Raw genomic sequence first — 128,822 nt, forward strand, 5'->3', positions numbered from 1 at the left:
AGATTGTGTAGGACCCTTGGAGTAACAAATGCCTAGGCCATCTTAAAGATCCAGGGCTACAAGAGCAGTCTCCTTTTCCCATCAGCCAAGGGCTGAGGAAACAAGATGAGCACAGCGTGGTCCTGCCCCAGTGGAGCTCAGAGCCCAGTAGGAGGACAGGCAACTTTGCCATTGATTATTCAGGGAAGGATGCCGTGAGAACATGGCATTGGTTTGGAAACCTAAATCAGAAAAAAAGAGTCAAGGAAGGAGATTTCAAGAAGAATAAAGGTTTGGGGATGTGTTTTGAAGAACAAAAGGAGTTAGCTAAATAACAAAACGTGAGATGGAAAGGGATTTGTGTGAAAGCAATACATGAGGAAAGGCTTGATTAGTTTTAGCAGCTATGGGTAATTCCACAGTCTTCTAGGAAAGACAGCTATTATTTATCAGACCAAAGATTTCTGTTACTAGGATGGGGGTACAGTAAGGAGGAAGGATGTACTAGCTCCTTTAACATTTCCCTCAAGGGGACCACATTTAAACTTAAGCTATTGGAGAATTACTAGTGTTAATCAAAGGTAAGCATTTATAAAATGAAGGATGACATTTTATAGCTGCTCTTCAATTCTTTAAAAAAAAAAATCTAAAGATGAAAAATGCCTTGTTGTAAGCCACAGTGTGCTTGCCCAAGAAGATTGGAATTTTCCTTGAACCTGAGGGCTTTACGTTCTCAGGAAAGCCCTCTCTGGTCCCACACTAGGTCAGACCTTGCACTTGTACACACTAGAGTCCTGTCCTGTTCTTTATCACAGTTCATGAAAAATGTGTCTGTGTGGGTGTGTGCATGTGTGTGAGATTCAGCTGTTCTACATTCTAGGAGTACAGTCTTCATCTGTTTTCTCTCTGCTCTATCATCAGTTTCCAGCACAAGTTCTGGCACAAAATACATGCTAGATAAAGATGTGTTGATTCTGCAGCTCCTGCCATTGTGCACTGTTCTGTTGTGATTTTCACTATTAGAATTTTGTCTCTATTGAGCAAACAAGAATTGTGTTATGAGGAGGAGAAAGCTAAAGTCATTCAGGTTAGCTGATATGACCTGGTCATATAAAAGATTAAGGGTCATGGGGGTATTTAGAGCTCTCAGAGCAAAGTGCCAGCTAAGAGGCTGTCACTTAGAACAGAAGCTTTCAAGTGATGTCCAGGATGAAAAGAATAATAAGTTTGTTTTTTCCAAGGGACATAAGCTATGGCAGACACACAGGACCAAATACATTATTCACAGGATCCAGTGCAAAATGCAAATGCAAGTCCTCTTGCTCAAAAAGTATCAAGAATTTCAAGATAGTGACAGAAGAGCATTAACACAAGTACAGGGCCCTTGTGTGACTGCACAGACCGTATACCCACTGTAATAGTGAAGAAAACATCTGACTCCATATTAGATCTGTTCCTTTTCACTTTAATCTTTGTGTTCTGTTGCCCAGGAGCTTAGTCCTGGTGGCCCTGCGCCTTTTGTAAAAGAATGTTGCCTATAGGCTGAAATATACAGGAGAGACTATTCTCAAGGCTCTGATCTTTAAGAGTCCATCCATATAGAGATAAGAAGTTGCAGAATAGAGAATAACATTTGCCTTGTTGAAGGTTTACATGAACATTGTGAACTATGTGGACTGCTACAAGAATAGAGAATTCTTACAACAAAAATTTCACAACAACTAACCATGCCCCTCCCTCAGGCTGCCAGTAAAAGTGCTTTGCTGAGGGCCTCCCTGGTGGCTCAGTGGTAAAGAATCTGCCTGCCACTGCAGGATACACAGGTTTGATCCCCGATCCGGGAAGATCCCACATGCCATGGAACAACTAAACCCATGTGCCACAACTCCTGAGCCTGTGCTCTAGAGCCCAGGAAGCAAAACTGTTGAGCCCTCATGCAGCAACTATTGACACCTGCGTGCCCGAGAGCCTGTGTTCCATGCACCGCAACTAGAGTAGCCCCTGCTCACAACTAGAGAAAAGCCCTCAGCAATGCACAGCCGTAAATAAATAAATCAAATGATTTTTTAAAGTGCTTTGCTGAAACCCTGCAAGGAGTTTGGGGGTTTTGAGACATGAGCCACCTGTATCCTTGCAAAGCCCTCGAGTAAATCTTTCTCTGCCCCAAACTCCGACTTTTCAGTTTGTTTGGCTTCACTGTGCATTGGGCACACGAGCTTGCATTCAGTAACACCATGAAGCTGGCCTTACTTTATAGTTAATAAATAAAATCTGAACATGAGTTTATAGTTTCCTGTTAGAAAATTAAGCAGTTTTGTATGGGGGCGGGGGGTGGTTTAAACATCCATATGTATTTCCTCCCCTGCACATTGAGGTTTGTTCTTCAAAGGGTACCGGGTCCTTCTGCCCCTTTATTCCATGGGGCCATCTCTCTGTTTCCAAAAGATCTACTGAGACATACTGGTTTGCCCCTCTGCAAACAGCCCTGACATTCTTGCTATCTTGCAATACCCACTTACTCCACAGCTGAGAAGATTTGGCCTGGATTTGAGGCTCCACAGCCCAAAAAGCATGGATTTTGAAGCCAAAATGAGTTCAAATCCCAGCTCCACCACTTACAGTTCATCCACTTCGAGCAAATTAGTCTCTTAGTTTTCTCATCTATGAATGAGAATGATATTAATAACACCTAGCCTAATAGGGTGGCTCTGAGGATTAAACATGTAAAAAGTGTGACCGGCTTAACACATCGCACAAACCAAACGAGGGCACATCCACGTTTTGCAGTATCTCTCTGCTTCAGTCCAAAGCTGAAGCGAGGAAAGAGGAGCGCCCTCAGGCCAGGAAACCCCAGCTCTGCTTCCTCCGTCACTGAACCCTATAAATAACTTGGCTAAGTCACCGGATCCCGGCTCCCTGAGAGTCGCAGTTTCTCCGGGTGCGGGAGGAGGGAGTTGCTGCAGGTGGTCCCTCCCGCTGGATCATTCGGGCTTTGGTCTGAATTTTCCTTCTGCCTCCTAAAGCATCCCGGGACCGTGCAGAGCACCCGAGCTCGCCCAGCCTGGTCGCAGGGCCTCCCTAGGGCGCGGCCCCCTCCTGTTCCCCGCGGGGGCCCGCGCAGCCCCGCCCCGGAGCCACCCGCCCCCACCCACCCTTCTCCGGCGGGCGGGTCAGCCGGAGCCCACTCGCCCGCGGCCGAGCGGCAGTCACGACTGTGCGGTCGTCGCCGAGGTGGCCGCGGGCGCGGCGGGGCGGGCGCGCTCTCCCCCAGCCCAGGCGGGTGCCGGGGAGGTGGGCAGGGCCGGGGCGGGGGCGAGGCCGGAGGAGGGCGCGGCGGCGCCTCGGCGAGGATGGGAGTCCCCGGCCTCAGAAGCTGAGCGGGCCTGCGCGCGGCGGGGAGGGCGCTCCGGAGGGAGGCGAACCTCGCTGTTCCTCCGGGAGCCCAACACCGTTCCCGCGCCGCCACGATGATCCCCCCGAGCGGCGCCCGCGAGGACGGCGTGGACGGGCTGCCCAAGGAGACGGCGAGCGCCGAGCAGCCGCCCTCTCCTGCATCCACCGGCAGTCAGGAATCCAAGGTACCGCGCGCGCTTGCCCCGAGAGGACACAAACTCACTCCTCTTCCTCTCTGTCCACCTTTGTTTCCTCCCTGCTGGCGCTGGCGCCGGAGGCTAAGACGCGTCCCTAGTTCTCAAGGACTGTACTCCCTTGAGACTCGCATGTCCGGCAGGACTCGCTGCTAGCGATGCTGGACCACGTCGCTGGGGACCCAGTCTTCTTGTCCGCATGGCCCCGGGGCTTTGCGCTGGGCTCCTGCCCTGCGAGCACCCGCAGTTCACAGTGACTCCGGGTTCGGATCGCTTTCCTGGGTGGTGGTGGCGTGCTTGTTCTGTGCTTTGAACCTGCATGTGCCTAAAGCGCGTGTGGGTATTAGGCGGCTTCTGAAGGCTGAGGGACAGACAGCCCAGGACACTCCTCCAGAAAAGCTGGGGCATTTGCGAACCAGCAAAGGGTCGCCTGTATCCCAAGGGCCTGAGACCCTTAGCCTAACCGGACTCATCCCTAACCTCGGATACCGCTGATTTCAGAAATTAGGAAAACGCTACCTTCTCGGGAAAGTTGATGTTCCTCTCGTGGAAGTTAATCCTCGAACTTAAACTTGCTTTTGTGAGAGTTACACTGATATACACAAAACCAACCCCGCGGCACTTCTGTCACTGTTACACTTACTCTGAAACATTCACGGGTGCCAGGCGCATGTTTGGAAATCTTGGAAGAGGATCAAGTAAAATGCGGCTGCTAGCTGTGCGATGCCAAATGGCATCTCAGTCGGGAGTAAAAACCATAAGATGGAGTTTGTAGTTATATGGATTCCTTAAGCGCAGGGCTCCTGGCTCTTTTTCCAGATCTCCTTGTGGGTTCCCTGGGTGTCTTTGGAATGTGGGACAGTTCTTGTGGAGGAATGAAGGAGAGGAGGATGCCAGTGTGGAGAGCAGGTCAGATGGGGCCAAGAAGAGTCTCGTCCTTTTCTGCCTTCACACCCATCCCTGGAAGCCACTGACAAATCAGCAGGATCACAAGCATAGCTAAGTGACTCCTATCCTAAGTGATCCTGCCCGCTGGACAGTATCCCAGCCTCTGAAAGTTAACTATCAAAGATGCTAATACAAGACAGAGAGCTTGGCATTATCTTTATTTTGGGGGGCAAATGTCTGACCTAGAACATGTGTGTCAACTTTTCTAAAACTTAACTGTAAACAGGAGCAAAAACCCCGCCTTCCAGAATCGAGAGGCAGAGAGAGATGACCTAACACCCACCCAGTACAGAGTAAGGACTCAATCCTGTTCACTGTTTTCCTTCCTGAGATAAGGAGATGGGACCCATCTCACCACAGACAATTCACTCCAAATGGGTCTCACAACCCACACACACGGACCACTGCCCCTCCAATCGGAGGTTACTGGCTCTCTAGCATTGTGTGTCATTGACGGTCCTTCACCTAAGTGATACGGGGTAGTGGGCACTTCACAGGTGATCTAGAATCCTGGAAATGAATGTAACTAAACTCAAGACTGAAACTAATAATCAGCTTTTTTAATTGGGCCTGTTGCTCTGCAGTAGGTATGTTCTGGAAGGGGCTTAGCATTTGATTTTACAGCAGCGTGGTTCAAACACACTGTATGGGCTTGCTATTTATAGATACCCTAATGTAAATTCTTTGGCAAAGCAAAGACTACATATGTAATACCCATCATTATCCACCAGTTTATCTGGCTTATGGTTTCAGACTTGTACACGTCAGTTTTTCTCTATGTGTATTTATATATTCCTAAATTTGCTGTCATAGCTTAGATGTTCTTGATCAGTCGAGACAGGCTATGGGGGGTTGTCCATGAACCCCAAGAAACTGAATGCAAGGAAGTGTGACTGAATGCGGTATTTTTTTTGGCATAGTGTTTTTGATACTCTCCAAGGGGCCCATGCTTCTCAAAAGGGCTAAACTGTTTGATGTGGAGGCTGTGTGCAGTAGGGATCAGCAGGACGGCAAGAAACAGGAACAGAGGCAGGCTCTATTCATTCTGCACCAGGAGCACCGCATTTGAAGGTTTATTGGCGTTTACAAGGATCTTCCATCTGATGACGAGTGTCTGGTAGGAGAACATGGACAGCTAGTCATCCTGTATTACTCCCCTCCAAAGTAATCTGTTTGTCAAAATACCCTGTGGGACAGGCATGGTTCAGCCCCCCTGGACAGTAACCTTTCTCAAGAAGGACTTTTGAAATTCATTTTTTTCTTTTATTTTATTAAAGTCTGATTGACTTACAGTATTGCATTAGTTTTAAGTGTACAACATAGCGATTCAGTGTTTTTCTAGATTAATCGGCATACAAAGTTAACTCAGTGTTATTGACTGTATTCCCTGTGCTATAAACTGCACCCTGTGACTTACTTATCTCATAACTAATAGTTTGTACCTCTTAATCCTCTTCACCTGGCTCACTCATTGACCCCACCTCCCTCCCCTCTGGCAACTACTGGTTTGTTCTCTGTATCTATGAGTCTGTTTCTGTTTGGTTATATTTGGTCATTTGTTTTGATTATTAGATTTCACTATACATTTTTAAAATAACTTTTTTTTCTCTCCTGATAAAAGTAACAACTACTTTGTGGAAATTTGAAACGTCCTGAAAAAAAATAAATAAAGAGAAGGAAAAAAATCACCCATTAGTCACAATCCAGAGGCAATTACTCATAATGTCTTGGTTGTATATTTGCCTTTTTTCATTGTTTTTTTATATTTACCCAGTTGAGAGAACAATGGTAAGCATCTACTGAGTGCTTGGTGGGTGTCAGACACAACTTGACCCTTCATCATAGCCCTGTGAGGGACATTGTGCTGTTATTTCTGTTTCATCGATAGGAAAGGGAAAGCTCAGAAAGGGTAGGTGACTTCCCCATGATTGTATAGTGACTGACACAGCAATGACAGGCACCCGGGCCTCATGACTCTGGAGAACAAGTTTTTGAGCACCATGCTGCTGTCTGTCTTCTATGCCCGTGTCCATCTTCCATTCTATACTGTTTCACCTAACATTCTAACCAAGTATTTCGTATGCCACCAAAAGCCATTTGCAACTGTGTTTTGTTCTTCTCAAGAAATCCTTGAAAATAAATTGAGCCACATTATCACATGAAATGATTAAAGACCAACTCTTATGCGGCTTCTTTGATTTTGCTACTCTTTCCCCAAAAGTATATTTACGGAAGTGATTAAATGGAACTTCACAGAACCATCTGGAAAACTTGACCACGACAAACCCTTTAGTCTAGAGGGGCCATTAGAGAAGAATGATAATGATTCAGTGCCTTGAGCACATAAAATGTTTCTGGAATGCCATTTTCTCTGCAGATTCCTCGGAATTCTAAATCAAATATAAGAATTGAAAACACTGGAGATAATCTACTCTGGGTATTTTTTAAATAATGGATAACTGTATCATGTAAATTTATTTTACTATGGAAAACTTCAACACACACAAAAGCAGAGAAAACACTATGAAGAACCATCATGTACCTAATCACTTGGATCTACCAGTTATCAATTCATGGACAATCTTGTTTCATCTGTAACCCCCACCAGTACCTCCACCCTTCCTTACACACACTGGTTCATTTAAAACAAATTCCAGGCATGAAGGGTCTTTCCAGGTGAGAAAAGAATCTGCCTGCCAGTGCAGGAGATGCAAGAGACATGGGTTTGATCCCTGGGTTCAGAAGATCCCCTGGAGGGGGGCATGGCAACCCATCTAGTGTTCTTGCCTGAAAAATCCCATGGACAGAGGAACCTGGCGGGCTACAGTCCATAGGGTTACAAAGAGTCGGACGCGACTGAGCATATGTGCACACACCAGACACCAAAGCATTTCATTCCTACGTATTTACAGTTGCATCTTTAAAGAATAAGGGCTCTTTTTGTAAACATGAGTACAATCCCATTATCACATACTGGAGGTGTTTTAAATCACGGGTCAGTATAGTCTTTGGAGGTCTACGTATTGTCTTTGGAATACCTGTGAACAGCCAGAACTTCAAAATTGCTCATGTATGTGTATATGTGCATCATCTAGGGGAGAGATCCATAGCTTATACCAAATCAATAAAGTGCTCATAGCTTTCCCAGTTTATTTAAATCTTCTCTCTTTTTTCCCTCTGTTGAGTAAATAGAGGCCCAGAGAGAGGCAGTGCTCAGTCATGTCAGACTCTTTGCGACCCATGGACTGTAGCCCACCAGGCTCCTCTGTCCATGAGGATTCTCTAGGCAAGAATACTGGAGTGAGCTGCCATGCCCTCCTCCAGGGAATCTTCCCAACCCAGGGATCCATCCCAGGTCTCCTGCATTGCAGGCGGATTCTTTACTGTCTGAGCTACCAGGAAAGCCCAGGAATAGTGGAGTGGTAGCCTATCCTTTCTCAAGGGGATCTTCCTGACCCAGGAATAGGACTGGGGTCTCCTGCATTGCAGGCAGACTCTTTACCATCTAAAGAGTAAAGAGGAAGAAGCCAGGGAAGCCCAGGACCTTAGATACCCCAGCACAGTTTCCTTGGAGTAAATTCCAGTAAGCACAAGTTACAGTGTAGTTTATGAGGTTTTGTTTTTTCATAAAATTAGTTGAGTTGAAAGAGTTTCAAAGCCACTAATGAACCTCATCCCTCTATCTTTCCACTATCTCAGAAAGACCACAATCTAATTCATTGTCTAAGTGTTTGACAGAGATCATTGAATACTAAGAAAAATTTCATGTTTCAGCATCCTTTATTGCAATGAATGTCTCTTTTTATACTGATTTATTGACAATGGCAATGGCACCCCACTCCAGTACTCTTGCCTGGAAAATCCCATGGGCGGAGGAGCCTGGTAGGCCGCAGTCCATGGGGTTGCAAAGAGTCGGACACGACTGAGAGACTTCCCTTTCGCTTTTCACTTTCATGCATTGGAGAAGGAAATGGCAACCCACTCCAGTGTTCTTGCCTGGAGAATCCCAGGGACAGGGGAGCCTGGTGGGCTGCCGTCTATGGGGTCACACAGAGTTGGACACAACTGAAGAGACTTAGCAGCAGCAGCAGCATTGACAATGTAGAAATCTTACTGGAGTGTCACATGCAGTTTGGTATGGATTCCCTTTGTCATCACTTATATGACACAAACTCACATTTTGATGATGTGAAGGGATTACAGGTTTTGAGGACAAATAAACAAGCTTTCAGATCTGTTCTTATCCATATGCCATCTTTGTGTCCACTGGGAAGCTGCCTAACCTCTCTGAGTCTCAGCTTCCTAAAACCTAGAGTAAGGATGCTGATTCCCTATTGGCATGGGTTTTTTGGTAAGGTCTGAGAATATGTAAAACACCCAATATGTTGAAACCCTTTGTAAGCATAAAGCATTGTTTACTTTCTCTTCCCACTTCAAATTAGATGACTCTGTCACTGGCCAACAGCAAATTTCATCATTGGAAAAATTTCAGTAATCAAAACTGACATTCTAATAGTATAACTGAGTTTTCCTCCCTTTGCACTTCAGTTATACTGCTGACTCAGTGAGATTTCATCTTAGCTGTGTTGCATCCCCAAGAAGCTAAGCCATAGACTCCCTGGCAAGTGACTTTGATTTTGAAAGGTTATTATAAGCCACCTAGGGCCCCACTGGAGCCATGGACCAAAGTGTCCGCTCGTTCCAACCTGGATGACCCTCTAAGCTAGCAAGAAGCAATCCCTAACAATGAAGATGTGCCCTGCATCTCCCAGAAAAGTTTCTGTGTCCATTAATCAGAAACTATTTATGGATTGCCTACTTTGTGGCCAGCTAGCCCATTACATACATATGAAGCTATTATTGATAGGAATTTAACTTCTAACTTCTACTCGGGGGGAAGATGAAAGAAAATGGAACCCTGGCCTTGCATTCAAATCCCCTGGCGAGTCCAGAACATAGGCTAGACCTGCTAAATGGAAATCTGTGAGTGAAGGTCCCAGGAATCAGTATTTTTGTAAAGCTTCCTTGTACAGCTGAATTTAAGAAACACTTGTCTAGACTAAAAAAACTATAAAGTGTCAAAGAAAGCAGGATTTTTCCCCTTCCAACCAAGATACTTGAAGGAACCATTTGTATTTTCTATCCCTTTTTCTTCGCTTCCCATTTGTACTTTAATCCAAATGATGGCTCTAGCAAAGGCAATCTACTGTTTACTCCCTTCTGTCAAAGAATCCACGTGTCGCTCAGATGTAGCTAGATTTATGGGATTGACTATGTCCGTATTATTTTCATGATTCTAAAAGTAATAAGTACTAAATGTAGAAAACTGAAAAGCAGAGAAGATATAAAAATGCATTTATCACATAATGACCTAGGCATGGACTTCCCTGGTAGTTCACCTGGTAAAGAATCCACCTTCAATGCACAATACTTGATTCAATTCCTGAAAAGATCCCCTGGAGAAGGGATAGGCTACCCACTCCAGTATTCTTGGGCTTCTCTGGTGGCTCAGACGGTAAAGAATCTGCCTGCAATGCAGGAGACCTGGGTTGGATCCCTGGGTTGGGAAGATTCCCTGGAGGAGGGCATGGCAACCCACTCCAGTATTCTTGCCTAGAGAATCCCCATGGACATGGGAGCCTGGCAGGGTACAGGCCATGGGATCACAAAGAGTCTGACATAACTGAGCAACTAAGCACAGACCTAGACATAAGAACTGTTAGGTTTTTGGTGTATTTCTTTACACACCCACACACATTTTTGAAACAAAATTGAAATGATGGCTTCCCTGGTGGCTCAGCAGTAGATAATCCACCTGCAATGCAGGGGTTGCAGGAGATGCAGGTTTGATTCCTGGGTCAGGAAGATCTCCTGGAGGAGGTCATGGCAAACCACTTCAGTACTGTTGCCTGGAGAATCCCATGGACAGAGGAGCCTGGTGAACTACAGTCCACAGGGTCGCAGAGTCTGACATGACTGAAGCGACTTAGCATGCATGCACACATACATAAATGCATGTTATATTTTTTCTTCTACATAATGTTGTACATAGTTTTCTTGTACTCTCTGTTTAAGTATTGAAGATGGTATATTTCATTGCTGTACCATATCTATTTCATCAGTCTCTTCTACCTATAGTTTAGATTCTTAGCTTTCATGCTTTAAACAATATTGAAATGGGCATCCTGATACCTCAGCATTTTAATACATTTCTAATTAGTGTCATGGGAAGTAGATTTACTAAGTCTGGTTATAAACACTTCAAAGATCTTTTATTCTCACTGACACAGTGCTCTCTAGAAAGATATAGCATACCTTTTTTTCTTGTAAACTTTTTAGTGAAGTATGACATCATACCAAAAGGTATACACATGATAAGATTACAGATTAATGAATTTTCAGAAAATGAATTGCTGATTTGTATGTAACCAACACAAAAATCAAGAAATAGAATGTTATCAGTACCCAAGAATCTCTCTCATACCCTTTTCCGTCACTAGCCCCCCAAAGGTAAATAAATTTTTGACTTCTCACAATGTAAATTAATCTTCCTTATTTTTGAACTTTATAAGTGGAATCATACAAAGTATACTCTTTTATGTCTGGTTTCTTTCACTTAGCATTATGTTGTGAGATTCATCCATGCTATCACATGTAACATAGTTTTCCATTTTCATTGCTGTATAGCATTCCGCTATGTAAATAGACCACTGTTTAACTGTTCTGTTGATGGTGGAATTTGGATTGCTACTTGGTTTTGCCTGCTAGAAGGTGTACTGCTTTGACCATTCTTATACATATTCCTTGTGGCACTTTTAAGTGTATACCTGGGGGAACATTGCTTGGGTTGTGGGGTATGCCTAAGTTGATAGTAGGTACTATCAACTTTCCAAAGTATCTGTGCCAATTCATAATCCCAGCAACAATGAAGAGGAGTTCCATCTGATCCTTTCCCACCAACATTTGCTATTGTCTGTATTTCTCAGTTCAGCCATTCTCATAGGTGATTAGTGGTATTGTGCCGTGATTTTAACTTGTATGTCTCCAATTAAGCATTTTTAATACATTGGGGCACTTGAATGTCCTCTTATGAATGTCCTTTTATTCAAATCTTTTGTCTATTTTCCTATTAGGCTATATGTCATTTTTTAATTGGTAGGAATTCTTTACATATTCTAGATCCAAGTACTTTTAGAGATAAGTATGTTGTAGGTATCTTTTCCCATCCTGTGGCTTATCTCTTCTTTTCTTAACAGAAATTCTTTTTTTTTTTTAATCTTATTTATTTGTTTATTTATTTGGCTGTGTCGGGTCTCGGTTGAGTCACAACACTCGGGGTGCTCGCTGCACCATGCAGGGTCGTCACAGCGCACTGAGTCTGTACTTACGGTGCTCGGGCTTAGTTGCTCCACAGCACGTGGGACTTTAGTTCCTTGACCAGGGATTGAATTCGCATCCCCTGCATTGTGAGGCAGAGTCTTAACCACTGGACCGCCAGGAAAGTCCCCAAAATTCTTCTTCAGTGAGGTCACTTCGTTCATTTTCTTGCTTACGTGCTTTTTGTGTTCCCTTTGGAGGGAGGAGCCTGGTAGGCTACAGTCCACAGGGTCGCAAAGAGTCGGACACGACTGAGCTACTTCACTTTCACTTTGGAACCTTGGCCTACCTTGAAGGCATGAAGGTAGGCCTTATTCTCTTACATTATTTCTTGGGAATGCTATTGCTTAGCCTTTCACACATCAGTCTATAATCCTTTTGCAGTTGCCAAGGTGTGAGGTGGGGGTCAAGATACTTTATGGCACTGCACTGCCACCTTTGCCGTAAATCAGATGGCTGTGTGTTTGATTTATGTAGAGATGGCTGTTCTGCCTCATTGGTCTATTTGTCTGTCCTTGTACAAGGACTGCATTGACTTAAATATAATGACCTTATTAAAAAAGCATGGTATCAAGCAGAATAAGCCTTCTGGCTTTGCTCTGCTTTTTCAAAACGGTTTTGGTTATTTGGGGCCCCTGACATTTCCGTATATTAATACATTAATACTGGTTAGATTCAGCTAACCAGTTTCCACCAAAGCACCTGCCAGGATATTGGTTGGGGTTGCATTAAATCTGCACATCCATTTGGAGAGAGTGGACATCCTCCTCCTATTAGTTCTTCCAATAATAGTGCCCACTGCGCAGCGCTTCCATCAAGTGCCCCAGGGCATCATTCCCTGAGAACCTAATTCTGTGCTACTTTTTTTCATTTGAGGGATTCTCAAACCAAGTTGTGTTGTATAAATTTAAACTTCAAACCTATGTGAAGGCAGATCCATGATCATGACTCCCAGGGAATAATTGTTTGTTTGTTGTCCGCCGTATGTCTTTACTAAGATTCCTTTCTCATTGACCTGACCTGATCTGGTGAGAGATTTGTTTCTTTTTCATTCTTTCTTTTCAAATCTCCTCTCTATGTAGGCAGTAAAATTCAATCTTCCAAATATATTTTTTTTATTTGAGTTAAAATATGCATAACATAAAATTTGCCTTCTTACCGATCTGAAATGTAATTTCATGTGGCATTAAATACATTCATATGTTGTGTAACCACCACCATCTTTAGAACGTTTTACCTTCCCAAACTGAAGCTCTGTACCCATTAAGCACTTATTCCCTATCTCCTCCTTCCTTTATCTCCTGGCAACCACTGTTCTGCTTTCTGATATTCTATGAATGTGACTATTCTAGGTACCTCATCTATGATGAGTCACATAATATTTGTCCCTTTGTAACTGGCTCATCTCACTTAACATAAATCTTCTAGGTCCATCTGTATTGTGGTATAAGTCAGAATGTCCTTCATTTTTAAGACTGAGTAATGTTCTGTTGTGTATATATACCACATTTTATCTACTCATCCATCAGTGAACTACTGTGAATAATGCTGCTGTCCATTTGGGTCTACAATTATCTGTTCAAGTCCCTGCTTTCATTTCTTTTAGGTGTATAGCCAGAAGTGAGACTGCTGGATTACGTGGTACTTCTATCTTTAATTTTTTGAGGAATCACTATTCTGTTTTCAAAAATGGCTGTGCCATTTTAGATTTCCACCTGGAATAAACAGGATTCCAGTTTCTCTACATCTCACCAACACTAGTTATTTTCTGGGTTTTTTTTTACCCTAAATAGGTATGAGATGCTATCTCATTGTGGTTTTCATTTGCATTTCCCTAATGGTTAGGGTTGTTAAACTTCATTTCATGTTGGTGATCTGTGTACTATTGGTCATCTGTGTAAATTCTTTGGAGAAACATCCATTCAAGGCCTTTGCCCATTTTTAATTGAGTTGTTTTCTTTTTTGTTAGTAATTTTTGTTATTCTTAGCCTTTTATTAGTAAATTTGAAGGGCATTGATATATTGGTATTTTTTATTATTTTATTAAAGTTATTCACTAGAATATTTCTGTTTATATTTTTTCTGTTACAAATTATATATTCATGTCCCTGTCTGTTTTAATAGCGCACTTATTTCCTATTAATTTTCAAAAGAATTTTATAAATACTGAAATCATGATCTTTCATATATGTTAACATTTTCCCAGATTGAAATTTGGTTTTCAATTTTATTACATTTTCAACATAGCAGATTTTTTTTTATGTTGTTAAATGTCTTAAATTTATTTAGCTATGGCTTCTTTCCTCCATCTATATTTAGAAAGGTCTTCTGCACCTGGCAACAAATAAATATCAAGCTATATGTTTCTCTAGCTCCTTATTACATACTTTCTACTTTCATCACTTTAATCCATCTGAAATTTGTTACTATGTGGTAAGGAAGAACTTTTAATTTTTTCCTGAGTGATTATTTCTAAAACTATTTGTTGAACAATTCATTTTTTCACTGATTTGAAGTGTTACATCTATTATGTTGTAAATGGTAGTATGTACTAGGTTCTCTTTTATAATCATCTGTTAAATTCTAATGATTGTGCATTTATTACTATGCAGTACTTTGACATTACAATTATAATATTTTAATTATTGTAGTTTTATATAATACTGATAATTGATAATTTATCAATTTTATTTATTTCTTTAGCTCTACTCACCTTTTTGATTTTCCATGCAGTTATATAATATTTTGAGAGTAATTGCATGAAACTTTTAAGATCATTTCAGTGAAATCTTTACATATGATGAAGATTTATCACCCAGGAACATAATATATATAGTTATTGAAATGTCTTTTATGTCACTCACAAATACTTAGGAATTTTCTTCAAGTACTTTTTGCCCGATCCTCTGTTAGCTATTTCCTAGGTATTTTATACTAGTTTTATATTAATTTTGTCATCTAATATCTTTTAGATTCCATTTCTTATTCATTAACAAGGAGATAGAGTGTTGCTTACTGATTCAGTGTGTGTCCTCTGGAGTCAGAAGCAGCTGTGTTCAGCTCTCACTGTGAGGCCTCACAAGCTTCCCTGACCTTCACTTCCCTGAGCCTCTCTGTTCTTTCTGTACGATGAGCATAATAATGTCCTTCTGTAGCACTGTCATTCAGTTCAGTTCAGTTGCTCAGTCGTGTCCGACTCTTTGCGACCCCATGAATCGCAGCACGCCAGGCCTCCCTGTCCATCACCAACTCCCGGAGTTCACTCAGACCCACGCCCATTGAGTCAGTGATGCCATCCAGCCATCTCGTCCTCTGTCATCCCCTTCTCCTCCTGCCCCCAATCCCTCCCAGCATCAGAGTCTTTTCCAATGAGTCAACTCTTCGCATGAGGTGGCCAAAGTACTGGAGTTTCAGCTTTAGCATCATTCCTTCCAAAGAAATCCCAGGGCTGATCTCCTTCAGAATGGACTGGTTGGATCTCCTTGCAGTCCAAGGGACTCTCAAGAGTCTTTTCCAACACCACAGTTCAAAGGCATCAATTCTTTGGCGCTCAGCCTTCTTCACAGTCCATACATGACCACAGGAAAAACCATAGCCTTGACTAGATGAACCTTTGTTGGCAAAGTAATGTCTCTGCTTTTGAATATGCTATCTAGGTTGGTCATAACTTTCCTTCCAAGGAGTAAGCGTTTTAATTTCATGGCTGCAGTCACCATCCGCAGTGATTTTGGAGCCCCCAAAAATAAAGTCTGACACTGTTTCCACTGTTTCCCCATCTATTTCCCATGAAGTGATGGGACCAGTGCCATGATCTTCGTTTTCTGAATGTTGAGCTTTAAGCCAACTTTTTCACTCTCCACTTTCACTTTCATCAAGAGGCTTTTTAGTTCCTCTTCACTTTCTGCCATAAGGGTGGTGTCATCTGCATATCTGAGGTTATTGATATTTCTCCCAGCAATCTTGATTCCAGCTTGTGTTTCTTCCAGTCCAGTCAGCAAAAACAAGACCAGGAGCCGACTGTGGCTCAGATCATGAACTCCTTATTGCCAAATTCAGACTTAAATTGAAGAAAGTAGGGGAAACCACTAGACCATACAGGTATGACCTAAATCAAATCCCTTATGATTATACAGTGGAAGTGAGAAATAGATTTAAGGGCCTAGATCTGATAGATAGAGTGCCTGATGAACTATGGAATGAGGTTCGTGACATTGTACAGGAGACAGGGATCAAGACCATCCCCATGGAAAAGAAATGCAAAAAAGCAAAATGGCTGTCTGGGGAGGCCTTACAAATAGCTGTGAAAAGAAGAGAAGCGAAAAGCAAAGGAGCAAAGGAAAGATATAAGCATCTGAATGCAGAGTTCTAAAGAATAGCAAGAAGAGAGAAGAAAGCCTTCTTCAGCGATCAATGCAAAGAAATAGAGGAAAACAATAGAACGGGAAAGACTAGAGATCTCTTCAAGAAAATTAGAGATACCAAGGGAACATTTCATGCAAAGATGGGCACAATAAAGGACACAAATGGTATTGACCTAACAGAAGAAGAAAACATTAAGAAGAGATGGCAAGAATACACAGAAGAACTGTACAAAAAAGATCTTCATGACCCAGATAATCACGATGGTGTGATCACTGACCTAGAGCTAGACATCCTGGAATGTGAAGTCAAGTGGGCCTTAGAAAGCATCACTACGAACAAACCTAGTGGAGGTGATGGAATTCCAGTTGAACTCTTTCAAATCCTGAAAGATGATGCTGTGAAAGTGCTGCACTCAATATGCCAGCAAATTAGGAAAACTCAGCACTGGCCATAGGACTGGAAAAGGTCAGTTTTCATTCCAATCACAAAGAAAGGCAAGGCCAAAGAATGCTCAAACTACTACACAATTGCACTCATCTCACATGCTAGTAAAGTAGTGCTCAAAATTCTCCAAGCCAGGCTTCAGCAATATGTGAACCATGAACTTCCTGATGTTCAAGCTGGTTTTAGAAAAGGCAGAGGAACCAGAGATCAAATTGCCAACATCCGCTGGATCATTGAAAAAGCAAGAGAGTTCCAGAAAAGCATCTATTTCTGCTTTATTGACTATGCCAAAGCCTTTGACTGTGTGGATCACAAGAAACTGTGGAAAATTCTGAAAGAGATGGGAAAGCAGACCACCTGATCTGCCTCTTGAGAAATTTGTATGCAGGTCAGGAAGCAACAGTTAGAACTGGACATGGAACAACAGACTGGTTCCAAATAGGAAAAGGAGTTCGTCAAGGCTGTATATTGTACCCTGCTTATTTAACTTCTATGCAGAGCACTGTCATTAGGGTTAGGTTAATGGAGTTGGTGATGGACAGGGAGGCCTGGCGTGCTGCGATTCATGGGGTCGCAAAGAGTCGGACACAACTGAGCAACTGAAATGAACTGAACTGAACTGAACTGAATGGTGTATCCTAAGTGCCTAACACAGTGTGTGGCACATAGTAAGGCAATGTTAGCTGTTATTATTAGATTATCATAAAATCTATAATAATTTTGGCTCTCTAACTATAATTCTCTCTTTTGGGAGGTGGGGGAGTAGGCTAGGTAGGGACACGATATTATTTCATTAGATATCCCAAAATATGGTAAATATTAGTGGAGGTATTGAGCGAGGACCTAACTAACTTTCAGTTCAGTTTAGTCACTCAGTCGTGTCCGACTCTTTGCGACCCCATGAATTGCAGCACGCCAGGCTTCCCTGTCCATCACCAATTCCCAGAGTCTACCCAAATTCATGTCCATTGAGTCAGTGATGCCATCCAGCCATCTCATCCTCTGTCGTCCCCTTCTCCTCCTGCCCCCAATCCCTCCCAGCATCAGGGTCTTTTCCAATGAGTCAACTCTTCGCATGAGGTGGCCAAAGTACTGGAGTTCCAGCTTCAGCATCAGTCCTTCCAATGAACACCCAGGACTGATCTCCTTAGGATGGACTGGTTGTGCTGCCAAAGTTTTGCTGTGAGTGTCCATTGTGTATAGGTGTATATTGTACAGTGTTGGTGCTAAGGGGTGCTCTTAGATCAGTTGGATCTCAAGTTACTCTGCAAGCCACTGCAAATTTACACATTCAGCCTGAGAAACATTAGGTGGTAATTTGCAACTTCAAAGACAAATCCATTTCCAACTAAATCATTCTTTAAGTCTTTCCTCTACATGAATTCCAGACTTCCCACTCTATTTGCGATTAAACTGAGTCAGTGTTTCTTATGTTAAATTTGGGTAATCTTCTTAGCTTACTAAGAATTTCCACTAGGAATGGACGTGGAATTGTTTCAAATGACTTTTGGGCAAGAATCAAGGTAATCATGTGTTTGGTTTTTGTTTTGGTTTTTTTTTTTTTTCCTTTGGCCTCTTTATGTGATGGATTATATTAATAGATACCCTAAATTAAACTCTTCTTACATTCCTGGAAACGGTCCCACTTGACCATGGGGATTTTCTTTTAATAAACTGCTAAGTTTTGATTGCCAATACTTTATTATTTTTATATCTATATACATAAGAAAGATTGTTCTTTAACTGTCATTTTGTGTCCTCTGGTCAGATTTTATTTTTAAGGATATGCCAAGTTTTAAAATTTCATTGGGAAGATATACATGTTTTGTTCTTTTTGTCTTTTTCCCCTGTGAAACAGTTTGTAGAGCCTAGATCTCCACTTTGAATGTTTGAGAAAAGAAAAAATGAGACATATCTAAACCTAAGAAAGAAAGAAAGATAGCACTAAGTCATGTTCAACTCTTGTGATCCCATGAACTGTAGCCTGCCAGGCTCCTTTGTCCATGAGATTCTCCAGTCAAGAATACTGGAGTGGGTTGCCATTTCCTTCTCCAGGGAAACTTCCAACCTAGGAATTGAACCCAGACGTCCTGCATCGCAGGCAGATGCTTTACCGACTGAGCTACATGGGGAAGCCATGTCTAAACCTCATACCTATTTTAAAATAAAATTTGAAGACATTTTTCTATTTTTTATTCTGTTGTCTTTTTTTCTAAATTGACATGAATCGATAGTGTTGATTTGTATTTTGCCAGCAAATTATTTCATTTAAATCGTCAGAATGTGTCTGGATTAATTATTATAGGACCACCCTGGCACCTTCCTTCAATTTCCCCTCATTCTCACTCAGTTTCTAGCAGGCTTCCTGTGTGTTCCTATCTCCTGAAAACCCTGTGATGGTGGTTCTGTGTTTGTATAACAGTGGTCCCTTAGATCTGGATCTGAAATCAGAAAGTTAAATACCAGTACTCACATTTCCTCCTTATCTAGAGAAAAGGTGTTTCATCTTTGCTCCTTCCTGGAGAAGGAAATGGCAACCCACTCCAGTACTCTTGCCTGGAAAATCCCATGGACAAGAAGCCTGGTAGGCTACAGCCCATGGGGTCCCAAAGAGTCAGACATGACTGAGCAACTTCACTTTTCACTAAGTATCCCTTTCTCCTTTGATTCCCTTCCAACTGCTGTAACAGTTCCTCTCTATTCCTATTGGTCCTCACATCTTCCTCCACCCATCATTCAAGGGTTGGTCCTCCCCAGCATTCTATTCTCTGCCCTCAGCCCTTCTCACTCTTGACAATCTCTCTGGGTCTTTCTGGAACATCTTACCTATTCTTTCTATTTCATCTCCCAGCTAATAACTCCCAAATCTGAAGCCCACCACAATTCAGAAGTCATTCTTGTGAGCTTCAGACCAACATATTCAACTGCCTTTTCAACAACCTGTCTTGATCTCCTCCATATATTTTAAATTCAGCATACTCTCAACTAAACTCATCATTCTCAGCTCAGATGCCAGCTCAGTTCTTGTATGTTCTTCCTGTGTTCTCATCCAGAGACGAGCATCATCCATGGAGTGAGTCAGCCAGGTTGAAACCAAAACTCATCCTTGATGACCCCCAGGGGACCTGAGTAGAGAGGTTTTTGAAAGCAAGTGGACAGGAGACAAAATGTCTGTCAGCCCCTAGAGGGTGCTTCATTTATCTGAAAATGAAACTTGGACCTGATGTCTGTTCCTAAGGGCCCCCATAGCTGAAGTGTGAATCAGTTTGTTCCTCAGATCTGGGAGCAGTTGTGACCACAGCATGAAGGACTGAGGTCAAGCACAAGAGAAGGAATAAAGAGGAGGGATCCAGAACACGCCGGGCTCCCTAGAATGCTCCTATTCCCTTGCCCTCCGAACTGACATGAGAGAGAGCAGTGAAAAGAGGTCCCAGAGTTCCGTGTGCCCTGGCAAGATCCTCACATTCCCTCCCTTCATCTCCAACACTCTCAGTTTTATCAGAACCAGGTCACTTGGAGACCATGGAAAAAAGATTCCCATAATACCCATTCCCCCGGGACGTCAATCACCAGAGGAGCACAGGGCAGCAGGGCCCCCTTCCTTTCTCACAGTTCAATCTCCATGCAGATCTGCACATCATCAGCTCTGCCTGCCACCCTCCTCAGCGGGCAGTACCTCCACTCTACCCTCTGGAATCGACTCTTCAGCAAATCCCCTCTCCTCCGCTTCTCTGAAGTATCCTTCACTTCTGACTCTGATGCCCAGTCCTTTGCCCTACAGCCTCTCAAACTGTGGCTCTTTTCTCCTTCATCAATCAGGCTTGGTAGTTGGGGAGGCAACCTCCCTACTGCTTCCAGAATCTTGTCTCTCCTCCTCTAAAATGTATAGCTTTAAAATCCACACCCTTAGGCTCTTCTACCCACTGCTAACATCAGCAGTCACTACCAACCTGAGAAGATCTCTCCGTGCTCCAGGCTCACTCTCCCTCATTCCAACCCTACTTCTGTCATACACTTGTATGGTTTCCATACACTGCAGATGACTCTTCCAAATATCCTGACTTCTTAAGTCATGGTTTCCATACATTGCAGATGACTCTTCCAAATATCCTGACTTCTTAAGTCCTTAAACTTTTCTCCTCCTAAGATCTCATCTTCCAGTCTCTTCCACGTTGCCACCCACTTCTGTGGTCACTCCCAAGACTTTGCACAATGATTGCACTAAACTTTTCAGGCAAAGATGCTCAGGAAAGGAGTCATTCTGGGGGAGTCAACCCTTCCTATTAACAGAGAACATGTCCTTTCATGTTCCAGGCATTTTCCTGTTGAGAATTTTGCTTGCAGCTCTTTCTATTATCTGGCTCACATCTCTGTGCATTCAAAAGCAGAATATGCCACATGGATTTTCATTCAGTCTAATAGAGTTGCAAATGCTTTGTAAATTTCAAAGCAATTATATTACTTTTGTAATATCCTTTTCCTGATTATTCAGGTTCACCATTTTAAACACTAGTTATGGTACTTTTTGCATACAGGAGAGGTTTTTTAATTTTTTCTTATACTAATGACTCCCATTTTGCTGTGCTCTCCTAGTTTTATATCTAACAACTTTCTAACTCTTTCTACACAAAGACCACCTTCTCTGTGCAGACTACTTGAATCTTCTAATATACTTCCTCTCGTTTGCTTTTATACTGGAAAATAAATCATCAAACTAGTTGGGAATTTCACATTCCTTAAAAGAAAATAGAAACTGCACTCAGTGGACTATCAGGGAAGTAAATAGAGGACTTGGGGGTTTCAGTATTTTGTTTTTTATTTTACTTAGTGACTTTACCTAGTGATTGGTTCATCAGACTTTTTGCATACATCTTCTGGTTCTTACCTGCATTTTCTATAAGTCACTTGCTGAATTCCCAATAAGTTTCATATTTCTTAATTCTTGTTAAAAAGAAAACTTGATTAAGCTCAAGTTGCTGGTATCCATTTTTTTCACTAATCCATTTGTACTGGATCTTTCATGTATTCATTAATTTGCTGCTGATCATCCTCAGTGGATCTGACCTTCCAGTAACATTTGAAAAGATTAATTCCAAAATAGAAGGTCTCATTACTGTCAGTTTCTATGGAGTGATGTTTTTCTAGTTGCTATACTGAGCTCTATCTCTTCTCCCCAAGTATATAGCTTGGAAGTAAACTGATCAAAATAAGTGTTCCATGAATATGTTGTATGAGAAAAAAAAAAAGAGCAAAAGAAAAAAAAATGCAACTTGCAAAATGAAAGCTTGCAGTTTATGGTTCTTCCAGTGAACACAAGCAAGAACATGGTGTACAATTAGGAGGCTTCATGTCAGACTACAGCTCAACCCACTGAGGGCCTCTCAAATGGGCAAATTCTCAACCACTGAATGGTCTCTCTTCCAGAAGGAATAACTTCAATCTGGTTCTGATAACCCAAGTGTTCTAGAATTTCATGAATTTTATGAACTTGTCTGAGAAAGCAGTGTACATAGTTTTACATGTGATTTGTTTGTTTGTTCTTGTGGTTAGAATTATTTTGGCAAAATTCCACTTATAGACTGCCTATAGGGTGGCTTGGGCAGACAACAGGAAGTTGAAAACCTGATACTCTAATTTATAATAAATCATGGGGTTGAAGATGGGAGATATTTTAAACTTGTCTGTCAAGAGCCATGAGCAATATGCCAAGCCATCTGTCTCCATGGCTGGACACTTTCTGGTTCTTAATTGGACCTTTCTCTTGTACATTTGTCCACAACCTAGTTGGATAGCTGCACTGAGAGCCTGAATCTCGTTTCTGGCGCCCATGCCCTTGGTTTCCCAGGCTCTGATAGCAGCTGTGGAGCAGACAGAGGCCAATGGGGAGAGCACCTTTGACCTCATTCCCAGTGGTCAGAATCATCACATCATATAAGTTCAACTTTGAAGCAGCTGACTTCCAACATATAAAATGGCTGTAGCTTCAGACGGTATTGAGTTTATTTTTTTCCCTTTCTCCTTCACCTTAAATTGAGGTCTCTAAAAGAAAGCATGAGGATCAGAAGCATGCAATTTATGGAGGGCATGCACTCAAGAGAAACCTAGAAAGTGCAAGGAAAGCAGCATAGGACAGGATGAGGCTGATCAGGAATGTAATCTCCGGTGTTTTTGGCCTGATCCACAGAGGGGCTCTGGAGCATACACAGCACCATGGGGTTTTGTTGTTGCTATTTAGTCACCAAGATGTGTCTGATTGTTCTGCAACCCCATGGACTGTAGGCCACCAAGGTCCACTGTCCATGGGATTTTCCAGGCAAGGATACTGGAGCAAGTTGCCATTTCCTTCTCCAGGGGATCTTCCCAACCCAGGGACTGAACTTGTGTCTCCTGCGTCGGCAGACAAATTCTTTACTGCTGAGCCACCTGGGATGCCCACACGGGGGTATCCTGGCTTTAAAGCAATAGGTCAGTCCAGCTTTTGTTGTTGTTCAGTCGCTCAGTCATGTCTGACTCTTTGTGACCCCATGAACTGCAGCACACCAGGCTTCCCTTCACCATCTCCCTGAGTTGCTCAAACTCATGTCCATCGCATCAGTGATGCCATCCAACCATCTTGTTCTCTGTCGTCCCCTTCTCCTCCTGCCTTCTATCTCTCCCAGCATTAGGGTCTTTTCTAATGAGTTGGCTCTTTTCATCAGTTCAGTTCAGTTAGTCGCTCAGTTGCATCAGACTCTTTGTGACCCCATGAACTGCAGCACACCAGGCCTCCCTGTCCATCACCAACTCCCGGAGTTCACCCAGACTCAAGTCCATCAAGTCATTGATGCCATCCAGCCATCTCATCCTCTGTCATCCCCTTCTCCTCCTGCCCCCAATCTATCCCAGCATCAGAGTCTTTTCCAATGAGTCAACTCTTCGCATGAGGTGGCCAAAGTATTGGAATTTCAGCTTCAGCATCAGTCCTTCCAATGAACACCCAGGACTGATTTCCTTTAGAATGGACTGGTTGGATCTCCTTGCAGTCCAAGGGACTCTCAAGAGTGTTCTCCAACACCACAGTTCAAAAGCATCCATTCTTCGGCGCTCAGCTTTCTTCACAGTCCAACTCTCACATCCATACATGACCACAGGAAAAACCATAGCCTTGACTAGATGGACCTTTGTTGGCAAAGCAATGTCTCTGCTTTTCAATATGCTATCTAGGTTGGTCATAACTTTCCTTCCAAGGAGTAAGCGTCTTTTAATTTCATGGCTGCAATCACCATCTGCAGTGATTTTGGAGCCCCAAAAAATAAAGTCTGACACTGTTTCCACTGTTTCCCCATCTGTTTCCATTAGCTAAGGGCAGTTCTGGGAAGAGTGATCTGCTAACCCAGGCACTGGGAGGTGAGTGCAAGGGCCCCAGTAGAGAGGACCTGGGTGGAGCACCTTACAGTATTGCCTTAAGGCTGGAACATCCCTGTGGAGCTGGACTTGGATAAAGAAGGCAATGGACATCAGTTTCACATGTTTGAGACTAACTTGCTCAAACCTACAAGCAAACTTTCCAGGATTCATTTTGAAACAAGCGGGAAATCAAACCTCCAAAGAAGTTGCTGTCCCTCCCTTGTGAAGTCATTCTGGCTTGTGAAAAGCAGTCTATGTCACCTCTGGAAATAAAGGAGCTGGTAGCCAACTGAAGGTTCAGGAAGGAAGCAGGGGCACTTGCCAGCCGCGCGTCTCCTTGGCTGGGCTTTCGCACTTGAGGATGTACTCTAGTCCCTGCACAGCATGAGCCTGCCTTTTCCAGCCTGTTCCTAGAAGTTTTCTTGTCCCACAAACATGCTCATTGCTTTAAAGTCATTAACAAAAAAGAAGCTGCATCACTTCCAAAACCTTGCAGAGAACTACCTTGAGGACCTGGAGAGAAAATAGCAAGTGTGTCAGATCGGAGCTATAGTTAGAAGGGCTGCAGGAAACCCAAGGAAGCCAAGAAATGATGCTGGGAGAGGGGAAGCCACAGACGGCCAGCAGTAGGGTTCCGTAGCTGCTGCCTTCAGGCACCTGGGAACCTGCTTCTTCCCTATCTACGGAGAAGACAGAAATACAGATTCTCCCATGCATTATGCCACAACCTGCAAAACCAGCTGCGTAGTTTAGGGATCTAGTGCAAAATGACAGTAAGAGCTCCTTGTTCAAACATTATTAAGGATTTCAACAGCAGCAGAGAATTAAACCAAATCCAGGGCTCTTCTTGGTGCAGGGTTTTTGGTGACCGTACACAGGAAGTAGGGGGCTTCCCCAGTGGCTCAGCGGTAAGGAATCTACCTGCAATGCAGGAGACGCAGGTTCAGTCCCTGGGTTGGGAAGATCTCTGGGAGGAGGAAATGGCAACCCACCCCAGTATTCTTGCCTGGAAAATCCACAGACAGAGGAGCCTAGCAGGCTACAGTCCATGGGGTCGCAAAGAGCCAGACACAACAGCACAGCACAGCAACACACAGCGGCTGACCCCGTAAAGCCATCCTCCCCTGGTAATCAGCTCGGTGACTTGGGTTTGGCAGAGTGAGGGACGTGGGAAGGAAGAGGGGATGGACACTTCCCTGGGCCTTGCTGTGCAGGGTGATCTGTGTACATGGTTCCAATTCATCCTCATTTGACAGATGAGGAAGCCACAAAGGTCAAGGCTCAGGAGAGCAAAGTGACTTCCCTGGGGGCAGATGACTGATGTGTGTGTAAGCTGAAATTTGTACCCAGTTCTGGCTTTGAGTCCCTGTTGGTTGATTGGTTGCTGGTTGGTTTGTTGCTTCTTTGGTTTGCCTTTTCCACAGCCACGTTCTGAAAGCACTAACAGCTTGTAGGGAAAAAGCACTTACATCTGTTTCCAGATTTTTTTCCCCTACAAGGCTAAAGAACATCAATACTCAATAATGATTTTTAATGAGATAAAGGATTAATTAATTCTCTGGATCCTGGTTCAGTAACAACACCACCACCTCAGAGCCTTATCTGCAGAGGAAGCTCATCCCAACCACGTGTGTGCTCATAAATACATACAGACAACAAAAGCAGAGGGGAGAAGGATGTGTGCACAATAAGACTGGAAACCCAGGAAAAGAGGAGGAAGGAAAGGAGGAGGATGGATGGAGGGGATGAGCGTGAAAAGGAGAGAAAGAGGGTGAAGGAAGGACCGGTCATTGCATCCCACCTTCTGGACCTTATTTCATTTCGTCCGCACAATAGCCTTCCTAAACAGCCTTGTTGTTATGCCTGCTTTACAGATGAGGAGCCAGAAGCTTACAGACGTTAGTTACCTCTACCCAGCCTCCCCGCCCTGTGTGTGGCTGAGGCTCGGTGCTAAAGGCTGCTCGCTCTTCCTCTTCTGTAAGGAAAGTGCTGCAGGCTGTGTCCTGTGTCAGGCTGAGTCTTGCCGTCCATCCAGCGAGGCACAACGACGTCACTGTAGTGCAGATAGTAAAAGCAGGTGCTGTGTACCGAGTCTCATCACCCAGGTATGTTGAATCTAGTTTCTAATCCTTACAACAGTCCCTTTGCGACAGGTTAATATTCGATCCAAACCACAGGTGAGCAAACTAAGGCTGAGGAGGTAACTTGTCCAGGCGATTGGTCAGCCCCTCTTTAAAGATCAAGAACTCATCATTCAGAATCTAGATTGGGATAGATATTTAATTGCCTTTCCTCACAAAAATCCCTTGATATAACAGATAATGTACATTAAACAATGATATCAGGAGAAATGATACTACCCGCAGTCCAGAATTTGTGAGGAAATTGTGGAAATTTTGAAGCAGAAGAAAAGCAAATTCATAGAAAACTTGCTCAAAACAGATTCTGGAGTTAATAGTTAACAGCCGTGAGGACAGACATTCCCAACGGAGCTCAGGAGATCCACCCTGCCCAAGCTGAGAGTTAGCCGATGCAGAGAGCAGGGTGGCATCAGCAGCAAACTGTGGAACAGAGGTCCTGCCATTCTGCCTCGTTCCCCCAGGGACGCAAAGAGCTGGCATTGTAGGCTTCTGCTGGAGGCAAACACCTCCAGACTACTGTCTAAATAACCTAATGCATAGCGTAGGAGGTCACTCAGAGTAGGCCAGAGAAGCAGAGCCCAAGATAATTCCTAACTTCAAAAACCCTTAACTGCAAGAAAAGAGTTAATAGAAGACAGCTCTACCCAGGAGTGAAATACAGGAAAGCATTCACATCTCAAAGTCCCCCTATATGTTGGCGTTTTGGGGGCCCTCCATCCTGCCTTTGTCATCCCCACCCAGATACCCTAAAGGAGAGGCTGCCTGTTTCCAGGTCACATAGATCCATGGTGTGGTCTGCTCAGAGCCTTATCTGCAGAGGAAGCTCATCCCAACCACCTCTGTGCCCAAGCTAGTTCTTCACCCATAAATACAAACAGACAACAAAAGCATAGGGGAGAAGGATGTGTGCACAACTACATAACCCAGAGATGGGAGATGACACAAGGATTATGACTTACAATAAGTTTCATTTGTATTGAAGTGTAGTTGATTTACAATGTTGTACTAATTTCTGCTGCACAGCAAAGTGATTTAGTTATACATGTATTCTTTTTAAAATTCTTTTCCATTGTGGTTTATCACAAAATATTGAATACGGTTCCCAGTACTATACAGTGGGACCTTGTCTTTTACCCATTTTCTATAATAGCTTGCATCATCCCTTCCCCACATCCCCCACTTGGCAACCACAAGTCTGTTCGTTCTGTCTATGAGTCTGTTACTGTTTCATAGATAGGTTTATTTGTGTTGTATTTTAGATTCTACATGTAAGTGATATTATATAGTATTTGTCTTTCCCTTTCTGACTTACTTCACTTAGTATGATCATATGATCATCTCTAGGTCCATGTTGCTGCAAATGGCATGGTTTCTTTCTTTTTGTGGCTGAGTAGTATTCCATTGTATATACGTACCACATCTTCTTTATCTTTTTTATCTGTCAGTGGATAACTTAAATATCCACCCTTACTCTTTTCATCAGCTAACTCTCAGCTCTGCTGGGAACATCTTCTCTCATGGCTGAAACTATTAATTTGTTTCCATGTCTTGGCTATTGTGAATAGAGCTGCTGTGAACATAGAGATGCATGTGTCTTTTCAAATTAGAGTTTTATCTGGATATATGCCAAGGAGTGGGATTTCTGGATCATATGGCAACTCTATAAAATTACTTTATAATTGGTATCTTCAGAGAGATTCATAAAGAATTGTGACCATATCAAAAAAACGGGTTTCTATTTTTAAAAAGGCAGAGGGGACAACAAAGGCCATGAATGAATTTGGGGCAAAAAGTAAGATTTCTGAAATTTTTTAAAAAATGCAAAGTCTGAAAAATAGGATGAACAGATCTGAAGACTGCATCAGTACAATGGAAGGTAAAGTAGGGAATCTCCCAACAGAGAGAGAAAAGGAAAGGTCTGGAGATCTTGAAAGTAGAAACAGGAGACCAGCAAGTCACCTCCACTAGAACAGCTGAAGTGGAGATGACAAGATAATTTTTAAAAAACTTTAAGGATTTTTTAAATATAAAAAATAAATAAAAGTAATAAAAAGTTGAAGAGAAAGAAATTGGATTTATGTGTTAAAATTGAAAGGTTTCAGTAAGTGCTGAGCAATAAAAGTCAAATGTAAATTATGTTAGGCAGTAAAAGCAAAAATATAAAAATTATATGAAAATAAAATTGAAAGAACTATATATGCGCAATTAGAAGAGTCATGATGACTTTTCTAAACTTCAAAAATAGAGGAAAACCTCTAAATGTCTCCAGAAACTAAAAAAAAAAGGTGACCTTCTCATAATGAGAATCTAGAGTCACAGCAGACTGAGAGTAAAAATCCAGGGTTTTCAGACTGTGACAGAAAGGTACATTCAACTTGGAATTCAATAGCAAGTCATTGGGAAGACTCCATAAAAAAAAGTCATCATGTCTTCCAAAAGAGCATAGATACAAATTAAATTCTGCATAAAGCATTCACAAAGCCATCTGTGTATTTAAAAATGAATTTCTCATAATCAAGGAGAATGGACCCACAAAAAGCAAGGGCAACAAAACTTTTTTAAAAATATGTAATTCCCTACTTTGATTAAGTGGAGGGGGGAGAAAATTGCTTTGATACCACCAGTGCAGAATCAATTAGACTTCCTGATTATCAAAAAGATTCTTAGTAAGTTAGGCTGTATTTACTTGCTGGACTATTCACCATAAAACTGTAGCAAACACTCCATGTAGCAGCGAATCATGTATCCCCTTAAAGTGAGGAACAAGACAAACTCACTCTTGCCTGTGTTACCCAATATTGCTCTAGAAGTCCCAGGATGGAAAAATAAACAAGAATAAATAGTAAAATGAAGAGCAGAATTGCCATGATGAGCAGTTTATATAAAAGTCTATTTAATCAGTTGAAACTCTATGACTCATAAGACAATTCTGTATGTGACAAGTTCAAAATAAAAAAATGTGAAACCCATTAATTTTCTTTACACCAGCAAAAACTGTGACATACGGAAGAGTATCTTTAGCAAAAAATATGTATGTGCAATGTGAAGAAACATGCCAACATTATGGAAAGCAAATGAGGAGATCTAAATTAGTGGAAAGGCATGACATTTTTAGATGAGAAGACTCAGTACTGTCAGGGTGTCAATCACATAAACTCAAGTGACTTCCAATCATAAAACCACAACATGCTTTTTCAAAATGAAAACCAGTAGGTCCATTCTGCCATCCTTCTTGAGGAATTAGTGTCAGCTATCCAAGCCACAGTCTCTTCATTTGTAGCATTGGGATCCTAATGAAACTTACTTCAAAGGGTAATTGTGACAATTAAATGAGTAACACATGCAGAGCACTTACCAAAACACCAGTCTGTAAGTAGCACCCACCAATATTCGTTTTTATTACTCTTACCAAATGTACTTTTGCTGGGGGATATACAGATGATGATGTTCATTGGAACAGTGCTTGCAATAGCAAAATTTAGGGCAGCCTCAAGTCTCCATCAATAGTATGATTAAGTGCAATACACCATAGCATGGAAAAATATATTCATAAAATTAGTCTGTCTATAATCTGATGTGGAAAAAGCAAAACACAGGACAAAATGTGTAGGATAATTCATGTATGTAAGAAGTATTGAAATGGTAGCTAAATAGATCAAAAGACAGATGATGGAAATTTTTTTATTTCTTTTAATTGAAGTGTTTATTAAAATAATTACAGATTCATATGTAATTATAAGAAATAATACAGAGAGATCCCTTGTACTTTATACCTCATTTACTCCAGTGATAACATTTGCTAAGTTATAGTATCATAACCAAGATATTGACATTCATACAATCCACCTCTTGTATTCAGATTTGCCCAGTGTTCCTTGTACTCATTTGATGATGAAAATTTTCAAGTAAAAGTATATGTGAATAAACCCGCAGAATTTCACTGGTGCCTAAAATGGAATCTTGGATGAATGGCAAATGAATTCATGTATAGATGAATGAATCACATGAACTTGTGTTTGATGCTTGGCTCTGCCATTCAGATACTATGGTCTTAGGTACATTGTTCAACCTCTCTAAGCCTCACATTCCTCATCAACATGATGGGATTTATATTTTTTCTTTTGGGGTTGAGATAAACATTAAAGGAGGAAGCACATATAGGTTTCTGTCACAGTACTTTGTAAACGCTAAAATGGGAGCCATTAGGTCTATTCAAAAAGTTATATCACATTTTAGGGCTGAAAAAGGCTGGAATCCTTTGTCCCTATTTGGGTAGACTATTGCTTGTTTTATTAAAAAAAAACAAGCAGGACCTCAGTACCTGCCAGAAAGGCAAGGCCTTTCCTGCTGCATAAATATGACAGGAAGTCCTCCTGATGGTTTTCAGAGGTATCATAATTTCTGGCACAGATTCTAATTAATTGAAGCAAGCCAGATCTCATAAGTGAAAAGTGCTGTAATTTGGGAGTGACAACGAATAGGTCATAGCTGTTCAGGATTCCATTTCAAGAGTGGGTGAGCCCCAGGGGACTGCCTCTGTGACAAGATTGCCAGAGGAGATGGTCACAGCGCATTTCATGGGGCTTTGACTGCCTTTATATGAGCAACCTTGTTAATGCTGTTGTATTTATTTAGTTAAAGTAACATGCTGCTATGAACTGCTGAAGTTCAATGGCTTAACACAAAGAACATGTTTATTTCTCACTCACCTGATGGACTAAAGTGGGTGTATGAGTGTCTATTGCTGCCTAACAAAATACTACAAATTTAGCACCTTAACACATATTCATTTAATCTCATAGTTTCTGTGGGTCAGGAATCTAGGTAGAGGTTAGTGGGCTCCTTTGCTTAGCATCTTACTGGGATGAAATTAAGGCGTCAGCCAAAGCTGCAGTGTCGTCTGAGGCCTGGGTCTTCTTCCAAGCTCACTCATTATGGGAAAAATTCAGCTCCTTGCAGCTGGATGACAGAGGTTCCCGTTTTCTTGCTAACTGCAGGCCAGGGATGGTCTCAGTAACTGGAAGCCACTTTGGTCCTTACCACAGGCCACCACCCCCTCACCCGCAACATGGGAGCTTCTTCAAGCTTACTTCAGCAGGGCGATCTCATTCCAGCCTGCTAGGATAGTCTTATACGACCCAGCACAGTAACCCTGGAGTAATTATCCCACCATTTTTCTCATACAAAGTAATGTAACAAGGGAGCTGTGTCTGACTCTTTGTGGCCCCATGGACTGTACCCGCCAGGCTCCTCTGTGCATGGGATTTCCCAGCAAGGATACTGGAGTAGGTTGCCATTTCCTTCTGCTGGAGATCTTCCTTGTCTCGGCGCCTCCTGCGTTGGCACACAAATTGTTTAGCACTTGTGCCATCTGGGAAGCCCAGAATACGAGAAAGAACTCCCATATTCTAGGGGAGGGAATAGTGTGTTTTTGCTCCCCTAAGTCCTTGTTATCTTCTCCTAAAATCCCCCTCCCCTCTTCCTCCTTCACTAACCCAGTTGCTCTCCACCCGTGGCTCCATACAGTTAGGACCCCTGTTGGTTGCCTACCCCAGGGCCATTTACTCCTTTATCCTTCCTGATAAAATGCTCGTATTGCTCTGGTGCCCACCCTTCTCTCTGTCACTGTGTTCTTCAGTAAACACTGTTCTCAGCCCATGCACCAAGGAAGTGAATCCGGATTGGTCTAAGCCAGTCACTCTCCTTGTTAGAGAAAAGTTTAGGAAGGACATGTGGTTACAGTTCTGGCCAATAAGAGAAGGGAAATCTGATGATGAGCTTGAAGGAAAGGTTTTCCAGGCAGGCCAATAAGAACAGATGTAAGGGGAGAGGCTGTCACTCTTCTGCTGCTGAATATTTGCAAACAGGCAGCCATTTTTTGACCATCCCAGCTTTAAGTCTGGGATGAAGAAGGCAGTGTAATCTGATAGAACCTGAGTTCTCTGTGATGTCATTCTGCCACTGAATTAGCTCTCTCTAGTGTCGTCTCCCGCATTATGACGCTCTCTTAATGTGAAGCAGTCTCATTTTGCTTAAGCCAGGTTGAATCTGGGTTTCCTAACACTTGCAGCTGTAGGTACCTGAATGATTGTATGTGAGTGGGTGCACGGGTATCAGTCTTAATTGTGGCATCCACCCCAGAGCAGAGTGAATCAGGGTGAAATATTGTGGTTCCCTTACTTTACATACTGCAGTTGGAAGGATGATGATGACGATGAAGACAATGATAGTAACAGCAGTAATGTGGAGAGGAGCTTCCTGTGTCCAGGAAATGATGTCGAAGTTACCAGCATGCAATATATGCAAATCCATTGCCTCTGATTTTACTGAATGGCATCTAGAAGGATATAAGTATAGATTTGACATGTTTCCTGTAGTCTTCCAGATTCTGTGCTCCCCGGTTTGAACATCCAGAGTAAGTGTGCCAAGACAGACTGTAGTAGAGATGCTAATGATCTGGTGTTAAGATCTTGATTATTTGCCTCTATCTGATCCACATCAAGGCAGCAGGGTGGTCCAAGTCAGAATTCAGTTGGTTTATGCATAGTAAGGTTGTAAGTAGATTAATAGAATTCATGCTCATACTCTATTAGCATTTGGCCACCAGCATTGATTTTCCCAATATAAAATGCACTCTAAATGTTCTTTTTAAATTTGTTTTTTGTTTGCTTTTTTTTTTTGCCACAAACATGCGTCTCAGTGGTATAGATGATATAAACTGCATAGTCCTTGACCCAGAAAAGTCAAATGAACTCTTGGGGATTTGAGTCCATCAGAAGTTTAGTTGGCTAGTAATCCTGAGAGCAATTCATCTGTTTCTACATAGTGACTATCACTTGAAAGGTATCTTGTAGCCACTCAACCCATTCACATGCACCTGGAGGAAGAAATAGAGAAGGCAAGTCACACATTAAGTTATCAAGGTATCATACTCTAAGTAAGTGGCTCCATAAAGCCAAACAGAATGCACATTCAATGGGCAGAATATGGAGAAATTGGTCAACCTTCCATTTATATTTTATATAAATCTGATAAATAAATGAGGCAAAACTAGGGCTTTTGCAGAACTTCAGAGGTTTTTTTTTTCATTTTTATCAAATCATATTACTTCAGATAGATTAGTGCTAAGTCTCTAAAAAGAATGGAATTTTTCTTTTCTTTTCAAGGTGCATGGAAATGAGAATTGAAGCCAAACATCATTTGGGGCAGTCTATTTTTAGAGAAAGTGATTTGCTGAGGGTATTTGTCATTCATTCAGGAGGACAGCCAGCCCTGAGCCCTGGCAGGCATCAGTAATAAGAGCCAGCTCTTGCGAGGAAAAGAAAATAATCCTTCCATTCTTGAAAATCACTAAAAAGGAATGTTTCAAGTCAAAGGCAAGCAAGATATCAGCGAGAGAATGAGAAAATTTAAGGCGTTTTTTGTATGCAAGCATACATGTACTGCAGATGTAGATGTACTAGCGTGTCTATCTAGTGCACACGCACGAAGGTGTGTGTTCAGTGGGTTATGTGTGTCTGCACTACATGTTTCCATGAATGTAAGTAATAATAGCTAATATTTATCAGGTTGATTCTGTGTCCCAGACTCTGCAGAGTCTTATGGGGAATATCTCCTTAAATTATCTCTGCAGCCTATGTTTTCCACTCATGAAGAGGTTAACAGAGCTATTAGGAATCAAAACCAGGATTTGGAGCCAGGCAGCCTGACCATTTCAGGCAGTCAGCTCCCCAGAGCCTTCGACCACTGATTACATTACCATGCTGCAGAACCATGTTTATGTGTGTCTTCGTGTATCTTGTGTTTGTTTTGGAGACAGTCTTAAAGGGGTGCATGCATGCTCAGTCGTATCCGACTCTTTGCAACCCCTTGGACTGAAGCCCACCGGGCTCCTCTGTCCACGAAATTCTCCAGGCAAGAATACTGGAGTGGGTTGCCATTTCCTGCTCCAGGGGATCTTCCCTACCCAGGAATGGAACCTGTGTCTCCTGCATTGATAGCAGATTCCTTACCAAATGCGCCACCTGGGAAGCCCTGTCTTAAAGGGAGGCAGTTCTGTTATCTGCATTGCCATAGAATCAGTAATTATATTTCTCACAAACACACCCATCTTCTTGGTAACATACTGAGTTCAGCAGCAAAATGAGACTGAAAAAGCTAAACTCTCAGTGTGTTTGCATGTAATTCCTGTTTGTTCTTTGACTTCATCTTCAGATGTAGCCCATACAGTTTTCATTCTGGTGCCTTGCATCTGGCCTCTCTAGCTGGTAAAACTTGTGATGTTTGAGACTGGAAATTTCAGGGATTTGAACTCTCTTTAACCACATCTTTACATGGATTTCTAGTAGTCATCTCAAAATTAGCCCATCAAAAACAATTGCCCGACAGTCATCCCCTCTCCTTATCAGACTGGCTTTTTCCCACTGTCCATCGTTCTCAGTAAGTGGCCATTTCTCCAGTGGCAACTGCTCAGGAAAAAAAGCCTTGAACTCATTTTGGCTTCTCTCTTTTTCTCACACTGCACCTCCAACTCACTAAGAAACTCTGTGGACTCTATTTCAGACCATGCCAAGAACACACCACTTCTTACCATTTCCACTGCAGTGGCCCTCACTTAAGTTGTTGTCTGTCTATGAAAATGCTAGTCCTTTCTCCATGCATGTGCGTGGTAAGTCACTCAGTCATGTCCAACTCTTTGCAACCCTGTGGACTATAGCCCACCAGGCTCCTCTGTCCATGGGGATTCTCCAGGTAAGAATACTGGAGTGGGTTGCCACAGGCTCCTCCAGGGGATCTTCTCTACCCAGGAATCAAACTCACATCTCATGTCTCCTGCGTTGGCAAATGGGTTCTTTACCGCTAGTGCCACTTGGGAAGCCCTTCTCCATGTGTAAACCAGCGTGACCCTTTACAGATACAGGTCACTCAGAGTCGGGCAGTGACTTTCCATCACACTGGGCATGAATCCAACGTCCTCCCCGAGGCCTCTGAGGTCCTTTAGGATCAGCCTCTGCCTGTATAGCCTTACCTTTATCCTCTGCCTCCCCCTCTCCTTCTCGGTCTGTCCCACTCACTGGTGCTTAAGCTCCTTGTGTTCGTCACACACACAGAACATATTCCCAGCTCAGGTTGGGAGGATGACCAGGATCACAGGGTGATGGGGGGGAGGGGGGGCGGGGGGCGGGGATGTCCTTAAGTGGCCCTTAAAATTGTGTCCAGAACGGGGAGACAGTATTTGGCCTACAAAGTCGCACCCCCATCATTGGAAGTGAGGTCGTGGCAGCTAACCCCCAGAGAGAACGTTCCTCCAGGGTGAAGTCTTTGAAGAGTGGTGGTCAGAGGCCCCGTGTCTCCATTAGGCCAGGGGACACAGCTTGCAGGCGGCACACACGCAGTCTGTGAAGAGGTGGCGAGGGCACAAGCATGGATTTGGCAGTCTTGAGAGACCTGGACCTGATTCCTGACTCCACTGCTTCCTGTCAGAGTAACAGTGGGCAGACACTTAACCTCTTGGAGTCTCATTCTCCTCATAGTTCAGATTTTTGCAGTGATTTATGCTCCTGCAGTAATAGTTTGGGTTTGTCAAAAATCTGCATATACCCATGGGAGTGTAGCATGTAAGTGCTGTACCAACTCAAAATATCAGCAGGATCAAGTTAAAGATAATTTTGGTTAAAGTGACCCCAAAAATCCAACTTACAGTAATTTAAATAAGTGTGGGTTGGTTTTTCTCACATAGTAAGAAGCCTGGAGATAAGAAGTTGCTGGCCTTGGCTTAGTCATTCAGCAAAGCCATCACCATCTTCCTCGTCTCTGCTCTGTCACTTTGGCCTGTTGGCTTATGTCCTCTTGTTCATTGTCATGGGGTAGCAAGAGGGCTGCTGTAGCTCTAGACTTTGTGTCAAGACAGGCAGGAAGAGAGAAAGACCAGACAAACCCAGTCCTTCCTCTTTTATCAGGAAAGCAAAACTCTGGAGAAATCTGCATTGGATGTACATTGCCTTGGTCAGGACTGTGTCATAAGCTATTTCCAGCTGTAAGGAAAGCTGGATGTACTGGTGTTTCAAGAAAAATGAAGGTTTTGTAAGAGAAAGAAAAGTAGAGACTGGAAGTTGGAAACACAGCCAACAGAGTCTGCCGTGGGTGGGGGGTCGGGGAGTGGGGAGGCAGAGTCCTGCAGGGAAACAAAAGGTTGAGAACTGCTTTGGGAGAGATCTAAAGTTGATTGAGATGTAATCCAGTCTATAAGGAATTTACAAATTTAGGGTGGGGAGACACGCAAAAGGTGGTGCTAGTGGTAAAGAATCCACCTGCCAGTGCAGGAAACTCAGAAGACATGAGTTCTATCCCTGGGAAGATCCCCTGGAGAAGAAAATGGCAACCCACTCTGGTGTTCTTGCCTGCAAAATCCCATGGACAGAGAAGCCTGGTGGGTTACAGTCCATGGGGTTGCAAGGAGTCAGACACGACTGAGTGACTAAGCACGCATGCACACATGCAGGACACACAAAAAGACAGTAAAGTGTTACAAATTGAAGAACCGTATTGTGATGCAAACATTGTTATTGTATACCCAAGGAGCAACTAGTTCTGATTGGAATGACGGAGGCAGCTTCATTCATCTCTTTGAGCACTTCCTTTGTACCAGGCATTTCAACACTAATTGCTAAAGTCTCCCCAGTGAACAAGACGGAAAACCTGCCTGCCCTCACATGGAGCTCTTTAAAAAGAAGGACAGAGACAAGAAACAAATGAACAAATAAAATGAACTCCATTTGTGACAGTCCGATACAGCAGGTGGCGTTCCCTGACGGGGAGAGGGTATTCCCAAGGTACCTAGGCAGAGGAACAGCATGAACCCAGGCTCAGAGGAAGGAATATATCATCCTCTTTGGTCACTTGTGGCTGAAACTCCGAGTGAGGAATATGGTCAGATTGGGCTTGTTGCAAATGCTGGCTTGGTCACAATAAGCAGGACTGCGGCTTACCACTTGGCTTTACCGCTTACATTATGATCTTCCAGGATCATCATCTACAAATTGGAATAATACCTAGGCAGAGGAACAGCATGAACCCAGGCTCAGAGGAAGGAATATATCATCCTCTTTGGTCACTTGTGGCTGAAACTCCGAGTGAGGAATATGGTCAGATTGGGCTTGTTGCAAATGCTGGCTTGGTCACAATAAGCAGGACTGCGGCTTACCGCTTGGCTTTACCGCTTACATTATGACCTTCCAGGATCATCATCTACAAATTGGAATAATAGTCCCTCCAAGAGCCATAGAGTGGGTTTAATAGGAGAGAGCAAGCAAAGTGTCTGCCGTACAGTAACTGCCTCATAGGGTGGATTGGAGGATTAAAGGAGATGATATATGTGAAGTTTTAGGAATAGTGCATGACACATCCTAAAGACTCAAATGTCAGCTGTAGCTAATACCCTGGTTTTCTCCTCCACATAAAATGAGGAAGTTAACACAAGCTGGCTTCCTCCCCCATCCTCCACCCCTCACTACTTGCGTTTTGTTACTACAACTTGTGGTATTTTTATTACTGTGAAAACGAAATTATGTGTCATCTGTTCTAAATTATATGTCATCTGTTTCATTAAGTATTTATACCAGGTTAACTGTCTTTGTGAACTGTTTATACCATTTTAACTTAACCACGTTTGAATTATTTCAAGCACAAGTTCTCTGATGCCTCGTGTTTTCCATATTTTCCACTGCTTTTGTTTTCTCTGCTCCTGAAGAGTCATTTGTCTGGGCTAAGAAGGCTTGGGTCATAAGTTTGCCTTACGTTGTTTCATGATGGAGAAGAGAAACTTGAAGTGAGTCTTAGGTTTCTTTCTTCATGGATGACCCACTTCCCTTCCTATGTGTTTGGATGTCCTCCTTTTCTTCTGACACCTGGATGCTCTGACAGGACACTTGAAGCTGCTGGCAGGAAAAGAGATTGTGTCTTTTTAGCCGGATGACCCGACACTTGGTGCTTCCCTCACTGATGGGGTTAAGTCTCCTTCCCTCATTTAGCCCAGGAATTCTCTCTTATCTTTGAATGCTTCTGCTAGTCATTCTGAAGTCTTCTTCAGGACCCAGATGTTTCTTCATATCCTCTCTCATATTATCTTCTCTGTTGATTTTCAACTTCTTGTATTGTTACAGTAAGTCTGGTGTTTTGTGAGAGCTTCTCAAACATGCCCCCACCTCTCAAGATCACCCTTCTGCAGAACAAGTCTTTTTTGCTTTTACCTTTCTTGTTTTAAATTTTATTCTGGTATTACTGGTTGCTATAAATTCTTTTCTTAACTTTAGCAGATCTCTTCTTCCTTTCTAATTGAGTTTGATCATCTCAGCTTTCATATCTTTTTTTTAGAGATTATACCTTTCCAAATGTATTGAAAGCACAAAATAGAGTGTAAATAAAATTTACTTTTTATTCCAGTAGTAAGCATTTTCATAACTATGTTCTCCCTTTACCACCCGAGTGTTATAGTATTTACTTATTTTATGTTTTAGAGGTTTTACAGGCTCCATATTCCATTTTATGTTCTTAAATTTCTAAATGAAATGAGCTTTTCAAGATCCGGAATTTCTGCCTAAATGTAGCGAGAAAAGTCACCTGGGATCACTTGAATATCCACGTAGATGTTGTTCGAGGCCTTGTGTTATGTCTTGAGCCAGAAGAGGGGTCAGTGTAAGCACATGTCATTAGCTGACTGACACAGCAGCCTCGGGAATCGCATGGAGGAGCAGACGGTGCGTCTTCAGTGCCTGCTGGCCGCTGCAGCAGCAGCTGTGTGTGCGCTCCGTTGCTCAGTTGTTCCTACTCTTTGCGACCCCATGGACTGTAGCCCGCCAGGCTCCTCTGTCCATGAGACTTTCCAAGCAAGAATACTGGAGTGCACTGCCGTTTCCTTCCCCAGGAGATCTTTCTGACCCAGGGACAGAACCTGTCTCTCTCATGTCTCCTGCGTTGGCAGGCAGATTCTTTACCACCGTGGCGCCTGGGGAGCTCATAGCAGCAGCAGTGTTGATCAGTCTGACTTTGTAAAATTTTAGATTCATCCTCCATATGCATGTTGAATGAATCAAGTTCAAGATGAATGACAAACTGAGATAAATGTTTGCCACACAAATGGCAAAGTTTCTATAAATCTCTACAATATGTACATAACAATAAAAAGATCTACTCACCTCCTAGAAATTCATCAAATTTTGAGCAGTTAATTTCCGCCCATACAAGCCACATAGTTTAGCTCATAAACATATAAAAAGGAAATTTATCCCTGCTGACAATTAGGAAGTTGGAAGTTTATAACCATTTTTTGCCTATGAAATTGGCATATGTTTTGAAAGTTGATTATAAGAAGTATTTACCAAGGTATGGAGAAAAAGATATTCTCCTATACCAGCCAGTGGACTGTGGCTGTAAAATATAGACAAGCAAGTGTTCTTCCAGCACCAAAGCTCTTTATCTTTGCACATGTGTGCAAAGATGTATGTACAAAATATTCATCCCAGTGTTGTTTATAATAGAAAATATGCTAGTGAGAGTAAGGATAGACTCTTGTAACAAGCACACCAGTCAGTAGTCAGTGCCTCAAAAAAGGCAGACATTTATTTTTCCCTCACATAGACTTCAGGGGCAACTGTTTAGGTTAGCAGGGCAGCTCTGCTCCATGGAATCACCCAAGCACCCATTCCCTTCCAACACGTGCTCCACCATCCTCTAGGGCAACGTTGTAAGCTCCACAGTTGAAGCAGGATCAGCATCACACCCACGTTGCAGCTGGAGTGAAGCAGGAAGAGAGGATGTGCAGGTATGCACCCAGCCTAAAGGTCTAGCTTCAGAAGTGACACGTATCATTTCAGTATAGTCCATGAGCAAGAACGCCGTCTCATTTCTTCATTTATCTGCCAAAAGCTTTGGGGTATGTAATGTAACTGTACAGCCAGGAAGAAATGAAAATGAATTTTGGTAAACAAAAACAGGTCTCTGCCTCAAAAGTACTAGAAGCAGTCAAATGTCCATCAACAGAGAAACAGTTAATCCAATACCTCCATTTTATGGAATATTAGACCACAATAAAAGAGTGAGTTATATCCCCCGTGCTTTTTTTCCACTCACAAGACTGAGTTTAGTGCTATAATATGAGTATCATGGATCTTTCCATGTATCTCTCTGAGTGAAATGAAAACTTGAGAACCAGGGGCATGCCATTGCCTCTCCTTGTCCCTAGTGGAATATGTGACAAAGCAGATAATCAATAAGTATTTACTGAAGTGAAAAGATCCTTTTACTCACTTAGTTTAAAAAGCATTTATTAAGTGGCTGTGTGAGTCTTCTCAGGCATCTTATCCACTCCTCAAATTTTTTCCAGTTTCTCTACTTTGTTCTGTGTTTATTTCCTCCCAACTAATTTCTGTCCCCATCTCCTCTGGCTGTACTTTAAGAGCACTAACTTCATTTTTTATTTATTTTTTTTAAGTTTTTGGCTGTGCCCCACAGCATGTGGGATCCTTGTTCCCTGACCAGAGATGGAACCTGTGCCCCCTACATTTGGAAGAGTCTTAATCACTGAATCACCAGCAAAGTCCCAAGAACACTATCTTAAAGTCCAACCATGCATATATCAACCAGGGAACAATCAAACATGTTTTAATAAATAAAGGAGTGCTTCAGTATGAACTCATGGTTTTTTAATAGTTGTATAGATTCATATAAAAATAAATATAGATATGTGGATATGGGCTTATGAGTAGTCATTAATGTATTTCCTAGTTCTGTCCACTGAGACAGCTAAAGCCACTGACATCCCAATAGTAAGAAGCACATCCGGTACCCAGATAGCAGTTTAAAGTACCACTCCCCAGTAAAACTGACCAGGGCTCCTCAGAGAAATGCTGGCTGCAAGACTGGAATGAGGAGAATATGAGATAAGCCTGGAGAACCTGTAGTATCAGAAAGTAAAGTCTTCAGAGATAATCAGGGCACATGGAAAAGGACACAGATTCAAACCTAAAGGAGCTTCCAGTGGTCAAACCTGGGACAAGTTGAGCAACAAAACAAATAACAATAGTAGTAAACTGTAACTCGTAGAATAAAGAAAAGATCCATGAGTCCATACTAACGGAAATAGCCAATTGAATAAATAGATGAAAAGAAGAATTCTACAGTAGAGTAGTGATTAACACAGAAGGATAATGGAAGTAGAATACCACCATTAGGCAAGCACCGAGTAGCGAAGTTTTACAGGCAGAGGTCATTGATGGACGCTGAGATTAGAAAACAAATGTGTGATGAGAAACAGGATGTTTACATGGTCTCAAAGTAGTCCCCCTGTGTGAAACTCATTCACTACAAATAAAAAACACTTTAGAGTAGAACAGGCCTGGCAAATATCACTTCAACCAAGTGACCAAAGTTAGTATCACCAGTAACAGGACAAACTGACATCAGATACCTCCTGATGTGCTGCACTGAGAAGAACACATCACTTTTTCCCTAATCTTACCAAATATACACACACACACACACACACACACACACACACACACATGTATATATATATATATAAAAAACCTCAATCTAATAACGAGAAAGCATCAGACAAACCGAAATTGAAGAACATTCTACAAAATACTGCTTCAGTTCAGTTCAGTTCAGTTGCTCAGTCGTGTCCGACTCTTTGTGACCCCATGAATCGCGGCACGCCAGGCCTCCCTGTCCATCACCACTCCCAGAGTTCACCCAAACCCACGTCCATCAAGTTGGTGATGCCATCCAGCCATCTCATCCTCTGTCGTCCCCTTTTCCTCCTGCCCCCAGTCCCTCCCAGCATCAGAGTCTTTGCCAATGAGTAAACTCTTCGCATGAGGTGGCCAAAGTACTGGAGTTTCAGCTTCAGCATCATTCCTTCCAAAGAACACCCAGGACTGACCTCCTTTAGAATGGACTAGTTGGATCTCCTTGCAGTCCATGGGACTCTCAAGAGTCTTCTCCAATACCACAGTTCAAAAACATCAATTCTTCGGCGCTCAGCTTTCTTCACAGTCCGACTCTCACATCCATACATGACCACAGGAAAAACCATAGCCTTGACTAGATGGACCTTTGTTGGCAAAGTAATGTCTCTGCTTTTGAATATGCTATCTAGGTTGGTCATAACCTTCCTTCCAAGGAGTAAGCGTCTTTTAATTTCATGGCTGCAATCACCATCTGCTTAGCAGTCTTCAAAAAATCGAAGTAAGAAAGACAAAGAAAGTGAGGACCTGATATAGATTGAAGAGACTGACTGTGGAGGGACTTCCTGGTGGCTCGGTGGTACGACTCCACCTTCAAATGCAGGGGATACATGTTCAATCCCTGGTGGAGAAACAGGATCCCACACGTAGCAGGGTGCAGTCAAAAATTAAAAGTAAATAAGTAAACAAACACAGCATTATAAATAAATTATACTTCAATTTTAAAAAGAGACTATGGGGATGTAACTAAATGCAATATGTAATCCTGAATTGGATCCTGAACCAGGAAAAAGACATTATGGGCAACTGGAAAAAATCAAATAGGATCTGTAAATAATAGTTATATCAGTGTTAGTTTCTTGGTTACAATTAATTTACTATATTTATATAAGATGTTAACATTAGGGAAAAGTGAATGAAACATAGGGATTCTACTATTTTGCAATTTTTGTATTACTAAAGTTACTTTAAATAAAAGTTTTTTAAAAAAGAATAGGTCATGCAGTTTTCACTGGATTGGTCTTTCATAGAGAAACACTCCAGAGCCCTGATGAAGTGAAGAATTCCGAATAATTTTCTAACCATCTAATAGCTAATGTTTAAAATCAGTAATTTTTTCCCCTCATTTGGTTTAACCTAACTCTGGGTTTCTTTCTTAATTATCTGAAAGTAGCAATTCTGTTCATTTGACTAAGGAAACTGCCCCTAACCCGTATCTTATCTTTAGCTAAGTAGTTGTTAAAACCAAAGAATGCATCAGTGAGGCTTTAAACAGAGTTGGGATTCTCCATGCTCTTCTGATTCTCCAGCCTGCCTTTACAAAGTGCAAGCTATTAAACCAAAATCGTTTACTGGGTTCCTATAAATCTAATGTGCAGCTTTAGAGGGGTTCTGCAGTGCTTTGAAAATGAAAAGTCAAGGATCAGACATAGCATATAAAATACACAAAGGATTCGGCTTATAAATTGACTTAATCCATTAACCACTTTTTTCAAGACCCAAGCAAGTTTTTCTTGAGTTAACACAATACAAAATAGCAGAATGAGGGTATGAAAAAGGTCTCCAGATGTGGACCTAGATACTTGGGGTCAAGTTTTTATTTTTAATTGAAGTATATTTAACTTACAGTAGACTTCCCTGCTGGCTCAGACGGTAAAGAATCCACCTGCAATGCAGGAGACCTGTGTTTGATCCCTGGGTTGGGACGATCCCCTGGAGAAGGAAATGGCAACCCACTCCAGTCTTCTTGCTTGAAGAATCCCATAGACAGAGGAGCTTGGTGGGCTACAGTCCATGGGGTCTCAAAGAGTCAGACACGACTAAGTAACTTAACTTTTGATTTTCAATATTGTATTAGTTTTCAGTGTACAACATACTGATTCAATATTTCTATACATTATACTCCATATAAAGTTATTATAAAATACTGGCTGTCCATCTTTACAACCTATTTTTTAAAAACTTTATTTTCTATTGGAATATAGTCCGTTAACAAAGTTGTGATAGTTCCAGGTAAACAGCAAAGTAATTCAGCCATACATACACATGTGTTCATTGTCCCCCAAACTCCTCTCCCATCCTGGCTGTCACATAACATTGAGCAGAGTTTCATGTGCTATAGAGTCCTTGCTGGTTGTCCATTTTAAATATAGCAATGTGTACATGACTGTCCCAAACTCCCTAACTATCCTTTTCCCCCATTCTTATCCCCTGGCAATGTAAGTTTGTTCTCTAAGTCTGTGAACCTGTTTCTGTTCTGTAAGTTCATTTGTATCATTTGTTTTTAGAGTCCACATATAACAGATGTCATATTGTATTTCCCATTCTGTCTGACTGACTTCATTCAGTATGACAATCTGGAGGTCCACCCATGCAACTTATTTTACAAATAAGTAGTAGTAGTTTGAACCTCTTATTAGCCATATATCTAGTATTTACTATTATATATTATATATGTATAATTGCATACTATATTATATCAATATACTATATATATGTGTGTGTGTGTAATACATATATTTCAATCACTTGCCTCCAGTTTAAGTCTGCCTTCCTTCAGCACCAGTCCAGTTTATAGCCAGAAGGACTTGACATGAAGGGCGCGTGTTCTGCTTCTTTGCTAGTTCCAGGGCCTCACCTCTGTGTGGCTCAGGCTCACAGAGTGAGTGATTCATAGCCCCCTCGCAGTTAGCTTAGATGGAGATGGAAGTTTCTCTTCAAAATAAGTGCAGTGCTCCCAAGGGCTCGTGACTTCCTTCTTCTGTATCAGTGAGGATGCGCTAGATTATGGGTCAGTAACAAACACCCCAAGATAACCCAGGAGCACCTTCTTCTTCTCCTCTGTCAGGTCTAGCCCCTTTGCTGCATCTGGGCTGTAGGACGGAGGGAGAGGGACAAGAGTCTTGACGGCCCACAGTTTCTGACCTTTTCTGTAGGTTGTTGCTGCTTCTCTGGCTAACCCTTTCTGACTGATGACACTCCATTACTGGTCTCAGTGGAGCCTGAGAGCCCTGCAGGGTGTCCCCCCAGACCTCCCTCCCCAGACAGCTCCCTGAAGTGGAGCACTGGCTTCACATAGCCACTGCCAACTTCAGATGGACAGCAAAGCACATTCCTAGCATGTATCTAAAAGGTGGGGAGAACAGCACTGTATTGCTGTTTACACACAGAAGATACCCAACTTAATGGTTCAGAACACCAGCCACCTCTTCAGTGGATGACTCTGTGGGTCGACAGTTGGATCAGGATTGAGCTGGGCAGTTCCTCTGTTCTCATCTGGATCCTTGATTCCCTGCAGGGAGCAGGGTGGCTCTGCTTCTGGGATGTCACTCGAGTGATGGGGGTGATTTCTGGAACGTATGTCTCCTATCGTCCTTCAGTACATATGGCAGCTGGGCAGGTTTCTGAGAGAGAAGACAGGTGCAGGAAATCTCGAAGTCTGGGCTTGGAAATGGCTTTGAAGTTGCTTCTGCTACCTGCTGTTGGTCAAATACCCACAAACCAACAGGATTCAAGGAGCTCCACCTTGGATGGGAGGATCTTGAGGTCACCTTGCCAAGGAGCATGGGAAGAGTAAAGTAGAGAATTGTGGCGTCCACCCCAAGCACTAAACCCGCCACATCTTCCTGATCTCCTGCAGGGAAGGCTGGGGGCTTGATACGTAGGTGGCTAAACTCGGCAAGTCCGGGTGAAGTCATCCGGATGTCCAATAGGGCTGTCTAATAAATGGAGGCCTTTATTAGAACAGTGTGATCAGCACTTTCTGTCTACAGCTTTGGGGCTTAGACATTAATTCCAGGCAACAGGAATGGATATTCAGTTACAAGGGAAATGCTTCCTTTTAGGTGAAGTGACCTATGACAGGTCATGCAGCTGCCTGCCAAGTGGTTCATTTCTTTTGTCTGGACAGAGGGGACACTCTGCACTAAGAGCTGATGATTTAAAAGCATAATTAGAAGGGAGGAGAGGGTGAGATGTATGGAGAGAGGAACATGAAAGCTTGCATTACCATATGTAAAATAGATAACCAACGGGAATTTGCTGTATGTCTCAGGAAACTCAAACAGGGGCTCTGTATCAATGTAGAGGGGTGGGATGGGGAGGGAGGTTCAAGAGGGAGGGGATATATGTATACCTATGGCTGATTCATGTTGAGGTTTGACACAAAACAACCAAATTCTGTAAAGTGATTATCCTTCAATTAAAAAATAAATTAATTTTAAAAAACCAAGCAATCAAAATAAAATGAGGTAGAAGGGTTAAAAAAAAAAAAGCATAATAAGTAACCTAGACTTTTAAAAGGTCACTGTGGCTGGGATGGCAAGAGCAAGGTGGATGGCAGTCTAAGCTGTCGCTGGGACCCAGAATCTCCTTGGAGCCCGTAGCAAGGAGCTTTTCTTTAAATTTATAGAGAACGGGGCTTCCCTGGCAGTGCGGTGGTTAAGACTGCACTTTCAATGCAGGGGACATGAGTTCCATCCTGGTCAGGAAGCTAAGATCCCACATGCCTCATGGCCAAAAGAATAAAATAAATTTAATTTATAAAGGGCAAAAGGAACTTTGTGAAGGATTTTGAACGGCAGGCTCACGTGGTCACATCTGTGTTCCCCAAATATCCTCTCAGCTCCCATGGGAAGACTTAGATTGGAGAAGCAGGCTGGACCAAACCACGCAGGATTCCTCCAGCCCGTGTGGTGCTTCTTCACTGGTCCCAAACGCAGAGGAGAAATGGGCTAGTTTTGCCAGGATCAAAACCAAGAGGCGGGGCAGGGGGCGGAGCAGAGAAAGTCAGGTGGATAATTCCACATGGTGTTCTCCTCAAACACACACACACACACACACAGCCATATGCTTTGGAGCCCAGCAGGCTTGGGAAGCTCTGGTTTGCGTTCTGTGATGCTTTAGCCACTTTAACTCCCGGTCGATGGTCTCCTCTTCTTTGCTGTGTGAACAGACAAATGGCAGCCAAGGGACCACAGCAGAGAAAGGCCAGCACAGACCCCAGCATGATGGACCCAGTTGTGATCCCAGGAGTTCATACACTTAATGTTTCCAGTGATTCCAATTCGAAAGGCAAACAGTGTCAAAAACCATGAGCCATTTTGAAGCACATGGGTGGGTGCCCAGGGAGGCAGGGAGGAGGAGGAGGGGTGGGGTGGGGGCCATTGACATCAGCCACCCCTGCAGGGATCCCTGTGCGCCTGCGCAGGGGCTGAGGGTGTCAGGAACGGAGCAACCCATGGAGCAGGCCTCACCCCCGCCCCCCAGCACTCACCGCAGGAGTCTGCATGGTTGATCGTAAGTCTGTTCTGTCGTTGCATTGCAGCTCCAGAAACTAAAACGATCACTTTCTTTCAAGACCAAGAGTTTACGGAGCAAAAGTGCTGACAACTTCTTCCAGCGAACCAACAGCGACGTGAAGCTGCAGGCGGACGTGCTGGCCGAGGTCAGCCCCAGCTCCAGCCCGCTCCCTGCCCCCGGAAGCCTGACCTCCACACCCACCAGGGCCGGCCTGTACCCCAGCGGCGGAGGCAAGGCCCACGCCTTTCAGGAGCACATCTTCAAGAAGCCCACTTTCTGTGACGTCTGCAACCACATGATCGTGGGTAAGCCCTGCCCCTGCCCGCCTCCTGCAGGTCCCCGCATCTCTGGAAAGCCAGGTGAGAGGGGTGCACCTGAGTCCAGGTCCCTGTGGACAGACTCTTAGACTGTCTGGCAGCGGGGAGGATTGTTTGTGATCCCCTGGAGGAACACCGGGCTTCCCAGACAGTTCTTTAGTGGTAAAGAACCCACATGCCAATGCAGGAGACATACGAGATGCAGGTTCACTCCCTGGGTTGGGAAGCTCCCCTGGAGAAGGAAATGGCAACCCACTCCAGTATTCTTGCCTAGAGAATCCCCTGGACAGAGGAGCCTGGCAGGCTACAGTCCATAGAGTCACAAAGAATCGGACACGACTGAATGACTTAGCATGCACGCACTCACGAGAGAACACTATGTGTCAAAGGTAAGGGAAGCAGGGCTGGGCAGAGGAGAAGCTGGATAATGGTGTGGATGTGACAGAGCCTTCAACTGCTCCCCGGGGTGCTCTCCAGCCCCGTTCAGTCATCTCGCTTTGAGGCCAGAAGTCCGGGACTTTGTACCCTGCATCACCTCTCACTGGATATCGGCAGCGCCCAGGTAGAGGGCCACATCTTGGACAAAGCCACTCTTAAAAACTGCCAAGGGCAGTTAGCCGAGAGGGATTCTGTGGGAGGCAACCAAGATACTGGGCAGTTGGAGTTCGAATGCCTCCGTTCTGTAAGGGGATCTGAGCGCTGCATTTCGGGGTCCATTCATGCTTGCGTGGCCGTGTCTGCCTGCAGTCACCTGGGCAGGGGGTCTGTGGCGTGGTGAGTTACAGGCGAATGAGCGAGGCAGGCAGGTGTGGAAGGGAGGAGACCTCAGGGAGGCACTGACCCAGAACAGAGGATTCAGTGGTAATGGTGATTACCAACTCTGGACCTCGGGAAGGACTCACTCCTGGTACCACAAAGAAATGGTGGTGCCCTGAGTGTCCTAGGGCTTGTGCCCAGAAGAAGGGAGTGAGCTATAAAATGTCCCAACAGAAGGAAAATGCAGCCATTCGGAATTGCATGCACAGAGGCTCCACACTTGACACCCCCTGCCTCGCGGCAGAAACCCAGTGACCAAACAGATAGAGGAAACCATAAAAGGAAAGGGACTTCTGGTGGGACCCAGAGCAAATTGAAACCAGTTATATCAAGACAGCAGCATGTCCTAAGTGATCGACTGGTCCACTACAGAACAAGGGAGGAGGGGGAAGGAGATGCCCACATTTCTCTCAAGGGGGCCGTTAGGATGCACCCACCCTAGGAGAAGTTGAAGGGCAGAAGCCTGGATTAAGAGAGGAAATGAGGCTGAAAATCAAAAAGATGCAAAGCTGACCAAGTCGGGAACTTGTCCTGCAGAGACGGAGCCAAGCAAAACCCGGAGCGCCTGGACCATGGCTGAGAGGGATGCAGGTGTGGGAGACAGCCCTTCCCCAGCTGGGGTCCCAGGGCTGGGCCCACCCATGTCTTCTGCTCACTTATGGCCTGGATGCTGTGGCCCTGGGCTGGGCCGCCAAGGCTTGAGACAAGAACACTTTAAGATCAAGAGCCTGATTCCCGAGCTGGGAGCCAGGGCCCCAGTGACCCTGACATGTTGTTCCTCTCGCCTTCCAGCTCCTCAGCCCCAACACCCACCTCTCCCAGCCCCCAGTTTCCCCTTAAGTGCCCACTTCCCATGGCCCAGAGTCTCTTCTGAGCATGACAGTTGTCTTAGGCCGGATTCCCCAGAAGCAGAGCAGAGACAGGGACTCACATGCCCATAATCTATTGAGAGGACAAGAAGGGGAAATGGAAACCAGTGGGCAAGGGAGGGACTGTGCTAGGACGTGGTCTTAGGTGGATCTTGCGGGAGCTCCGGAGCATGGGTTTGAGCAGCTGGTCCTTCCTCGAGGCCAGCCTGTGGCATCAGTGGGCTTCCCTTCTCCTCCCACAACGGAGGTCATTTCAAACCCCTGAGCAAAGTGGTTCATGCTCTGCTGAAGGCAGTTCTCTCGAGAAAAGGGGCAGCTGTGAACTCTGACCAGCCAGCAGGGATACCACTGGTGTATTAGTGGGCTTTTGCTACTAAAACAAGTTACTACAAACTTGGTAATTTAAAACAATAATTTTATCATCTTCTAGTTCTGGAGATCAGAAGTCCACAGTGAGTCTCACGGGGCTGAAATCAAGGTGTGCGCAGAGCTGCGGTCCTTTCTGGAGGCTGGAGGGAAGAATCCATGTTCTTGCCTTTTCCAGCTTCTCACGGCTAAATGCACCTTGGCTTATGGCCCCTTTTCATCTTCAGTGCAGTGAAGCAAGGCCATGACAGGTCTCACCACCATCTCTTTGTCCCTGACTCTCCCCCTTTTCCAGAGGATCCTTGTGATTACACTGGACCTACCTGAATAAGCCAGTATGACCTTCCCATCTCAGAGTCACCTGATTAGCAGCCTTACTTCCACTTCTACCCTTGAGTTCCCCTTGCCACACAACATAACCATTCAAGCTCCGGGGACTAGGACATGGACATCTTTGGGAGGCCGCTGTTCTGCCTATTCATGCCCAGGAAAGGGTATCTGGGCAGGGCATCAGCAGTGCCAACCACAGCAATGGAAGGAAACCTGAGCTGAAGATCGCAGGACTGGCCTCTGTTGATTCCTTTCCATCCTGGCCCTGATGCCAATCATGTGAGTGTTATATTCCCACTGAAGGCTTTGTGATGTCACAGGATGAGAGACCATCTTTGTTTGAAGTGGGCAGAGAGGTACCTTTCCATGTGGTACACAGAATGGAGAGAGCCCTGACCCCTGTTTTGCTCCTGACTATTCCTATGACACAGTTAGCCCTTTCCTTTCCCGGGTAAAGGGCTCCCCTGGTGCCTCAGATGATAAAGAATCTGCCTGCAGTGCAGGAGATCTGAGTTCAATCCCTGGGTCAGGAAGATCCCCTGGAGAAGGGAATAGCAACCCACGACAATATTCTTACCTGGAGAATCCCATGGACAGAGGAGCCTGGCGGGCTATGGCCCATGGGGTCCCAAAGAGTTGGACACGACTGAATGACTAAACACACTTCCTAGATAAAATGAGATGAGGGTGCGAGGATGGCAGAACGACCAGGAGCTTGGATTTGAGTCCCATGTAGCTGTGCGACCTGGTGCCAGTGACGCACCTTCTCTGAACCTGTGTCCTCATTCTATGTGGAGATGATAATACAACCCTCAGGACTTTGTGTGGATTAATGAGCTGGCAGAAGGAAGGTATCAGGCATCTAATACACCTCACTCGTTAAAGGAGGGCCATTGGAGTTAATATCATTATCATTATTATGGAACAAGAAAATAGTCATTTTTCTAAGGAAGAGAAAGCTATTTGGAGGGTAAACCAAATTAGTGTATCAGAAAAATTTTTTTACACTTTATAGGCATAAAAAATTTTAAAAATGTCTAGGTAACACAAAATAATTAGTCCCTCATCTACACAGCCATAGATTCCCTGGTGGCTCAGTGGTAAAGAATCTGCCTGCAATGCCGGAGCCCCAGGAGACACTGGTTCAATCCCTCAGTCAGGAAGATCCCCTGGAGAAGGGCCTGGCAACACACTCCAGTATTCCTGTCTGGAGAATCCCATGGACAGAGGAGCCTGGCGGGCTACAGTCCATGGGGTTACAAACAGTCAGTTACCACTGAAGCAACTTAGCACAGCCATGTTTTTTGTGCACCCTAAAGATTGTCTATGGTTCTGCATTTCCTATTTTGTGAGGGATGTGAACAAGTGAGCAGGCATCTAGAAGAGAGGGATCAGAATGTTGAGTGCATGCGAGGATAAGATTGTGAGGAAACTCTGGGAGTTTGATGTGGAAAAGACTTTGGGTGTGCAACGGTGTTTTAAAATCCTGTACTGGAAAAGTCAAGAGACTCACTCTCTGTGGCTTTAGAGGGAAGAGTTGGGGACAAGGGGTAAAGGTAAAAGGCAAGTAAATTTCCGGGAGAAGATAGTCATGTAACTGATGTAACTGGTAACTGAAGGGTCTACCTTCTGAGTAGCCAGTGGTTTTAACTTCTCCCGAGTGTAGTCGTCTGGAAGTAGGCCCCGACTTAACTGTCTGATAGTCTTCAAATGAGATTTGGAACGTGTGCTGCTTCCCAGAGAGTTCACTGTGTCATCACTGGCTGTGGACATATCAGTGGTTTCCCATATGGCCGGGACCAGGGTTGAGTGGTGCCCTTCGCCAAGACCCAGTTAAGGGGGAGGGGTGATTCAAAATGGGGAGCAACGTTTTGGGTTGCAAGCCCCTCTTGCAACCATGCACACAGGCCTGTCCTCATCCTCAGAAAACCCTTACATAACCACACTCTCATTTTCGAGTCACTTTTATTATGCACGTTCTTCCTTCCAACAAGCCGCATTTAGCAACAGTGCTTTGCGTCAGTCAAGGATTTCCGGAAAAACTGTCACAAACACTTTAAGACTCCAGCTTCCTTTTACTACTACTTAGCATCTTCAGATCTGCTGGGGTTCAGCTGATCCAGACTCAGCTCAGTTAGTGCGTCTTCTGTCTCTTCCTTATCTCTCACCTTTTCCTTGGATGCATGGTCTGGTCAAGCCACGTCCTTCTAATGGCAAGGACAAGTGGAACTATACAAAGCTCCCCAGGACCTTGGGTTGGAGATGGTGCCCTGTCACTTCCACGGGCACTCCACCAAGGATGTGGGTCAAACCCTTGTCTATGAATGGAGAATACACTCTGCCCTTAGCAGCAGGAACAGCAGAGACACCTGGCAGAGGACAGGGTGAAAAATGTTAATAATGCAGCCCATCACCAGGCTTAGGATGGCTGTGCCTCATGGAGCCTTGTTTGTCTGGAAGACACTGCTAACTTTTGGAGCTGAACCACCTTCCATGTCCCTTCTGTATCTGGAAGTGATGCCTGGCTCCTGACTGTTCCCGTGGCAGGGGTTTGGATGGAGGGCGGGGAAGGTGGGGCAGATTGTTCATCATCTCTCATGCTCAGAACTCTGAGGCAGTTTGGTCTCCAACTTGGTTTTCGTGTCTGCCTTCCTTGCTTTGGAATCTGATGCTTCACTTTCAGTTTCCACACAGATTTCCACCAGGCTTTTTCAAGGCACTGCTATTCATAACCTTTAAATAGGTGATCATGAGTCTCTATTTTCCATTTCGTTGTGACGAGTGTGAGAAGACAAACAGCCCATGTGTTCTTAAAACAAGTAACGGAAATGAATTCGTCTCTGAGGAATGTAACATTCCTTAACCCTAAGGAGGATTCCAGGTACACCTCAAGTAAGCGACAGTTTGGAAAGGTTCTGTTTTGAAAATCACACCCCCCAAAATGCTCTGTGTTAAAGAGAATCTCTACTTTTCTCTTCTGGAATTAAATGTGTAGTGTAACTGCCTTTTTATCTTAAGAAAGAGATAAAAACAATCAACAAGGCACACTGCTCTTTTCAAAGATGAAAACCAAGTAAAGCAAATAGAGACTCCTTCTATGAATGGAGAAAAGGGATTAGAGAGGTGATGGGAGGCCAAAGGAGACAGGTAAGGAGAGACTGCATGGGAAGGAGGCAAGGAGAGGTGAGGAGTTAGGTGAAGCAGAGGCTGATGGGCATCATCCTTCCCGAAACACTGCACAGGACTTGTGATCAGTGAGAGAGCACAGCTGACTGATCTTCCCCTTTTCATTTCTTTTAGTTTTTATCCGTTTATTTATTTTTATTTTTGGCTGCACTGGATCTTTGTTGCAGTACATGGGTTTCTCACTGCAGTGGCTTCTCTTGTTGCAGAGCACCATCTCTGGGCCTCGTAGGCTCAGTAGTCATGGCTCATGAGCTCTGGAGCATGGGCTCAGTAGTTGCAGCCCTCGGGCTTAGTTGCTCCACAGCATGCGGAATTCTCCCAGTCCAGGGATTGAACCAGTGTCCCCTGCATTGGCAGGTGGATTCTTACCCAAAGGACCACCAGGGAAGTCCCGCCCTGTTTCTTTACTCTGCAAACCTAATGTCCTGTCTCTACATAATCAACTGAAGCTTTGTTTTCTTCAAGCCACAGGTCATCTTCAGATTGTATATTCTAAGGAAAAACCACCTGCTGTTAACCCCCTAGAATGGCATTCCAAAGAACATATTAAAGCAAGTTGTTTTTTTTCCTTTCAACTGAGAACCAAGGGTGACATTAATGATGACCAAGAAAAATCAGATCTCACTTGTGTAGTTTCTAGCTGATGGACATTTATTTAACAGGATCCAGCATCCTCACTGTCAAGAATTTCTAACTTGGAGCAGACACGCAGAGCTGGGTTTACAAGGCCTCACATGTGTGCCTCCCCTGACTGCCTGGCCTGAGAGCTGGAGAGGCTAAACATTTGCCTCAGGAAGGCGGCAAAACAAGTAGACAGGTGCAGCAGTCTCATTCCCTGCCCATCTCTTTCTCTGCCCATGGCCTTGATGCAGTTACTCCTTCCTGGTGCCAGTGTTGCCCTTGACCTTGGACTTGACACCTGAGACTGCTCCTCCCCTGCTGACCTGCCCCCTACTAATCTAATCTTGCCTCCAGGACATGACTAGCCTTTTTGATCACCTCCGTCCCAGAAATGGTGTTACCTATGCAAACCAAAGATGATCAAGCCAACTTTTCATGGAGACATGGGAGAAGTAGGCAGTCGGGTGTGTTCACCAGCCCCAGTGCTGGATGCCACATCCTTTGAGCCAGCAGAACTCAGGACCCAGTCTTAGACTAGGAGAATCCTCTCATACTTGGTTAGAAGGAAAATGCTTTCTCTGTGAAAACGATCCACTCTTGCCATCCTTAGATCTTAGCAGTGGGAGTTAGTGTCGGGGACTCATCTTCACTGGACACCCACTACATCTATTCCATCTGGAACACTCTGTCTTTACACTGACCTGTCTGCAATGACTCATTTCAGGAGAGCATTGAAGTTCCTTGTGGTACTCTGCATCTCATTGGAATTAAAGACTTGAGCAAGTCAATATGTACTATGAGAATAACTAACTCATTGCATGAGTCCATTCTATCAATTAAGGAGGTTTTTCCAAGAGAGTTCATTCTATTTACTGCCAGATACCTTCTTTCCAGAACTATTTTTTGCTTTTTTTTAAGGCATGATCTGGTCTAATGTAGGTGCCTATTCCCACAGCAGCCAGCACAGCACACACCTGGCTCATAGTGAGTACTTTAAAAAGAGTAGTGAATGAGTGGGAAGAAAAGTCATCAGCCTTAAAGACCCACCAACAGAAACAGAAGAACATGGAAGACTCCCTAATCGTTTGAAAGCTGCTCCCCTGGTATGTCAGGTCTCCACTCTGCCCAAAAGGAAGCTGGGCCCAGAAGCCCTATTTTCTCATCTGACAATTTTCTCTTCATTTCTCCTTTGTGTTGTGTATTTTAATGTGAAGTTACCCTGCACACAAAGGGTCATGGCAGGGACTCCTTCCTTGTGAATTATATCCATAGCCAAATAAAATGATATCCAATTTCATTGAACACTTAAAAAAATTTATTGATGTTCAGTTGCTTTCCAACGTTGTCTTAGTTTCTGCCGTACAGCCAAGTGAATCAGCGATACGTGTATATATATCCCCTCTTTTTTGGATTTTCTGCCCATTTAAGTCACCACAGAGCACTCAGTAGAGTTCCCTATGCTATACAGTGGGTTCCCATTAGTTTTCTATGTTATACGTAGTAGGGTATATATGTCAACCCCAATCTCCCAATTCATCCCACCTCTCCCCCTTGGTGTCCATACGTTTATTCTCTATGTCTCTGTCTCTGTTTCTGCTCTGCAGATAGGTTTATCTGTACCATTTTTCTAGATTCCACATATATGCCTTAATACATGATACTTGTTTTTCTCTTTCTGACTTCACTGTATGACAGTCTTTAGGTCCATCCATATCTCTGCAAATGGCACAGTTTTGTTCCTTTTTATGGCTGAGTAATATTCCACTGTGTACCTATACTACATCTTCTTTATCCATTCCTCTGTTGATGGGCATTTAGGTTGCTTCCATGTCCTGGCTATTGTAAATAGTGATGCAGTGAACATTAGGATGCATGTATCTTGGAATTATGGTTTTCTCCAGGTATGCCCAGGAGTGGAATTGCTGGGTCATATGGGGTTCTATTTTTAGTTTTTTAAGGAACCTCCATACTGTTCTCTATAGTGACTGTATCAATTTACAGTCCCACCGACAGTGTAGGAGGGCTCCCTTTTCTCCACACCCTCTCCAGCATTTATTGTTTGTAGGTTTTTGTTGATGGCCATTCTGACCAGTGCAAGGTGGTGCCTCACTGCAGTTTTGTCTTACGTTTCTCTAATAATTAGTGGTATTGAGCATCTTCTCATGTGCCTCTTGACATCTGCATGTCTTCTTTGTAGCAATGTCTGTTTAGATCTCCCACCCAGTTTTTGATGGGGTTGTTTGTTTTTTTATACTGAGCTGCATGAGTTGTTTCTATATTTTGGAGATTAATCCCTTGTCAGTTGCTTCATTTGCAAATATTTTCTCCCATTCCAAGGGTTGTCTTTTCATCTTGTTTATGGTTTCCTTTGCTGTGCAAAAGCTTTCAAGTTTAATTAGATCCCATTTATTTATTTTTGTTTTTATTTTCATTGCTCTAGAAGGTGGGTAAAAAAAAAATCTTGTTGTGATTTATGTCAGCAAGTGTTCTGAATACTTTTGTCATGAATTCCACTATTAATGCCTCCACCTAAGTTTTTATATTTGCCTGATACACCTTTATCAACCTCTAATTTCAAACCTTTTTTGTCATGCGTTCTGTGTGCTTCTTTTGAAAATAAACATAATTGGATTTTAGATTTATTAAAAAGTGAGAATATGGTATTTTTATTGCTCTATTGTTCCAAATGAGCCTACTGAGGTTTTAATCCCAACTCCCATCCTCCAGCAATAGTATTTCAACTTCTTGCTTTTGTAAATAAGTACAAAACTCTTACCAATCCAAAATTTTATTGTTATTCCAATATTTTGCAATTCAGACATTTGATTGAGAATAAACCTTAAGATACGTATACCTTTTTGTAACAAGATTTGTACATCGATTTAGACATTTCCATGTTTAACTGATTCTAGTATTTACCACCAGCTCTATTCTTACATAATGTCTCCATTCTTCAGCTCTTATTTTTGTTTCTCAGTTGTTCAGTAATATTTTCCCAGAGGCTCTGAATACCAAAGGCATAAGGGAGGTCATTGCCATGGGCCCCCTCGCTTAGCTGATGAACCTCTCGCAGGTTGGGGCAGAATGGTGAGCAGAGTCCAATCCAGGAAATCTCATGGTTTCCACTTAATGTCCTTCAGGCTGTCCTGCAGCTCTGTCCGCTGTCCACTCTGCTCTCACTGATGCTATCTGCACAGTCTCCTCTTTTACTTTAGTGCATGAAATCCAAAGATCTTAGAACTGCTGCTTTATGATAGTAACTAAATCATCTGTACCATCAGCTTTGACCCTCACTTCTCCTAATAAGGATTTTGATTATGAAAATGGTTTGCTCTCCTATATTTCCTATGCATTCTTTCAGGGTTTTTAATTCCTTATTTGGACTCCTTTATCATAGTATCTGATTCTCTTGTATTTTATTGTCAGCTAAAAGTTGATGCTGTCTACAATTGTTTTATGTTTAGTATAATATAATCCTTAATGAATGCTGTCACATAGACAAGGTGAATGGCAGATGTCACTGCGCGTACTCCTGAGGGCAGGGCACTTCTCTGTGATGCGCCAAGTTTGCTGTGGCAGCCTCAGCGCTAAGCCTGGCACCCAGCCTGCAACAGGTGTTCAGTGTGAATTTGTTGAATGAATGAATAGATAAATGGATGATCAGCCATTGATAACTATTATCATCAAAATTATGATTATTTTTATTGCACACAAAAATGTTCACCATTAAAAAGATAGAACTATGGGTAATCTCAATAGCTATAGATCCATCAAACATTGAGCACCGACTGTGTACCAGCCCAGTGCTGATGTCTGACACCTTCATAAGTTCAAGTGAGGAGACTGGGAGGTACCAAAGGAGAAGGGACTGGAATTAACGTAGAAACTGGAAGAAGTGAGGAGGAGCCTTGACTCTTCCAGCTGAAGACCTACTGGTCTCTTTCCGTGCAGATCCTGCAGTGTCCACTGGGCAGGGTGGGTTTAATAGGCCCCATGATGCCTGCCTTCCAGGGCCATCCCACCCTCTCACTCCCATCCAGGGGCATCAGACTGGGATGTCCTAAAGCCACATCACTGATGGGAGAACATCTGAATCCTGCTGGGGGGACCAGTTTGGGGAAGTCAGGACCCAAAGAAGCTGTTAGAGTTTGGTTCATCTCAGTACTGTTGGCCATACTTCCACATCTGTGTCCAAAATTGTTTTTCTAAAGGTACATGTGCTGTGACATTAGAATGACATGGACACTGCCTCCCATGCTGTCCTCAAACATCTCATGACTGTTAAAAAAGGGACCATGTGGTGATGAATCTTCATATGCATAAAAATTCCCTGAGTTGCCAGGCACTGCTGCTATCCGCTCAGTGTAAGAAAGAAAATGCAGGACTTCATTCCTGTGAACTGTTCATTTTACTAGTAATTGACCAAAGTCTTAAATGGTCACATTTGGGAGGAAAATGTGAAAAAAGAAAGGTAGCCAGAGGAAAGAGACTGCCCCTCTTAAGTCATCCATCATGATGTTTGCAAGTGTTTTGGTGATTTCTAGAATCACGACATTGAGGTGATTTTCAGAGAAATGATAATTTTGTTGTGCCCCAAAGAAGAGATCTGCACTTCAGGAGCCCTTCAAGATCATACCTTAGTGGAGAGAAATGACACTACAGGAGAGTGTTTTCAGTACATAAATACCTGGCCTGATGGGGGAGGATGCTAATTCAAGGTGGTCTTTTATTATGTTTTTAGTTATGCCCTTCGGGTCCAGGTCGCCAGCTAGATGCTACTTAGTAATATCATAACCAACAGATTCTGAATATATATACTTCCATGTTCTCCTGAGACCTTCTGGGCTTCATTTATTTTCTCCTTGTCCCACCTGCCAAGAAATTAAAAAGCTGCCTAGGGCAGAAGGAGAGGAGAGAAATTAGTCAAGGTGGAGTTGAGACAGAAAGTAGACAGTGCATTCTGGATACACTTTAAGCATTTTCTAAACTTGCAGCTGCAAAACATTTTCCTGACTGTGATGTTGCTGATTTATGCTTTCCTGCTTGAAGTTAAGACCAAGCCATGACAGACAAATGTAGAAAGGACCCATGATTAATTCTGTGTTTGGAAGCTAGGGATCTCCGGGGACAGGCCATCTCCTGTTACAGATGTGGGGCAGAGACCTGTTGGAAGATGTGTGTAGGGCAGAGAATGCTCCACTGACCTACTTTAGAAAGGTCCCTTTGCTTGCACAGCTACAGGGATATCACATAAATGACAGAAGTGGGGCAGCAGTGAAAGAAAATAGGACAGCCCTTTGTGTGTGTCTGGGGCTCAAAGCATCTGGCAGGTATGTATGTGTGTGTGTGTGTCTGTGTCTGTGTCTGTGTCTGTGGGAGACACTTACGCACTGGCTTCCCTGGTGGTTCAGGCGGTAAAGAATCTTCCTGCCATGCAGGAGACCCAGGTTCGATCCCTGGGTGGAAAGATTCTCTAGAGAAGGGAATGGCAACCCACTCCAGCAATCTTACCTGGAGAATTCCATGGACAGAGGAGCCTGGCGGGCTACAGTCCATGGGTTCAAAAGAGTCGGACACAACTAACACTTTCTTACACTTTTCTTACACACTGTGATGCAGACACTGGTTGCTGAACCAGAAAAAACAAAGCATAGATTATTCTATCATGTGCTAAGCTTACCTGGAAAGAAAACCCAGAAGCTTATAGCTGCCCTGTACTCCTTGCCCCAACAGTGTGACAACAGGTAAGCACAGGAGTGTGCACGTATATACCTGTGTGCTTGTGTGCACACCACACACACACTTCACCTCCAGTTAGGGAAATGCGTGTTTCCATTAACATGGCAAGAACATGGTTTCAAGAGTTGACATCTGCTTCATTCTGATCCCTTACAATCTAATATCCAAGCACCAAAAGGCCATAAATATAAGTGACAAGAATGACTGGCTGTAACCAGAGACAGTAAACCAGCCAGACTTTGACCCAGAGGGACTCTGTCCCTTTGGGTAAGATCACCCTGACAGCCCTCTTTGGGAAGCAGATTTCACAGAATGTTTTCTGAGCATCCATTTTCTCATTTTAAAAATAGAAATACCTCTCTGACAGATGTGGCATAGAGATTCAATGAGACAGTGCCCAAAACAGTGATGCCCCGTTAACAAACAGTGAGATCCGGGGATCCCTGCTGTCCTGTCCTGCCATCCTGGAGGCATGTGTTGCTGCTGGCCAGCCTCCCTCCCAGGCTCCAGTCTCTCACTTCAGCTACCAGCACTCTGCTGCCCAGATGCCATGTGGATGCAGAAACACCTACATCTTCCCACAATACCAGCTGCCCCCGTAAAACCTGCTGCTTTACTGCTGGCCTCTTCTGCTGGGGCTCATAGCACCCAGGACCTCAAGGCCATCTTTGATTCCTCCCAACCCTTCTCTCTAGAAGCCCTACCTGTGAGCAGAACGCTCTGTCAGTTTTCCTTCTGTGACTTTTCCACGGCCAGGTCCTTCCTCTGTTCCCGCTGCTCCTGCCCCAGTCCAGGCTTCAGCACACCTCACCTGAACTGTCTCAAGAACTTCCTAAACTATGTTCTCTTATCCATTTCTACCACTTCATCCCCTTTACACTGCTGCTAACCCTCTTCTGATGGAGAAGGCAATGGCACCCCACTCCAGTACTGTTGCCTGGAAAATCCCATGGACAGAGGAGCCTGGTAGGCTGCAGTCCGTGGGGTCACTAAGAGTTGGACACGACTGAGCGACTTCACTTTCACTTTTCACTTTCATGCATTGGAGAAGGAAATGGCAACCCACTCCAGTGTTCTTGCCTGGAGAATCCCAGGGACGGGGGAACCTGGTGGGCTGTCATCTCTGGGGTCGCACAGAGTCGGACACAACTGAAGTGACTTAGCAGCAACCCTCTTCTTCAAATTCCTGCTTTTCTTCAAACCCTGCCTTCGAATTCCTTCAAACCCTGCCTTCGAATTCCTGCTTTTCTTAGGAATGCTTGCCCTACCCAAAGAATTGTTCTCAAGCTCCTTAGCTTGAAGCTTATTCTAAAACCTCCAGTAGCTGACAAGGCAAAGGGCTCTGTACCATCAGATTTGTAGAAGTGAAACTTTGTCCACTGCCCTGACAGTCATCATCATTGGCACTGGTGAACACCTGCAAGTGGATCATTGCAAGCAGATTCAAAACACAGAGCTTCAAGACAGATCCAGCAGAGAGGCACAACGGTGCAGAGAGGTCAGAATGGGTATTTGCGTTCTGCTCTGCCTTTGGTAGATCAAGTGACCTTGGACAATTAATTTACCTTCCCTCAATCCCAATGTCTTTTTAAAAATCTTTATTGAAATGCAGTTGATTTACAGTCTTATGTTAATTTCAGGTATACAGCAAAGTGATTTAGTCATGTACATAAATATATATTCTCTTTTTACATTCTATTCTATTATAGATTATTATAAGATATTGAGTATAGTTCCTTGTGTTATACAGTAGATCCTTGTTGCTTATCTATTTTATATATAGTGGTGGGTGTATATTTTAATCCCAAACTCCTAGTTTATCCCTGCTGTGGCTCCTCTTTGGTAACTATAAATTTGTTTTCTATGTTTTTGAGTCTATTTCTGTTTTGTAAATAAGTTCATTTGTATCAGTTTTTGGATTTCATGTATAACCCATAAAGTATGGTATTTGTCTTTCTCCATCTAGCTTTCTTCACTTAGTATGATCGTCTCTAGGTCTATCCATGTTGTGCAAATGGCACTATTTCATTGTTTATTATGGCTGAGTAATATTCCATTGTCTGTATGTACCACATCTTCTTTATCCATTTCACTGTTGACGGACACTTAGGTTGCTTTCATGTCCTGGCTGTTGTAAAGAGTGCTGCAGTGAATACTGGAGTGTATGTGTCTTTTTGAATTGTTTTTCTCTGGACATAAGGCCAGGAGTGGGATCACTCAATCATAGGGGAGCTCTATTTTTAGTGTTTAAAGGAACCTCCATTCTGTTCTCCACAGTGACTGTACCAATTTACATTTCCATCACCAGTGTAGGAGGGTTCCTTTTTCTGCATGTCATCTCCAGCATTTATTATTTGTAGACTTTTTTATGATAGCCACTCTGGCCAGTGTGAGGTGATACCTCATTGTGGTTTCTTTAATATTTATTTATTTAGTCTTAGTTGTGGCATACTGGGATCTTTTAGTTACAGCATGAGAACTCTTAATTGTAGCACTGGGGATCCAGTTCCCTGACTAAGGATGGAACCTGGGCCTGCTGCGTTGAGAGCGCCGAGTCTTAACCATTGGACCGTGAAGGAAGTCCCCTCGTTGTAGTTTTGATTTGCATTTCTCAGTTAGCAGTATTGAGGATCTTTTAATCCCAGCGTCTTACAAATGAGATTAAAAATAACAATACCTACTTCATGGAATTTACTGAGATTAAAAATAACAATACCTACTTCATGGAATTTACTGATAAATAAATTGATACAAGTGAATGTTCTTTGTGGAGTATAAAACTAAAAAATTATTCACTATGGTTAAATATATCTGTTTGTATCAACAGTTGAGCTTAATAGCAGGCACCTTGGGGATGGAGAGAAGGGGTATAGCAGAGATTAGCCAATCCATTCTTGGGAAAACTGAGGATAGATACAAATTCTTGAGCCCTAAAGCTAAAAGAACAATCCTGAAGAAAGCCAACGAGACTGTGAAAACTGCAGGCCTCGGAGAAGAGAAGAAGGAGAAGACAGCAGCAGAGATCATTTATACCGAGCTCAGGGGTGTTCCAGACGGTCATGAGAAAGTGATCATTCAGGAAGACGGGCCTCAAAACTTCAAGCCACACACATGTAACAGAAGGAAAGTTTGCTGGCCATGGTGTTAGGCCATGAACCGATGACCCGGAGGGCAAAGGCTACGGACTCGAAACAAAAAGCCCTGAACCAACCCAACTCCTGTTGCTATTTTTGAAGCTCAGTGCGGGTGAGGGCCGGGAGAAGTGGGGAGAGTTTTTCCACTAGCAGTCAGGAACCGAAATAGGAAAGATCAACAGAGGCATTTATAAACAACGAATGCCATTAATTTTTTTAAGCTAGGAAGGAGTTGGAAAAGATGTAATGTGTCAGGGAGTAGGGAATATAGTCTTCAGGGAAAGGTGGCCCAGGGGTCTTCATATTTTTAATGATCCTTCCTGCTTGCTTAATGGTATTTCAAGTCACTGGTGAATGACTATATTAGTGAATTTCCTGGAAAACTTGGAAACCATCTTGTTCAGTTGAACTCATGGTAGGGGAGAGAGAGCATGGGTTATTTTTAATCAAGGTCTCATGACTAGAGTTCAACTGTGATGGGAAAAATTTCCTGCTTTTCCCCCCTTATCAGAAAACTTTCTAACTATTGAGTGATACCCAAAGTTTGGGGGCAGTTTAAGCTATATTGCCCTAATGCCAAAGCTCCAACTCTTTCAAGTACACCACTCTAGGAGGACAGGTCCAGGTAGTTGTCAGCAACTGCTTTGAGGAAGGTTTGAAGAGCCAGTGGTAGAGGTGGAAGGGGTGATTTCCCAGAATTGACTTTCAGCCCTCTTTCTAGGTCAGGCAAGCATCAGGTAAAACAGTATCTGGCTTGGATTGTAGGGTCCGGAAGCTTGGAGAGTTCTAGGTCCCAGCAAACCAGGATGCAGTCACACTGGAATATTGGCATGAAAAGCAAGCCAGCCAGGTGAAGCCCAAGCAGTAAAGATCTGCAGGCAGCTAGAACCAGACAGTTACACAAACCCCCAGGGACCAGGGGCCACAGAAGGAGCCTCACTCCTTCCATAACATGATCGGTGGAGCCTCAGCATTTTCTCAGCCTGGATGCTTCTCTGGCCCCGGTCTGAAAAGGCTGATCATTCCTCATGGGCAGTAATCGTCTTTGTGCCAAGCCCTCTCCTGGCCACAGGGGTTCTAGAGGCGGATACTCCTTATCAAGGGCCCCTTGTGAAAGGTACCTGGCAGCGATGAGAGCACAAAGGAGAGTGTGGGTCCTGAGACAGCGGAAGCAGGGAGGATGTGTGTGCAGGAGGCTTTGAAAAATCCTTAGAAGGGCTTCAAGAAAATGAGACACTGTTTAGCAACTGAACAAGAAAGGCAGAGGAGGCATGTGAGCAACCCTCGAGTGCCGTGATCCGGCCACACTTGCCAGGAGCCACAAATGATCTGGTAAAACTGGATCAAGGTGGATCCTGTTGAAAATGAAGCAAAGAGAGTCAACAGGGGTCCCATCACGGAGGGGATCCTAAGGAATTCTGTTTCATTTCTTGTGTTAGTGTTTATTCAAAGGCAAATGGCCCGTGAATAGTGCTAGCTGCATTATATTACTGGCTTTTATTACCCAGCAGAGGTTTGGTTACCACCTTTACTTTAAAAATGCTAACTCTGTCATTTTTACTACTGTTTGCGTAGTCCCTAGCCCTTAAATGCCTCTGGTCTGCCCAGGCACTGAAAACTCGCCCACGGATTTTGCTCTCACGTCTCTTGGTCTCACGTCTCTGGCTCAGAGGCCATTCTGTGATCCAGGCTTCTGGTCCTCGGAGACTGCAGATTTGATGCCGGCAGTCTCCTGCTTGCTTGCGTTCTCCTCTCCTATGCCTGGCCTGTCCTGCCCGAGGCTGAGGGGAGTCCAGCAGCTAAACCAATACAAACAGGGGCCTGGAACATCTCTGAACTATCTCATCTATATTTATCTTTGAATCTTTTATATATATTGTATGTAATCCAAGAAATATTTATATATTTCTAGATACTTATAGATATATAATTCTAAGGGTTTTTTTTTTCCCGCAAATCACAGTATCTTTCTGTTTTCAATATTTATTTATTTTTATTTATTTTGGCTGCATCAGGTCTTTTGTTACGATGCACACTCTCTAATTATGGCACTCGGGCTCAGTAGCTGCAGCAAACAGGCTGAGTTGCTCTGCAGCAAATCTTAGTTTCCTGACCAGGGATCAGACCCACATCCCCTGCATTGCAAGATAAATTCTTAACCACTGGACCACTAGGGAAGCCCCATAAAGTGTCTTTCCTAATGTCTAATTTATTAATTTTTTCAAATAAATTGTAGAAGTGATTCTATGGTTCTACAGGCTGGAAGCAAACTATCGATAACAATTATAACTATTGTTCACTGCTAAATTAAGTACTGACTATGATTACATTTATTTTCTTATATCTTTCTTTTCTTACTCATTCTCCATATTATTTCTCTAGGTAAATGACCTCAAGTGCAACCACAGTTTTATCTTTAACTCTGATACTATTAATACATGAAATTCAACCAAGGGTTAAGCAGTACCTCAATGGCAAAATCTTATCAAAATGAGCCTGGCCAATTGTTTCTTAGATGTCTGTAATCGATATTTCTTTTAAAAAGCCTGTCATCCACTGTAGTTATTTCAGTCATTTGCATTCAGAAAACCCCTTCAGTATTTTCTCCCAACATCTCTGTATAAACATCTTCATTCACTGGAGCTTCAGCACTCGGTTTTCTATGGACAGCTCACTTATCCATAATGGCAAATGATACTAGGCTCATAAAACAGCTCGGTGCCCAACAATTAATCAGTGTTGTACTTGTTTGCATCGATCCATTCCAAAATCCATCTAAATATCATAGCTCACATTCTTAACAATTTTCAACTGTAACTCATAGAGCTATCTTAGATTTATCCTAGAAGTTCATATCCCAGGGAAGAACTGATGTGCTGGCCCCATATCCTCCCTATGTCTCCATGTTCCAAGGACCACTTCATTCCAAGGGACTGACCTGACCCAGTTTCCAGCATCTTCAACTTTTGCTTTTTGTTACAGTAGTATAGGAGATTAGTTTAAAGATAGTACTGAAAATACTACAATGGAGACTGTATCATCTTGCTTCTGAAAGGCAACCACTTTCATCTTCTTTAATAGTTGCTGCTGGCCTTTACCTCAATATCTCTAAATCCTGTGCTTCCAGTACTATTGATACTTATTGACAAATCAAATGTGTCTTGGCTTCCTGCTGTAGAGGATGAGGATGCAGCTCTCACCCTCCAACATGCCTGCCTATTCCTGTCTTTCTCGCTCTCTCCTCCTCATAAGGGTAATATCACAATCTTTGCTGCTCCCTTGCTCTCTCACCTTTCCAAGTAGTTATATCACAATTTGGTGTTAACTGGTCATTTTATGCATTTTTATGATGGCTACTAACTTCTTTTTTTAAGGGTTTTAAAAACTATTTATTTATTTTGGCTGTACTGAGTCTTCATTGCTGCAAGGGCTTTTCTCTATTTGGGGTGAGCAGAGGCTACTCTCTTGTTTCAGCACTCAGGCTTCTCACTGTGGTGACTTGTCTGGTTGTGGAGCACAGGCTTCAGAGTGCACAGGCTCAGTAGTTGTGGCTCATGGATGTAGTTGCCGAGGGCACGTGGGATCTTCCCGGACTGGGGACCGAACCCATGTTCCCTGCATCGGCAGGAGGATTCTTAACCACAGGGAAGTCCCTGTTGCTGACATCTGATTCAAGTACTGTACTATTACATTTCTTTCCTTGCAGAGGTTTTATGTTGCCCCAAATTGAAAATTGCCTTTATCATTTCCTTGACTTTTCATACACCTGTAATTGTTTTTTTATATGCCCCCAAATACCTATCAAATGCCATATCTATTAAGATACCCAAATCTTTAAAAGCCTGTAAACATTGAAGTTTCATGTTCCCCCTAGCCTCATTTCATCTGCGGCTGCTGTTTAGGGCTATTACAGTGTTGGCCTGCGTGCACATCATTTATCTCTCCTCTATGTGGTTCTTGTGTTGCACACTGAGTCTGATATTTTCCTCTTCCTTGATTTATTTCTTCATCTTTTTAAGGCATATTCTTCACTAGTATTCTAAGAAAGAGTGTGTGAAAGGTAAACAGTTTTAATTCCTTGAAAATCTGAATATGTGTTTATGCTACCTTCATACTTGTTAGTAATTTGACTGGGTATAAAATTCTAGATTGGAAATTATTTTCTCTCAGATTTGAAATTCCACAGTTTTTAAAGCTTCATGATCTTCTAGTTTCCAAGTTGCTATTGAGAAATCCAATCTTCATCTCTTCTGCTAAACTTCTTATGGTACCTCTAGTTGCTGTCTTCCAAATGTATATTGAACTTTCTTATACCCTTGCAACTCATTCTGATAATCCTATTATTTGGGGTCTAGACCATCTTTTTTTCCTTGCTAATTTTAATGAAGTTTTGGTATGAGTAAGTAGAAAACTCCTGTGACTTGTCCACCATGCTTACTCAAAATGCACTTATACTTTTATGTCTTCGAGTATGTAAACCCATGTTATCTCCTTTGTGTATGTTATGATGCTGTCACTATTAGCAACCCTGATAGTAGCTAGTACTGTTTCCATTTGACGATAAGACAGCTGGGGCTCCAAGTATGTTAGTTTAAAGAGCCTACATGAGAGATTAAAATTTTAAACCATACTTTTCCCACCCTACTGAGGCATAAGGGTCATGTTCAGTGATGCCTTTGTGATGGAGGTTGGTGGTAATAAAACAAATTAGATCATAGCTTCTCCATATCTTGCTCCAGTAAACTAATGCCACTGCTGAGAGGTAAATTATTCCTTTGAACTATTCTCTAAGTCACAGAATACAAGCTTTCCTCCTCAATCACTCTTATTATTACACGGTAGAAATTGGAACACCTAAAACCGAATAATTGCTAGTGGTCTGACTCAATACAGTGGAGTGTGTCAGAAAAAACAAGGAAAACTGAAATTACAGTGTTCAAGTCTGAAGGAAAATATACCTTAATATATAATGGCTCTATTTCAGAGTCCAGCACACAATGAAATAACTTTCCTCTTTCAAGGTTTTAGTTACATTCTCACATAAGGCACAAATAGCATTCTTCAATTTGAAAACAAAAATTAAGTTACTGCTTTCAAAGTCCAGTCTTTTGAAGGCATTGCAGTCTTTCAACTAAGTGCTTATTGTCAAAGTGAAAAAGAGACTGTCCAACTAGTATTTATGAACAAACACACATATCCAGCAATTTGTGGTGCGTTTATATGTCACTTCAACTTTCTGTGTTTGTAATAGCAGACACTCTTTTGTTCAATGTGCCTTCAGGATGGGATTTTCAGGTAATGCCTCCTGAAGAGTTTCTAGGACTTTGTCCTGTCAAGGGTTTTCTTGTTGCTTTTCTTGGCTGAATGTCAGGTTCTCATATTTCCTTGTCATTTCATTATCCCCAAGTGCGCTAGTGGTGAAGAACCTGCCTGCCAATGCAGGAGACATAAGAGATGTGGGTTCTGTCCCTGGGTCAGGAAGATCCCTTGGAGAAGAGCATGGCAACCCACTCCAGTATTCTTGCCTGGGAAATCCATGGACAGAGCAGCCTGGTGGGTTATAGTCCACGGGGTCACAAAGAGTCAGACACGACTCAAGCGACTTACCACATCCCCAGGTGCATCCTCTTGTCAGTGAAACAATCAAATAAAAGGAGGAAATGTTTGGATCCAGTCCAGAAAGAGTGAAACTAGGCAGGACGTCCTCGGACCTAACGCAAGTCACTCTACCCCTTGGACCCTCAGGCTCCTCACCTGTGAAACAGATGCTCTCCAAATCCTCTTTCAGCTCTTGAATGCTTTTCTACACCATCAGTGAAACCGCTTCAATTAATTATGTGAATCAGTCACTACTGATTTCAGCACGTGTGTGACTGACGATGAAATAGTTTGTTCATTAATTTCTTTAATGTATGTTTATTGGGCGCCACACCCACAGTTGGTACACAGAGGCAAATGCACAGACTCGGTCCTTAGCCTCACTGAGTTCATAGTTCAGATGGGAAAAAAAAATCTCAAATAAGTAATAATTGTGATAAATACTGTGAAAGGTAACGACAGAGTGCCATGAAAAGACTAATAGGAAAAAATATAATTTAGACAGGGCAAGGGGAGTGTTCTAAGGCCTTCATTGAAGAAATGACAAGCCACCCTAAGAATGAGGAGCAGTGACACGAGTGAGGAGGGACAGGCACAGCGTTCCACACACACAGGGCAGCATGTGTATAGACTCCCGGAGAATCAAGAGCTTGTGCATTTAAGGAACTTGAAGAAGGCCATGTAGCTGTACCCTGGTGAAGGTTCCCACCAAATCATACAAAGTCTTGCCACCACGGTAAGCATTTTGTATAACATCAGAAAGGCAGGGAGAACCTCCTGAGAGACAGTTAAGCAGGAAGAGCGGATTTGAGTACGTTTGTCTGGCCTTTCTACACACCAGGGAGGAACATAAATACAGGTAAAGACAGTTCAGTCAGGAATTAGTCCAGACAAGGAATGGTGGTGGTTTGGATGAGGAGGAGGAGATGGAGGTGGGTCTTACGTATCTCGAGCTCTCCTCACTTTGGACTGTAGCCTGCCAGGCTTCTCTGTCCATGGGATTCTCCAGGCAAGAATACTGGAATGGGTTGCCATGCCCTCCTCCAGGGGATCTTCCTGACTCAGAGATCAAACCCAGGTCTCCTGATTGCAGGCAGATTCTTTACCATCTGAGCCACCAGACCTGCCTGCCAACTACGATATGCAGAGGGAAACCTGTGGCCTCATGTGTCACAGTATATGGACATACTAATTCCTATTGAGGGAGGCCCTTTGCCTTTCTAGCTGGTCTCCTCAGGCAGCATTCAGTGTGATCCACAGCAGGTATTCACACATCCCTTTGCTGACAAGCTTTTAGGATGCAGGTCTCGCCTCTATGTCTATGTCTCCCAGACAGGCTGCCAGGACCACTGGTCACCCATATCTCTCACCTTTACACTCTCCCAAGGGTGTGGCCACAGCCCTACATCCAAATCTCCTCCAAACCCCTCTCAGTAGGAGGAGACTGAGAAGAAAAGACCACATTCTTCTCATTATGTAGAGAAGGATCGTTTTAGGGACGAAACTCTTAATGCCCAAACAGCTCTGCAAAGGAGTGCTCCCTCCAGTCTCCCACCTCCCTTCCTCTTTGCTAATAGGATTGAATTGCTCGGTCACTTAACTGTGAAATGCATTTCGGCACCAAAGTTTTAAGGCCCGCCTGGAAGCCAAGCACCCATTTCCTTTTAATAAATCAGCCGATAGCACCTGTTGTGCCATCTGTATCCTCTGTCCTGCACTCAGTGGAGACACGACACAGCCCATTTTAACATCCTCTCCTTGTCTCCTTCTAGCCACTTTCTAAAACAATAAAGTCCCACCCCCCTCTTCCTGAAGCTGCCACATCCAGCGCCCTGGTCTGTCCTCCCCGTGCCGTCCCAGCACTGCTGCCATGGGTACATGGTACATGGTACATGGTACAGCCACACAGTTCCCTGGGTGCCTCTCTCCTGTCCTCCCCTCCTCTGCCTTCTTCTCACCATGCTATGGCACCCTGTCCCAGGACACTAAGTGACTCGCTGCAGAGGTGGCTTAATTGCCACCCACTGCCCTTCCTCCTCCCCCAGGCCAAGGCTGGTGTCTGATCGAGCCCTCTCTCCCCCACCTCAGAGCCTCATCAGCCCTGCTTTCCCACAGACCACACTGTTCCCCCTGCATTGGGCATTTTCCAGAGAGTTTGGCCAAGAGTTCAGACTCTGTGATAGGAATTCAGGTAAATGGACAGAATGTCTGGACTTGGGCTACTTAGTGAGGTGCATAAAAGAGCAGAAATGTGACCCATAGGAAGAGCCGAGAAAGTGGGATTTGCGAGTTTGAATTGAATGAGTGATGAAAGCAGAGAAGATTGAGGTTTCCTGGAGAAATGAACAGGAAAGGAGTGGAGGGAAACCAGAGCTGATACTTTGCATAGAAAATAGGGAAGAAGGTAAAAGAATTTACCATAATATTTTGTCCATTTTGAAAGCTTTGCACAAGTCACAGGAAAGAATTCATACAAGTAGCTGGGAAAGTACATTGTGTCCTAACCAAAGCTCGCCATATATCCAACAGGAACAAATGCTAAGCACGGACTGCGCTGCAAGGCCTGTAAGATGAGCATCCACCACAAGTGCATGGATGGCCTGGCCCCCCAGCGGTGCATGGGCAAGCTGGTAAGGGCTCGTGCCCAGAGTGTACCCCGGAACCCCTGCTCAGGGCACTTGCCTGCCTGATGAAGTCACAGAATCACTCCATTCAGACTTCTTCCTGGCAGCACCCTGAGAACTGGACCCCAGGAAGCACCCCCCAACCCCACCCCAGATCTCTGGCTGGTCAGCCTGGCTTCCTAGTAGCATTGAGTAAGGAGGAGCTTTATCAACTGAAGAGGTGCAAGTTCTGTGTGTAGAAAAAAACTCAGGGTCTTTAGTAAAGTGGACAGCTTGTCTTGGGTCAGGACTTTGTCAGTGTTAGCACTCAAGTCCCACATCCCGACACTGTCCAGGTTTTGAAAGTAAAAGTCAGGCATCCCAGGAACCTCCTCAGTCCCAGTTTAATGGGCTGACAGCTCAGAGGATATCAAGAACGGGATGGAGATTAACCACCCCACAGAAGTGGAGTAGTAAAAATCTACACTACTATCATGGATCATGATGGCCAAACCCAGAGAGGGAGCCTCGGCCTGGCCCGTGCTCCCTGATTGTCCTGTCTCAGGAATGGGCTTCCGTACTGGTGCTACACAATGACAGAAACACTTCTGAAAATATTTGAAACTAGGATGGCCAAAGAATTCTGTTACTAGAAGGGACCAAGAATGTCTGCCCTAGAGATACTTAGGTCACGATAGCTGATTCAGAAAAACTTAAGATCTGTCACACGGAAGAATTCTGTTGTCCTCTACGGCTCCAGGGAAAGCACTTCGGATCAAGTAGGTTCCACGTCTTAACAATCAGAGATAATGTCACTAAGGTCCTCCATCCCGGAGTAGTGAGAGTTCCTGCCACCCACGTCCCCAGCAGTGTTCACCGGAGGAACGCTTGCCAGGAATGTGGGAGAGGATTCTGGGATTCTTGTAGGGGTAGGGCCCTGAAGTTCCCTTTTGACCCTGGGGTACAGAAAGGCAGGATTCTTAGAGTTCCTCTCTGTACTCTTGACTGACAGTATCCTGTTCTCCAAAACCCCTGCCTCACTTGTTCCCCCCATCTCCTCCTCCTCCTCCCACGGTGATTCCCGCAAGCCAGGGCAGAGACCATGGTCTCAGGAAAACAGAACGGGATCTGGAACACAGAGCTCATCAGACATACAAGGGACTTGAGGTCTCCCTGTGAGGTCCGCTTGCCCACACCCAGGCCTTTGAATGAGTGTAATAAACCATGTGGTGAGATAATGCACGAGGGTCCATTTGTATCCTAGGGGCTAATGAGCCCAGTGGAAAGGAGGCGGCAGCAGGCAGCGGGCAGAGGAGAGGCAGGACGGGAGGGCGGGGCTGGGGGCCTGCTTTCTGGAGGGAGTGGAGCTTGCTTATTGACAACTGTACTTCCCGCCCCCACCAGGGAGAAATTACAGGCCATGTCAGCGTCTTAAAGGGCGACAGGGAGGTGTCCCTAGAGAAAGCAAGTGGTTTCATTTTTAGAGTTCTCGAGTGGTTGTCTCCATCTCAGCAGTGACATTGAACCCTTTTCTTTCCCGTTCTCTCTCTCCAGCCAAAGGGGTTTCGGCGTTACTACAGCTCCCCCTTGCTCATTCATGAACAGTTTGGATGCATTAAAGAAGTTATGCCGATTGGTGAGTTGAGACCTTGTTGGGTTGAGTGGGGGTGAGCAGCAACATCCAAGCTGGCGGCTGCTCTCCTCCCGGGTCCCAGGGCCACAACAGCAGTTTAGGGGTGGCAGGGGCAGGGCGGAGTGCATTTATTTGGTGGCTAACTGGGTTATGGTCGTTTGTTTTGCTGGAGGGGAAGCTGAAGGTGGACCAAATTCCCCTGAAGTTTTTTTCCTTCCCATGATGAAACTTGAGAGACACCCAGGTCCCAAAGGCTGCTAATTGCTGTACCAGCTCTCAGCACCATGCAGAGTGGAAGCAGCGTGAAGCGTGGCTTCCCCTAGACCTGGGTCAGAGCCCAGCTCCCACACTGGCCAGCTATGTATCTGAGCAAGTAACTCAACCTGCTGGACCCTGCACACTGAGAACAGCCGTGGCTGCTTTTCATAGCTCTTTGTATACGAAAATAAACAGAGACACATTATAAGACCAATGCGTGGAAGGAACTCAGTGAATATCAGTTATTCTTTAATGAGGACAAATAATGTCTTACGGATATTTCTAGCTTGAATGTATTCTTCAGCAATATCTTTCAGTTTACTTCTATGTTTTCTTTCTTTCTGAAAACCTCTACATTTACGTTTGCCTTTTGGTAGAGGCAAGGGGAACAAGTTTTAACCTAGAAATTTACAAACTAGAAAGCTTTTAATTAGACATTCAGGAAGCCTAGTAATGTGACATTCTTTCCAAACGCTTGCCTCCTCCTGCCGGCTTTGTGTCACGAGATTTTGTACCTTGGCAAGCAGAGCCTTTCACTAGAGGAAATAAAGCCAGTCTCTGGGAAGAACCTTGGCATTGGAGCCCTGGGGATGGATAACAAAGAGGAGAGCCAGCCAGTCAGGGAACGTTCGGGAGCAGAGACAGCTGAGTGAGGTGGAGCACATCATGTCATGGGAGGGAGGTGCACACCCCCAAGGATACTTGACCACAGAAGCCTCACTTCCCCAGGGGTCTCCCAGGGGTGAGCGGGTCTGTCGTGCAGAACCTACCTACTTCAGGCGTCGTTAACCCAGGAGGTGTGGTCGGTGGTTGGCTGTGTCCCCAACCGTGACTTGAGAAGACCCTGTCTCAGATGAGCTCTCTCTTCTGTCGCAGCCTGCGGCAATAAGGTGGACCCTGTGTATGAGACCCTCCGCTTCGGCACCTCGCTGGCCCAGAGGACAAAGAAGAGCAGTTCGGGCAGCGGCTCCGACTCGCCTCACAGAACCTCGGTGATTGCCTCCTCCCCACTCAGGAAACCCGCTGTGGTCCCAGGCAGGGCAGACCTGGAGCACCTCAGGGCGCATCAGGAGGGGAGTCCGCGGGAGTCACGCAGCCTCCAAAGGGGGCTCCAAGTGCCTTGGGGCACTGAAGGGTAACTTCTGTGGCAGGTCCCCAGAGATCCTCGGAGACCACACTCTTGGCCTCACAATCCTGACTCTCCCCCGTGTACCTCTCCCTCCATTAGACAGCATATCTGCCAAGGTTCAACCCACACAAGGGGCAGAAGCTGGAATGTCCCAGCTGTGTCCAGTTCTCCTTCCAGTGACATCCCAGTTCAAGAATAAGCCCTTTCTCACATGTTCTTTCCTTTCTCTTTAAGGCAAGATCCACCCTTTGATTTCTTTCGCACAAACACTGCCCTCCCCAGAGGCATGGGGTGTTTCCCTCCACGGGATACATCACCATTCCCCCAGCACCTCTCCCACGCTGAGTAGTATAGTAGTGAAGTCACTCTGTTGTGTCCAACTCTTTGTGACCCCATAGACTGTAGCCTGCCAGTCTCCTCTGTCCATGGAATTCTCCAGGCAAGAATACTGGAGTGAGTTGCCATGCCCTTCTCCAGGGGATCTTCCCCACCCAGGGACTGAATTGCAGGCAGATTCTTTACTACCATCTGAGCCACCAGGGAAGCTCCTTCGTTTGAGCTGACCTAAAAATGAATGTTCTGTGTATCTCTGTGACCTAGTATCATCATCCTCTCTGGCTGTCCTAACCAGAATTTCTGTGAATCCCCCAAGATGCCACCCAGCTCCGTAGCAGAGAGGAGGCGCCTCAGAGATCGGTCTGACCTGCCCACATCAGCAGCAATGTCCACTCCTGCAGTTCTGAGCTCCGCTAGAACTGGCTCCACTGACTAGTTGGTTAGCTAGTTTTAGCACAGAGACATTGCAGGGAACACTCGGCAGGAGGCAGTGAACATCATCTCTGCATTTGCGACTGGTTTGGAGCAGAAGGAACATCACAGGCACATTTGAGGGATGTCCAGTCTGCTTTCGTGTCTGTGTCTCGACCCTACAGACTGGTTTTAGGGGCAAAAAAGCATAGTTTGCTGTATGTCAATAACTTGTTGGTTCATCATAGTCCACTTATATTTCCTGGCACTGGTTCCACCAGTAAGTATTTCCTGGAATTTTGTTCTGTGAAGGCATCGTTCTGAGAGCTGCAGGGAGACAAAGACAAATCAAATTGTGCTTAAATATCTGTCACTTCACTCTTTCCCTGGAGCCCAACTTGCCTTGGTGGAAGCAAACAGAAACAATTGATTGCTACTTTAAAATGACTTTGCTTCCTTCCTGCAGGGTCAGTAGTAATGAACTTCAGCCTCTTGCCATTCTGGCAGTGTTGTTATGTCCTGAAGCGAACATATTCCCACGTAGCAAAGGTTTCTTTTCTTCCAGGGCTATAGAGGCATTTGCTTTACATTGTCGGGAAGTGGCTGCCTGGCTGTTTCTAAATTATTAGGTTTCCTCTCTTGTGCTTTCAAACGCTGTAGAATATAAAAAGCTTGATGGCTTTGGGAAAGCCAGCAGAAACCAAATTCAAAAACTTTCTAGGAGTTGGTTAGCTCCTTTAGGAATGACCTTCAGTTTTGTGAGATTAATTTAACATCATAATAACAACTTTGGTTCAGAAACAGTGAGCTTCAGAGGAAAAGGGTCCAAGTGACTTAGAGACCCTGTGACATTTATTTTTTTCTTCTTTCTGATGTGTCATGAAAGGAAGAATGGCTGAAACAAATCTTAAAGCTAAACTGTAACAAGAAATCAAGTCTCAGAAAGGGAGTATTATAGGACTTTAGAGCTGAGGAGAAGAGCTAGGATGGCCCACTCGTTCCTCTCTAATAAGATGTAAATGGTTTTAAAAGTATGTGACTCTCCTCTAAGGCCCCCTGAATTCCTCTTTTAGAGAGGTGAGGGGCTTTTTTGGTGGTTAGGACTCTGTGCTTCTACTGCAGAGGGCGCAGGTTTGATCCTTGGTTGGGGAACTAAGATCACACATGCCGTGTATTATGGCCAAAAAATAATAAGAAAATAAGCAAAAATAAGCATCTCCCAGTGCTTAGATGAATCTAGAGGATGGTATGCTTAGTGAAATAAGTCAGAGAGCGGCCAGTACTGTATGATATCACTTAGATGTGCAATCTAAAAAATAATACAAGTGAATGTACACGCAAAACAGAAACAGACTCACAGATATAAAAGCAAATTTATAGTTCCCAAAGGGGAGAGGGACAAATTAGGCCAATGGGGTCAACAGATACAAGCAATTATAAAGTAGATAAGCAGTTAGGATATACTGTATAGCACAGGGAACTATAACCATTGTCTTGAAATAACCTTTAATGGAGTATAATCTGCAAAAAATACTGAAGTTTTATGTTATACACCTGAAACTAACATAATATTGTAGATCAACTCTATTTTAAAAAAAGAGCATGGACTCTGGAGACAATGCCAGAGGCCTAACCCCTGCTCTACCACTTAGGAACTCTGAGCCCTCAAGTTGAGTTCTCTCTGGGCTTCAGGTCCCTACCTGAAAAATAGGTCTATCATAGAATTATTGTGAAGCATAAATGAGACGATTCATATAAAGTACTTAAAAACAGCATGCGATAGATGATTGGTTATAATTAGCTATTTAGAGTGCTGCTTTATTATTGTTGTTGTTATTTCTGTAACCTAAATAATGACTATGAAAAAAAAAGTGAAAGTGTTAGTCGCCCAGTCATGTCCAACTCTTTGTGACCCCATGGACTCTAGCCTGCCAGGCTTCTCTGTCCAAGGGATTCTCCACGTGAGAATACTGGAGTAAGTAACCATTTCCTCCTGCAGGAGATCTTCCCGACCCAGGGATCAAACCCAGGTCTCCCACAAAGCAGGCAGATTCTTTACCATCTGAGCCACCAGGGAAGCCCCATAATGACTATAACTCTTCCTATACATAAGAAAGGGCAGAAAAAGTATTGATGTTACTGACACAGTTACTTTTTGCAGCAATGGAAATAGGCTTTAACTTGTACCTAAGTAATGCAACCCTCAAAAGTACATCTTGTTCTCCAGAATTAATGTTCAGCACTCACCTAGAAAGAGCTATAGGTCTACTGAACATTTTAAGTAACAGGATGTGGGCAGGAATTCTGATTTCTCTCTGTCGTCTCTTCCTGGGAAGCAGCCTAACTGTGGCCAGTGCATGTAGGCACTCATTCACCTCTCACTGAGCGCCTTTCTTGTGCCAGCCCCTGAGCCTGCCCCAGACACCAGGAGGGAGGGACAGTGCCCGAGAGGGAGTACACAGCCTCTCTGAAGTTAGCCAAACAGACAAGAGAGCAATGATGAGATGCTTAAGACAGTATCTTGCAAATTCCACCTTAGTTCTTCTACTGGTATCACAGGCTCTATTCACTGAGTCACTGAAATGACATTGCTCATTTGCTGCTATACTCTCTTTTCAAGACTTCAGATCTCGTGGAGGTTCCGGAAGAGGCTGACGGGCCAGGAGACGGGTATGACCTGCGGAAGCGGAGCAACAGTGGTAAGTCAGGGCATGGGAATCAGGCACCACTGCCCAGCGCAAACAGGAATCTAATCCATCATCCAGGTCAGCAGGCAGGCTCACATGACCTCTAGGCCCCTATCTTTCTCGGCCACCTCTGGAATTCAGACTGAACAGTGTTTGATAGGCTGCAGTCCATGGAGTTGCTAAGAGTTGGACTGAGCGACATCACTTTCACTTTCACTTTCATACATTGGAGAAGACAATAGCAACCCACTCTAGTATGCTTGCCTGGAGAATCCCAGGGACCGGGGAGCCTGGTGGGCTGCCATCTATGGGGTTGCACAGAGTCAGACACAACTGAAGCGACTTAGCAGCAGCAGCAGCAGTGTTTGATAATATGGAGGGGAACAGATAAATTTTGGTGGATTTCAGGAATTCAGTTATAACAATCCCCGAGCTCTGGCTCCTGAGTTCTCATGCTATAAGGACATGGAGGTCCTTCCAGAGCTTTTTGTTAACGTGTCACGTCCCCCACTGACCTACACTGGATGAACAGGGCATCCCAGATAGAAAACATCAGAAGTACTCACAGTGATGTGCCTGCTCAAGTGAGGAGTGGTGCTGAGGAGTGTGGGCCTCCCCTGGGCTCCTCCCCAGCAGAGATGACTAAGATTCAAAAATGGATCTGCACAATTGAGATAGATATTCCATATTAATACCATTTAGTTTTCTAATAGCATAAGCCCTTTTTAAAATAATTCCTAGAATACTTGTTAAATACTAACTACATGCTACCGCTTGCTAACATTGAGAAAGAATCTCCTCTTAGCTTAAAGAAACATAACCAGCACCTAATACTTGAATCTTGATGAGCCTCTTTGATGTCAACAACTACTTAACTTCCTCTCATTTATCAAAAAAAGAAAAATTATAAAGTGTTTTCTACCACCAGCAAAACTACATATGTCACAGAGCTGTGCTCAGGTCACTCATAGCCCAGCAATGTTGCAGGCCCTGACCTGTGTTGTTCCTTTGGGCTGAATGCCTTCTCCTGGCAGAAGTTACCCCTCACACCTCTAATCCCCATGTGGGAAGCACTGAAGAATGCTGGGCCTTGGACAGATTTTCCACTTGCCTGGTTGTCCCTGCCTTTTCCAGACTGGAAACAGAACTTCTACATCAAATACCCTGTAGCTGCGTCGTCAGCAGTCATACAGTGAGGTGCCATTTCCACTTCTTTAGCTGTAGGAACTCACTCATGTCTCTTCTCCAGTTAGGAGTGTGCCTCTGTGATGACCCTCCTTCCTAAATAACTGTCAGCATCCATCAGAGTCCCCCTCTTGCCAAGCCTGTACATAGCTGCCAAAGCACACCGCTAGAGTAAGAAGCCTTTGGCATCACATGGGGAAAACTGTACTTTGGGATCCATGCAGATACCCAGGGGCACTTAGCAGTTCCAGGAGGGAGACAGATCAGAGAGCGCCAGCTGACGGGGCCCTCGAGGCAGAGCTGTAACCCTGCATGCACCCAGCCTAGGTCTGTCCAGCACTGCAGATCCAGCAACTGAATTTGGGCCAGCAGCCCTGGAGTTCATCAGTGTCTTAGCACCAAACTCACCAGAGGCTGGAGTATAAGCCAAAGCTGTGTCTCAGTGCTTCAGGTCTGGTCAGCTGTTCTTCCCCAGAGTCTGATTCTGCGCATCTCCTGCCCCTGACAGTGGACTCCCCTGGTGGCTCAAACGGTAAAGAATCTGCCTACAATGCAAGAGACCTGGGTTCAATCCCTGGGTTGGGAAGATCCCCTGGAGAAGGAACCCACTCCAGTATTCCTGCCTGGAGAATCCCATGGATAGAAGAGCCTGACGGGTCGCAAAGAATTGGACAGGACTAAGCAACTGATACCTGCCCCAGACACTTTTCGCCAAACCATAGGAGACCTCTCATCACTAACTTCACTGGATGTGTTTGGTCCTGGGCCCCTGCCTGCTCTGAAAGTGAAGGCTGGGCTTCACTGGTGATCATATGGCCTTCAAGAGACCTCACTTCACTCTGCTTTAGTCGCTTCACCTCTAAAATGACGATGCTAATAACACCAAATCCATAGAGCTTCGTGATCTTTAAATGAGATAGTGAATGTAAATACTACCCATTCACTGAAGACTCTGAAGCTTCATTCCTAGCAGTAGGCCTCTTGGCTGCCTCTGATGCCTGTAGCCTACTGGACATGGCCATGTGAATGGAGGACAGGCATCTTCAAGCTAACGCACCCAAGTGGACTCTTGAGTCCCTCACTTGCCTCCCCGCCCACCCACCCACTCAAATTGGCTCTTCTTCGTTGTTCCTACTCACTTGTAGGAATGTCATTCTGCTATATTATCAGGCCAAGGCTTTTGGCATCATCCTTGACACCCTTCTTCTGACACCTCCTGTCCAGTCTGTTGGCAGATTTTATCTGCTGGTCTTCAGAATCACACCCAGCGTGTGCCCACAGCTTCCCTCTCTGCCTCCACCAGCTTGATCCAGCTTGATGGATGCTGTCAGCCATTCCTCAGGAGATGAGGTCTCTATTTGCCCTGGAGATTTCTTTACCCAAAAAGTGGTCTTTTAGGGACTTCCCTGGTAGTCCAGTCAATGCAGGGGACATGGGTTCAATCCCTGGTCCAGGAAGATCCCACATGCCATGGAGCAACTAAGCCCATACAGCACAGCCACTGAGCTTGTGTTCTAGAGCCTGTGTGCCTCAGCTACTGTAGCCCGGGCTTCCTAGGGCCCAAGTGCTGCAACAAGAGAAGCCACGGCAATGAGGAGCCCATGCACAGCAATGAAGAGTAGCCCCCACTTGCTACAATTAGAGAAAGCCCGCATGCAGCAGCAAAGACAGCACAACCATAAATTATTTTTTGTTAAAGGGGGTCTTCTTAGAGTTTTAAATTATGAACAGCCATATTTAAGGATCATCACCCTGAAGTACTATTACTATTATTGAAGTCATCATAAGGTCACAGAGTGTCGAAGATACAATCTGGAGCCTCACTACTTCATGTGTGGCCCATGGACCAGCAACCTGGGCAGAACTTGAGAGCCCATGAGAAATGCAGACCCAGCCCTGCAAAATCAGAATTTGCGGATGTATCTGTGGTTCACATTTTTGTTAACATTTGAGAAGCAGGATTAGAGACCATTTAGTCCAACACCCTCTCCTCCAACATACACACACAAAGATACATAGACATACACACACAACAAATACCAGGTAGATTAAGGGAATTGAGACACTGAGTAATACACTCAAGAGCACAAGTTGATTATCTGCTGTCTCTTTTTCACGTTAAGGGGCATTTTCACAGTCTTATTCAAAGAAATCTGTTGAAAGAACTTAGCAAACGGTAAATCTCTAAAACGCTTTAGAGACCTATTAAATATTCCTTTGATCAGCGGCAGCTTTCTTCACATGCCCTCTTAGAAGCGAGGGTGAGTAATTATGCAGCAGTTTGCTTCAAAACAAGTTCCTTTGATTTGGATTTAATGCTCTGTCTATGCAGTTTGAGAAACAAGGTAGAGAAAACACTTTGCTTACATAGAGTCCAAGTTCCCACTCATCTTCTCACAGTTTTGGCAAGGAGAACTCCCCGTTCTGTATTACTTGTTTCACGTGGGTTCTAAAAAGTACACGGGGCACACAGGTATTATTTCTGCCACCCAGGTGTTGTGTCCAAATTCTTGAGGAATATTTCCGAGGCCACCTCGGAAGAAGTACAATTCATATTCATATCTTTACTGATAAAAATATAGACTCTGCTTTCTTTCTTATGTTATGAATCTCTCTTGGGCAGGCCTGAGGATTTCTGGTTGTTGTTTTCAACAACAATTTTTTTCAACAACAATTTCAACAATTCCTTGGTGCCTCAGAAATTGATGGGGGCAGAATTATTGGTCTTCGCTTTTGCCTTAACTGCCAAATCTCCCCTGGAAGCAAGGTCATAAGCAAAGGGTGAAGCATCTAATACATAGCCTCAAGATGACAAAAAGTCAAGGAGAAGTTGACAGAACTATTAGGAAATTGGCATTGCACTTCATAATCAGAGATTTTAACACACCTTTTGGTCACTGGCAAATCAGATAGACAAAGAGATTCAGTATAGACGTGGAGGATCTGAGGACGTACTTGACGATCCTAACCTAATTAACTCTTTTTTTCTCTCTTGATTTCTTTTTTTTAATATGAATTTATTTATTTTAATTGGAGGCTAATTACTTTATAATACTGTATTGGTTTTGCCATACATTGACTTGAATCCACCATGGATGTACATGTGTTCCCCATCCTGAACCCCCCTCCCACCTCCCTCCCCATCGCATCCCTCAGGGTCATCCCAGTGTACCAGCCCCGAGCACCCTGTCTCATGCATCGATCCTGAACTGGCAATTCGTTTCACATGTGATAATTTACATGTTTCAATGCCATTCTCCCAAATCATCCCAACCTCTCCCTCTCCCACAGAATCCAAAAGACTGTTCTATACATCTGTCTCTTTTGCTGTCTTGCATACAGGGTTATTGTTACCATCTTTCTAAATTCCATATGTATGTGTTAGTATATTGTATTGGTGTTTTTCTTTCTGGCTTACTTCACTCTGTATTTAACTTTAAAAGGACACTCCAAAAGAATGAATATATTAATATATTTACAAAGTGGCTTCCCAGGCGCTAGTCGTAAAGAACCTGCCTATCAATGTAGAAAACATAAGAGACATGGGTTTGATCCCTGGGTCGGGAAGATCCCCTGGAGGAGGACATGGCAACCCACTCCAATATTCTTGCCTAGAGAATTCCATGGACAGAGGAGCCTGGCAGGCTACTGTCCATAGGGTTGCAAAATGTCGGACATGGCTAAAGCAAATTGGCACAGCACACATACATACATATGTATCCTAAATCACTTGGCTGTACACCTGGGACTAGCACAAAATTATAAACCAACTGTACTTCAATTAAAAATGATAAAAAATTAAAATTAAAAAGGATGCTTCATCTAACAAATAAGGAATTCACATTCTTTTTACGAACACATGGAACTATTGTTTACCTACTGGACTATAATGCACACTTCATAAATTTCCCAGAATTAATATGATATAGAGCACATCTTTCTAACTACAATGCAAACAAGATAGAAATGAATATCCAAATTATAACTAGGAAAACCCACACTTTAGGAAATTAAAGACATACTTTTTGAAAGCTAATATGTCAAAGAATTCATAATGAAAATTGAAATATATTTAAAACTAAATAATAACGAAAACTCTACCAGACTTCCCTAGTGGCCCAGTGGTTAAGAATCTGCCTGCCAATGCAGGAGACACAGGTTTGATCCCTGGTCTGGGAAGAGTCCATATGCTGTGGAGCAACTAAACCCATGAGCCAAAACTACTGAGCCCAAGCTCTAGATCCCTGAGCTGCAACTGCTGAGCCCACGCACCGCAAAATACTGGTGCCTGCGTGCCTTAGAGGCATTGCTCCGCAAAAAGACAAGCCATTGCTACAAGAAACCTGTGAACTGCAGCTAGAGATTAGCCCCCACTTGCTGCACTAGAAAAAGCCTTCATGCAGCAAAGAAGACCCAACACAACCATAAGTAAATAATTTTTAAGAACACATACCTATCACAACTTGTGGGATGCAGCTAAAATTGTGCCTAGAGTATTTAGCTCTAAAGTTATTCCATGAAAAAATAAAAGCTGAAAAGTAATAATCTAAGCATCATATTCAAGAAGTCAGTAAAAAAAAGAAATTTTAAAAAAAGAAGTCAGTAAAAGAAAAAAGAATAGATAAGGAAGCAGTAATAAAGATAAGGAATTATTATGTGATACAGGTAGATCTGTAAATTCTAAAAACAGTTCTTTAAAAAAGTAGAATTTACAATTGATAACTTTAAGAGTAAGAGAGAAAGATGAAACAAAAGGAATAATTTTAAAAGGAGGAATGTCAACAGAGGTTGAGAGGAAAGCATTTTATGACCAACTTTACCAGTAGATTTAAAACTTCAAATGGACAGCTGCCAAGAAAGCTATCAATGACCAAAGTATGACTCAAGAGGAATTAGTAATTAGAGAACTTGACTTGGCTTCCAATTATGATAGAAACAGAATCAGTATTTTAAGTTTTTTCACAACAAAAATGCCAGGCCCAGACAACTTTATAAGTAAACGTGACCAAACATTTAAGGAAGATAAAATTTCCAGATTAGCTAAGCTCTTTCAGGACAACAGAAAGTGCTAGCCAGCAGCATTCTCTAACTTAGTTTATGGGGCTGGTATAATACTGACCTCAAAACCAAAGGAAGACAGCATGAGAAAGAAAATCGCCGGCTCATCCCCCTCTTGAATATGGGTGCAGAAATCTGAAACAAGATCACCTCAGTACACTGAATCCAGTAATGTATTTTAGAAAGGCAGTGCATAATTACCACGTTGAATTTATTCCAGGGATGCAAGTTGAGTCAGTATCAATAAGCTGATAATTTAACTTGTACATGACCAGGTTAAAGCTGAAAATCCACATCATCAGCTTGTTGGAGACATGGGCCTCCCAGGACTGTGAAGTAAGAGAGAAAGACAGAATACAGAAAAGGAAAAGAAGAAAGCTTTAGGGGGACTAGCAAAAACTGAAGGTTGATTTTGCATCTGTAACATTAGAAAACATACCTGCAGAATTAACACAGATTTTGTATGTATCCATGGATGAAGTCAACAGCCAAATTATTTTTCATAAAATGAACTTAAAGTACCAAACATTAAAAAGTGTCTGATATATTTTTTTGGTAAAATAGTACCAAAAAAAATATTCTTTATACCTTTCTTTAAACCTTTCCTCTCAAATCAATATCTTAGAAATGGCCAGAAGGAATGGGTTTTTTTAAAAATCATTTTTGCAGTGTTCCAGTTCTGCCTGTAACCATTTGACTGAAAACACATTTGGAGTCACTTCAAATAATGTTCAGCATAGTTCAAAAAATGATACACATTGTTGTGACGGCTAATGGATAGTCAATGAAAAGCTCAAACAATTTGAAATTACAAAATTGTAAAATCAAACTGAATATTGCACATGCATCTTATGTAGTCTCAATTTTAGTTTCAATCAATAATTTTCTAAGAAGATGGTCTTGTTATGTTTCCATTCAACTACTCAACATTCTTTAAATGTGTCCAGTTTTATATTTATGGAATCAAGTATTATGCCAAGATTTCAAGTAATCACTTAAAACAGAGAAAAGTATTGCTGGTCTCTACTCTTTTTAAACCAGGAAGTTGCATAGCCATATATTCAGGCAGACAAGGTCTGTAAGCATCGGCCCTTCATTTTCCATTTTCCTACAAAGTGGAGCTCCTTCCATGACTGCATATTGACTTCCTAGGGATAATGGAACTGCATCCACAGGCTCTGGAACCATAGTGAGTGGGTGAAGTCTCTCAGTCGTGTCCGACTCTCTGCAACCCCATGGACTGTAGCCTAACCAGGTTCCTCCGTCCAAGGGATTTTCCAGGCAAGAATACTGGAGTGGGATGCCATTTCCTTCTCCAGGAGATCTTGCTGACCCAGGGATTGAACCCAGGTCATTGTAGGCAGACGCTTTACCGTCTGAGCCACCAGGGAAGATCCCTGGAACCATAAACCATGGACGATAGATGTTTACTGAGCATTGGTACATTTACAGGGGCTCTTGTTCGGAAGTGTGTTTCTTTCAACACGGTTACTGGGTCCATTTTCAGGACAGTGGAGATTGTCAGGGCTGACTGAAAGAGGGTACAGAGCTTTCTGTGATGTGTTTCTCTTCTTCTGCTGGTTTCCTTGACCCTCTGAAGGAGACCCAAAGGGAAGACTAAAACAGCAATGTATTTTTGATTATCAAAGCTTCTACAAAGTAGATTAATTTCAACACTATGGGCCCTATCGTATAGACTTGGAAACATGTGCCACCTTTTATTTTTATTTAAGAAAGATACATGATGTTGGTCTCCAGGGTTAGATGGTTGAACTCGCTAAGGCAGAGCCCCCCATACCCATCAACACATCAGGGACCTTCCACAGCTGTGTGTGTGGACAGTGACAACTCCTACCCATCTTAAGAAGCCTTTTTCTTCATCAAAGGTCACAGAGTGGCTGCTAAAATGCAAAAGGTAGAGAATTATGTATTTTAAGAACACACTAGATGAGAAACCACTGTTTAATTTTTTTCTCAATAATACCCCCCAATGTACTGCCAAATAAGAGATCGAGGAAGTATTTTGAAGTTTAAAACCTTAATCTGCAAGTAAAATACAGAGATCATCAGGAAACTAGCATAAAGATATTGAATAGAGATCAAAGAGTCTGGTATTTAGAAAAGTGTATTCAAATGCAGTTAAATTGCACCATACCTCACCTACCCTCACCTACGATTGGATACATTTAACAAAGATGAATGACATGGTTTCTGCTCCTGAGAAGGGCTCTGCCAAATGAGACCAAGCAATGCAGGAGGATGTGTGCTGGCCCGGAGGCGTGGACGAGGGTGTGGCTCCGCGGAGAGTGTAGTGCGGACCCTGCAAGGGGCGCAGAGGGCAACAGATGGAGCGTGACACGCGAGCTGGGTCGCTGAGGATGAGGAAAGGCGGGGAGGAACTGAGTTGAAACTGTGGTGCAGGGAGTAAATAAAGCTACGTCTTTCCAGCGTGTTTCCCAAATGCGGTGGCTGGACTCATAAAACTCCTCCTTTTTCTGGTCTCTTTCAGTGTTCACGTATCCAGAAAATGGCACTGACGATTTCAGAGACCAAGCAAAGAACGTAAACCACCAGGTATTTATGGACATCTCAGAAGACTGGCCAGACAGGGTCCTTAGATTATTCTGTAGGTCACCCCCGAAGTGGGTCATGAAATCAACTTAGTGGGGCCCAGACTAGCATTTTTAGACAATAATGTACCATAGAGTACATAGCATAGGCAGCACTGAGCAAAACAAATTCCAAGGCACCCAAGGTACAGAGGATAAAGATTGTACTGTGTGCTTTGGCTTCTGTTATGTATGCTACCTACAAGTTGGTATGTGCTCTACAGTATGTAAATTATATATTATGACTGTATTTCATAGTGGGTTTCCCTGGTGGCTCAGAGGTTACAGCGTCTGCCTGCAATGTGAGAGACCTGGGTTCGATCCCTGGGTCGGGAAGATTCCCTGGAGAAGGAAATGGCAACCCACTCCAGTATTCCTGCCTGGAAAATCCCATGGATGGAAGAGCCTGGTGGGCTACAGTCCATGGGGTCGCAAAGAGTCAGACATGACTGAGCGACTTCACTTTCAACTTTCAAATATTATATTTTATGTTAATTTACATGTATAATTAGGATGGAATCATACGGCATAAAGTACTTGAGCTTTGGGCAGCAAACTGAATCACAAATCAAAAGAATATAGTTATGTGCAGCTTTTGTTTATGTTTTCTAGATATGGCATCTATTCATTATATTATTATGTCTTTAAATGTATAGTTATACATTATATATCTGCATGCATATAAAATGATACAATATAATATTACATGTTGTATAATTTTAATTTATCATGTATATTATAAGGCAGAAACATTTATATAGCTACAATATTTGTGTAGTTAATAATAACAGCTTATGTTTATATAATACCTGTAAAACTCATACAGTTCACAAATTAGGGACACAATAAAATCAACCCTCATGGGCTGTTGTTAGCTTTGCATATGCTAATCCATGTACCATCATGCCTCTCACACAGCAAGCTATCAAAAAATGGTAGCTTTTATTATCATTATTGCAGTTTCATAGTCAGTGGATGGTGATACCATAACAAATCAAATCAGTCTCAGGCCAACATCTTTCATTTTTCCACAGCATGAATGAACTTATTTCTGGATGAATACACCCAGATCCCTTTGATATACTAGATACAAAATTGTCCATTTTAGGGAATAGAAGTTGTTTACTACTCTCCACCTGTCTGCTGTCTATAGAGAGAATATTCTCTTGCTTGGACTCAAGTCTGTATCACCTTTCATGAACAACTAGATCAAAGGAAAAGAGTGATTTGAAGAAAACTGTAGTATTTCTGACAAAAAGTTCCACATAAATGTTTTCAAATAGTTTGCAATGAAATCGAACTCAGCTAGGAAATTAAAAATAAACCTATGTTTGGAACAAAATAATAATGGTTAGATATTTTAACACAAAAGATTATGCTGGAATTACATTTAACTTCTCCATTTCCTGTCTTCTTCCTTTGCTCCATTTCTCCCTCCTTCCTCCTCTCATTTCTCTTTTATGTTTCTCTTTCAGGGACCTCTTTCCAAAGACCCATTTCAGATGAACACCTATGTTGCCTTGTACAAATTTGTACCACAAGAGAATGAAGATTTGGAAATGAGGTAAAAACATTTTTAAAGGAAGAAGAACGAAAGATTTAAAGTCAGTGGTGATGTACGTGAAAGAAAACAATTCAATTTGTGTGGCCTCCAAGTGCCTTAGAGCAGTGATTCTCAAATGTTAGTGTGCAGGGCTGGTTGATGCAGATTGCTGGGCCTTATTCTGGAAGTTTCTGACTCAGCATGATTCAGCGTGTCTTGGGTGGGGCTTGAAAATCCGAGTTTCTAACTGGGCTGCAGGTGGTGCTGACGCTGCTGGCCCAGGGACCACACTTTGAGAAGCGTGGTCATTACATCATCAGTAGAGCGGCTACTGGGAGTTTTCATGAAGGCTGAGCATCAGATGCACTTGGCATCCTGTGGGGTCTAATAGGGAACCAAAAATGTACTTGCTGCCCAAATTAACATTGACTGACAAATCAGTCTAAAACTCTATTTATCCCTTCCAGAGACTGGCAGCTCCCCCTGGCTCACACCTAAAGGTTCTTCTGTTTCAGGACCCATCCCACCTCATGGTCACTGAAACAGAGAGGTGAGCCTCAGGGCGCTCATGAGATCTAAACCTTTCTCTGGACCACAGTCTCATGTTTCAGGGGTGGTGTGGCTGGAGTCCGTACTGTGTCCACATCCTCCTTGCTGTGTGATTTTAAGCAATGTACGAACATCGTGTTTCCCAGGTTTCCTTACTGATAAAAGGATAATAATGATCTTTTCCTCTTAAGGCATTTGTGAGGATGAAGTGAATAAGGTTCATAAAGCATATAGCACAGTAACAGTAGACACTCAGGGACTGGACGTCAGTACGGTCTTTGCAACGTCATGTTCCCCAGGTTGTCTCAAAGAAAAGACTTCACTCCTTCCCTCTATTCGTGACCCAAGCCACAAGCGCGCTCAGGACAAGGACTTGGTGTTTTCCAGCCCGGGAGCAGGATATGAGGGGCTGCTTTTGCAGCCACATGGGCTGTTAGAGATGGGTTCTTTCCTCTTCTGAAGAGCATGGAGAGAAAAACTAGCACAGAAAACCATTTATATGTCAGAGCATTAGGAAAATAGCCTCCATTTTATGGTGGGCTCCACTGCCCACGTGCTGCCACTGGTCCTCCCTGCAGAAGGCTCTGGAACCCTGTCTCCACCCTGAGCTCTCTGAGCTTTCCCACATCTCATATGGGCTAAGTCGCTTCAGTTGTGTCTGACTCTTTGAAACCCTAGGGACCATAGCCCACCAGGCTCCTCTGTCCATGGGATTCTCCAGGCATGAATGCTTGAGTGAGTTGCCATTCCCTTCTCCAGGGAATCTTCCCCGACCCAGGCATAGAACTCATCTCTGACATCCCCTGCACTGGCAGGCGGGTTCTTTATCACTAGCGCCACCTGGGAAGTCCTTTTCACATCTCAGGTCTGTCCATTTCCCTGATGTGACCCCTCTGGTTTTTGCCTGAAAAATGGTTCCTCCTCAGTGAAATCAGCCTTCTCCTCTTCCACTTTCCCCAAAGTCCCTGAAGAGAAAACAGCTGTCAAAAGCCTCCATGTAGACCCTGTTTCCTGGTCCCATTTGCCGTTGGGGTCAACCTGGATCGCTCAGCTGCGCTTCCTGGTACAATGCCCAGTGGGCCCCATAGCAGATGTGGGTGTCCAGCCAAAGTCTGGCAGCTCCCCCAGCTCACACCCAAGGTCAGCTTTCATTGTTCATCTATGGTCTGCTTCCAGCTGATTCTTGGGCTTTTCCCAGGCAGAGTTCAGGCTTGGTTCCTGGCTCCTTAGATTCGTTCAGACAATTAGGTTCTTGTAAATCTGAACTTTCTCCATCCTTGAGGAAGACTCACCATGCTGAACTCACTGGCTGGAGTTGTAAATGTTATCTAAACAGCCTGGTTAGGTACAGCAGAATGAGACAGTGTTTGTCGGGTGAAGCCCCATTCTATCCAGATACAGCAAACCCTGCCAGTCAGAACCTACCTAGGATTCGTTACTGGTGTGGTTCCTTGCCCTCAACTGACAGTCCACATTAACTATCTGCTGATGAAGACAAGGAGGACCTATATTTACTTTGCAAAGAACAGTATATTGGGTTCTTCTCGAGATTATCATTTGAGTGTCTAGAATTTAAAATTTAACAACACCCCATTGTGCAGGTCCCACAGCTATATCTTAGAAAATTGTTCTGAACTTATTAGATGGAAATAATAGCTCCAGAGAAATTTGACTCAGGGGTGAAGTCTTAACTGCCTGGTGGTGGTCGTACGTTTTTGTGCTTATGTTAGTCGGTCGCAGGCCATTAAAAGTCAAGTTGTCTGGTCACGAATCAAACGTTTACACTCTGCTCCAAGGCAAACAGGACTATTCATTCTCAGGAATGAAATGTCTGCATTGCATAGACTGCAAGATTGAAGTGATAAATCATACTTAACTTTTTTTTTTCTTTGCAAAGAGATTGTAGGTTCCCATTTTAGAAGCCAAGCTCTGATTTAGAATGTGTAAGGCAATGCTTTGGGGATTTAGTATCATTCCTTGAATGAACTAAGGCTTTGTGAATTATCTTTGTCTCCTTAAACCATGAGGTAGTAAAAATCCTTTTAACAAAACTCTATTTTCATCCACCTTCCTTCTGACCCAGGGGGCATGCGGGAGATTATCCTCAGGAAAGAAAACAAAGGATACGAGAGTGGAGGGAATGTTGAGGGCATGAGCTTGAGGACAAAGGAGGTCCAATTGGCAAAGCCAACAGTTACAATCAGAGCAGATGGACCATCACTTCAGCCAGAGTTTGCTATATATCTGCTTAATAATAAGAAAGCTCTTTCTGCCAACAGCCAGCAGTCCAGACCTCTCTCCAAACCTCAAGATTCTCCTCAATGCCTACCCCAGGAGTGCCTGGCACCCAAGACCTCTGTCCTCCCCTGCACAAACCTGTCCCCAGGGTGAATGATGTCACCATCTGCCCAGGCCTCAAGCCGGCCACCTGAGGTTTTCTTTCACCCCATACCCAAAATGCATTCAATGTTCAATTCCTACTGGTTCTCTTTGCCTCAGATCTGCTTTATCCAGCCCCACCTTCACCTCTCCCTGGATTGCTGTGGGATCCACCTGGTCTCTGTGTCTAGTCTTACAACCCCTCACCCCATTCCTCCCTTCGCATTTACTTTGGGTGGAAAGGATGCTGCAAAGACATCCCAGTGTCCTGGGATCATCTAAACTTTGGAGTCAAACAGAATGGATTCATGTCCCTGCTCCTCTGTTTTCTGACAATAGGGCATCTTACCTAACTTTCTGAACCTCTGTCTTCTCATCTTGAAAGCAGAGATAATAAGGCCTGCCCTTGTAGGATGGTGGTGGTTGAGTTGCTAAATCATGTCCAACTCTTTACGACCCTATGGACTGTAGCCCACCAGGCTCCTCTGTCCATGGGATTCTCCAGGCAAGAATACTGGAGTGGGTTGCCATTTCCTTCTCCAGGGGATCTTCCTGACCCAGGAATCGAACCCAGGTCTCCTGCATTGCAGACAGATTCTTTACTGACTGAGCTATGAGGGAAGCCCTTGTAGGATGGTTGTCATTAAATAAAATAACATAGTAGGAGTTTAACAGTGTTAATTCCAGTCAGTTCTGTTCATACTCCAGAGGTAGATGCTTCCTTTGCAGACATAAAAAATGAGGGAGAAAGAGAATGACATACAACATGGATTCACTGAATATTTAAGAATGAAAAGTGTGGGCATCACTCGACCTAGATTTAAGCTCTAGCCAAGCCGCTCACTAGCTGTGTGACCCCTATGAAGCCTGAGATGGTTCCTCAAGCCATCAACCTTCTGCTTTTATAATACACTCGTGAAGAAGAGAATCACTGTGCCTGCCTTAGGTCTGCTCATGACACACAAGTGTGTTTAAAACTCTCTAATGGCCTCCCACTTCCCTTGGGTCTAGACTAGAGCATTTACAGACACCTGGTGGCTCCTTTCACCCTGGTGACTTCTTTGCTTTTCTGGCACCACTGTTCCCCTCACCTCTCTGCTCCATCATTTGTTCCCCAAAAGGACCAGGTTTCCCTTGTGGCTCAGCTGGTAAAGAATCTGCCTGCAATGCGGGAGACCTGGGTTCAATCCCTGGGTTGGGAAGATCCCCTGGAGAATGGAAAGGCTACCCACTCCAGTATTCTGGCCTGGAGAATTCCATGGACTGTATGTAGTCCATGGCATCTCAAAGAGTCGGACACAACTGAGCGACTTTTACTTTCACTTTCAACTCTTGCCAAAGAAATGTTCTTCCTGCCCTCTCTTCCTCCCACCCTTCTACTTACCCACCACCACAGCCGCCACCACCACCGGCACACACACACATCCTCGTCCATTGACTGTTATGCACCCACTAGATCTCAACTCTTCCTTGGTACAACCTGGGTGAGATCCTCTATGATATACTTTCATGACACCATATTTCTTTTCTTCAAAGCACTTATCTCATTTTGTATTTATATATTTCTGGGATTGTTTGGTTATCTCTCCCTTGTAAAGCCCATGAGAACAAATCTGTATTTGTTAAATAACCCTGTGTCCCTGGAGTATAGGCCAGTTCTTGAGACTTGCTGCTGCTGCTGCTAAGTCACTTCAGTCATGTCCGACTCTGTGCAACCCCATAGACGGCAGCCCACTAGGCTCCTCTGTCCCTGGGATTCTCCAGGCAAGAACACTGGAGTGGGTCGCCATTTCCTTCTCCAATGCATGAAAGTGAAAAGGGAAAGTGAAGTCACTCAGTCATGTCCGACTCTTCATGATCCCATGGACTGCAGCCTACCAGGTTCCTCCGTCCATGGGATTTTCCAGGCAAGAGTACTGGAGTGGGGTACCATTGCCTTCTCCTCTTGAGATTAGTAGATGCTTAATACATATGTCATGAATGAATGAATGAGTATTGTGGAGATTAAACGAATGAACTAGTGTTGTTTCTGGCATATACAGTTAGTGCGCAAATAGAGTCCATGATAATAGAATGGAAACTATAAAGGAGGAAGTTAACCCAGCTGAGAGTGGTTTACCAGGACTTGTTTCCTGAAGGAGATGAGCCTTGAACTCAGGATGAATATGATTTGTTGAGAAGAAATTGTAGAAAACGAGACCAACAGTAGCCCATAGTCATATTCACAGAGAATGAAGAGCTGAAGACAATGTGGAAGAAGCCCTGCTAAGCCAAGCACAGTTTGGGCATGATAGGGTGAGCCTCAGGGAGAAGGAGTATAGAGCTCTGCCTCCTTATTCCCAGAGCAGTGCCTGCCCCTCTCAGAACTGCTGTGGTCCCATCGTTGGTCTCCACACACTGCCTGAAGGCAGAGGCTTCACACAGTTAGCTTTGCTACACTTTCAGCACAAACTTCCTTCATAAATTCATCTGCTGTCACCTCCCCAAAACTGTGGTGCTCATGGAAGCCATGATAATCTTCCCACCATCATGGGCAGAGAGTAGGGGAGAGCAAGGGTGCAGGGCAGAAAGGAGCAGTGTCTGGAGGTCACACAGACCTGGGTCCACCTTCCAGCTCTGACACATCCTAGCTGCATCAATTTGAGCAAACTGTTTAACCTTTTGCAGCCTCCGTTTTCTCCTTCCTAGGGAGACTGAGCAATGAGATAATGTTAAAAAAAAAAATGAGATGAGATTTCATGCCCAGTACAAAGTGAGGTGTACAGTATATTTAGATACCGTCTCTTCATCATTTGTATCATTTCATAATATATTTTATTTTCCTGGTCTTCTGATCAATTACTCTAAAGATATATAGTATATATATCTTTATAGATATATAGTTCAACACTCTGTCTAATCTTTGAACACATCCAAGGAGACTTGATCTAATTAGTCTGGCTATAAGGAGGCTGTGACACCCTGTCTGTTACCTTCTGAGTAGGTTTTGTGGTTGCTGACATGACATGCTCCATGTATGGAATCTCACCACTGATGCACGAGATGTGATGCCATCATGTGAGGGCTCTCCAAGCTGCCCTTGCAGATAATTTGAGGTCTGATAACATCAAAGAGCTACCCGGGTTCCTCTGTCTGAGTGTAATGAGCTTGCGTAGTAGATAACCTCTGTCGTTAAGGGTCTTAGACAGTCTCCACCAAACACCTTTACTGTCTAGTTTTTTAAAAGTCCTGAAAATTACACTTTATGGAATGCCAGCTTAATTAATGAGCAAAGCTTTTTAAAATGCTACTTGAAATACAAACTGTATAACCCCATTATAATCAGGACTGGCATCATGATCAGAGACTATCTCATAAATTCACAAAAGCCGTGTGTCTGTCATTCTCCTGGCCATGTACATGACTGTGTGTGACACACTCACATATGCACATACATCCCTACACACTCACAGTCAGATACACACAAACTCACACACAGTCTCACACACACAGACACACACACATTCAGACATACACACTCCAATACACATGTATTTATACACACACATATTAGCAAAAGCTTGATAACCCGTGCTTAGCCTTTTGATGAAAGTAAATCCTGCCATCCATATTTACAATGTAACCTGTCTCATTGAAAGTCTGCAAAATATTCTTGGAGATATCACTTATTAATTCACATTGATGCATATTTTTAAAATCTGTAAGAATAACTTCAGTGGCTTGGCCAAGTTGACATATTATTTAAATAGTCGGCATACATAAATAACTCTGAGTAAGCACGAACCCCTAAAACATTGGTAGGGACTCTGAAATAAAAGATCAAGCATAAACAAGAAACTCAAGGGTTCAAATACATATTTAACTGACCGTGTACGTCTATTCCCAAGAATCCATTTTGGTTTTCCACATCTAAATCATTTTCATTTTTATTAGTTCTCCCAAAACAGATTTATATGATAATGGCCATGTTTCATGAGGGGTGAAGAGGAGAGGAAAAATTCCTATGAGCCAAAAGAGGGAATGAGGAAACTGCTGTTTGAATAGTATTAAATTTTAAGAGAGATGTAAATTAATTGCCACTCAATCTGTTTGTGTCAGAATACCGAAATTTGGAGGCCATAAAAGAAAAACATATCTTCTTTTGTAACTCCAAATTAGATTCCTGATTTAAAGTCTTGAATTGCCATACTCTTTCTTGGAAGCCATGAGTCCCAGATTTTTCTGTGTGTGAGTCTGAACAAAACCAGTCAACTGGTTGTCCCATTAGCTAATATTCACAAAATCCTCTGGAGATGGGATGGCCTGAGTTCACCTCTTCCTGATTTATTGAAAGCACCACTTGAAATAAGATCAGAAGGGGACTTTAACCTTTGTGCGGCTATCTCCAGGATTTGTTTCGTCTACCACCGCTCATCGTGGTGAATGAGTATGTGCTCTCTGCAGTGGGCACAGTCCACAGGCCCTGTTATCAAAGAACTCCCATGGCCATAAGGCTGCAGGCCCTCGACAAGGAAGTCCGTTCAATACGACGTCTTGTGGGCAGGGAGGTAGTTCTGGATGCTGTTGCTGCACCTCAGGGAGATGCTGAAACATCAACTGGGACGAATCAGGTCTTCCGACCACGTCATCCCACTGCAGAATAGAACCGTGATCTAAAACTTAGAAGGAAGAGAAGAAGGAAGCTAATATTTAGGGAGCATATACTGTGTATCAAGGGCCTTTCTGGTGGCTCAGACGGTAAAGAATCCGCCTGCAATGCAGGAGACCTGGGTTCAATCCCTGGGTGGGGAAGATCTCCTGGAGAAGGGAATGGCAATTCACTCCAGTATTCTTGCCTGGAGAATTCCATGGACAGAGGAGCGTGGTGGGCTACAGTCCAAGGGGTGCAAAGAGTCAGACACAACTGAGCGACTAACACTTTCACTGTGTATCAAGTTATTTACACTACATCATTTCATTTAATCTTTAAAAAAGAAAAAAAAGACATTGAAGCAGCCTTTGGAAGCCAGGGAAGATTTTGCAAGGAGATGGCATCGCAGCCCAGCCAAGACTTCCAGAAAGAGTGGACATGAATACCTGTACAGCTTGAATAGTGAGCAGTCATCCTCTCTTCCACTGAGGAAAGGGTAACAGAAGAATAGTTCAACTATGAGAACAAGCAGTGCCAGATGCAAGCCAATTGCAAATCCCATTGCAAAAGAAGTTGTGGAAATTCACTGCAGGAGCATATTTAAATTCTTACATTCATCCCAGTCTTCATTCTGGAAAGACTGTATTAAAACTCAGTAAAGCTTAGCAAATGGACACTTGGCTGTTTGGTTCATAGTCCAAGGAGACAATTTATGGTCTTTTACCCTTCTGAGGAGAGGGAGAGAGAAGCAAGTCCAGGAACCCACAGGTGGAAGGGGAGGCTTGGAGCTGTTACCTGGGGAGGCAGACTCTTCATCCACTCATCTTTCTTCTACCCCAGGCTTTCCATCCTACACTGACGTGGTAGGTTTCCTCTCTGATAAGGAAGACAATTTATATTAGCAAGTTCAGATAATGCTTTAATTTTGCCCTTTTTGGCCACTCACATTACTCCTTATAAACCTATTTAGATTGTTCAGTTGGTTCAAAAGAACAGGAAGTGTGTGATTATAGAGTGACATTCATGAAAAGTCACTCCTGGTCAAGGATAATTTTTTAAAATTAAAATGATTACTGTTACACAAATATCAAATGAGTACATGTCAGAATTTTAATTTGAATCACTAATGAATTAGAGAACCAGTACACTTTCACATCTGACTAAAGGAAAATTCACGCAGCACCCATAGGTAGGCAATTAGGAGTGCTGATGTGAACTTACAAATGGGTGCAAAAGTAGATAATACTCACAGGGTAGTCATTGACTTGGAGAAGGCGATGACACCCCACTCCAGTACTCTTGCCTGGAAAATCCCGTGGACGGAGAAGCCTGGTAGGCTGCAGTCCATGGGATCGCGAAGGGTCGGACACGACTGAGCGACTTCACTTTCACTTTTCACTTTCACGCATTGGAGAAGGACATGGCAACCCACCCCAGTGTTCTTGCCTGGAGAATCCCAGGGACGGGGGAGCCTGGTGGGCTGGCGTCTATGGGGTCAACAGAGTCGGACACGACTGAAGCGACTTGGCAGCAGCAGCAGCAGCAGCAGTAATTGACTACTTTCTGCCAGACACAGTTCACTAACGTTTCTCGGGGTAAGGCTCATTTGCATTATTGCAGAGAGGTGCAGTGGCTCAAAGACACTGAAAGGGGGAGGTGACCCAGAAGGGGGCACCAGACAGCACCCAGATCAATCATCAGTTTTGCCCATTTCAAAGTCTTCCAAATTGTCCCTGGCAGCCCCTTGCATTCTTTCAACTGATCTATGAGGTGGGTCAAGCAAGCAGTATTTTGCAAAGGAGAGAACAATGGTTAGGATGGTTAAACCACATGTTACAATCCGTATGAATCTCCAGGAGAACATTATTAAAATAGAGACTCCTGGGTTACACCCACACTGGAGACTCAATTCCCACTTGGAAATCTGTATGGTTAAATATTCCCTTAGACTCTGGTAATCTGCCAGGTTTGAGAACAACTGTGACTTAACTAATTTCTCCCGAGATGAACAGTGGGCCAGCAGCCGACCCAAATGGGATGCAGGTTTCTGATCCTCAGCCTGTGCTCAATACACTGGTCAGCACTGGGGCTTTGGCCTGTGGTTTATTTGGTAACGTCCTTCACTCGGTAAGGTTTTATAAATCCTCCATAAAATAAGAAAAGGAGAGCCCTCGAGACAGTCTTAGACAAAATAAGACTTGGTGTCTCGTTTCCATTCTCTTAAGTACATTACTGCTTGGCAAATGCATCAACTTAATTAAAACTAAATGTAATTCTAATGCACCAATTTGATTTAAAAATAATCTTCACAGTCACCAGGACATCCAAATGCAATTAAGGGCTATTTGAGGAAAGTCTCTGATGCATATTATGCTCTGACACTGTGCTATGTCAAGAAACCCAGATCTTCCCGAATATCGCTAATGTGTTTAGCAGCCTCTCTCTCACTCAAATGCCTTTTTCAATTAGGTTCTGGAGAGCATGATCTGTGACAGTTCGGGAACATTTACCAAATCTCATCCAAATGGCCCTTTAGCTGAATGTTTTCTCTCTGAGCTGGTCTCTGGACTTGAGAAGGCACAGGCAAGTCTTCTGGACACCAAGCTTAAGACAAAATCACACTGCAGAGTTCAGGAGTTCCTTGTTCCCTAACCATAGGCTAAGATTTTAAAGGCTCCGGACCAGGATAATGGAAATCAAGGAAAAGGTCTAAGGGAAAATTCAGCAATAGATCTGAAGCTAATGGAGCAGTTTGGCTGGCTCCTTTTCTGTTCCCCTTGAGGCTTCTCTGGGGGCTCAGATGGTGGTGAAATCACCTGCAGCGCAGGAGACGTGGGTTCGATCCCTGGTCCATAGGTCACAAAGAGTCGGACACGACTGAGTGACTTAGCATGCACAAACTTTTTTAAGTATTTGGGAGCCAGATGAGTTCATCTTCCATGGACTGTACAGACCATGGGGTCACAAAGAGTCCAAGACAACTAAGCAACTTTCACTTTCTTACTTTCACTTTCTTTTGAGTTCATCTCCAAGATTTGGAAATATAGAGTTAAATTGTAAAATCTATATATAATGGATCAGAATATAAAGTCACCTAAAAGAAAGAAAATAACTGATAGACCACAGCAGGACTTTCTACTAACAGAGTATGATAACACAAAATAAGAAAGAAATATTTTATAAAAAGGGCTCCAGTCAACACAGAGGCATAAAACAGCTGGAGGCAGAGAGTCACACCCTGGCAGTGTCCATCCTAGGAACAACCCAAGGAGGGAGAATTTTAAGCCTTAGGCCTCCATGCTACCAAGACCCATGGCAAGGCTCTGCCTCAGGAGAGCAGGTGGGCAGAACGTTGACCTAGCTCTTTGATGGTAGCACCTAGCACTCTGACACCACAGGAAGGGGAAGAGGACTAAGTTGAGAACAGGTTAGAAGAGAACCCACAGTTGAGAGTGAAGTGTTCGGTGCAGCCACACAGGACCACACCAGCGACTGGGGAGTCGGGGTAACAGCAGCTGGAGCTGTAGGGGCAGCTTACATGTGGTCAGCAGCTGGGTTAGTGAGGTTTCCCAGGCTCCCCACGGGTTAGCTAACTTGAATAATGTCCCAGGCTCCAGTCACAGAGGCTGTCCTGAGCTGTCCAGAACCCACGCCAGGGCAGTTAAGGATGAGGCTGGTTCATAGTGCCCCAGAGCATTCAAGCCCCAAAAGGGAGATAGTGTGGGTTGTTAATTTAATCAGCTGTCTAAGAGGAACTGATCAGTCCCTAGACAGAGTTTCAAAGTGGGTCAAGGCATTTTTTTTAATAAATTAAAAATATTACATTACACTGAATGATTTTACCTTACATGCCTGCTCAGATCAACTGCCCAGAGCCCAGAGTGGGAAAGGATCTAAGCAGGGCTCAGTGGGAAAGAATGCTGAGATTGCTGGGGGGTGCCAGGCAGAGTCAAGAGGGCAGCAGAAGCCCCACAAGCCACACATGTACCGAACCAGATATTAAAGAGTTGTTGTTTTGGGTTCAAGTCCTGCCCTAAAGCAAGATCTTTTCCAAAATGAAAAACACATTAGCTGTCTCTGCCTCATGATTAGAGTATTTAAGTCGTTTCAGTAGGAATCACTCATTCTTTATGCATCCTGTTTATTTCCCTGATAGCCCTGAAGACAATTTGCAATTATATATTTATTAGTTATGCATACACATTCTATATTTATTATTTATGAAATGTTTAATTATGCATTTGCTTATTTATTATCCATCTTTCTCACAAGAATATTAGCTCCCGTGAGGCCTTTACTCACCAAAGTGTACCCAATGCCTAGTAAAATCATCCTTTCAGAGTCAGTGGTCTAGAATATTTGTGGAATGAGCAGGTAAACAGAACAGCAAAGGATAAAGGGTTGAATGTAATTCTCCTCACCCACCAAGCAATTTTCAGATGCTGGCAGCATTTTTTCCTAAGACAGAATCCCCATCACGCTGTTGGGATAGCTGATCTTTCTCATAAAATTATAGCTTGTATTCCAGTGAGTGCTTTATTCTAATGTGTGGTTTATTTCACATGGGTCATGGGCTCAGGGACTTTCCACCTCTGGGCATGGTCAAGATTGACCATCCAGACCATAAAAATAGATGTTGGAGGGACTTCCCTGGTGATGCAGTGGCTGACTCCACGTTCTGCAATGCAGGAGGACCCAAGTTCAATCCCTGTCAGAGAACTAGACCCCATGTGCTTCAGCTAAGAGTTTTCATGCTGCAACTAAGACCTGATACAGTCAAATAAATAAGTACATATTTTTTTTAAAAATAGAGGTTGGATTCAGGCAGCCCTGTTTTACACCCAGGGAAAGATGCCTCTTCCAATCTTGATTCCTTTCTTACAATTTCTGCCAAACCATCAGCAAAGTCACTCTGGTTGATGCTAACACACAGTTTCTTAGGTTACTAGGTTAAATAAAATCTGCTGGAGCTAGAAGGATTTTTCTACATTGACTTTCATCCTTGCTGCTTAATTAAATCCCTCACCTGGGAAAAGAGTGATTTTCATCCTCCTCACTTTCTGTGGCATCAGCATGAAACTGTGACTGTTGAAATACCAAAATGCCAGTTGTGTTTAATGCTTCAGGTGTAACAAGCCTGTTATATTTGGAATCCCCTACCAAGATAGATATTTACTGATAATTGAAAATGACAGCAGAGAAGATTGAACCAGAATAGCAAAGGGAGCACACAAATCTGCTTCCCTTCTTGCGCCAATCCCTTAAAGTGCGAGAAATATATTTTTCTAAGAATATCTCCGTAATAGTACTAGAAAATAAGAAAAACACTATCAGAAACCCCCAAATATTGGGAATTTCTTGGGAGACTACAGCAAATAGAGAACAGGGAAGATGACCAGAGTCCAAAGAATGCTCAGAGAGAAACATCTATGTAAGAGCATATTCAAACAGACACTGATCTCACAAAGGAGCATGCGGGTGTCCCAGTGGCTGAATTGCATTAATGGCCCCAATTCTTCACTGTCCCTGTATCCATGCTCTTTGCCATGAGACTTTACAATTCCTTTCACCAGAGTTGCTTTGAGGCAGAATGACAATGTGTCAGTTCTGAGCCTATGCATTAGAAGCCTTATGTGTTTTTCATATCTCCATTTGCTGCCCTGGAAATGCCATGAATGTCCAAACTGGCCTTCTTGGGTATAAGAAACATGGAATAAGGCAAAATCACCCCAGTCATCCCAGCCAGCACCCAAGAATGTCAGTGAACCTTTGAGATTTGGGGATTGTTTGTTACACAGCATTATCACAGCAATATATAACTGATACAGAGTCCCAGCAGTGTTCATTCATAACCCATTATTACTACTTAGAATGAACAATAGGCAGCAGTGGTATTTGACTCTAGAATTAAACCATCACCTGTGCTCTAAGAAAGGGAACCCGTGCCCAGGAAACTGTGCCCCTGTGTGGCCCAAAAGACTGAGAAAGAAAAAGAATTGGAGGTAGTTCTGGACCTCCAGAGCTTGTAGAGAGTGGTAGGGAAGGAAAAGGTAGCTTTACTTGGAGGAAAATAAATGAACCTTCTCCTTCCCAGGGTTAAGAAAGCCACCCTTGTTTTTGCCATTGGGGTGGTGGTAGGAGGCCCCAAACTGCTTGTCTGCTATACTCTCAAGCATCCAAAGATGAGATGCATCAGCTGACACACCCTGCCGTCTTAAGCAGAGCTTGAAATTAGTCCTCACCTGTTGCAGACACGGATGTATTTGATAGTGGAGAATCACCCAGAGATTCATACCCTGTGTTTTCAGTTATGAATATAAAGAAATAACCAAGAAACACAGGTGCAGGACACAATCCCTTGACATGAAGGAAAAGTAAAGTATGAAGATAAACTGTGCTTCCATTGCAGGGGTCATGGATTCAATCCCTGCTCAGGGAACTAAGATCCCAAATGCTGCTCAGCACAACCAAAAAAAGAAGCAATAAGACAAAGAACCATATAACCAATCCTAATGGAAACAAATTCAATAAAGGGAAGAAATATTGTTTTTAATATCTAATAATATCCTCAGCAACATCCATCATGTTTTTCTGTCCATAAGATAAAGTAGACAAATGTGAAAAGGAGACATTCAGAAAATGATAAAGAACTCTTGGAAATTAAATTTTCCCTAAAACCCTCAGTACTGTAATAAATATTACAAGAGATAAGCCCATACACAAACTAAGCAATTAGGAAGATTAAATTGAGAAAAATTTTAGTCTAGATTCCTTGTTAAAGACAGAAAATGTGTAAGAAAGACAAAAGATATAGATGATTGATCTAGAAAGCCCAACACATGTTGACTAGAAATTCCAGGGAAAAAGAAGAGAGAAAATGACTGGGAGAAAACAGTGAAAAAATAGTGGACAAGATTTTCCCAAGTTGAAAAATAACATGAGTCTTCAGATAGTAAAAGTGCCATTAAGTGCTGAGTAGAAGGAATAAAAGACACACACACACACACACACACACACACACACACACGCAGAGGTTGATGTGAAAATCAAATTAGAGGTGGCAAATAATCACCATATCCACAATACCCATAGCAAAAACATCATATAAGTCTTCAGTTAAACCCAAGTAATTCCTAATGAAGGATATAACATGCACACACACACAAGTCTGAAACAAACTTCCTGATTATACCAACATAAAAAGTGGCAGACAAGGGCAATGGAAATTAAGTAAAAGTGGTTTCAAGAAGGTACTGAGAAGATGCAGCTAATAATAAAGACAATGCCTCATGCTAGATGTCGATAGGAGACAAAAGAAAGAGCAAATACACCTACACATCTCTCATAAATGTCAGTGCGTGAAAAGGAGTCCAGAAGGAGACACAGGGGAGTACTAAGAGTGTCACCTCTGGACAGTGGGAGGAGGATTGCGGGGCAGAATATGAAAAAACTCCAGTTTTCATATTTTAGACTTCCACATTTTAGAGTTTTTTTTACAATGCAGAGATGATCATCTGTGTATAAAAATAAAGTTAAAAAAATTTTTTAATACAGCACAGAAATTAGACTTGCATTCAGCCTCTAACAAAGCTACTTTCATGGGTGGGAAGAGCAGATAAAAAATCATTTTTATTATAGTATTATTTGGGTGAGTGAAAAGCTACCACTTCTGACTTTAAAATACCATCTTTTTCTTTTTCACCCCCTCTACCCCCCACCCAACTCATTCATTCTTCATTTTAGGCCAGGAGACATGATTACTCTCCTAGAGGACTCTAATGAAGACTGGTGGAAAGTAAGTATTTCTTTTTCTTTAAGAAAAATCGCTTGGTAACTATAATTACCATGAATGCTACAATTATGGCTGCATGCCTCTTTTTCCTTTCAGGGGAAAATTCAAGACAGAATTGGCTTCTTCCCAGCCAACTTTGTTCAGAGAGTACACCAAAATGAGAAGATTTTTAGATGTGTTAGAACCTTCAGTGGGTGTAAGGAACAGGGGCAGATAACACTGAAAGAGAATCAGGTGAGTAAAGCCCACCAGCGCACACCAAGTGTGACCAAAATAGAGTAATAGTCATTTGACAAATAGCAATAAATCTGAATGAGTAGAGTCATGTGAGTGTATTCACTTTGAGAAAACATATTCTTAGTCCAGTGATATTGTGTGTGTGTGTGTGTGTGTGTGTGTGTTTTAATCACTCAATCATGCCTGACTCTTTGCGACCTCATGGACTTCTGCAGGCAAGAATACTGGAGTGGGTTGCCTTTCCCTTCTCCAGGGGATCGTCCCAACCCAGGGATAGAACCCAGGTCTCCCACATTGTAGGCGGATTCTTTACCATCTGAGCCACCTGGGAAGCCTGATATTAGTGTAGCAGGATCTAAACACGCAAAACCAAAATGTTAGGAAGCTCAGTTGCCTTCCCTGGGAACCAAACATATGCTATGCTATGCTAAGTCACTTCAGTCGTGTCCAACTCTGTGCAACCCTAGAGATAGCAGCCCACCAGGCTCCCCCGTCCCCGGGATTCTCCAGGCAAGAACACTGGAGTGGGTTGCCATTTCCTTCTCCAATGCATGAAAGTGAAAAGTGAAAGTGAAGTCGCTCAGTCGTGTTCCACTCCTAGCGACCCCATGGACTGCAGCCTACCAGGCTCCTCCATCCATGGGATTTTCCAGGCAAGAGTACTGGAGTGGGGTGCCATTGCCTTCTCCAAACCAAACATATAGCTTATATAATACTTACAAATCTTATATACCTGTTGGGTTGGCTACAGATTTCCTTTGGTTTTTAAGTAAAAATAAAAGACATATTTTTTCATTTTCCCCAAAAACTTTATTGAACAATGTATTCACCATTTTGTTCCACTACCTTAACTGCGGAGCATCCTCCAGCGTGAAATCTCTCGCATGAAACTTCTCAAATCACTTTTGACACATTCGACCAGTCACAACACCTTCTACATACACTGCACAAATCTTTTTTTGCTTCAGTTGCATTTTTACCTTTCTTGAAATAATAAAGCTTAATAAAAATGTCGCTTCTTCCTTCTGTCTTCAATATTAAAATAACTACACAAAAACTCACTAATTTTGATAAGTTTTTTTAAATGCATGCTGATATGATAGATGTCACAATACAATCTAACAAAATTGTTTCAAATGAAGTTAAAGACAACTAAATGCTACTAGAGCCATCTTATAGAAAAAAATCCAACAAACCTTTTGGCCAACCCAATATATTTTATTTGTTGAAGTTTTACACATGCCCTATAAATGAGGAAACAATGGCTCATAGAGGTGATGTGCCTTGCTCAGGGGCAAAAACCTGGCATGTGGCCAGGCTGGAACTTAAAGATAGACCTGCAAGCTTCAAGTCAATGCCTTCCACTGAGCCATGTGCCCTGGATGATGTGCAACAAACTCAGAATGCAAAGTGCCTTTTGCATAGTCAATTCCCAGGGAAGACAAGCATCCTAGGACCAGAAGTACCCTTGAGAACAAATTCTTGCTCATACAGAAGCCACAGAAGCCTTAGTGAGTCATTCCTGATTCCAGGCAATGGAATCACCCACATCAGACTGAGACCCCATCTCTAACGCCATACACACCCCACAAAGCAAATGGTCACATTTCCTGTCTGGATTCCATGTCAATGTCTCAAACTTCTCCAAGATTACTCAACTGTATCCTTCCTGTTACAAAATCTGGAAAGTCTTCTGAATGAAATACATCCAGGAAGGATGTTCGTCTTTATTGGCAAAGCATTATTATGTAATTTTGCTAGCTTGTTTGATTTTTCTTCTCAGAATAATCTTGTGCTTCCCCATTTGAGACTAAACATTATTTTATGTTACTAAAATACAAATAGAGCTTCCCTGGTGGCTCAGAGGGTAAAGAATCTGCCTGAAATGCAGGAGACCCGGGTTGGGAAAATCCCCTGGAGAAGGGAATGGCAAGAAAACAACCAGAAGGCAAGTTACAATGTGCTTAAGTTGATCAATTTCCAGAAGTGGAACAGCTGCTCAATCAATGACTTCTGCCAATCTCTGGACCATATCCCCCCAACCCCCAATTTTTTTCCGGAAATGAGCTCATATATGTGTCTTCCACTCTCATGGTTGAGCTGACAACCTGCTGGGGCAGGGGAGAGACAAACCACTTAGTATCTTTAATGATATATCTTCAAGACCCAGCACAGCATTTCAGCTTGAATCTGAAACCACATGGATCTGCCCATAATTGTAGGAAAGTTCTATAACCTCTGATAGTTGTCTAGCCTGATATTTCTAAGGGGTGGCCTTTGCACCATCTGAATCAGAATAACCTGGGAGCTTGTTGAAAAGGCTGATTTCTGACTCCACCCCAGATCTGCCGAAGCAGAAACCTTCAGGGCAAAGGCAGGGAATTAGTCTTTTTACAGACTTCCTGAGTGTTCTATCAAAGCTAAAATTAAGAATGACCTTCATTTCCATTTCTCACTTTTGTGTCCTCTAGTAGTTCTGTGACAACTGATGGCATTTTTATTTCCAGCATTTTGCATCAGCAAAATGCACTGAGGTCTCTTTGCTTCTACACAGACTCTCTGTTTTCAGTCTTTGTCATCAATGTGGCAAGCAATTTTTGGAAATATCAGCCCCCTGAAAGAAAATTACATTTTCAAAAAATCAGTTATTGAGAAAAAATTTTAATTTATCTCCACTTTAGTGTCTTAAACTATTTTAGGTGTAAAAGTTTGAAACTTGCTTATTGATTGAGGGGAGTTCACTGTAGTAGCAAAAGCACAGATTCCAGTGTCATACAGAAATGGTCTATACCCTGTGTGATTTTGGCAAAATCACCTCTGAATGTCAGTGTTCTCATCTGTAAGATCGGCACAGCAGTGTCTGCCTGTTGGCATGGAGATGAGAGGCACGTCTATCACCTGTGTAAAGTGCCAGCACAGTGCCCGGCCACCACGGAGCAGTGCTGAGCAGTCATTACCCTTGCTGCCTAAATGGGACATCCATTTGCAGCGGCCAAGGCCTCCCGAGAAATTACCTAATAAACATCAGAAAGCTTCCCTGGTTGCTCGGGGTGAAGAACCTGCCTGCAATGCAAGCGACGCAGGTTCAATCCCTGGATCAAGAAGATCCCTTGGAAGAGGAAATGGCAACCCACTCCAGTATTCTTCTTGCCTAGGAAATTTCATGGACAGAGGAGTCTGACAGGCTATGGGGTCCCAAAAGAGTCAGATGCAACTTTAGCAACTAAAACAACAGCAGCAAACATCAGAAAATAGCATGCTATTTATAAGTCTAAAAATATAAAGAGACAAATGGTCATTAGCAGGGAAATAGAAGAAATTTGATTCTGAAAACAAATGTAACACATCTCTATGATTAAATCACATTTCTGCCTCTGGGGTTCATTTGTCTTACAATTATTACATTATTGTTTCCACAGAACTTTTGCTACAAATAGAATTAAGTTATCTTTTTGTCAAGAACATATCTAGAGTTTGCACTGACACAAAAGTATGTTTTCCTCATTTTTGAAATTTAAAAACTATATGAGATCAACTTAAATACCATAAAACTATTTTTTAATTCATCCATGATTTCATCATCCCTGAAGAACTATTTTAATTGATTCTTATGTTCTATAAAATCATTTTAATGGATAAATCATTTTTAGATTATAAAACTGAAATGCATTGATTGTGGAGAAAATTTGGAAAATACCCCCCAAAATTATAAAGAAGAAAACCAAGATCAAGGTAGTTCAACCATCAAGCAATGATCAACATAAATACCTTTGTGTTATTTCCCACCAAACTTTTCTTACTTTGATATCATATTCTATTTAGTTTCCCAACTTTTATTAACTTAGTTATTAAATGTTTATCAAACACAGGTTTTAGCAATTATATAACATATCATCATATAGATCGGAGGTTGCATCAGTCTGGCCCTGTTTTTAAAACAAGTTTATGAGAACATTGCTGCACTCATTCATTACATATTGCTTATGGCTGCTTTCATACAGCAGCAGCTAAGTTGAGTCATTGCAGTGGAGACCACAAGGCCTCCAAATATTTGCTATTTAGTCCTTTACAGAAAAAGTTTGCCAGCTGTACAAGATGTACATAAAGTATTTAGTATTCCTCTGTGGCTGGATATTCAGAATTTTTAAAAAAACTATTATGGATAACTGCAATGAACACCTCTAAAAGTTTTTTTTTTCCATAACTCTGACTCCTTCTTTAGAAAATACTTTAGAATTTACAGGAAAACCAGTAAACCATTTTTCCAGATCTTGATACATACTGCATCCCAAAAGTTTATGCCAGTTTACACCCACATCAGCTATTTACGAGAACATTCAGGTTACCACATCCTTGCCAGAACTGAGTATTACTGTTTATTACATATTTGTATAGCATACAAACGATATCTATCATTTTTAGAAGTGAGTAATATTTCATGTTAATCCTTAATTCCTGGATGGTTAGGGAAGTTGAAATTTTATCATGTATGTATTGGGCATCTGTATTTCTTTTTTAAAAAGAATGTATTTATTTTTATTTTTGGCCGTGATGGGTCTTTGTTGCTATGTGGTGGCTGCTGTCTAGTTGCAGGCTTCTAGTTGGGCTTCTCATTGCAGTTGCTCCTCTCGTTGTGGAGCACAGGTTCCGGGGCGCTCAGGCTTCAGTAGCTGTGGCACATGGGCTCAGTAGCTGTGGTCTGCAGGCTCTGGAGCCTGCATTCAGTAGTTGGGGTACACAGGCTTAGTTGTCCAGCGGCATGTGGAATCATCTCAGACTAGACATTCAACCAATGTCCCCTGCATTGCAGGCAGATTCCTAACCACTGGACCACCAGAGAAGCCCCTGTATTTCTTTATGAATAATCTGTTTATGTACTTTCTTATGCTACTGAAAAAGTTTTCTCCCTTAAAACTATTGACACCTGATCTGCCATACGTGGCCAACATTTCCCTCAGTTTGTCATTTGCCTTTTAATTGTAATGCTTCTTCCTTCAGGAGCTTAATAACTCTTCAGTTGAATCATCTGTTTTACTGTTTTGTCCTTATGGTTTTAATCTCTTTATTGCTTCCCACTTATCACTTCACTTCTTCTTAGGAGAATGTTTCAAGATAGTCCCCCACTTCATTTCAGTTTTTGGAAGTTTTTATTCAGACTTTGATCACTCCTGACATTGATTTTAATTTAGTGTTTTTTCCCCATAGTGTTTTCTCCTCAATCAGCCCTCTTTCCTCTGCAGCAGGTTTTCTTTAAGTTAAGGATCTTGAGATGTAGGTTATCCAGGTAAACCTAACGTAATCACAGGGGGTCTTATAAGAGACAGGAGGGTCAGAGTCAGAGGAGATGACAATGGAAGTAGAGAGAGAGGAAGAAAGAGGAAGAAATTTGAAGATGCTGTGCTGCTGGCCTCAAAGATAAAGGAAGGGACCATGAGCCAAGGAATGCAGGTGGTCTCAAGAAGCTGAAGGCAAGGAAATAGATTCTCACTTAGAGCCTCTGGAGAGACCACAGCCCTGCCAGCACCCTGATCTGGGGACTCTGCTCTCCAGAACTGCAAGATAATAAATTTGTGTTGTTTTAGTTTACCAAATTCGTGGCACAGTAAGTCCCCTCCATAGGAACCTTGAAGTTGCAAACTTTCAAAGATGTGAACGTGTGTTCACATGTCCAGTCACGTAGTTACTAGTTCACGTATCTGGTGTGCATCGTCTGTGCGTGCATCCTCGACAAGCAGCTGTGCTTTTGTGTACTGCGTGCAGTACTGTATAGAGTACAGTAAGACAGTATCTTTATTTCAAACCCAGGATGTCCAGAAACACGTGTAAAAGCAGTGGTGATGTAGCTGACACTGCTGAGGACCCGGAGGAACTCACACCACAGGAAGTGACAAGGGGGCTTTCTTTATCTGAGGAGGCACTGTTAGCTTTTGACATGCAGGACCCGAACATAGAGTGGTCCACGAAGGTTGAAGCAGCTGTGCAGAGTGCAGTCCAGTGCTACTGTGTCATCTATGATGAGGAAAAAAGAACTACTTCCCAGACATCGCTGGATCATTTTTTTCAAGAGGGTAGATAGAATTGAATCCAGCAAGGAACCAGAACCTTTGCCATCAAGGTCAGGTGTGAGTGAAATCACAGCTTGCCCTCCGTTCTCTATTGCTGACGATCCTTCAGCTCTACCATCTCCCACCTTCTCTCCCTCCTCTAGTCAATAACTCCTCTTGCCTGTTCACTCAGTGCCAGCTGTTGTACTGTACTGCTGTACTTTTCAAGGTGCTGTCCTGTAAAAATGTCCTCTTTATTTTTTTTGTTTCTTTTTTATGTGTTATTTGCATGGGAAGTATTAGGTTGGCCCAAAAGTTCCTTTTGTTTTTTTCATAAGTTGGCTCTAGTAGTGCTTAGCTGTCTTTAACTTCATTCAAAACAATTTTGTTAGATTGTATAGTGTGACATCTGTCATGTCAGCATGCATTTAAAAAAAAATCAAAATTGGTGAATTTTTGTGTAGCATTTTTATATTGAAGATAGAAGTAAAAAGCAACATTATCAGCATATTATGCTTTATTATTTCAAGAAAGATAAAAACACAACTAAAATGCAAAAAAAATTTGTGCACTGTATGGAGAAGATGCTGTGACTGATCAAAAGTGCCAAAAGTACTTTGCAAAGTTTTGTCCTAGAGATACCTCGCTAGACAATGGTAGACCAGTTGCAGTTGATAGTGATCAGATCAAGACATTAATTGAGAACAGTCAACGTTATACCACTTGGGAGATAGCCAACCTACACAAAATATCCAAATTGAGCATTGAAAATCATTTGCACCAGCTTGGTGATGTTCATCACTTTGATATTTGGGTTCCACATAAGTTAAGTGAAAGAAACCTCCTTGACCATATTTCCACATACAATTCTCTTCTTAAACGTAACAAAAATGTTCCATTAACAAATTGTGATGGGCAGTGAAGTGGATACTGTACAATAATGTAGAATGGAAGAGATAGTAAACCACCACCAACCACACCTAAGGCGGCTCTTCATTCAAAGAAGGTGATGTTTTGTATATGGTGGGTTGGAAGAGACTCCTCTGCTATGAGCTCCTCCAAGAAAAAGAAACAATTAAGTCCAAGTACTGCTCCCAGTTAGACAAAATGAAAGCAGCACTCGATGAAAACCATCTGAAATTAGTCAACAGAAAACTCAGTCTCCCAACAGGATAATGCAAGACTGCATATTTCTTTGATAACCAGGTAAAAACTGTTGCAGCTTGGCTGGAAAGTTATGATTCATCTGCTGTGTTCACAAGACACCACACCTTCAGATGTCTATTTATTTCAGTCTTTATAAGATTCTCTTAATGGAAAAAAAAGTTCAGTTCATGGAAAGACTGTAAAAGGCACCTGGAATAGTTCTTTGCTCAAAAAGATAAAAAGCTGGGAAGATGGAGGCAGAAGGTAGTGGAACAAAATGGTGAATATGTTGTTCAATAAAGTTCTTGGTGAAAATGAAAACTGTCTTTTATTTTTACTTAAAAACTGAAAGTACATTTTATCTAACCCAATATTATAAACCTTTTACAGTATAGTACTATATAACTGACTGTGTTAGTTGGGTAACTTGGCTAACTTTGTTGGGCTTATGAACAACTTGGACTTACAGACATGTTTTGGAATGGAACTGGTTTGTATTTAGGGGACTTACTGTAATTTGTTACAGCAACCACAGGAAACCAATCTACATTTGTTTCATATGCAAAAGCAACTTGGCAGACGTGATTATGTCACAGGTTATGGACCCTGTGGCAGGGGGTAGCCTGGACTGTCCAAATTGGCCAAATCTAATCACCTGGGCCCTTGAAGGCAGTGAAATATAGCTTCCGGGAGCCAGAGAGATGCAGCAAAAGAGGGTAGAAGAGAGATGAGGCAGAAGGGTAGGTCACAGAGAGATTAAGTGTGGACTTAAGGGAAGGACTCAGCCCGCCCTTGCTGGATGAAGATGTGGGAAGGGGCCTCAAGTCAGGGAGTTCAAGTGGCCTCTAGAAACTGAGAGTGACCCGGGGCCGGCAGCCAGCAAGGAAACCGGGACCTCAGGCCCACAACTGCAAGTAACTAAATGCAGCAACAACCTAAATGAGCCTGGGACAGGATTCTCTCGTAGAGAAACAGGAGGGAAGAAAAGGGAATAGGACCTACTGACTCCTTGACATTGGCCTTGTGAAACCCAGAGCAGAGAAAATTAGCCAAGCCCACCAGATATAGGACTTAGAAAGCTGTGACACCAGACTGTTGGGGTGTTCTGTTTTGTTTTGGTAGCCCTGATGTTTTTTATTTTTTTAATTAATTTTTATTGGAGTATAGTTGCTTTACAATGTTGTCTTAATTTCTACTGTACCACAAAGTGAGTCAACTATAGGTATACATATTGGATTGTGTTGTTGAAAGCCACTGAGTTCATGGTAATTTGTTAGGACAGCAGTAGTAAACCAATACATATCTCAAGTTGCAAAACTCCAATTGAGGCGACTTCCAAAGGTATGTTTTACTAAGATAATAAGAGATCTGGATACAGGGCAGTTCTTGGATTTGTAATTCAGCAGTTTGATCCCAGAATCAAGGATCTGCATTCCTCCATCCCTCTGTTATGCTAACGTTGAAATGCTAGCCACCTCCCCTAGTGGTCACAGAGGGTTGCAGGCCCTCCAAGAATCCTTGGCAGAAGAAAGAGATTTTTCTTCCCAGTGCATTTCTTACAAGAAGAAAACAAATCTTCCCAGAAGTTTCCAAGCAGATAGTCCTTCCTGTTTCATTGGCTAGAACGAGTCCCATGGGAACCACGAGGCGAATCGCTGGCACAGAGGACAGAAACACATTTGGACCAATTAGGATTTATCTGAGTCCTGCAGGCTACAGATGAACAACAGAACAAAAGTCCCCACTCTGCTGCATGGGAAGAGGGCAGTGATGACTGTTGATGTCAACCAAGCATGTCTGTGGCATCTTTTAGTCCGGTAGATTTATCCTTAGTCCAGCAGCACAACTTGCTCCTGTCATCAGTTGAGCTCACCTCCAAAGGTCTTAGAGAAATTTCAGCTTCTGGAATGGTTGTCAGTCTGAGTGTTCAGTATTTCGACACTTCTTCTCCAACTCCAATTCCCTATCTTTTCCCAGGTATTTTGAGAGGAAGACTGAATTCTCAAGAGTTCTAGGCAAGAAATCTTTTGAAATAAAATGACTGTCCATCTGATCTAAGTGGCAGCATATTTAAATGTTAATGAGCGTGGAGGCAGGACTGCCCAAGTGGCTCAGAGGTAAAGAATCCACCTGCAATGCCCAAGATGCAGGAGACATGGGTTCGATCCCTGGGTTGGGAACATCCCCTGGAGGAAGGCAGGGCAACCCACTCCAGTATTCTTGCCAGGAAAATACCATGGATAGAAGAGCCTGGCAGGCTACGGTCCATAGGGTTGCAAAGAGTCTAACACAGGACTGAAGTGACTGAGCATGTACGCACACACTAGCTTGAAGGCAATGCAAGGGGAAACCTTATTAGCATATGTGCTCTCAGAAGTGAGTTAGACTGTACAACTTTAGCCAGATAGGCCCAACATGGGATGGAGCCAAGGGGGGCACTTAACCCACAGGTAGGAGATTTTTGAAACATGAATCAGGCACCAGTCCATGGTGTGCCCCCAGCATCAGGAGTCACACATCAAGCTCTCTAAGTATCCTGATATGTAACTATAAAGCTCCTTATTCTGTGTCAAAGAGCCCACTCTGTTGGTTTCTGTTGGAGCCCTGTCTGCATCTCCTTCACTAGATGGGGACACCGTCTTCTAGTTGCTGTGTCAATGACTAGCAACTCATAGCTGCCCTTTCTCCAGCGAATCCCCCAGAGAGGTTATGCTTCTCACTTAACAGTGATATCTATATCAACATGTGGTCCAAATTGCCAGACCCCTTGCTTCTAAGGGAGTCAATCACACAGTTAAAACTCTGGAGGTTGCTGTAGGATCAGGCTGAGGTTCACGTCCAGCTGAGCCCATAAGCTTTCCAGCTCCTTCTCCTGCCCCATCCTGTTTCCCTCACTTCCCACCTCCCCGGGGCACTCCCACAGCAGCTCACTTGTGCAAGGATTCTTATCTCAGGCTCTGTTCCTAGGGAATTCAACCTAAGACACAACCCACCACCCTTGGGAGTAAGTTCAACAGGAGAAACTCACAACACAGTAATAGCCCTTTGAAACCACTTTTCCCTTACAGCTGGAACATACCCACCCTTCCATTCCATTTGAAAGTCGCTCACTTGTGCCCAACTCTGTGACCCCATGGACTATACAGTCCAGGGAATTCTCCAGGCCAGAATACTAGAGTGGGTAGCTGTTCCCTTCTCCAGGGGATCTTCCCAACCCAGGGATTGAACCCAGGTCTCCCGCATTGCAGGCAGACTCTTTACCAGTTGAGCCACAAGGGAAGCCCTTACATGCCCTTCAATGTCATGTAAAGGGTGAATGACAAAGTACCCAAGTAGATATTAACCACCTCCTTTTAAAGTCTAGTGTAGGCAATCCTGCTCTGAAATATACAACAAATGAGTGTGTGTGTGCTCAGTCACGTCCAACTCTTTGCAACTCCATGGAGTGTAGCTTTCCAGGCTCCTCTGTCCATGGGATTCTCCAGGCAAGAATACTGGAGTGGGTTGCCATTTCCTTCTCCAGGGGATCTTCCCAACCCAGGGATCAAACCCACGTCTTTGTGTCTCATGCATTAGCAAGCAGATTCATTGCCACTGTGCCACCTGGGAAGCCCCAAAGTATGCAAGGTATTGGCATCTGTTTGTTTGGGACCAGGAATGAAATAACTTCCTTTGACTTCCTGATATTTTACGTATAAACTTCCAGGCATATGACAGGAGCCCTCTAAGTGGTGGCTGTTCTTTTGGATTATAAAATAATGCATCAAGACTCACTGAGTGGCACGTGCTAGGCTCTGTGCTAAACGGTATTCTGTCCTTCTGGGGTCTCTCAACAGGGACACTTGAGAAGGGAACGCAGAATCATCACCTCCAGTCCTGCTTTACTGATCCCCACTCATAAAGCTAAATCTCAGAAAACATTGCATGCCTGGATCTAGTTCCAAACCCAGGGTGGTACCTAATTTCTTATCAAATATTTTTCTGTCCAAGCCACAATTTCCCTAAACCAGTCCCTCTTTTCCCATTTGGTGTCCGCTGACCTCAGCCAGCAGTGATACAAGCTGCGGGTTCTGGCTTCTTTCCTTTACACACGTGTCTTTTCTTCTCCTTCCTTTTATTCAGATCTGTGTGGCTTCTGAAGAAGAACAAGATGGCTTTATCAGAGTACTCAGCGGAAAGAAGAGAGGCCTGGTTCCCCTTGATGTTCTAGAAAACATCTGATTGCTGGCCCCTCCTTTTGAAGTCGGCAAGCCCTGGGGTGATGCCTCATCTCACACCGTGTTAACCCAGAGGAGCTGCCGCGCTGACCAGCTACCCAGGAAACAGTGAGACGAGACTCAAGGGTCTGAGACTGTGGGGGAACAGCCTCAAGGCAGGGAGCCCATGGCACAGCATGTCCAGGCTGCCCAAGGTGGGGTGAGGCTGAGAGCTTCGGCTGTGGAGCCAAGTGCAGTACCCAGCAGGTGGTAACCATTGTTATCCCCAGAACTCGGCTCCCTCCCCATCCATGTGGTGTAAGTTAACCCTCTGGAGGGCGCTCCAGTCTGTGGGGTGGCCCCAGGGTGAGGCTCGGATCCACATAGCCAAGTGTGATTCTGGTTCCAGACCTTTGTCCCCAGTACCCACCAGTCAGCATCATCACATGTGAGAGCCCTGCAGTCTTTCTGCAGAGCAGCAGGAAGCCCTACTCCCTAACCCCTAACATGCCAGTGCTCCCCACAGACCCCCACTGCCACTTTACAATCCAGACAAATTTCTGTCCTCAGAGTACATCCTGGTGGTGTGTGTTAAGGTATGCAGGCTAAGCTGATGTGGCAGCAACTTGAAGACTGGATCTGCCCCGGAACTGCCGTCAGGCAGTCCCTCCTGCCACTCATTACCAGATGCAGGCTATGAAGCATGGAGATGGTGGGTCAAGTGGGGGAAGGTAGGGCAGAGAGCTCTTATTTATTGATGACTATACAGCCCCTTCCTTTCAATGATGAAATCCTTTCCCCGAGGAGATGGAGCTGGGGACGTGAATGTGCAGAAAGTCTCTGTGAGAGCTTCATCTTCATTTGACATCTTCTGTACTGGGGGACGTTCCCCCTCCTGCCATCCCGTAGGACTCCCTTTTGGAGGCTGAGCCCACCTTACAGGGAACCGGAATCATGGAGAAGAAACAGAAACAGCATCTTAGGAGAAAAGTAGCCAGATTGGAATCCATTCTTCTTTAGGGCAGGATATTTTGCCCCAGCAGATGTAAAATGGAATGTAATCCATAATGCTTCATCCCTCTGCAAGCAGAGGCCCTTGGTCCTATTTAGCATCCACTAAAGGAGTCCCTCTTACTCTGTATGTACTACTGTTTACAAGAACGCAATATACTGTGATGCCTTCCTCCTCCAGCCTCCTCCTAGCATTCAGACTCGCATCTTATTAATACAGTTAAACTTCAGTTCAGCGACCTTGGACTCAATGTCAGTTTGGTTTATTTTGTTACAGAGCAATAAAGTCATTAGAACAATTGGTTTTTAAAAGACTTAAGTGGATGCATCCTGTGCACGTAAACGTTATTTCCCAAACCAAAGCACCGTTTGTCTCCATTTATTTCTTTTTTTACCGCTCAGTGTGAAGTTAGGAGCTGAGACAGGATGGCTGCTGCTTCCACAGTAGTTTGGATGCCTTACTCTCATTTTAAAGCCAGCATCCAGAATGTCCTCCGTCTCTGATACAATGTGAAAACTGAGTGTGCAGAGTCAAGACGGATTCTTCAAGAGCCATGACAGATAACGTGACTGCCAGTCCATTGAAGGGAATAAATACAAATGCTCTCTGCCTCTTAATCCCATCTAATAAAGACAACACAGTGGCTGGAAGGAGCACAGAAAACATGTGTCATGATCTCTTCTTTCTAGTGGAACATCGGCTGAAGCTTTGGGGTACAGTTTTGTCACATCCTCAGTTCAGTTCAGTCACTCAGTCGTGTCTGACTCTTTGTGACCCCATGGACTGCAGCACGCCAGGCTTCCCTGTCCATCACCAACTCCTGGAGCTTACTCAAACTCATGTCCATCAAATTGGTGGTACCAGCCAACCATCTCATCCTCTATCATCCCCTTCTCCTCCCACCTTCAATCTTTCCCAGCATCAGGGTCTTTTCCAGTGAGTGAGTTCTTCGTATCAGGTGGCCAAAGTATTGGAGTTTTCAGCTTCAGCATCAGTCCTTCCAATGAATATTCAGGACTGATTTCCTTTAGGATGGACTGGTTGGATCTCCTTGCAGTCCAAGAGACTCACCACTCTCTGTGGTGTTCAGTCTCCACCACCACAGTTCAAAGGCATCAATTCTTTGGTGCTCAGCTTTCTTTATAGTCCAATTCTCACATCGATACATGACTCCTGGAAAAACCATAGCTTTGCCTAGATGGACATTTGTTGGCAAAGTAATGTCTCTGCTTTTTAACATTCTGTCTATGTTGGTCATAGCTTTTCTTCCAAGGAGCACCAGGGTCTTTTCTCATGAGTCAGTTCTTCGTATCAGGTGGCCAAAATATTACAGCATCAGCTTCAGCATCTATTCTTCCAATAAATATTCATGGTTGATGTCTGCTTCCTGATAGTCTTGCCTTTGTGTAGTTCCCCTCCCACACTGAATCAGGGCTGGTCTTCTGTGACCAACAGAATGCAGCAGAAGTGATCCTGCATGACAACCATGGCTAGGTCAGAAAAGTCCCTGAAGCTTCTGCCTTGATCTCTTGGATCTCTACCCCTGGGAGCCCTGAGCCACTGTGTAAGTTGATCTACTCTGAGGCCACAATCCCGAAGAGACCCAGTGTGAGACCACACATTACTGCAGCAGCAGACAACCCAGACATCACAGAGCGGCAGTCATCAGGCTGAGCTCTGCCCAAATGTAAGATTATGAACAAGATAAAGACGTTTTTAAGTCATTAGACTTGGGAGTGATTTGTTATACACATATAGATAACTGGAACGGGGACTTTGTCACTGAAGCCAGCATTAGAAAGGAGGAAAAAACTTTCTGCACAATGTGGCCCATAAGTTTTTGCAAACATCAAGTATTGGCAGTGTCAACTAAAAAAAGATGTACAACTTGAGAGTTGTGAGTTAAGTTTTATTTGGGACAAAATGAGGACTGCAGCCTGGGAGGCGGCCTCTCGGATAGCTCTGAGAGACTGCTCCAAAGCAGCAGTGGGGGAGAGTCAATATATAAGGTTTTGGTGAAGGGGGAGTTCAATACCATGAAGCACTCATTTTACAAAAGGTTTTTTGTTAGTCATGAGGGTCTGACGTCACCATGAAGGGATTTAGTGCTTCTCTAAATATGAGGAGATGCCAGGATTGAGATCATAAAATCTGTCCCTAAAAACATCCAACTATCTAAAGAGCTGTCCCACCAGATTCCCTGGAGCACAGAGTGCCTCCCTTCCACCCTGAACTCCCTCAGGGGTCGCTGAAGGTCAACAGCTATAGCAGCGTGGGGCTCAGTCTCCGTAGAAGCAGATGGCAAACAGCTTTGTTGTCAGTCGTTGGCAGTGCTCTTGGTAAATGCCAATTTATAGTTAACATGGCCCCCTTGTGGTCATAAATCTGACCATGCTTTGGGGGGCATTTCATGACCATTTTGTCCCGTGTAGCTGGGAAGGCTCATTCCCAGTTCTGAAGAAGGTTTTTGTTGATAGGCCACTCACTGTGCTATTACTGGACTAGGTCTTAATAGTCAAAAATCTCTGGACACCTGTCTCCTAGTTATGGTCCAGAAAAGTATTCCCTTTTGTTACATCTTCCCATATCTAGACTTATACTATTACAGTCATTGATCAAATATTGAGCTATACATTTGATCAACTGCTTCAAGTGTAGGCATCATTATTTTCCTTGGCGGCTCAGTCATACACTTGGTAATACAAGAAACAATAATCTTGTGAAAGAGGCAAAATACAAATAATATAGTTAATAACATTAGTGGAATTAAAAGTAAATATTTAAGCCATGAGCCTCCCACACCAAACCAGTTTCCTAAAAGGTCGTCAAGACTAGGGAATGGGTCATTTAAAGCAGAAATCTGATTTTTCATATGGTTCGGTTTTACCAGGAATGAAAATATGGCATCAACTTTGAATTGTAGCACAGTTATCTCCCTGAGATGCTGTAAGGTGTTAAGGGCCTTATAGTTGTGTAGCACTGCCTTTCTCATCATAGAGATCTCAGAATTCAATAAGCTGATAGCCCAGTTAGTATCATTTAAACTTTATGAAAGTTGTTAAGGCTTCAGTATGGCCGATTACATCCTCTAACCCCATTGAAGGCACACACACACAAAAGCTGCTAAATGGTCATACCAGTAGAATACAGATCCTTGACCCACTGGGATCATACCAATGGTAGGTTGGTTGAGGTTACCTCTAATTTATTAAAATGTATGACCTTAAATCCATGAGAATCCCAGGCTACACCTTCATATCCATCCCTGTAGAGGTGAAGGCCATAAATTAGTACCACAAATCCACTGAGTTCCATACCAATCACTCTCTCTAAGGGTGAGACATAGTTCATAAAGACATAGTTCATAAATAATAGACATAGTTCATAAAGCACCCAGCCTTGTCTCATAATTACCAGGTTGATCATTTTTAGTATGATTTAACCCTTCCCAACATAGAGGAGATTTTAAACTTAAATGACCATAGCCTGGTGTTAACCATGTAGATCCACTCCACAGTTGTGGGCATTTTCCTTTCAATAGATGAGACGTTAATTTTTTTTATTGAGACTTAGCTCATCACTCCGATTGAGTTTGAATGACCATAAGAGAAAACTTAAATCTATGGCCAGCATGAGAGCAGGTATTATTAATTGGCCAGGTGAGAGGATCTCATCTAGTAATATCATGAATAGATAGAACAGGACTGAACCCTCATCTAAAATAAATTTTCTAGGGGGTATCCAATCAGAGCCCTAGAGAAGAGAAATCCACCAAGGTAACCCAGACGTTCTAGACACAGGTAATTGGCCACAACCCAACAATTGGATTGAGTTTTAAACTAGCATAGAATCATGTCCATGATAAAAAACATTTGATTGATAGGCATTGGTCCAAGTAATCAAGAAAACATTATAAATGATCACACAAGTCAGATCAGCGTCTTGGGCAAGCTATCTACTTCTGATGTTGTCTTCTTCTCCTAGTGTAGTGTAATTTCCTGTTTGAGGAAGGTGAGTTTGAGGTCAACAGACCTCTCCATAGACCAGTCCAGCTTAGGGGCCTTTGGGAATGGGAGTGAATTCAAGAGTCAATTTCTCATCAATTTCACTGGGCATGAGCTAGTTTTGAGTACCTGATAGAAAGGTCCTTCCATCCAGGTTGGAGACAGTTCTTTAATTTGTCTTTTCCAGTCTTGGTTGCAGGTCATGAACGAAGCATCTGATCTTCATCCAAAGACAGATTACTGAGATAAGCTTCAGAAACAACCCTAGAATGTCCTTTAATAATTCAATTAAATTTTATATTAATATACCCCAACAGCAAAGAACTATCCAGGAAATGATTCTTAGTGGATGCAGACCTCCATTAACAAACTGGGATTTAACATTCATTGAAACATCTTTTTCTCCCTAAAATCACCATCATTTTTACCAAATATAACCAAATTAAGACTTGTTTGTAATATAGATCTGGTCCCAATAAACTTGGCCTGGTGATTTATATAATCATAAATGATCATAGACTTTTTTGCTTTGCTGAGACTGTATAGAGTCTCAGACTGAACTTTTAAAATAAAACCTTTCAGGGCTTCCCTGAAGGCCCAGACAGTAAAGCATCTGCCTTCAATGCAGGAGACCGGGGTTCAATCCCTGGGTCAGGAAGATCTCCTAGAGAAGGAAGTGGCAACCCACTCCAGTATTCTTGCCTGGAAAATCCCATGGACAGAGGAACCTGGTAGGCTACAGTCCATGGGGTCGCAAAGAGTCAGACACAACTGAGCGACTTCACTTTCTTTTCTTTCTTTCTCTCTTTCTTTCTTTCTTTCAGGGCTAGGAAAGTCATGCCAAAGGTTTATCACAGATTTTGCCTAACAGATCTAAGTAAATTCCTCCCTTCTCAAGGTCTCCAAAATTCCTTGAGATTTCTGTACCTGTTAGTGAGATAACCTTCCTAACTTATCTGATAAAGTTACTGGAAACATAAGAGCTTCCAATCTCTGGAGAGTTCAGATAGAAAAGATAAATGTTTCAATTTGTTTATAAAATACAATTTTACCAAATTACTGTCATAATTAGTTGGAGGGGAAGGTGTGTCTTTACACCTGGAAAACACAGATTGAAATCGGTAATCTTTCACATAGAAACCTTAAAGGTTATAAGCATATTCACCAGTTCATTCAGCCTTTTGTTAACCTTTGTGAAATCATCAGGTTTTCCATTAGAATCCTTACCCAATTCAGAAACGTATTTATCCAAAACTCCTGTCTATAAATCTTCTTGAAGAGGAAGCATTTTTGCGAAACTTGGTTAGCGCTATGACAATATTTTGAGATAGCAACTAGAATTATGCCTGATAACATTTTACCCAAACATATCGGAATTTTAGGAACTCCATACAGTTTCTAGGATATCTATATTAACATTTACCATACACTATAACCTGAGACTTATTACTCACTTGACAATACTCCCCATGTAATTCTGTATGCAAAGTGAACCTAATTCGTGTACTATCTCTCTTTGGGATGTTTCAGGGGCCCTCTAAAGCATCCCAAAGTTAGCTAGAAATCTTCATTAGAATGATTTAAGAAGTTTTGTCAACAAATATCAAAAAGGTTTAGAACACTCAGATAGGACTATAGGTCATTGTGAACCAGTAGCTATTCACTTAGCCAAAGTAACAATAAAGGATTTCAGAACAGGTCGTTTAAGAGATAAAGAAACTTAAATCTATTATCAAAGGCAGTTCAATATCTGAAGAAAAGATGTCCTCTTAACAGAGAGAAAAGCTAAATTCAAGGTCTTGCACCAGCTTACTTTATTTAAAAGGTATATTTAACTTTATTTTAAACTTGGTCCTAACCATGTACAAACTCTTTCCTCATGGTTCACTTTTCACAACCTTATCACTTTCTGCACCCATGGCTGTGTTCTTCCATCCTAAAAAGCCACCTGTAAGTCAGGCTTACTTCCTTTTCCCTTCACGAAATGCAATTCCATTCCTCATACCTTCTTTCCTGAAAACACACTTCCTACTACCCTTAAGCAACCAAGAACTGACTTTTATATTAGCATTTTATAGATTGGTGAGCATAAATATCAGTGATAATTTCTAAAACCCTTGCTTTCTTAGAACATTTTAGGATGGCACCAAACATCATTCATTTTTTTAAATCCCAAACCTCTTTAGTTTCTCTGTAAGAGGAAATTAGGAGAGTAAATGTTTCAAAATCTTATTTTATTTGGAAATAGCTATTCAATATACTTCCAACACTTAGTTCAGCACAACCCTTAGAAGTTCAAGTTACCCCAATCTGGAGAGACTATTTTAGACAGATATTCCTAAAGCATAATTATTCTTAATAGAGTTTATCTAAAGGCTCATAATCTCATTTACATTTTTTAGAAGTTTCTTCACTCAAGGTAATTTTCTTGCTGACAAGCTTGTAACAGATATAATATTTAACTTATATTAAACCTAGGTACAGAATAGAAAATATTCTGCTTAATGTTAATTACTCTTAGACATGTCTACATTAGTTAGATCAACAAACATTAATATCAGGTATTTAATACTGAATATTTCCCAGTTCACATGAACCTGAAATTCATTTAGGTTAATTTCTCTTATATTTGGAATTATTTGATTTGTAAGTGCTTACTTTTTTTTTAAGGTCAGTTCAATTAGAGCTCATTTACAAACTAATCTCAGCAATATTATTCAAAAAAACAAAGACACACACTGAGACATCAGTTCAGTTCAGTTCAGTCGCTCAGTCGTGTCCGACTCTTTGTGACCCCGTGAATCGCAGCATGCCAGGCCTCCCTGTCCATCACCAACTCCCAGAGTTCACTCAGAGTCACGTCCATTGAGTCAGTGATACCATCCAGCCATCTCATCCTCTGTCGTCCCCTTCTCCTCCTGCCCCCAATCCCTCCCAGCATCAGAGTCTTTTCCAATGAGTCAACTCTTCACATGAGGTGGCCAAAGTACTGGAGTTTTCAGCTTCAGCATCAGTCCTTCCAATGAACACCCAGGACTGATCTCCTTTAGGATGGACTGGTTGGATCTCCTTGCAGTCCAAGGGACTCTCAAGAATCTTCTCCAACACCACAGTTCAAAAGCATCAATTCTTCTGTGCTCAGCTTTCTTCAGTCCAACTCTCACATCCATACATGACCAGTGGAAAAACCATAGCCTTGACTAGACAGACCTTTGTTGGCAAAGTAATATCTCTGTTTTTCAAAATGCTATCTAGGTTGGTCATAACTTTCCTTCCAAGGAGTAAGCATCTTTTAAATTCATGGCTGCAATCACCATCTTCAGTGATTTTGAAGCCCCAAAAAATAAAATCTGACACTGTTTCCACTGTTTCCCCATCTATCTGCCATGAAGTGATGGGACCATGATCTGAGATGAGACATACATATATCCAAATAGACACAAGAGATCCTATAGCTTTGTTTTCCAAACTTAGTTATGAATACTAGTTGTAAAAATTGGTTGGAATAAGATTTTAAAAGGCTTTGTTCCCCTTTTTTTTCTTTTGGTTTTAGGAGTTAGAGATGGTCTAGATAAGTGATCAGAGAGCTCTGGTCTAAAGGTACAGGAGGAGTTATTTCCTCAGGGCAAGAATTTTTAAAGAAATAATTTTTTTTTTTCTATAAGCTTTCTCTGGAGACTGAAGAATATTGTGACTACATTGTAAAAAATCGTATTTTTCTGTGGTCATAGTTTTATAGCCAGAATTTGGACCAGATAATATTCAAATTGGCCCTGTTAACAAGGTCAGATTGGTCCCAGCAGGGATTGTCCCTCTGGGGAAGCAGGGGGTCTTAGTTTGATAAACCCCAGACTGTTTTTTCTTGTCATTGGATCACAGCTATAGATTGACCAGTCAAAAAAAAAAAAATTTTTTTTTCCCAAGAGGTTCCCAGGTGGCGTGTAGTACCTTAGACAGAGCAATTTCCATATTAGCTGGAGCAATTTGTACCAGATGTCTGCACACTCAAACCAAACCAACAAAACCAAACCGAACCAGTACCTCACCAGCCAGGAGTCACATTCCAAATGAAACAAAAGGCAAAGAGAAGCCCAGAAATCAAAAGCCAAATGGCATGAATGCCAAACGTGACTTTCCAGTTCCACTAGACCTGCAACCCGGCAAAGTCAGTGCTAGCAGCCTTTTTTGATAGTTTCAAGCAATTTCTTGTTGGTTTCCTGCAAAGAAGTCACTCTATCATTTCCTATTTTAGAAGCTTCTAGATACCAGTCAAAGTAAACACGGCCAGCCTTTTCTAACTGTGCGTGCAAAAATATCAATTTTGGCATATCGAAAGAACCCCAGTTTGGCCATTTTAGGTTGAGGTCTCTTTTAGTATAATTTCTCCAGTTAACTAGGTACTTGCAAGTATGATCTCCATACGTATTGTACGTGAATCTGGCTAGAGTGTTAGTCAGAGGCCGGCCTTCTGACACCCCTTCATTTCTGTTTTTGAGAGATTCTGTTTCCCATTTTAAGCTGAATTTGTCAATTAAAATCACTAATGAACTTGTCGGCATCTTTCAGCCAAGCCCTGGCTATTACTCAATTTTTTTTCCCCATTCGAGCCCCCTTACCCAGTACCTTTCCACTGGGTGGCTAATTCCCCTGGCATCTTTCACCCAACCCCACCCCCAGCTCCCAGTATCTTTGCCTGGGTGGGAATTTCTCTGTATCTTTCAACCAAGCCCCACTCAGTGTCTAGACCATGAGTGGGTCTGCCCCGGATGTTTCACCCGGGCCCTCTCCCAGTATCTTTCCTACTGGGAGGGGGCAGGTAACCTGCTCCACAGCCAAATAAAACTCAGAGTCTCAACCAGTACCGGAGATTCAAGAACTGGGAGAGACTTACCCAAATTCGTCTGCACTCCCCAAGGAGGCAGATTGGTGCAAGGGGCCGCTGCTGGTACCAAAGCTCGGATTCCTCATGGAGTCCAGTCAAAGGAAGGAAGTCCCCTCTGGGTCACCATAACTGTCGCCATAACTGTCGACTAAAAAAGATGTACAGCTTGAGAGTTGCGAGTTAAGTTTTATTTGGGGCAAAACGAGGACTGCAAGCCTGGGAGGCAGCCTCTCAGATAGCTCTGAGAGACTGCTCCAAAGCAGCAGTGGGGGAAAGTCAGTATAAGGTTTTGGTGAAGGGGGAGTTCAATACCATGAAGCACTCATTTTACAAAAGGTTTTTTGTTAGTCATGAGGGTCTGACGTCACCATGAAGGGATTTAGTGCTTCTCTAGATGCGAGGAGATGCCAGGATTGAGATCATAAAATCTGTCCCTAAAAACATCCAACTATCTAAAGAGCTGTCCCACCAGATTCCCTGGAGCACAGAGTGCCTCTCTCCACCCTGCACTCCCTCAGGGGTCGCTGAAGGTCAACTCCTATAGCAGCATGGGGCTCAATCTCAGCAGAGGCAGATGGCAAACTCCTTTGTTGTTCAGTCGTTGGCAATGCTCTTGGTAAGTGCCAGTTTATAGTTGACAGCAGGCACCCTCCAAATGCAAGACGGCTAGTGTTCCTTGAAGTTCTGGAGCTATCTAGATATCAGAGGAAAAGCTTGGGGATACGCCTCACAGCGTGAAGAGTCTCCTTGTGCCCCTCAGCTCGCCCTGCCTCCAGCTGAGGGATGGCACACATGTAGCTAAAGCGCGGGTGCCGGCCCCTGCTCTTCACCGCCGGTGCTGTAGGATTGGATTCCATCGTGGTGAATTTGAAGTGAAGAACCCGGTTGACCCTTTCTCAAGGCTTCAGGAGGTGAACAATAGAACTTCTCTCACCCTATCATTAGCAGACATCTGTGGCACCTCTAGGCTTCCCCGGTGGCTCAGCAGTAAAGAATCTGCCTGCAATCCAGTAGCTACAGGAGATGTGGGTTCGATCCCTATGTCAGGAAGATCCCCTGGAGGAGGTCAAGGCAACCCACTCCAGTATTTCTTGCCTGGAGAATCCCATGGACGGAAGAGCCTGGTGGGCTAGTTCAAAGGGTCACAAAGAGCTGGACACAACTGAAGCGGCTTAGCACGTGACACCTCCAATGTGGACAGTGGGCTGCAAAGAAAGCCCATGTGTAGATGTCCAGCCGGCTACCAGTAGGATTGATTTCACAAACCATTCCCCCGCCCCAACTCTGCGTACCACACACACACAAGTACATACACATACACACTCCCATCAGAATGAATAGTCCAGCGTCAGAGTTACATATTGAAAGCAACAAGTGAGGTGGTACATGGTAGAAGGTATTGAGGCTTTCCAGGTCCCACTAGTGGTAAAGAACCGCCTGCTGATGCGGGAGACTTACGAGACGTCGGTTCAATCCCTGGGTCGGACGATCCCCTGGAGGAAGAAATGACAACCCACTCCAGTATTCTTGCCTGGAGAATCCCATGGACAGAGGAGCCTGGTGGGCTACAGCCCATAGGGTCACAAAGAGTCAGACACGACTGAATTGACTCAGTGCACACACAGGAGCTTATTAGATTTTGTCCTCATTGCTGTTAAAGGAAGAAAAATAAAACCAGTGGGAGGATCACAACACGTGTGAAAAGCGTGGTGCCAAGTACTGCTAAAAGGCAAGACAAAAGAAAAAGCACCACGCAAGTTCACAAACTGGTCCGGATCACTGTCTGCTCCAAGGACAAGAGAGCCAAGAAGGAAACCTACTGTCAGGCCCAGGTAGCTGTGAAAAAGTGTCGTGTGCTCAGATAGAAACTGTGGGGGCTTAAAGACAGTGATTTAGAGCTATGGAACACCTGTTAGCATCAGCTGGAACATTCCAAGGAGCATAGTTTGGTACGAAATCTTCGGTAGAGAATTCCTGTGTAATATTATAGCCCCTTTCTTCCTGCATTTCACTAAGATACCTATGAAGTTTTGAAAAGGACAAAAGTGCGCAATCTTAGTCAAAAGATGAAGGCTGAAAGACAGTCTGCTCTGGGATCTGCATCTGCAGGGAGTAGGAGAAAGTTGAATCGGGGATAAAAAACTCAGGAGGAAGAGTCGTTTTTTCATGCTCTGATAACTTCAGCAAATACTGACCAGCAGGGCTTAGGCTGGTATAAATCTGAGACTAAAAGAAAGTTCAGCATCACCCAAAATAGCACTTCCAGGAAACTGAGTAAGCAGGTGCACTCCACAGATTTATCACAAAACAGAAAACCCTTACAAACAACTCAGATAAAAAAAATTAAAACTAGTTTAATGACACCCTGCAATGATCTCTTAGACTTTTCTCAGTTGCTATCCTGTTGTGTGCTTTGTACAACACCTGGTGTTTTTTTCACCCATGTAATGTTTTTTTCCATAGCTTCCAATAAGGATTTTTAAATAGTACACAGTCTTCCTGTGGGTAACAAACTTTTAACTGTACCTTGAAATTTTAACAAGGTAAGATCAATGCACTTTATAGCTCCTTTTCAAAAATGAAAAAGTGGAAGATTTTTAAATCATCTCATCAAGTTTAAACAGCCAATAAACATCTTCCATGTTTTCATGGAACTCAGGATGTACTGAAGTACTGAACATACACCCTGGAAGAGGACAGCACCTATATCCAAGAACGATGGGTCACCTTCAGATTCCTTCACTGGTTTCATTTACTCAGGTTCTCAGGTTACTCACCTGGCCCCATGTTTTTCTGTGCATGGCAGTATTCTATGTCTACTACTGCTTTTAAACCAGCTCCTTGAAAATGTGCTTAGCTCATTTATTTTCATTCTTTATTAAGGTAAAAAAAATCATCCAAGGTTATGACTTTTCCTCTGAGTTTAGCTTTGACCATATTTTCATTCACTTTAAAGTACTCTGTAATTACAGCTTTGATTTTTCTCTCAGGTTTTTGTTTCATGTGTATGTGTGATTAAAAACACTTTCAGAAAATATGGTTCACGTGGTTTCTACTTTGAGGAATTCATTGGATTTTAGTTTTTGCTCTAATGTGTGAGTCATCTTTGCAAATGTTCAATGGATGCTGGCAGGAAAATAAAAGCCATGTCCACAATCTATAAATCTCAATATGTATCTACTAAATAAATGCTTAAAGCATTCAGGTCATCCACATTCTTACTTATTTTTCAAATGTGGTTTGTCAAAGATGAGGAGGGACTGAACTGGGAAACCCCTTGCAAGGACCTCCGGTCACTTCTTTAGTGCCAGCCCTTGGAGGAAAACCTCTGCACCACGGCTTCCTCTTCTACATTTGTGATGAATCACCAAAGTTATTTCCTAAGTAAACTTTTATCTTTAACTCCCTGGAGAAAACAGTAAAGGAGCCAGTGTTGAATGAAGAGATTCTGAAAATATTCTTGGAAAACTTCAATATTGGGTCAGGGAGGGTTTTTTTTTTAATAATTTTATTTGTTTATTTTTGGCTGTGATGGGTCTTTGTCACTGTGCAGACTTTTCTCTCTAGTTGTGGCGAGCAGGGCTACTCTGTAGTTGAGTTGTGCGGGTGGTTTCTCTTGTTGCAGAGCACAGCCTCTAGGCGCATGGTCTCAGTGATTACAGCACATGGATTCAGTAGTTGCGGCTCCCAGGCTCTAGAGCACAGGCTCCATAGTTGTGGCACACCAGTTTAGTTGCTCCATGGCATGTGGGATCTTCCCGGACTAGGGATCGAACCCATGTCTCCTGCATTGGCAGGCAGATTCCTTACCACTGAGCCACCAGGGAGGCCCAGGATCAGGGAGTTTTAACAGAAAAATTACAGCAATCACTGTCACATGAGGATCACATCACAACTCCAGTTTGTGCCACCTGCAAGACTCGTGGGGGTCTTTTCAGAGTCAATCACAAAGCCAGAATCGTCTTCCTACAGCATCACTTTGATCCTGTTGCCCTGTCTGCTTAAAACCCTCCAGTGGCTCCCCAGATTCTACAGAAGTGAGTCGAATGACCCCAGAGCAAGCTCAGCACCTCTGAATCTGAGTGGCCCTGGCCAGAACCACTTAGCTAGCATCCGTCACTTTGTGTTTGACTGGGGGTAATTTTTTTTACATTTATTTCAGTGAATAGACCCTAAACTCCTTGAGGGTAGAATGCCAGGCTGGATTGCCTTGGAGAAGGAAATTGCTCTCGTTGTGGTAAGTTCAGAGTTTTGT

At 43.3% G+C, this 128,822-nt stretch overlaps 1 protein-coding gene across 4 annotated transcripts; it reads left to right on the forward strand.

Annotated features, from left to right (window-relative positions):
* The first annotated feature begins 3,146 nt into the window (after positions 1–3,146).
* On the forward strand, positions 3,147–116,344 carry STAC (SH3 and cysteine rich domain). Of its 4 annotated transcripts, none has more exons than XM_025272127.2 (11): positions 3,147–3,557; positions 47,327–47,627; positions 70,774–70,874; positions 72,402–72,483; positions 73,615–73,730; positions 77,235–77,313; positions 86,054–86,118; positions 87,629–87,717; positions 102,998–103,049; positions 103,143–103,280; positions 114,596–116,344. In XM_025272127.2, exons 1-11 carry the CDS (start codon positions 3,447–3,449, stop codon positions 114,692–114,694), a joined length of 1,233 nt encoding a protein of 410 aa, XP_025127912.1. In that variant the 5' UTR covers positions 3,147–3,446; the 3' UTR covers positions 114,695–116,344. The 4 variants fall into 4 exon arrangements, with proteins under 4 accessions (XP_025127912.1, XP_025127914.1, XP_025127911.1 ...); XM_025272129.2 differs by lacking the exon at positions 114,596–116,344 and adding an exon at positions 109,089–114,578 and having other exon boundaries at positions 3,148–3,557; positions 47,294–47,627; XM_025272126.2 differs by having other exon boundaries at positions 3,154–3,557; positions 47,294–47,627.
* Positions 116,345–128,822: the final 12,478 nt, after the last annotated feature.

This window comes from Bubalus bubalis, chromosome 21 (assembly GCF_019923935.1).
Source record: "Bubalus bubalis isolate 160015118507 breed Murrah chromosome 21, NDDB_SH_1, whole genome shotgun sequence".
Classification (NCBI taxonomy): domain Eukaryota; kingdom Metazoa; phylum Chordata; class Mammalia; order Artiodactyla; family Bovidae; genus Bubalus; species Bubalus bubalis.

What these genes read in the sequence shown, in the direction of transcription:
- STAC (XM_025272126.2), top strand. Translation starts at nt 3,447, where the DNA reads ATGATCCCCCCGAGCGGCGCCCGCGAGGACGGCGTGGACGGGCTGCCC. An exon ending in AGCGGTGCATGGGCAAGCTG is followed by an intron (nt 70,875 to 72,401) that starts GTAAGGGCTCGT and finishes CTCTCTCTCCAG; the next exon opens with CCAAAGGGGTTTCGGCGTTA. An exon ending in ACTCGCCTCACAGAACCTCG is followed by an intron (nt 73,731 to 77,234) that starts GTGATTGCCTCC and finishes TCTCTTTTCAAG; the next exon opens with ACTTCAGATCTCGTGGAGGT.